The 144,179-nt window shown below is 34.7% G+C and overlaps 2 protein-coding genes across 5 annotated transcripts in view; both read right to left on the reverse strand.

Annotated features, from left to right (window-relative positions):
* Positions 1 to 1,302: 1,302 nt before the first annotated feature.
* On the reverse strand, positions 1,303 to 116,881 carry LOC140749463 (uncharacterized). 4 transcript variants are annotated; one of them, XM_073082504.1, is made up of 15 exons: positions 114,990 to 116,881; positions 72,186 to 72,563; positions 50,281 to 50,445; positions 24,603 to 24,790; positions 17,729 to 17,904; positions 17,039 to 17,183; positions 14,447 to 14,461; positions 13,750 to 13,902; positions 12,583 to 12,770; positions 11,858 to 11,997; positions 10,653 to 10,799; positions 8,099 to 8,329; positions 7,481 to 7,590; positions 6,529 to 6,684; positions 1,303 to 5,173 (listed from the first exon to the last, which is right to left on the reverse strand). In XM_073082504.1, exons 1-15 carry the CDS (start codon positions 116,296 to 116,298, stop codon positions 5,066 to 5,068), a joined length of 3,609 nt encoding a protein of 1,202 aa, XP_072938605.1. In that variant the 5' UTR covers positions 116,299 to 116,881; the 3' UTR covers positions 1,303 to 5,065. The 4 variants fall into 4 exon arrangements, with proteins under 4 accessions (XP_072938605.1, XP_072938603.1, XP_072938604.1 ...); XM_073082502.1 differs by having other exon boundaries at positions 7,481 to 7,632; positions 114,990 to 116,879; XM_073082503.1 differs by lacking the exon at positions 14,447 to 14,461 and having other exon boundaries at positions 7,481 to 7,632; positions 114,990 to 116,879.
* A 24,038-nt stretch (positions 116,882 to 140,919) lies between these two features.
* The window catches only part of LOC140749943 (uncharacterized), a 6,860-nt gene continuing 3,600 nt past the window's right edge, over positions 140,920 to 144,179 (reverse strand). The window contains exon 3 of the mRNA XM_073083204.1: positions 140,920 to 144,179. This exon is cut by the window's right edge and continues 504 nt beyond it. Coding sequence (XP_072939305.1) covers positions 141,002 to 144,179 — 3,178 coding nt within the window. The 3' untranslated portion in view covers positions 140,920 to 141,001.

The raw sequence follows: 144,179 nt of genomic DNA on the forward strand, positions 1-144,179 counted from the left end.
TGGAAGCCGAAATGCCACAGAAGACAACACGATTCAGAAAGCATAGGTTTGTATCCATCGTTAGACTACAAGACGCTTATAAATGGATTTAAATATTTTATTACAACATGTAGATCTTAGAATAATATGTGTCTAAAAATGTTTTTGAATAGAACCAATGAAGTGCATCCCGTGTAGATGCTTAATACAGTAATTATGGGCATGTTTTATGTAATTGCATAAGCTTACATATTAATTAGATTCGCCTCATTTACTCTTCACTCTATTGCCTATTAATGTGATCTAGAAGCAAATTTGCAATACTTTTAGTACTCTGTAAATGTACTATTTTTTCTTAGTAACAATTTTGCACCATGCACTTAAAAATATTTTTTTAAACTTGATAGTGGCCACATTTATATGTTCTATATCCATCACTTGGTAGACAGCAAATAAATTTGGCGCTGTAAATAAATTAAGTTAGATTCTATTGAAGTCTTAAAGAAAATATAATTACTTCAGTGATACATAGAACTATGATAGCAGGAATCTGACGTTGCTTGTCGGGATTAGAATTCCAGGCAAACATTGCAATAGTCTTCGAATTTGTAGAGGCAGGTACTGCTGAGTAGCAAGAGTAGAACCTCCTGTGGCAATAAATAAGCAAATTATGGCTAGGATGATCAAGAAGTAGATGAAATGTCTAACAATCAATTGCTAAAAATATTACTTATGCAACACGAATTAACTATATGGCAATAACAAAGGGCGCTTACACTTTACCGTCGTTGTCACGGAATCGCACAGTGGAAGACTTCGTGAACGAATTTCCATACGTCGTGGATGGATGGCGTTGCTTATGCGGGCACCGTTCCGTTCCGGCGATTGGATCCGCCATTATTACACGCATATTGTGCAGGTGTATCACTGTCTCAGATAACTGACGTAACTTGTTACAACACTATCGACGTCTTCATAGTAAGACTGTTGTAGTACCTACACTTTATGTAATAGTTCCAAATAAGAATGTCGATCTGATGTTAAGTGGTCAGTGCACTTAAAAAATTCTCACCACCAATTAAAAAATAATATAGATATATAAAACTTATGTTATTCATATTACTTGAAATGCGAACTATGCGAAGTCCATTTAAGCTTGCTAATATTTAAAATTGTAATTAGACATCTTGCAATACCTCTTGCAATCTATTTAATTTTTAATTAGGCTAAAAGATAACTCTTTTAAGAACCCTATTGGGTCAGAAATAGGGGCTTTAAACTCAATTACAATAAATAAAGGTAAGAACAAAATAAAACATGAAATTATTTCATAATTATATTTTATTTTATAAGGTAAGGTTTATCATACATTCCATTTATATTTCTATGACTGACATCTCCATAAAAATAACTTCAACATTAACGTAACGGCTACAGTCCAGACGTGTAAGGCATAGTGACAGACTAGCAAGCAATGCATAACTATGTTACATTCAGCTATCCATACTTTAATTTGAGCACCATTCAAAATAATATCTTGATATCTATTTTCTTATAAAAATACATACATTCATATGTTGTTCTACATTAAAATCAGAGATAATGTATATGTCTAGATGTATGGCTCGGAAAACATATAACCGGCTATCTCATGATCAAACATTCAACGTACATGCATACATACAAACATAGAACAAAGTACACACGGTGGTCAGTGCCTCTCATGCCCACAATAATTCAAACGTTTGTCATATTCTTTCTCCTTCATTTACTCATAACGCGGTATCTAAACATATATAATATTTCTGAAAAGGGCTGCAGTAAATGGACACATATGCATTTGCATTTGGACAACACATAGGTTACTTTTCACTCTTGTTGCACCCATAATACTGCACATTTATACGAGATCATGACTAATACTGCTTTCATAAACAAATACAATTCTGAATAAGCATATTACATACGTGAATATCCATTTCCTGCTGTATAAATTTAATGCATGTATTTTTAAAAGAAAACAATTTGCGTGTTCATAAAAATAGGTTATAACAATACCATCTTCCATTCAATTTACTTATTAATTAGTGGGAAGAATAAGGCTTAATCCTTTTTATGTTTTAACTTCACATAAATTTTCTCATATGGTAAGCTTCAATAATAACACATCGTTTGTTTTCTTATACTTGAATTAATTGTATTTTTGTTTCAAATTCAGTAAAATGACTTAAATTTATAATCTGTGATTATAATCTACTAATCACATAGCTACGTGTGAACAAAGCTCTACTCATAATTTTATGTATCCTTACATGGATTCAATCCATCATTATTTATCTTATTTATATATAATTTCCTTAGCATATAATCGTAATGTCATACGATAATGTAAAGTATTATAAAGTCTCTAAGACCGTAGCATAACATGATTAGTTAGTAATTATATTATCGTAAAAGTGTATGAAATGTATTACTATGAGTATTTTACGATATTCATGACGGCTTTTGTGAGAGAGTAAATATCAACCTTTTATATGAACTCTAAGCCAGTGATTCGACTTTTCATGTACCTATATTATATTTTTTCAATATTTTTATGGAATTGGAGGAAAAAACGAGTATGCATTACTGTCGCTTATGGATATAAAATCAGCCACTGATACTGTGCTTTTCCCCAGGACCGAGTTAGAACGCTTTCTAAGTGTTGCAGAGTGTTTTACTACACAATGGAATCCAGAAAACATTACCATTTAACGTGTATAAGGCAGAAATAAATGTGGCACGGACAACTGTACGTCCGATTCTGCCGCCATCAACACATTTACATTTTATTGCTTCTATAATGCACGAGTATGTTTCACATTTGATGTTCATACAATATATTAATATTTCTATAGGCAAAATTAGTTTTATAAATATTTTCTTAAATCGCGAGTAGTTATTATTGAAGTTTACCGTCAATAATCTAGTATCAACAAGTTCAATCTAAATTCTGTTTCCGACCTAACTGCACCTAAATATAAGTACCATATATTTAATATTATATTATTATGTTTACTCCAATATCCAATTTATTACATACATTTAGAATTTATGTTAAACAGTAAATATCTACTAACACAAATCCATCACAATAATTTTAGAATATCAGTTGTTTTGTTTCGTTTAGTGATTTAATCTGTAAGTGTGTTTAGCTACATTAACTTTAACTAACTTACAGCTATAATGTATATTAAAATAGATTTTAAATTGATTTGTCGATAAAATCTTTTCATTTGATAACAATATATAGCTTATGGAAATTAAAGTGAAAATTTTAGTTACATTATATTACATTTTAATGGCAGACTCACGTCAGACATTCATTACGATATCAAGGCTCTATTTACTAAATATTTTTATTTAAAAACGAAGATCTAATCGTGATTCACTCAATTACAATTTAAATTTGACTAGAACATTAATTCAGTACCCACTGGGAAATAGAGCAATAATCATATTCTTATTATTTTTTACTTTATCCATTCCGTATGGATTAATGTAATTTCATCTACCTTAGAAGTAAGTTAGGAATCCGATGATTAAATTTTGTATTTAAGTTTTTATAAATACTTAGGTATATAATGGTGAATTTAATGCGAATTGTTGTGTATTAACCTCTAGTGATCGTGTAAACAAGTATGTATTAAATTCCGTATACACTAAGAAAATTTGTCACAAATCTAAAGCATCTACGATGACCGTGAAATGTAAGCTTTAGACGCTACGCTTAGGTATACCTAACCTTCAAATTAACATATTTTGAAAGAAAAATAGTGCTTTTTGCCAGTTAAAATTTATTCCAAATTAATTTCATTTTTGATAAACCGCAATGGAGTTAAATGATTTTTTTATACAAAATGTTTATTTTACTATTTTATTAACTACAATATACGCTACGCTCGTAGAAAAGCTTACTACATTTGTTTTGTGTCTCTACTGTGTAGATTTTTAATTGAAACTTTTTGGAAAAATATCGTTACTTTATTCGTTGCGTCAGTTTGGTCGGGGTCATTATGAAGGCATTATTCAAGTGTAATTCTACACTTGCATTATAGTATTTTATTTTAATATTTCTGTTTAACTGATAAAAAAATTTGACGAGATTCTTAAGAGATCATTCGCAAGACCAAATTTCTTACATTACGTAGAGCTATTAACATTTATTAAATTACAATGAACGGTAATTTTTTGTAATTCTTTTTAAATTCAAATTCAACTGACGTTTTTAACATGTACAATATTCATACGATTAATATGTTAAGTGATAATGCAAATTTATTTATTTATTTATTCATTTATTCATTTATCGATAGAAGTAATAAAATAGTCCTTAAGTAGGAACTTTTTACAATACCCGACAGTTACTAAATTAAATAGCACAGAAATATACGTAGTTTATGCGATTCTTTTTATTGTTAGATTAGTTATTACCTATTATTTACTTTATTAAAATCATATTTTCAATTTGTTACTCATGTGTCGTTTTAGAGGAAATTATAAGTAGGTAGTTTTGTTTTTTCCGATTGAAATTCAGTCAGCTACAGTTTTAATGTGTAAAGTCAATGCTGTAATTAGTCTACTAGCATCTATTTATTTCTTCGATTCGCGTTGGTCTTTTGCAGGATTATCATCGAAGTTTTTGTTTTACGATTCACTGAAATAAGGTTAACGTTAACGTTAACATTAAAACGGTTTACAACTTTTAAGCAGATTTGATTTTTAAATGTAAGTAGGTAATTGAAACTGTTTGATTCCATTATAAATTTTGACTCAAAATGTAAGTTTGACGATATTTTTATTATGAATTGCACAATATTAAAGTTATATATGTTTTTAGGAGTATCTTTGAACATTTATAGTATTCCTTACAATAACAAGAAATGCTCAGTTTGAAATTGTGTTCCTTTATTATATTTCATCCTTTGCTTCCACAGATATTGTTCTTCATCTCGCTCGCCTTCCAAAAAGTTTTTGGCTTCACTTCTTCGTATAGCCTTCAATCCAGTCCTCCAAAATACGGATATTTTGGACTTATCCGGGATGTTCATTGTGCGGGTGGACGTAAAACGGTAATGCAAATAGATCCTCTCAGAATACGTAATAGGTCGATGACTTCGGGAGTTTTCATTGACGTCACGTTTTCGTCGTTTACCTGAAATTAAATTTAAAAGATGTTAAAGACAGTCTAAAAGTTTTGTTTGATTTTTGTACATTTTCTACAAGATGTAAAAGTTTACTATTCTTCGTTTAATGTTGCTGTAAATGGGATGGTCTATCGATATCGATAAAGACGAACAAAACATTTTATATACATATGATTCGGTGTATAGTGTAATGTATGTAGCTTATGTAGCGCATATGATATGTAATGTGTGATACCGATATTGTATGTGAGTGTAATAAATATTACGTAGTGTAGGGTGGAGTGAGGATTGTGGAGTGTTAATGTGCGACACGTACTATCGTGTTGTTTATAGCGGGTTTGTTAATATGTGGTAAATATCGTGTTCCTAGCATATAATATGTGTGGTGCGTAGTGCGTAGTATGTTACTCGTAGCATACATAGTGTATGATGCGCAGCGCGTAGTATATGCCTTGTTGTGCAGTACAGCACGTCTCGCTTAGTAACAGTGTGATGTGTATGTGTTTTTTTCTGTGGGGAAAATACAATTACGTATCATAGGGTCAAGATGTTTAGGACCTCATATGTCGGACTTGGCCTGATTGCGACCTGTACCGACTAAAAAACCGTGTCTCTCTACCTTCCTTGCTCCCCGTGGGATCACCACTAAGGCTTTCTTCACCTGGAAAGGCCTATTTATTTATAAGCTATGTTCACCTACTGCTTGGCTACCAGTCGTTCGAGCTCTTTCTTGGTTACGTACTTCCTTGAGGACTTGTGTCGTATAAGTGTTCGTGTATATGTGTGTTTTTTTTTATATAATATAGGAGTAGCAGACTAGCATATAGTCGACTTGATGGTAAGTGGCTACTGCCGCCCATGGACATCTGTAATCAACCCTAGATAGGATTAGATATTCCTACCTGAGGTCGGATTACGCTGGAACGCCTTGGAAAAGTATCTCCCTTACCACACCCTTCAAACCAGAACACAGCAGCGCTTAACACTGCTGTTATGAGGCAGAAATAGGTGTGGCGCTGGTGCCGCCGGAGTCTAACCACAAAGGGTTCTACCACCTGTGTGTGTGTGTGTGTGTGTGTGTGTGTGTGGTTGTGTATTTATATATGTTTGTATGAGTGTCTATATATGTGTGTGTGTTTGTGTGTGCGTATATGTATGTAAGTATGTGTGTGTGTGTGTGTGTGTGTGTGGTTGTGTATTTATATATGTTTGTATGAGTGTCTATGTATGTGTGTGTTTGTGTGTGCGTATATGTATGTATGTGTGTGTGTGTGTGTGTTTGTGTGTGCGTATATGTATGTAAGTATGTGTGTGTGTGTGTGTGTGTGTGTGTGTGTGTGTGTGTGTGTGTGTGCGCGTGTACCTGCAGGATGACGTCGCCGGGCTGCAGGCGGCCGTCGCGCGCGGCGACGCTGTCGCGGTAGACGGCGGAGATGTAGCTCTGCGCGGACTCCGGGTGCGACTGCACGCTGAAACCCAGCCGGCTGTTCCAGCCGCGGTTTAGCTCCACCGTCACGATCTGGGGACACGACGCTTCGTGTAAGGCCGTTTGTCCACCGCCACCGTCACCGAACCGATACCATGAAGGAGATTATTTCGGGCCGATTTTAACATGACGTGACGGCGACAGTTTGTTCCAGCTGTCACGCGTGTGACGGCAGTGTATGGACAAGTTCCAACTTGTTTTATATTGCCGGCACATCGGCCCTTCAAAATCTCGGTGCCGATCTAGTGGTCACGCCGATCTACTCTCAATCTACAAATATAGGCGTCCGGGGTGTTGGTGCTCGGGTGACGGACATGCGGTGGACAAGCGGCTATAGTAAATGTATGTACGCTACTTCGGCGCCGTCATTAATTTTATCGGTATAGGCTCGTTGTCGGTGGCGGTGGACAAACGGCGGAAGGGTGCTTTATATATATATATAAATGCATATTTATATCAAATTTAGGAGGCAAACTTATATTGAAATATCACCAAACATTTTTACCCAATGCGTAATAATTATCAATAAATAGATTACAGATACATACTGATAACATATACACTTCAAGATATCCTTTTCGTAACATCGTTATTCTGCATCCGTACGCTTTGACATTTGTTCTTAGTAATAGTTCTTAATAATAATTGTGTTTGAATTAAATTAGTTAATTTATTGATTATATGAATGCAAAAATATATTTAATGAGCTAAATCTACATAATTAATTTTAATTTATATTATGGGCCTGAGCATTTATGTTTTCATTTATGTATAATAATCCTTAACAAACAGTGTTATAATAAAAATATTAAAAATTATTCCATCATACCGTAGGTTCCGAGCTCATGTTCTCAGAGGGCTCCGGGTCGACGTTCTCCATCTGAACGGGCTCCGGCTCCGGAGCCTTCGCCGGTTCGATCTTCACTTTGCGCTCGTTATCTGGCGACAACGCGACACCTTTCCATTTTTTTAAGCAGTTACCTAGACAACAATCCAATACAAGTGATATTTTGAGAATATTTTAACTCTTTAAAGTAATCTCCTGTTTCTACATTATTAATATTATTGTACATAGTTTTGGATTCATTATTAAACTGTTTATACATATAAAGATTATGTAATTTACATGGTATGTAAAAAAAAATCTGGTTATATGTATATGGCTTGACAAACGGCATTTGTTTTTCGCAAATATGTTTATTACATATGGATCGAATAATAATATAAAGCTAAGCAATATGCCTTCCTCATTAAAAAAATGCAATATCAACCTCATAAAAGATGACACTATCACTCTTAAAAAAGAAAACTTTAATGATTCCCTCATAAATCATAATTCTTCCCATCGTCACCTCTATTAAAGAAAACACTGCAATACTTTGCATTACTATCCACAAAAAAAAAAAAACACCTCACCGTCACTCTTAAAAAAAGACAAAACTCTCACCGTCATCCTTATGCGTATCGGCGGCGTCGCTCGAGGACGTGATCACCGCGCTCTGGTACGCCGGGCTCGCGTGCTTGAAGCGCTCGTCGCTGGAGAGCTCCGCCGGCATCGAGACCGGCTCGTCCGAGTCCGGGAACGCGGGCTCGCCGTACCGCGCCTCCTCCGCGTACACGTTCCGCGCGTCCAGCGCCTCGTTGTCGAGGTTGTTTAGCTCGTAGCCGTGCGGGGGCACTGCAATTGTGTTACTAGTGAGTGCGGGAGTCAAGGTTGTTCAGCTAGTAGCCGTACGGGGGCACTGCAATTGTGTGACTGGTGAACACGGGAATACCGGATTTTGTTACGTTAATGTTTACGCACTTGAAAAAGGGAATGAAAACATAAATATTACATACATAGTTACATGTACATGTTAGCTAAATATTGTTTATTATATTTGAACATTTATTATATAAATATTATTATTTACATTACATTTATACAGAATTAGGGGTTTAAGATTTTTTTATAGTTAAAAATATATATTTTCACTTACACTGTTTAATTAGTTTTTTGATTATACACAGAACTGTTGTTGAAGTCTAGAGCGGTTCGCAAGTTATTAGATTTTACAGTGAATTTAGTCGAGACTATCACTTCATAATGCGATTATTTATCAGTATAATACCATCGCTACTTTATAACTGTTCTGTGATAAGAGTTATTGATTAGTATTAATCAAGATACTTATGTTATGAAAAAAACACTTATGATAAATAATTATAGTTATCTACTAAGATAAGATTAGGGATAAAACGGGGAATATGGTTTAATTTAAGGAAAAACCATAGATTTTAATAAATCCGCATCCATAAGGTACTGCTGTGTAAATCTTATCTTATTTTATATTTCTTTCATTATATAAAAGTGAACATCTGTGGCAATATGATCATTAAAGTTTAAAATTTTAACAAGTTTACTAATTTTTGCATTCCAGAGTTACCAAATACAATTATTTTGAATTATGTTCACCTAATTTGATAGCCAAAAACAAATACATTTGGTTTGATTATACATTAAAAACATTTTTATTTTAACCATATTCCCTGTTGCATTAGAAGAGATTTAAGGAACAGTTATTACCAAACTTACTTACGACAGGAATATTAAGCTACGAAAATTAAATTCATTCACACCCATGGTATTTGGTTTCTAATACGCATCAATCTGTGATGGTATGTGTGAGTAATGTAATGTAAGTGTGAACATGTGAACTAACAATACCTACTTATATGATTAGAAAATGTAAGTGTCACTTTCCTATTGTTTGTAGTAATGTTTCATGTTGCGAGTCATTGTGCATTTGTCACTTTCTAGGATGAATGTGTGAAGAAATTTCAGAGAGATTAAGCATGTTATTATTAGTACGTTTCTTAAATGGCAATCAGTGAAGTAACCAAGATCATGTGTGCCACTGCAAGATTTAGTTTCTGTTTTTTAAATTTCGAACACTGTTATAATTTATACATGGTGTCCTTTCTTCGTATTTACGACAACCTTTAATATAAGTTAAAATTTTTATCTTTTTTGTGTGGGCCGCTATAATGACATCTTCGTCGCTGGCCGCCCGTCAGATCAGCCCTCAGTTATCACGATTTTGATAATAATTGTATAATGTAACATTAATTTCATTCTGATTGTTTTTTGAATATACTGTAAGGTTAGAAAAGTTGGCAGCGAGTTGTTTTACTTTGAAGAATAGAACATTTGTTCATTCAAAGATCATTTTAAAACTAAGTAATAACGTGAAGTAGTCTTAATATCTACACACCAATTAAACAGTAGTTTTTCGTGTTACAAAAATGGAATTATGCAAAGTCCAAGCATTATTGCGTGACACTACACGGAGATTTGGAAATTCTAAGCTGAAGTAGATTAAAAAGTACGCACTGCATAGGTTTTAAGGCAGTGTAATCTAGGATGTAAGTCTATTGGTTATGGGTTCAATGCAGGATAGTGCTCAAGTCCGACAGGCCGTCAAATTGCTTCGGATGGGTTAAAGTGCAACTAGTTTTGACTGAAGAATTTGTCAACGTATTGAAATTATTAGCAACGCCCCATTATCAACATTTTGCTTTTTTGCAAGTTCCTTGCTCATTAGGCTAACTTTAAGAGAGTTTTATCCAATTCCAATGGCAAAAGATAAACCATAAAACGGTACAGTGTGAATAGTAAGACAGGCTGTATAGACGCTACTCTAATATTTAGAAGTTTTGTCTTTATTTGAAATAATTTTAATAATATAATAATAACGATAATTATTTTTTCAGGGTACTGATCGCTCAAAAGCTAAAATAAATCAGACCCGTGTGCCCTTGAAATTAATTGGTAAGACTATCTTACAAGGTTTTTGTTTATAAGAAATTTTTCCTGAGTTATTCCCGGGGTTGTTCGTAAAGTTACGGCCCTTTCGAGGTTCCTATAATATAATAAGTAGGCGATAACATGACAATTCTCCAGTCGTCTAGTCGGAAGGCGAACGATAGATAGGTGTGGGTTGCGAGCCGACAAGTCTCACCTGTCAGGCTCAGCTTTTGTTTCCTACAAGTGGGCGGGGCGGTTGGGCTGGCGAGCGTGCCGCGCCGCGCGGGCTCGCTCCCCTGCGCGCTTGTAGCTTCCGATACGTTAGCACCGTTCGCGTCTAGCGGAACGGGCTTTGGTGGATCTGTGTGGAACACCTACTCGCTTAGTGCATTGCGTGTGTGTGCATGATTGTTGGCACGCTGCATGTCCCTGTGGCTGTGTTATCGTCTGTATGCGTTTTATTTACAAAAGCGATAAATCATGTACTTATAATAAACAACAGTTTACAGTAAGACATACTTACTTTCTTCTTTCCAGATTATTAAAATATATACCTCCGAAATACTTACTTACTTAACAATTAAAAAACAATATGATTTAACACAAAATGATATTAAATTCACTCAGTTCATAATGTCCCACGTGTAAACATAATATATTAATTTGGATCGGTTATGTAAATAGCGCCTGCTGGCTAGAGCCACCGCAGGTAATTACGTCGGTTTGTTAGCCAAAATTTATGCGAACCCTGTATCCACTGGCCAATTAAGATTATTTACGGTCTCATATTTTATTTATTGGTTTAATCAATAACAGTAGAGGACAAGTTATTTTATTTTATACGCTACAAATTATAGTACTTAAAAATATAATTGTTATATTAACTTATCTTGTTATATGACGTCAATTAAAATTTAATAGGCCATTTAAATATTTATTACATTAAAGTAAAATATAATGTTGCTACATTTAAAAATCAATCATTTACATTTATATGTTTATTTTATGTCTGTTGTATAAGTATAATAAACATTTATATGTTTATTATACTCTGCCTTGTAATAGCCACAGATATCAAAAGATTTGTTATCTTTGCTCAGTCCCCTGCATTAACTTGAGATTTTTTGTAAATCTTTCTGTATGCAACAATCTCACTGTACAATTTAAAACCAACGTAATCATGTAAAAGCTATACTTAAAAAAAATCAGTCCTCTGTATTTTTGTACCTTTCACTAGCTTTATGTGATTCACGATAGAACACCAAGTCACCAGTGAACTAAGAGCCGCAAAACGTACGTGTGGAATGTTTACCGGGAGTCTCGTAATGGTTGTTGTCTTTCATCAGTCCCCTGTTCGCATACATTTTGCCATTTTACCAGTGAACTAAGAGCCGCAAAGCGTACGTGTCGAATGTTTACCAGGAGTCTCGTAATGGTTGTTGTCTTTCGTCAGTTTCCTGTACTTGCGCGGCGAGAGGCACGGCGAGCGCGCGCCGTCCACCGCGTCCGGCGTCAGCCGCCGCGCCGCCAGGTCGCACAGCATCGACACCGCTTCTGGTCTGTGGAGAACACGCCTTATATTGGTGAGGATGTTGGGAGGGATTATTCATTTATTTAGTCCTTCTAAAGTGATAAAAAATATTGAAAAAATAGAAGATTGGTAGAACGGAATATTGGAGGAACATGAGTTTACTTAGAAATAAAGGATACTTCCGAACAAAACCAATATTTTAAGAGACCCAAGATGAGAAGAAAAAATAATATAGAAGTAGCAGACGAGCAGGCAATCCACCTGATGGTTAGAGGCTACTGCCGCCCATGGACATTATAATCAACCTCAAATAGGATTAGATATTCCCTGAGGTCGCGTCCTGGTCCCTGGTCCCTGAGGAGATGCGCCGTTACCCTGAGGACTAAGCTGAAATGCCTCAGAAAAGTTTGTCTCCCTTACCACACCCTTCAAACCAGAACACAGCAGCGCTGTTAACACTTGTTAATAGGCAGAAATAGGTGTGGTGATGGTGCCGCCGGAGTCGAACCACAAAAGGTTCTACCAGCTTAATAAGAGATCTGGAACTGCGCATGCTTCGATACGCAACCTCTCTCCACGCAACATGTCCGACATTATGTATGTATCCACCTACCTTAGAGGTGGTTTAGGCCTATTCAGAGGTGTGTCAGAGTCCGTCGGCCCCTCCTCCTTGGGCGACATGGGCGACAGCGGCGTCGCGGCGTGGTCGCGGTACAGCCGCAGTCGCACCTCGGAGCCGCACGCGCGCAGGAACGCGACCGCCTCCGCGTGCGACATGTTCGACATTGGCGTGTCGTTCACCTGTGTGTTAGCACCTTTAGAATTTGAATTGCATTCTTTCTATCAAGTTTAGTGTCTATTGAAATTACACCACAAATTCTTACGCTCGCTCCACATTCTAGGGAGAATCTCGCGAGAACGCGAATGTGTGAGCCGATACGAATCGGGTTTTTCTCGTGTTCTCGCGAGAATGTGGAGCAGGCTTTAAAGTTTTCTTGAAGTAGTTACAAATCAGTAAGAACTATTAAAATAAGCAGACCCTTACAACAGGAATGCCTACTGCACCAGACCGAGTTAAAAAAAGTGTGATAGAGAAGTTATACAAAATAAAAAGTACTGAAATAGTGGATCAGTCATTATTTCCTTCTTTTGTGAAAATGGTCTATCTGCGTGAAAAGGTCCATGTGTAAAAAAAGTATTTTCTCACACTTACGAATGGTGTCACTTTATTCCTAAAGGTGCGATTTGTTTATAAGGTTAACGACTCCACTCTGTCTGATCCATTTGCGTTCAGCGTTCTAATGCGCGCTCGAGTGATAAATTGATGTTACGTGGACCAGAGCATGTGTGACACGTTGATTTGGTTTCAATTTAATTTGTTTTCTTTAAAAATCGGTATTTCATTTGATCGCGATAAACAAATTAACGATTTTTTTATATGTACTTTATTGCTGAACCTATTTAGATTTGTGAGGCGTAATAAAATTGCCTTACGTATAATGAGCTTTAAGTTAAATTTCATAAATGCTTTCAGTCTAGAAATATGTCCGCGTGTTTATTAAGTTAACGTTTCACTACTGTGAAATATCTTTTTATTGGCTTCGGATTATGTTTTAAGAGAATCATTCCCATGTCAATAAAGTTACAGATACGACAGGGAAGCACACAGAACTGCTCTTCTGTATTACTTTCAAAAACGTTTTTATTACCATTGGAGAAAGCTTATGTACCGGGTAATGATAACAGCTGATATGATGGTAATGATGATGATGATTCTTACCGCAACGATCCTGTCGCCCGGTTGTATCCTGCCGTCGCTGAGCGCGGGCTCCCGGACCAGCGCTCGTACGTAGTGCCCCAGCGCGCTGTGGTCTTCCTTCCGGAGCGTGAAGCCGAGGGAACCGTTCACTTTCGTCATTACTATGTCGAATTCCTGGAATGGTTAAGGATTATTTTTTAAACTTTTTTCTTTAATATTGCAAATTATGGGAGATGGTGGATACACTATCCTGGTTATATTAAAGAAAATGTGTAAAAATCCAAATGTATGTAACAGTGGACAATACTGGGACATATAATTTTGAGTTGAATACAAGGTTACATAAAAAATACTCATATATGTCTTATTATTCTAATAAAACATCATATATTATGATTTCAGCTTTTTGGTGACATTTAAAGACTCTATTAAAATGTGTATTATATTTATGTGCAAAGATGGAAAATAAAGAGAAACTTCCCGGGAGCGATACCTATAGATATTTTTTATCGCAAAAAATATTTAAAATTCCTGCACGAAATGGAAACCTCCAATTACAAGAAAAAATAAGTTAAAAGCATATTTTAACTTTCCAATCTATTGCCAAGTAGGCACTTCACAACAATCTCAATATTTAATGGGCTGAGTTTTCTAAGTTAATTTCCGTAAAGGTAACTTAAATTTTTTCGTGTAAAAGCTATCGAGATAATTTACTTACCACCGATCCATCATCCTGGGAGCGTGAACACAAAGCTTTATTAATGGAACAGAAATTTACCAACTAAACAATTTTTAACTACCTAAAATATTACCGCCTGTCGAGTATCGGGAGGTAAGTCAAATGTATGACTATGGATTTTTAGCAATACACCTGGGATCGGTTTGAATGATTATTTAAAGTGTATATGCGTTTTTGATTGAAACTCCTAAAATCAGTTATATCTAAAAGAATATCTATGTTTTATTAAAATATGTTATTGCTTGAAGTTAATAGTTATAAAAAATCATGCACTTAGTTATAATGTATATGTCTAACAAACTAACAAAATTACATTATGTACACCAGAAGTTCCATAAACCATCTTGTTGTTATTATGATAATGAAATTAAATCACCGTGACTACCAATTTATAAATTTAAACGACTGTTCTGGGTCTGTATTTGTATGTGTGTGTGTATGGTATCCACAAACGTGAATTCGTCAGTAAATATCTAAACGTAAACAATAATATTACGCCAGCAAGTTGTAAGGCATTTAAAATTTATTTATCTTGGTGCTAAAGAGGTAATTACAGTCTATAAAATTTATCACGAAACATTAAAAGTTTAATAGATTTACGAGTGGTGCGAAATGAGGGAACTTCTTTAATACTCTTTGATATTTCAAAAAAGTAATTATCTGGGGCTATTAATCATAGCTTAAGTCATAATGGCCCGATTTTTATATAAAGATCAACGGTTACTCTTCTCCTGAAAATGACTAGGTAATTTACTGGGTTTTTGAGAGTCATCAGTGTATTCTTGTGTCAGGTTTAAATTATTTATTAGCAAGTTTATTTTAATATTTGTACGGCCTAGGTAGGTAAGTTAGGAAAAGGCATAAAAGTAATCAACCAGTATTGCTCGATTTATAAAAAAAGAGAAACTCTTGCTAAAACCCCATTGCTAAAAAACTACACATTTATAATATGAATATTGAATATATATTTCAATAGTTCAATGTTTACACCCTGTATATGATATGAATGTCCACAACAATATGTCAATTCGTTGATGGTCAATTCATAGTTAACCTCATGTTATTGGTAGCTATTAATAAATTTATGCAACAATGTCTATCTATAGCATGTTGCCACATTCAAATCGATGTTATCTCTTAATTTGAACTTTATATTACAGACAAAAATAGTTCATTTAGTATCTATATATAGCGTGATAATGTTGTGCATAAAGCCTGCTTTCAAAAGTAAGGCCGTTAAAATAAAAGAAACAATAGTGCTTGAGGGCAAAGCCGACAACGAGCACTCAGTGTTAATCTCTACCGGGGCAAAGCTGCACGTTTATTTGGAAATTCGCTATTGTGCATTTATTTAAAGCCAAAACTCTGCGTCTTTATTACTTAAAAAATAATACATATTATTAACAAGCTTTTACGCGACTGATAATATTATGCCAACTATAGAATGACAAGTCTAATTTTTTTTTTCATCTTAGGAGTAAATCGGAACGTCTCATTACTGATTTTTATACTTATGTAATTCTACGTTTATTTAAGAGGATGTATTTTCTTTTGCCGAAAAATACGTTTATTGTACGTAAATTACTAGATCTGTCATATAAATTATTTTACACGGTATTTAGCATCGTTGACGGTTACTTGATTGAAATGTACTACTGTTTATGTATAAGAAACAGTAGACACGAGCTGCGTCATAATTAAATAGGTTGTAATTCAATCTCGTTTATAATATAAGCTCTTCGATGTAACCTTAATCTGTCCTTACATAATAGTATCTACATATTGCGCATACGCAATCTTTGTAATGTTGTTGTGATGACTTGATTGACGACAGATATAAACATATTCACGTGGGAAATATTACGTTTGTGGATATTATATACTTTGAAAATTGGAGAAATGCCGAAAGAATTACCTTTTTATAAAGATTTATCATTTTTAGTCTTACGGGATTAATCTGCAGGATAGCTTTACGATAATTAATTTTATTAGGCTTCATATTTTTACTTAAAGAAAAAAGTACAAGTTAAAGAATGAAGTACTTTATCTCGAGATACAGAACGTAATAGGTACATTAAAGTGTACGTCATGTCTTTTGTGTCTATGTATACCGAAAATAACAACTTTTATATTTAAAAGTGTAGCGTATATGCCTTAGTTCTCCATTCTCTATGTCGAACCCCGTACCTATTCTTCGTAGAGTTCTATAAAAAGTCATCTTAGCCCATATTGTAATGTACTTAATTAGGCCCTTCGACGACGATGTTGTCGCACTACTTGTTGTTTGAAACTGAATAGCAGCCCATACTCTCTGTTAAACTTTCATACCTTTGGATGTATGGGAGTTTGATGTACGGCATGGGTGCCATACGTGGAGTTTTATAAAAGACACCTTACTCCATCCTGTAATGTAGTTAATTAGGCCCTCCGAAGACAATGTTGTCGCGCTGCTTATTATTTAGGACTGAATGGCAGTCCATACTCACTGTCAAACTTCCATACCTTTGGATGTATGGTAGTTTGACGTACAGCATGGGTGCCATACGTGGAGTTTTATAAAAGGTACCTTACCCCATACTGTATGTTGTAGACGGGTAAGGGGCGGTCGAGGTCGGGCAGGCGGAGGTCCGCGCGGCGCTCCGGCTCGGGGCTCGCGTCGCGGCGTCCGCGGCCCTCCGACGACGATGTTGTCGCACTGCTCGTTGTTTGGGACAACCTGGGTATGCGTGACGGATATATTTTTTTATGGTGTAGAAATAGCAAACGAACATGCACTCCACCTGATGGTAGGTGACTATTACCGCCCATGAACATCGGTAATCAACAACAGATTACATTTTCTACCTGGGCCACCCATAAATTTCTACCCTTGACGACTAAGTTGGAATGCCTTACCACACCCTTCAAACCAGAACTGACCAGCGCTTAACTTGCAGGCGATGGTGCCACCAGAGTCAAACCGGACTCGGAAAAATTTCAGGCAGGCAACGGTCTTATGACGGTCTTCTATGCGTTGTAGGATTAACTCTATCTAGAATATTTTCTATCCTTTCACCCGTAGATGTTGAAAGAGGTAATTAAGATCAAATACAGGGATTAGGTAACATTATATCTCGAGAATACGGTTAGTATTAAATAAAAACTTCTCTGTTACGCTAAACACCGATACCGCTGAAAAACCGGTACCCATAAATTAAAAAGGTGTGTTAATAAATTTATTTATCAAAATACTCAGATGATTAGGTAAGTAAGGTAAGTTACCTGGCGTGGAGCGGATGGCAGTTGAGCGGGTCGAGCGGCAGATGCGGCGGGTGCGGCGTGCGCGCGGGCGGCGTGGGCGGCTCGGGCGGCGTCACGCTCTCCAGCGCGTCGGTGGGCGGCCGGCACACGCGCAGCTCCACGCGCGCTGCCGCTGTACGGAGTACCTCTAGCGCTTCCTACAAGACAACATTAAAAATACCTGTACGTTAGTCCTTACTGACAGACTTCTGTAATCGATCTAAAGGACAATTGAAGAACTATCCAATGACAGTCAAAGATACCATAAGAATTAGGTTTGTAAAACTTCCTATGTCTTTCCCTTACAACCTTAGAATACAGCCGCATTTGACACTATTGTAATGATATTGGAAATAAGTATGGTGGTGGTGGTATATTCATAGCTGAATAAGCAATAGAGTCTAGTAGTCTGCTTAGATCTTTATTTATTTTGAAAATAAAAGGCCCATATTTTTTTAGAACTTATTGCTGGTCTTGATGAATATAAAATGTACTAATATATTTATTATATTACATTAAAATTTGTTACATGTAAAAGAGTGCATAAAAAATCTGCAAAGCAACATTTAATTCTATTAACAATTTAATAGACGCCAAACTTAACTAATCTATAATTGTCTCACTTAGTTGGTGTTAATAGTTCAGTATGATGAATGCGATAATCCATTAATACGGCCGAGTAGAACATTACTGTATGCCAATTAGGTTAATACAAGAACTATATCAGAATATCGCTGGGTTCGCCCCAATAATAGACCTGGTTTATTTACGAATTAAGACTTCTGATCAAAGTAACACTACTAATTAAAAAAACGCTTTCTTCACTCACAGCCCCACAGTTGGATTCCCTGTATCTTGGGTCCCTTGGACACACACAAAGACAAATACACAAACACCCAGACCTAGAAACAGAAACCTAAAAACCTCATTTAGATTTCTGTCTGGCCGTGGATCGAACCCGGGACCCTTTGCGCGTCAGACCGGTATAGTGACCGTTCCGCCACGCGGGTCGTCACGTAACTAATACGTCTCAATTATCTTTAAATGCAACATTAAATAGATATTTTATTTACTACCTGCTACAAAAATATTAAATGTAAGAGTTTTTTTAAATGTTCTAAAAAATAATGTGACTGTATTACTGTATGCAGTAGTTTTAATTAACACACAAGTTTCATCACGAAATAACTGTAACAGAAATTCTCTGCGTCCTCTAATCTCTAGGAACAACGTTCTATTCATTTTGTCCAACACGAAAATGCACGAAGATCTCAAGAAGATTTCATTAATCAATGTCTACGTGGTACATTGTGAGATTTAGGAACAAATTCTAATCTTTGCAATGTTAGGTATGAACTATGTAGAATTTATATAATCTGAAAAATAAGCACACATTTCAAGTGTTTTCACACTATCTGCCTACCTATTTACTCATTTATCCTATTTATCAAGAACAGATAGAAATAATTACTGGGGAACAAAAATATACATATGAAACCTTTTCAGTTAATTTATTTTTAAGTAATCGGGTTCCATATTTTCAAAATTTACTTTACACGCAGAGTGAGCTACCGACAGAAAGCTGTCTTGAATAACATTCGTAATATTCCCATTTGCGACTATTCTGTTGTAATTAAACTGTGTAATACGGCAGAACATTTCCACTTCACTCCATTACTGTCGACCTGGTTATTGCCTACGGAAACTTAGTACATAATGTACTTGCAAATATAATAATTACTACCTCCAAATTACGTAGAATCTTGAGTTCTGTAAGTAATTTGAACGCTTCTTATCTAAATTTACCTTTCACATTAATCACACTTAGTTTGATTAGTACCTACTAGTATAATGACACCCGGGTTTGATCTTTGGCAAGGCTCACATCTAAATCATGAATAAAGATTTCCTTTCCAAGTTCTTCTGTGTTTGTACTCATATTTGTGTCCATGCCACCCACGACCCACAATACTAAGTGTGGGACTAAGTTTAGAAAGCGTTTTTATTACTTTATTTAAAAAGAGATTAACAATATAACGTATACCTGGTAGAGCTAATATCAATAACATTTAATGCTGAACCGATTTTAATAAATCACATTGCTATAAAAACTGCCTTATAAATAGATAAACGACGTATTGTGATTCCTTGCAATACGGACAAAACCGTTTATGGTAAAAATATTCTTAACAAACTCACATAACATTCTATTCCACCATTTGTAGAGCTATGCCAGTAACATTATTGTGTGGCAATAACAGAGCATCCCGTTATAGCTGTCAAGATAATTGTCCCAGTAAAGCGTGTTGGGCAATCATGACCCTTACTGAACATTATTTATCTGGACAATAGGGATACTATTTTTCGAGGAATCCCACCCATAACATGAAGTAGGTACTTCTTCATTATATTATTCTTTTCTTCACTTGGACAATGCGAAAAATGAATCACTATATATAGTTAACAAACCCACATATACTACAACAAAAGTGTTTTATGCAACCACTAATTAATATACTGGGTTATAAATGAATAAATTAATTCTGTGTGACGCTAATCTGCCTAAAGATTATATTAATTTGCCTGCAATTCGTTATTTTAAATGCCTCTATTAATTTGGCTAATAGCAATGCATAAGTTCAGTGGAATGGAAAATGAAATAGAATTGCTAATGATCGGTCGTAAAATCGTAATTTCGTTCGCTCTGAAATTTTGGTCGCGGCAATGAAATAATCAAATAACGGAATAGATACTATTATAACTACTTTATCTAAGAGGGTTTAATATATTGGGTCATTTTTAAGCTTGTCTTTGCCAAGCAAGTCAAGTTGAATGGTCAACTACAAATTGATAAAGAAAATAGTCCTATTATATCTTTAATTAAGTGGTCAGGTTGGAGTATAACTAAAATATCATAAGGTAAACTAAAATTTCAATTTGTTTTGATAGAAACGAGGCTGTGTTTACAATGTTGTAAGCAATCGAGTTTAATTGGAAACTAATGTTACTAGAATACAAATCATATACTCGTAAATAGCATTGAACTTCTTTTTAATTTTTTCCTCTGAGACCTCCCTAGAATAACGGGATGAGAAATGTCTTCAACGTAATGTTAAAGACCATAAGTAATATTATTTAACATAACTGCAAAAAACATAATTTACGATAGCCGTCAACTGCAAACTGCAGTAAAGTCAAAACTGGGTATAAATTCAGTCTAATGGGACCGAGTTCAGATATGTAGCGCGATCTATCCTATCTTTATTGCGCTTGCTCTATCAATTGAGGTCCCATAGCCCGCTTAATAATCGAATTGAGTCCAATCTGTGGTGACGAAGCCAATTTTATTAAATTGTGCCGCGTAACAGCGGTCCGCACTGCCCCTGCGGCGGGCTCTGACCGGCTAATATGAAATAATAGGGTTGCCAAACTTCAGAGGTTAATTCGGTAATTTCATTTGTAGCGTGGAGTCTGATAAATTTAACCTGGTTCCTACAGCCTACGGACGTTAACAAAATAATTATAAAAATGCAAAATACCTTTACCTTTAGAGAAGAAAAGAATTTTATGGAAAGAAAGAAATATATTTGCAAGATACATTATACATGAAATAATAATAACGCCATAAGGTATTTTAAATAGAGGTAGTTATTTCACTTCTTTATTAACTTTAATTAGTCAGTCTCATGATTTAAAAAAAAACGCTTAAACGCAATTATTGCATACAAATACCGCTAGATTTATATTTTTAAACAATGATATTCTAATCTCGCTGCAAAATGAACGTAAACGATAAATAATTCATGTTCATTATACAGTCGTTTTTATTTAAATTTCGCTATTTTATTCAGCTCCTTGGGACTTTTAACAATTTATATTTTAATTCAAATGATAGTGGGATTTAGTTAAGTTCTGCACCGTATTTCTAGTGCCAAATGGCAATGTTCTTATTACGAGTACTGCGTCTCTAAGTAGATATAAAACTAAGAGATACAAGATAATGCTATCTTCGAGGTACTATTTCTGCCATAAGAGCTCTGCGGTGAATAGTGTGGCACGTATATGTATGTATATTTAAATATGTGGTACTTTTAGTGGATTCACTGTGATAAAATCACCGTAATGTCTACGATATTTTGCCGCATAACAGCAGTTTTACACAAGGCTGTAGTGTGAACTCTGAATATAAGGGCTTAGGCGAGTGGTGTATCAACTTAGTCTTCAGCTGCACCAACTACTCTTAAAGATAAATGTTTAATGTCCTTTCAACTATATTATTTAATATTATCATCTCTCCCTAACAATATAAAGTGGTTCAACTCTATTATAGGTACATTGTACGTACATAGCTAAATTAGTTAGCACGTGTTTACGGTTAAACATTCTGTATACATTGCCATTACAAAGTTCTCCGTTGAACTTTATCGGCGAGAAAATAGAGATACGGCGTTGTGGCACTGCGAGAAGATTTAAGATCGGAGTGTTGTTTAAGGTGCTGCCAAACGTAAACCGATGTTCCGAACAATCATGAAAATATTTATTCATAAGAAAATCTATTTAAGAATATGAAAAGTCCTTGTCGCACCGAAAAATAACCAAACATATTGTATACGATTTAAATACCTTTTTTTTTTTTTTTTTTTTTTTTTGTCGAGGGGGAAACCTTCAAAAGGTACCCGACAACGTGGGAGCGACGCCGAGTTATGTGGGATTTTTACCGCACTAAAACCCCCCCGGTGGCCGTCCTCTGCGCTGCGTTGAGGGCTCCGGGATCTCCAAAGGAACGCAACCGGAGTCCTCTAAGCGCGTTGCCCCGTCGGGCTCCGCCCAGGTGAGCTTGACGCTCGCCACACCATCTGGTGTATACGACGGTATGCGACCACACATACCGTCGTCCTTCCCGGGGCCGCTGGCCGGGCGGTTCGAGCTCCCACTCTTGCCGCCCGCAACCCCGGAAACCCCCTTTTAGTCGCCTCTTACGACAGGCAGGAGATACCGTAGCCCTATTCTAGTCCCGGAACTACAGGGACACCGCACCGGGGGCCCTTACCTACGGCCGCGGCGGCTCCTCCTCCGAGCGGGTTCAGCGCGCTCCCTGGCTCGTTCGGCGTCTTCCTTCGCAGACATGACCACGTCGCAGAAGGTGATCATGCCGTTCCAGGCCTCGCTGCGCTGAACCATCGCTCCGACGATGGCCGACGGAGACAGATCCGGTCCCACTTTTTCGACGAGGATCCGCCGCTGCGACTCCCACGCTGGGCAGTACTGCAGCGTGTGCTGTGCGGAGTCCTCGTCGTGTCCGCAGTGATGGCAATGGGCCGTCTCCTCTCTTTGTATCCTATTCAGATACTCACCGAAACAGCCATGTCCGGTGAGTATCTGAGTAAGACGGTAGGTCACTCTACCCCTACTCTTCAGCCAGGCCCGCAAGTTTGGTAGGATAGCGTCAACCACCCTTTGGCGTATGTTCCGAGGCTCCTGGAGCCGTTCGCGCCAGCACCTCAGAGCGCGCCATCTGGCTCTCCTCCGAAGCGCTCCGATCGTCTCTTCGTCGAAGGGTTCAGTCCTCTGACGGAGGTCGCGGATCTTATAGAAGACCCGTGCGTCCATATCCGCCAGAATGTCCAGGGGCGGAAACCGCCCCAGGACTGTCGCCGCCTCATACGATATGGTACGATAACCTCGGGCGACTCTGATTGCGATACAATACCTATGTGTTAAGAAAGAATAAGTATTTATTCATAATCAGTCCGTTTAGAAAATTCTCCGCGTCCCCACACATCAACATCGTGATGAATCTTTTCATATATGTATCTACAGACAGACATAGTATAAGCTGCTCATAAAACCCAAATACATTTTAACGGAACTTTAAAACATTTCTATATTACTTGGAATTCTTACAAAAAAAATTAAAATTGAGGATGGAGGAGCAGCATTATCACAGCCCGTTATTATAACAAGAGCATTATTTAATTATTTTAGACAGTATTATTTGAAAATCGCAGTCTAAAATTTCGCAAGTTTCGTGGTAACTGAGGCAGTGCGACCGGAACAGTTATATATAACTTGGCGAGGACATTTCGCAGTTTATTACGTTTTGCGGACTCGTAGCAAACCGTGTTGGCCATTTCATAAAAGTTTTTACGCTTATTACCTACTGAGTCCTCGGCACGGAAGAAATGTTCCAACAACATTTACAATTTTTAAACCCGCTAAACATTTATGTTCTGTCTATATTTTAGCAGCACGTAAACTCACTTTCATTTTTATTGTTACAACTAAAGGTCATGATTACTTGAAAAATAATAGTGAGACTATAAAAAGAAACCGGGAATAAAACTATATAAAGGTTACAAGTTGCCCTTATGTTCACAATGCGTAACTATAGACATTGAAGGATTTGTAGGGATTTGTAAGGATTTGCAAGTTTGCAAGTTTCTTATTTTGGAGAGATGTCAACAGTTCGTTGTATTAAAGAAACACTCTTTTTAATGATTTTGAAATAGTTGATTTTTCGTTGTTATTGTAATTTTAAGAAACTTTATGTAGTTAGCATCTATGGCAACGAAATGTGTCAGAATTATATAATACTAATTTGTGATTTATGATCTAGGTAAGGTCAAGATTATGACCACCACCTATCTAAATTAATTCAAAAATAGCCGTGTAAGATCAATTTATAATCGATTCCTGATTTTGTAAAGTCCTCCGAGCGATTTAAATTTACGTATTATTAGTCATAATCATTGTCTTTAAACATAATGCTTGCATTTTTTAAACGAAAATTCCAGTTACTTATTTTAATATCTATTTTGAAAATCTTCTAAAATGTAATTATTCGTCAGCTACTTACATAAGTACTAAGTCCGGCCAACGGCACCCCGTTAGCGGAGAGAAGCAGGTCCCGAGGCGCCAGCCGCCCCGTGCGCCAGGCCGGCTGCGGAGGGTACAGCCTTCGTATCCGGACGAGGCCTCCGCCGCCGCACACCGACATCCCCAACCCACGACCATCTTTCTCTACCACCACCGTGAATGTGTTCTCTGCAACAAACATATTATATATTTTTACTATAGGAAGACAAGCAATGGAAGCAAACGGGCATAAAGACAACTTGATTTTAAGTGGCTGTGTCTGTAACCGACTTCAAATTAGATAGGAGTCCTATTTGAAGTTGGTCAAAAGTCCGTTGCTGCCCCACAGGTCTAAGTTAGAATAGAGCTTTTTTATTACTTATGATAAATACTCTGTTGATGTATTCTGATACGAAAGCTTCGCAAGTTTATCGCAGTTTTAAAGCAGAAATAGGTGTACTCGTATCCAAGAGAATACTACAAGGTAATTACCATTACTTGCTATCATTATGTTATCATACATATCAGTATCAAGAAAGAACTTAAGTCACGAAAATGGAACATACATACATGGGTACAGCCAATACCAACTTAAGAAGCCACGTTTGAATAGTCTATAATATAAAAATATACATCCAAGTTCAATAGTCTCTTTAAAACATATTTAAAAGCTACGTCACATCTTTTGTCCATACAATCCTCATGCTAATGTAAGTTTCCTATTTGTATAAGAGCCAGCTTAGTGGACCCTCTAGAGATCAGGTGTGTTTTCGTTCCATATAAAGCAAACGACAGGTAAGTAGGGGTTGTTTGGCCATTATTAACATTGTTTGTGGAGTCCTTTTTAGACGTAAGTATACTGAAACGTGAACTTAAACCGTAATAGTTGGTAAGCGTAACACTAGTGGTTGGATACGATGAAAGCTACATAAACATAAAGGTCAATGTGTATTAAAACATAAACTTATATTACAAAAAATATTTGATCAATATGTGTTAGACCATCATGTAGCGAAATACGGATTCGTAGGGATGATCTAAACTTTTCTCATTCTAAGTTAAGACCTTTATCTGACCTGCGTGACAAGATTTGTACTGCCCATTGGGACAATGAAGGGGTTGACGATGCTGAGATGTCCAGTTTGACTTACTTTATTCAATGGTGAGGCTTTTTAACTTGACGAATGAATGCATTGATATTTTATATACATTAAGATTATATTAATCCCCAGGCGCTGAATTCACAAGAATTTCAAAATAACTGACTAAGCTTCTGAATTTCCTATTCCATTTCCTTACAATTAATATCAAGATTCAATATTACGAATGGATGGTAGCTAAATGTCGATTTACGGTCAATTTAAGTCCCTTTTTGGATTGTAACGGACGGTAGAGGGCGTTGGACATGAATTATACATTACCCAAGGGAGTCACAGAAACAATTTTGGCAATGATCTCATTCAATTCACCCAGTTTCCATTCCACGCAAGAAACTTGTTGTAATTTCGAATATTTTATTTTTGTATTCTTTATTAGTAAAATATAAATGTCCGTTTGTAATTTTAATGCAAATCTTTAAGTTCATTTGGCTATTTTTATTTAAAAATTGTTTTGTCTGTATGCTTGTACCTACCTACGAATATCTATAGGAAATATTTTTTATTAAATTGAAGTCGTAAACGAGCTTGCAGACCATCTAATATTCACATCACTTCACTCAAAAAAAACTACCATAATTGTAAAATCGTGCACAATGATGAGCATCTCAATCTGAATAATGTATAGAAATATTCACTTATTTAACTTAACGGAATCCAGTGTACAGCGAACTACGTCTTTAGAACGGCTCGAGCTTTATCCACTGAAGTCCCCGCTCCAGTTTGAAAGGACAACAGCTGAATGCACTAGTTGCCGATAGTTCCGATATTGCCAAAGTTAGTCGGTCACGAAATCGTTCCGACAGCTTATGTTTAACAAGATTTATTGCGTCACTTATGTCACTGTTCATTTCTAGGCGATATCCTTGGAGGTAGGATTCACGACGGCCCATATTATGACAGTTTGTTTTGGTGTGAAATATATAAGAAAAACATATTGAACGAATAACACGTATTCCAATATAAGATTTCAAATATTTGTCTAATATCGCACTGAATTATAAAATAAATATAAGTTCCGCCTACACTATCTAAACACCTATAACCAATAAGTAAAATAAAAAACAGGCGGTTGGAAATCTTTACAACGCGTCGATCCGGAAACATACGGAAGAAACGGATATTACAATTGGGTACTTAGTTATAACAATAAAATATGAAATATGTTGGATATGATAGCTTATAAGTAAACATAAATTATGCAGTATTTCGTTTATTTTTTAATACGTTCTAAGTATTTTAATTTTTCAAAAGAAATTTTCGATTTTTTATCTGTGGATTTTAAATCCCAAAACGGCGACAGTGCTGCCTCAAATGTCATGTGACGTCACTACATCGAAACCAAACAAGACAAATAATAATTAAATCGTTTGCTGTTAGAGTTGGTTGAATTTATGTTGTGAACCGAAATGAAGCCATACTATATTAAAGCTGATAGCGTGAACCTGCCTAAAGAAGATCCATATATGCAGTGCAATAAATCAAAATGGATACAAAAACTTCCGTGAGATAACCTATGGAAATATCAAATAAACAACGTTAGTAAAATATTCTTTATATTTACATTTAATCATATCGGACAATTAAAACATTTCTTAACTGACTTCAGACAGAAGAAAGGTTGTCTTCAAGTGATTATTAAGATTTTTTTTAAATATACTTATATTCTTATGTGAACTGTTTTAAGGTTATTAATTGGTTATATTTATATTTACAGATCTTCCCGACAATCGTATAGTGACGACGTTATAGAGTATGTGCAGTTTAAGAGGAAGGCAAGTTTGTGTTTCATGAAAAGTAAAAGTTGTCCTGAACACAAGGTACATCAATGAAAATGAAAATGTGATGACTGTCCTGCCTAGAAGAAGTGAGGAGCCAAAAGTTTCGAAAGTGGGCACCAGTCTGAAATACATAAAGTAAAGTACACGGGAAATAGTACTTCTTTACTTGCGTAACCTACCCAACAAGATGAAGGAAGAAAAGTGACCATACAGTTCCTATTATTGCATTGCAATTTAATTCTGAAAATGACAGTGATAAAAATATATATCCATTTGTTACGGAAAATAATTTTAGTAATGAAGAAAAGCAGACACGCAAGCAGCACAAAAATTTAGCTTAGGTGATCTGTAGTAATTATTGTAACTGTAACATATGATAAATATATACAAAAGTTCTACTGTGTGTACTCACTAATAGAACCATATAAACCAAATAAACATTTCTTTGTTTATTTGGTTTATACGGTTAATAAAATACTAATATTAGCCAATCATGTATTTTTAATTATACAGTCATGTAACTTAATCAGTGCAAATGCACCATTAATAATAACACAGTCATGAAATATTTTAATTGTGTCCTATTAATTACAGAATGGGCCCTTAAAATAGAATTCTCATAGACGTCTTATAATTCTATTCTTATCATAGACATCTATATAATATATTAAATATATGAATACTTCCACTTGCTGTTTTGTTTTGATTACGTCCCGTTCCAATGATTTGGAATTGACGAATCACTCGAGAGTTACTAAATTTATTCCTTTTTTTTTCAATAATACTTCTCTTACATAGATAGTATAAAATGTCATTGCTTGCAAACAGAGGATTTAAACATATAAGAATCTGCAAGTTCTTTAACGTTTATGAGATTTGGGTTTAGGAACTTGTATTAGCAAATTTGTTAGGATATTTAGCGATCGTACTTGAACACATCGTCACTGCACACGCCTTGTAATTTGACATTCTTGCAATTGTACTAATAAAAGTTAAATAATTCCCAAGATTGCCCCTGAAGTATGTGTAGCGTCGAAGTTTATTTCTATATTTTCAATGTGTTGACGTCACGCTACGAAATGACACTTGACCGCCTGTTTTGGCGTAACGTTCCGTTTACCGTAATAAAAATATGTTTTTTATTAATAAATAGCCCTTTTTTCGAAAAAATGATCAATGAAAGGCATATATAATACGTATATGAATTCATTAAAACAGTTTCCCAAAAAGTGTCAAGTAGCCAATTTATTCCCTAAGATCTTAAATATTGATCTATGAACAGATAAGAATATACTACTAGAAGCAAAGCTACAGAATATACCATAAGGCAGCGCCGCTCGCGTGTACATGTTTCTTTTTTTTATAATACAGGAGTAGTAGACGAGCATGCAGTCCATAATAGTAAGTGGCTGGACCATGGACATCTGTAATCAACCCCAGATAGGATTAGATATTCCTACCTGAGGTCGGCCACAGATGCGCCGCTACCCCTGAGGACCCCCTGAGGACTAGCTGGAACGCCTCGGAAAAATATGTCTCCCCTTACCAAACCCTTCAAAACAAAACTACCACCTTTACACGTATAAACGTACGTCGGTAAATAAACTCGAAATTCTGAATATTTCATATAATTTTCAATTCAATTACATTACCAACAAAACTGAAGCTAGTAAAACGGGCCTTTTGAAATCTTCGCCATGAAATTTCATATATGTTAATGTTGACCTGATTGCCAGTTTTCATTTCATATCGCTTTGTTTGTATTTCGTTAGTGGGTCTGCCAGAATTCACCTGCACTCATGTTTATTTGAGCACCAACAATGTTCCGCCCTTTTATATATGGTTTCTAAATTTGTTTGTAATTAACGTATTAAAAGTGTTTTGTAATTCAGTATATAATATAATATATTTTTTAAAAAGCCGTAAGGGCTTAAAAGGACAATTTACCGCTTATGCTTGATATATATATTTCCAATCCCAGGTCACAACCACTTGTACATTTTAGAAGGTATTAATGATCACTTGCATTGCAATAACCGATGGATTGAGAAAACCTAAGGGTCCTGTAAAAATGTTTTTAATTTTGTACGAAGCCCAACATTTGGACAGAGAAAGGTAAATAATGGTTTTGAATATAATTGGTCCATAGGTCCATAACCAGTCCCAAAAACCATACCTATTCTTACTGCTATTGCCAGATCAGAATATGCTTTCGTGCTTCTTATGACTGATTTAAAAAGTCCACGTACCTAATATGTTTCCACTAAGAGTACCTACTTTTCTTTAAACTGGAACAAAGCAGTGGTAAAATTCTTGGTACAGCAGAAAAATATATTCGTGGATCCACGTAGAATTCTATCACAGTTAAATCCCCTTTTTATGATGCAATAACAGCATTTGCTCTGTAAAATTTCGTGTTCCCATTTCGTTTTAATTGTAATCTACATACGATTCTGTTGCGTTGTTTTAAGCATTATTGTTTCATAATTAGATCTACAACGAGTGTCGTATTGTTTCAAAATTATTTTCATTTGTATCCGGCATGTGGTTGGAGTTGAAAGGCATACACTGGGGAAAATTAAGAACAAATAATGCACCGCAGCTGTAGTATTTTCTAGAGGCGTATTAAATTTTTGGAGTACGGAGTTTCGCTGTGACTGCGATCAACAGAGCACATTGGAAGTATCGGCAATAAAGAAACTAAAAGCGCGTATCGTTACAGCCTGCTGAACATATAAAAATGGATTGATTCCGCGATTCTAAACTAATTAAATCATAGAGGAGAAGGGAGTAAAAAATGTTTGTAAAATATGATTTATTAAAAACATTAAAGTTAAATACATATTTTTCCGTTGCCTTACCGGTAATTTCTATGTGAATCGTTGCTCAACTACTATTATTTTGTATGTTCTTTATTGATGTATCTATTTAATGAGGACTAGATAAAGATCTATGACTCCTAAGAATAATGGAATGCTTCGTAATCGGATATTTCAAGTTGATCTCTGACAGGGATCGAACTAAGCCGACACGCACCCGTCCAAGTCAACCGTAGCAGACTAATCAATACCTTCCCCGGAATTTGTATTGTTACAGTTTTTACGAGTACATTGGCTTGTAGCAAGGGCAGCTTTGCGCAATGTTTTGGGTTTAACAATGGTAATGATTCCTAAACTTTATATTTTCCACAAAGTACTGAATGAATATTGTATTGTAATTTCTGAACAAAAATATCGCTTCCAAATTGTAAAATATGAATGAATGAACTGCAATATCATGGCCCTAAATTAATTCGTCAATTGATTATTTAACTGCACTTATATTTTTTGCATAAAATATCAATCTTCACATGCTTAAATAGAAGTTAGCTTTCATTAATTGAATAAGACGATTATAAAATCGAATTATGCGTTACTTTAATTAAAAAAATGTTCTTTTTTGTTTTAAAGGGTCCGGAAGATTGAAAATTAATCCAGCTAGAGGCTTAAGGAGTTCAATCGTGATCGCGTAATCAAATCTTTAGTCGCGAATTAACTCCTATATTATATTTTTACCCAGCTGTTCACATAAATGTTATTACATACTCAATTCAATAGAAAATAAGAAATATTCAGTACAAAAAACATACGACCATGAACTTTTAGCGTTACACGCAGTATCGTAACGCGTAGGTATTGATCGGAATAGTATTCTATTTTTAGCTGTCGTGCCTGTCTTTAATTGTGAACACTCTATTTTTATTGCATCATAACATTTGCTTCTTGCTACTTACAAATCGTTCTATCGACCGTTTAATAGATCAATCAAATAACCTATTATATTTAATAGGACAACCTTTTAAAAATGTCGCAGCATGACGGCGTTGTCTTGAGATTTTTTTTATGTAATGTCTCTGGCGTGCAGGTTTCCTCGTGATGTTTTCCTTCCTTTAAAAGCAAATGATAATTAATTGCTAATACGCAAATAATTTGAAAAATCGGAAGTCTACGATTCGAACTTTAGACTCCTGACTGAGAGTTTCTAACCACTAGGCTATCACTGCTATGTAGAAGTATATTAAAATGTAATGAGAAGAAATAGTTAACGGTTCTATTTTTACCCACGGTTAATTGTGTGTGTGCGCTATTTTTGCTACTAATAGCGATGGGATAGTGGAGCTCTACGATCTATCTAATATTGATGGATGTATTTCGTCGTATAAGTATTTTAAGCTTAGCTGACTAAGCTCCGGAAAGGATGAGAGCTTTCGCCTTAGATATAGGTCGCATTAATAACTTTTGTCTCTAAATCCTTTGTATCCACCCTTGAATATAATGAATATTTAACTACATTTGATCTTCATTATAAGCTTTATTACGATGCCTCATTATAGGATTATTAAGAGATAAAGACACTACTATAGCCCTATAAATCTTTTTGTTAAGAATACATTTAAATATTATAATACTTTAAGTTGACAGTGTATGCGCGTTTATTTTTCTCCTACTAAGGAAAACAATCTAAAGAAAATAAAGTAACTGAAGTAACATTTCTGTTCTGCGTCTAGCTGATTACGGACTTTTCTTCTGTGTCGGTGAAAAACACAGACAAAGTTAGTGTGACTTACCGCTTTATAAAAGAGAAACGCATTAGAATGTATTCCAATCTAACGTTGTATGTATAACCGCAGATACGATATTTTTCAGAATATGTACTAGACATACTGTTAAAACACTCAGATAAATGATACAAAAGGGATCATTAGTAAGTTTAGCACTTCAATGACGCGATAGTAAGGTTTTAAACATGGTCGGGTACTTTCCCACAGTCCCACAGAGTAATTGTTCATTCATCTATTGTGTTATGGATCACCGCGTGGCGTCGTGCGACCTATCCTACGACACGACGTAGCACGCTATAAATAGCACAAAATACATTTCCATTTTAAAATATGTACAAACTATAGTATAGTACTATATATATAGTAGTATATGTAGTAGTATAGTAACTATAGTTTAGTATAGTTGTACCGCCTTCAATTTTTCTGCACATCCCTAAGGTTGACTGGGAGAAAATGCTATTTAGCATTAAGTCCGCCTTTTGCATCTCACTGTTTTTAACATGGTCAATAAAGAGTAAATAAAATAAAGTACCTACGTAATTTGCTCTTTTACATAATTGTGTTAACAAGGTATTCTAATTGTTCTTTTCTTGTGAGGTTCAGTTTATATTCGCATGGGAGTGAAGATGAGGCATAATTACGTGAAGTAGTTAACTGTAATATTAAACAGCAAATAGCAATATAGTTAAACTCACGACTATTTTCCAAATATTATGAAAATGTATCTCTACTTCAAAAATCTAAAAAACACATATAGCTAACATTATTTCGATTATAAACTACTGCCGTACATTACTTTAGACAATGTTAATAAATGAATACCCGGAAAAAATAATCTTCCTTACCGCATTGATAATTCAAAAAATATTTTATTATGATTGATGAACATGTTATATGAGGTTCCCAGTAAAGTCTCGTAGTGCCGCTAGCAGAACGTAAGTTTTAGGAGAGGACAGCTGAAACTAAGTATCTCTTAAAGAATTTCCTAGCAACTTTAAAAATTTAATATTTCCTGTGTTGTAGAATAATGTAGACAAATAAATATACTTCCATTCTTGTCTTTATGAAGACGACGAGTCGCGGAAAGCAGCACGAACTACATTATTCACTGCGTTAAAAGAAAAACTTACAAGAATTTTCTTGCACGGTATGAAAGAACAAGTGGAATTTAAAAATGTTATGTTACGCGAAATATGGGACGCGTGACGGGTTTATCCTACAGCGGCCGTGGAACATCGAGCTTCCCGTGCAAAATGATGGAATTCCGGACTCGAAATTTCACGCTTATTTAAAATTTTCCGACCTATTTCCAACATCACGGAGCGTCTCGATGTTTACCGCATTAACGGTTTAATGCGGAAAGTAAATAACAATCATGATTTTGAACGTTAATGGTATTTAGTTTGACGGGTTCAATTAGTAAATGTTTTCCCAATAATTGATAAATTGTGAACATATATTATTGTGAGAATATCATGCGTTTTTTCTATATTCCTAAACATCACAATTAAATATACACAATGACATCTATAAACCATATCAACTAAAAATAAAATTAAAGTCTCTGAGTTTAATTAAAGTGTAACTAAAATATTCTACGTCATAACTCATAAGTCTTCTTGCTCTATGACAAGACGCAAAAAACAATTTTTAAGCTTACAAAACCAATTTTACAGGAATTTTAGGCAAAACAGGAAGAGATAAAGACTAGTAACATTTTATATAAAGCATATCTATTTAATAAAGCAGGTTATTTGTTATAAGGGATAATAACGGTAGAACTTGGTAGAACGTATTATAGTGTTCTGCGACACATTTGAAGTAAACACCGCGATTCTATTGATCGTGAATTCGTTATACCAACTAGCGTCATTTGAAACGAGATGAGTGTCGTAACAATTCCTCAAATGCCACAGATGATATGGAAGGAAATATATAATGTTGTTATAAATTGGGCTTGCACTCGGCCCCTGTCGAGTTACGAACAAATTTAATCTGAGCCAATATAAGTTTGTATTTTGTTGGATACAAATGTTTCGTTAGGAGTACTTAGAAGATATTTTCGATTTGCATTTTGAGATAACAAGTCATGCAATCTACCAGGACCATAGAGTACGTCAATCAATACCTACTTATATTATAAATCTCATTAAATAAAAAAATATGATCATAAAAATATTGTTGATATTTTTTGTAGGTTTGAAACAGCGGATGCCAAAAAATTTTAATAATGTTTGTTAATAACGCAAGTTTTGGTTTTCTGTATCAAATTGTATATAAAGGTGCATTGTTATAGTCTATACCGTATATCGCTTGTATATCACAAGAGTTGCAATTATATCTTGGGAACTTGCTAGAGTTGCTACAACTATAACAAAAGCTGCTACGTACAGAAGCCGGCTATCGTGTTCAAGACCGTCGTCCGTAGTAAGCATTGCATAATGTAACGCGATACGCGTAGCGAATACGACGCACTACGGTGTAGGGTGTAGCTGAGCAAATATCATAAATGTGCTTACGTACCTACTTTATTGAATCATTATGTTGTATCGTGCATTCAGTGTTGTTGTTATTTAATGCAGAAGGAATGGATGTGCTTTCAAAATGTAAAACCTTTTTGACTTAAGTATATTTTAATGGTGTTTTCTTTCCTAGCTTATCTTAGTAAAGAGGATCAGGAGTTTAGGACAGACTCGATTCAATAATAACTTTGTCAGTTAGGAACAGGCAAATTTACAGAAATAGGTATATGCCAATCGTTATCCTAAAAATAACTAACCATACCAGCATATAAAATTATTAATCTTCTTACCCGACTGCCAAGGAAGGGTTATGTTTTTCGCGCGTATCTTGTATATTTGTCTTTCTTTATTTGATCCGATCTAACAAACGGCTGGATGAATTTCAACAGTTAAAGTGTCATTATATTTGTCTCAATGACCCGAGTGTCCTTAGATAGGTGTTAGTAAAAAAAAATCAAAATGGCGGATTTTTGGCGCGAAATAGTAACACATTTAAAAAAAAAAGTTAAGCGAACCTATCGAGTAGGGTATCAAATGAAAGGAAATTAAACGCAGATTATAAAAACATATTTGTATATATATAAAACAGTAAGGTGACTGACTGACTGACTAACTAAATGACTTTTTCATTTTTCAGAAATCAACGTACAGCCTAAACCAAGGACCTTACAGTTCTGAAATTTTGCACACAGGTTCTCTATATAGCTTGAATAAGTACTAAGAAAGGCCTTTTGGAAATTCTACCCTTAAGAGGGTAAAATAGGGGAAAACCGTTTTTTTGAAATCCTTTAATTTTGAAGCAACTACTATAAAAAATTGTATTTGGCTTTCTGGATAGGAACAAGGACGCACTTATTTATCCCCCTCCGAAAAATCAACCCCGTAGAGGGTAAAATAAGGGTTAAAAGTTCATTTGAACAATCGTCAATTTCGAAGAAACAACACTATGACATGTTGTATCAGGCTTTTTGGATAAAAATAATGAAATACTACCTCTAACGAGGTAAAATATTGACCGAAACTTTGATTTACTGAAGTTATATATTTTATAGGCCGTAAATGGTGAATTTTTTCGCAAAATAGTAACACGTTTTAAAAAAAGTTAACCAAACCTATCGAGTAGGGTGTCAAAATAAAGGAAATTAAGAGGAGATTACATATACATTATATAATATATCTTATATATAAAAATCTCGTGTTAGTTACCGTACTCCTCCGAAACGGCTTCACCGATTTTCACCAAATTTTATATACATATTCAGTAGGTCTGAGAATCGGCCACTATCTTTTTTTTTTACACCTAAGTGATAAGGGTTGTTTATCCTTAACATTTTTTTTATTTATATGGCAACACAACGTTTGCCGGGTCAGCTAGTACATATATACTCGTATATACACATCGAGATGACTGTCTGACTAAATGAGAGAGTTGCTGTGCCAGAGATCAACGCAAAGGGAAACCGCTGAACTTAAGCGTGCTGGAATTTTACACATAGGTTCTTTATATAGCGTAAATGAACACTACGAGGATAAAATAGGATAATATTGTTTGAACATCTTTTGTTTTTGAAGCAGACACCTACTATGAAACTTTGTATTTGGCTTTCTGGATAAAAATAATGAAATGCCTATTTCACTGCTTTTGGAAATTCTACTTCAGCCTTTTTGGTGCAGTCGGGTTTTTGATTTTTTAAATTAATTAAAACATTTGGATCAAATGAAATATTTTTATGAGTTTTAAGTATGCATTGTAAAATGAATAATTGCCTGACAGTTAACACATTTGCATCTTTATATAATTTTTCAGAGCTATAAATTCTTTTTTTATTTTATACCTTGCTTAGGAGTTACAATTGAAATATTCTCCTCTACGAAACAAAAAATTAATCGTAAAAGTTACTCTAATAATAATCGCAATTTGAAATATGTATATTTCAAATGTGTTGTTTGTTTATAGTTTTCCAAGTTCTCTCGTTATATTTCGTGCTAAATACGTTTAAATGAAAATTATAATAGTGAATACACTTTCCAACAGCTACAATTTTTTATAAACTAGCTCAGCTTTGCAGCAGAGTATTAAACTACATATACGTTATTTCGCATGCTTTGAAGATCTTTTCAAAGCGAAAAATCTAGATTCTATTATAATAAAGAGCTTTCATATATTTTATCCTACAATACTTTACTGCCATACTATACTGTAATCCTATTAAAGATAAGTTTGCAAAAAGTACATATAGCTAAATATTTTTATGCGACACCGTCAAGAGTTTCGAGGCGTCTGTACACGATCGTAGTAGTTGCTTTTTGTAAATAAATAATTGATTTTAAATAAGTAATAAACAAACTCTTTCTACTCTTATAGCCTAACTCACACTTGAGATTAAATTGTTGCGAAGCTAAATATACACACAAACATGAACACAGATTTAAAACGTATAGGAATAAAAATCTGAAATAGTTCGTAATGGTAGTGTAACTTCATACTTGAAGATGACGCTGGAAATTTGGGGTAGAAATGCTTTTTTTATTATAAAATAAATGTATGATCCACTAAATAATATTATTATCATACATCCTACGTTGAAATATATAGCGCAACTACAAAGTCTAACTTACCCTCTTACTTAGCTTTACAACTCGAATAGCTTGGTACGCTCTAGTGCTTCAACTTTATACTATACTAAACTTCAAGTGCTCTATATTAGCACATTGTTTCAGTTCCTAACATTTAAACTTATATTTAATAAAAGTTCTACAAAGTACTTTAATTATTTTAACATTGGCTTTGATACATTGGCGAGGATATAGAAATCTTTCCATTTACATTTATTTCTCATTCAGAAATAACATTAATTTAAACTACAAAGCTTTGCTAGTGTCACTATTCATTTCTAAAATCTTAGTCGACTATTATCGCAATACTTATAAGCGGTTAATAATATGGCCATTTGACCCGACTACCTTTCGTTCAAGGTAAGCACTTACTATGATACGATCAATACGGTAGAATTATAATGAAACGCACGAAAGTAAGGTAAGTAAGATTGAAGGTGGTAGGACCCCTTTGTGGTTCGACTCCGGCGGCACCACCTCCACACCTATTTCTGCCTTATAACAGCAGTGTTAAGCTTTGGTGTGTTCTGGTTTTTGAAGGGTGTGGTAAGGGAGACATACTTTTTCGAGGCGTTCCAGCTTAGCCCTCAGGGGTAGCGGCGCATCGGTAGCCGACCTCAGATAGGAATATATAAATCCTATCTGGGGTTGATTACAGATATCCATGGGCGGCAGTACCCACTTACCATCAGGTGGACTGCATGCTCGTCTGCTACTCGTCTATTATAAAAAAAAGTAAAATGTAGGTATTTATAAAGCAATTTGTCAAAGATTTGTAAAATAAATAAAATTCGATTATCCACAACTTAACAAAAACGTACTTTCATAATGATTAACTCTTATGCAAGCTCATTATAATTAGGCTTCTTTTTAAGTAGGGCCTAACTAAGAATTGATAATGGAATGGTATAATGGAAACTAGAGTATGTCATTGTTGTCTTTTTAAGTCTTGAGTGCAAAGTAAAATATTCATTAAGAATTGTTTTAGCGCCTTTGTATGAGACTCATCATTGTTCCCCATTAATGAGGATGAGAAAAAATATTTAATTAGTGGGATGCTTAGGGTACCTTCTTATTACAGAAATGATGAAAACATCGAAAATGTAGTATGCTTGGGAATTTTGATTAGAAAAGAATGAAAAACTGAGTTAAATTTTAACATTTTTATTCGTAATTTTGTTCGGATGAACCTCTTGGCGGAGCGGTTACCATACAGGCCTGAAATGGTAACAGTTTCCCGTGTGTGTGTTCATGGTACTCACGACACTGATAATCCTAGTGGCAGACTCTGCTTTTAAAAGTGTAATCAAAAAAGAAGCTGACACTTTGAAACAAACTTTGTAAATAAAGAATTCATGCATCGTTCCGCTATTCAGAACACTAAAATAATGGCTGGTGAAAACAAATAACTTTGAAAAACAAACAAAGGGAACGGCCGAGCTGGCGTTAACGTAGTGTCGATCAAATTCCCCGCGACGGAGGATCTGCGGCGAACAGCCACGTGGCGGCTTGCCAGCGCGTGAATTAATGATTATACACAACTCTAGGAGTTTTAAACAGGAGGTAGAGGTGAATTAACGGTTTTACATTCATCTTCCACTTTCTGTTCTAGTGCTGTGAACGATTTTCCCACAACATTGAAAGCCTGGAGCACATTATAACGCTCCAATGTGGATTAGTGCATGATGATTCGGATTCGTGGATATATTAGCGTTATAGCTTTTATAGCACCCATTAAGTTTCAGGAAAGATTAAATGACTGTTATATAATGATGGCTATTGGGACCGATGATTAAATGTTCCGAAACACTGAAAAGTATTAATTGAAATTTAAATTTTGGCAAATCACACGTAAAATCCCATCAACACTAGACCCAGCTTTAGAGGTATTGGTAGAATAAATTGGTTCCATATAGCATAATAAACAAGTTTTCAAATGAATTACTTATCAGTTCAGTGAATTATAAAGTCAAACAGTGACAATGAGCGAGCGGTGGGTGCAAATAAATCGTTAACGGAGTGTCGATCAAATAACCGATGCGCGGCGATATTTCTCCCGATGCACGACAGGAAATTATTGATTTATATTATATATGCCAGTTATATATTGGCGATCTCACATTCATGTGAGTAATAACTAATAATCTTATTTATCTATCAGTACTTTAAAGTACTGGTGGACAGTACCCTTAGTTGAGTTTTTACAAAAATGACTCTTTTTGTATTTGTATACGTATTTTCCATACATTTCCAATCCGCAAGTTTTGATAGTCCGCTAGGGGCGCTGATTGGAAATGTATGATCAAATTCGTAAACAAATACAAAAACAGTTATTTTTGTAAAAACGTAGAAACTTATACTAAGGGTACAGTTAATCTAACATAGAAAGGACGGTTTCGCGGAAATCCCTAAGCTTGGCTGTGTGTTACTAACCGCAATGGATGTATAAGTACATTCGTAGGAAAACGATGCAGCTCATTCCGTGGACTCAATCTTAGTCCCCATTTCAAATTTCTGGAAGAGTCAGGGAAATTCCGCTATTGCTATTCTTGGCCTATTGGTCACACACAAGGTTGATTATGAGTCCTCAGAACAATCGGTAAAATATAAGATATTATAATCCGTTCCAAGGTTGTACAACATATACAAATGTCAATCCTTAAAATTAACCATTAAATGTGATTGAGTTGCAACTTGCAAAATTGTCATTATATGTTGTCATTATATTCATTCGATTTTATTCCAATGTAGCTACTCGTACCATAACAGGCTAGTTTCGTCTACGAGATGTGACACCCCCTTGTTACCGTATGCCTTGTAATGTAACTAGACGTAAAGTATAAGTTTGATACAGGTATAGGTGTGATTATGAGTTAAAATTATTCTGTCTTCAAAGCTTATTTTGTTAAGGGAATTATCGGAGGCATTACAGATAAAAAGGAATTTAAAAGGAATATTTATGTGACATGAAAAACTCTTTAGAGTGTAATTCAATTTATTATATAGACAGCGTTGTAAAATGAACAGTTTCCCTACGAGTCCTGAATACACGAAGATGTTACTATTTATTTGATACGACAATGCAATCCGCGTGAGCGATAGCCGCAATACATCACTGAACAACAATATACTTTTCAGAAAAACACTCGTAAAACAGTAAGTCGTGATTCATGGAGGCAAAAAGACAAAAAGGGTGTTCCATTTGGTAAGCAATTTACATAATGACGAGATCGGATGCGTTGTACATTAAATACTATGCGATCCTTTTGTAAATTGTGTGAAATTTATACCCAGAATGTGAGCGGAAATGTAGGATGTGAGAGATTCTGATGAGGGTCGCCCGTTCGTGTCACAGGAAGTAATGAAGCTACTTTGTTCAAGATTTAGGTATTTAATTGCTAAAGCTCGGCTTCTCTTTGGCTCGACTCTTTGACAAAAGACACGTCGGATACGCATTAGATTAGCTTCGTATGTTGTGAGAGACTTGCTTCTAACATGTAGCTTTTAACGAGATTAAATCGTGTTGTACGTACATTGCTTTACAATTGTTTTTAACAAATAAACTAAAGTATTTTAAATTATAGAATAGTGGTCATATGCTGCATTCATTAACAAAAATCAATACATTTTCAATGGTAAGGTAGCTAGTTCACGTTTTGAACGATTGTGTGCTACCTTTTTAGTATACATAGGTATAAGAACTTTATGCAAAGACTATTAGAACAGGAAGTGTGAAAAAGTTCTGTATTCTAGTTAGAAAACTGTGGCGAAAGGACATTTCCACGAGGCGTTACAGCTCACTTTTCAACTACTAGCAACGCGTACAAGTTCAAGTAGGACGAGAGTAACTTACCATCAGTACCGTTACCATGAGTTTTTACGTTTTGACAAATATGACTGTTTTGGTATTTGTTTACGTATTTGCCCATACAAATCCAATCAGCGCCCCTAGCGGATTGTATCAGAACTATAGTGTCAGTAACGTAACATTAAATGTCTTAATTGACAAAATGGCGCTTTATGTTTTGTTCTCTTTTTTGCGAACATGTGAGGCAGACAGAAAGACTAGACACTTACTTACTGTTACGTTTACTCAGTCTACTGAAGCAAACGGAACAGAATATTGGATTGAGTAAACGTAACGTAAAATTGTGGGCTGTTTTGAAAAGTTATGGTAAGGGTACAGAGAGACTGTATGCTCATTTGCTACTTCAATTAAAAAGTGCATTTGTATAAAAGTTCTAAACGTTATCGAGCACTCGTAAGCATTTTCCCGGTAAAAGTAAACAGCTAAGTGAGGGGGAATTTTCAAAAGGCTGAGCATAATAGAAGAGGTTTGCTTATTGCTCGCTCTTTGCATAAATTATTCAGTTACATGTTCCGAAGTGCCTCATACTTCGCTCCGAGTAAATAACGCCGTAATTGTACACCCGTGTCACTTCTTATCTCGCCTTTCCCGTCTGTTTTGCTTATGGATACTTATTATCTTACTGTCTAGTCAGTTTACAAATATTTATATTTTGATACCTATTTATGTAGATGTTTTTGCTTGTTATCTTCACTGTAATTAAGCGGACTGAGAGAAGTTTAAAGTCACAGTCAATTTCCTTCATTCTCATCAATCTTTTTAATACACTGCTAGGCACAGACTATCAAAGTCAGACGGATCTAGGCCACTCGGCAGGTTGTTAGACTTCACGCCCTTAAGACGTTTTTGTGAAATCACTCAATTCACGTAATAGCATGTGATAATTAATTTCTAATACACACATTACTTCCAAAAACCACAAGTGCCTCAGATTCGAACCCTATCACCACTTCTAATTTCGTAACTTTAGTAGTAGTGCCAATACCAGACTAAAAGTTTCGAGTGTAAACTACTAAAGCAAACTCCAAATGCAACACATTTGTTCGTTGCATAATATTAAATCTACATAAGTTTGGATAACTAAGTGGATTATAACGGGATTTTCGCAATACGCTGTTGGAAACTTTTAAAGGCTAACTTTTCAGTAGCCACGTCCGGACTGAGACAATGTGAGCAAATAAGCAACTAATTTATGTTTTAAACACGTTTAAAGCGCTTTAATTCGAAAATAAACTAATTGGCATTTCTACAGAGATCAAAAGATAAAGTTTATGTTTATTTTCAGTATAGGTAGATTTTAAAGGCTTGGCTGAAAACCTTTCTTATCTTCTCTTGCTGGACACTAGTTTCTGCCCATAACTGGGAAAGACTTAAAGCATAGACTACAACGCGTTTTTTGGCTATTTAAAATACATTACATATTATAAGGTGTCGGTACTTAATAGTAATTTGTATAGATACTAATAATTTTGTTTCCTTATCCTAATGGGATTTAATCAACGCATCAAAATATCTTCCAATCAAATCTTCCGATTAATATAATTATCAAAGAAGTATTATAGTTAAAAATAACATAAAAGTAGCTTTGGTTAATAATGGTATAATAATTCGATTTAAGGGCACTTCCTTTTATATGAAAAATACCACCAATAAGCGGCTGCTTTAATTAAATTTCCGTTTCTTAACTAAAGTTAAATGCTCGTTTTCAAAACGCAAAGGAGCTAAACGACCAGGGTGTCGCGGGGTTGACAGACTTCGTTAAAACCAGAAGTTTAATTAAGAAAGCATTTAGCAAGTTAAATTTTAAATTGGAAAAGGGCAACTCGGCTAGTTTTACACAAAATACTCCACAACTTTCGAGCCTTGTTTCAAGTATCGCGCGTTCATGTGGAGTGTAAAAAATGTATATTCAACAAGTTTGTGCTACGCGTGTTACAATACATTGTTGTGTTAAAATGGACAAATATTTACGTAACATTTGAATACTCATAGATAGCTCTACTAATATTTAATTTGAGAGCGTTTTGTTGTTACAGCGGAAAGTAATATAGGCTACTATATTCCTATCCTGAAATTGAATTGTTTCCTGTTGTATTTTGTACAATAAACCCTGCATGAATTTTATTTAAAATATGTTTGCAATAAGTATGTCATGTGAATTATTTGCAAATACCATTTTTTCGCCCGGAGGTCAGGAAGTGCCAGGAGTAGTGTAGGTACAAATATTTATATTGTATTTAAAGGTGGTAGAACCCTTTGTGGTTCGACTCCGGCGGCACCACCGCCACACCTATTTCTGCCTAATAACAGCAGTGTTAAGTGTTGCTGTGTTCCGTTTTGAAGGGTGTGGTAAGGGAGACATACTTATCCGAGGCGTTCCAGCTTAGCCCTCAGGGGTAGCGGCGCATCTGTGGCCGACCTCAGGTAGGAATATCTAATCCTATCTGGGGTTGATTACAGATGTCCATGGGCGGCAGTAGCCACTTACCATCAGGTGGACTGCATGCTCGTCTGCTACTCCTATATTATAAAAAAAAAATGTGTTGTTGATGTCTTAAACCTAAACATCCAGAAAAAATGTCTAAATTCATCTTTACTTCGGTTATGGATGGTTAGTATCTATCTTGTATTTCAGAGATGTTTTCCTACTGAGTCATCGTTAATATGCATTTTTACTCAAGAGGCATAAGTCTATGTAGAGACAAGACTGGAAATTAATTTCACCTCATAATTAGATTAAATGTGTGATACGCACCTACATATGTCTTGTCCGCTTGAGTTGCCGCACGAGCATAAGCCGAGATTACTTCCAAGAAACGATCACATTGCTACAAACCGTACAGATTTCTATTTTAATTCAAGACTACGTAAACACCGATTCCATAACAATACGATAGCTCTGATGGCGGTGTGATAGGTTCGAATTGGAAGCGACCAAACAATTCAATTACTCGACACTGGAGACCGAGAATGCTAGCGTGTATTCCTGCTTTTCTATTTGCGAAGGTACTGCAAATGATGTGGGTCGAATGTCGAGACAGTCAGGGGAGCTTTAGGCTGTGCATACAAATTGAACGCGTAAATGAGATAAAACCCTGTTTTACTCGCACGACACGACGGAACGCGGGACCACACCACAATAAAAACGGTAATGGAAATTCCTGATACGACAAAGTGGCTTAAGCGGCGTGCAAGGCAATCTCTGATATGCGTTTCGCACGATACGGAAGGTAATGAAACATTATCATGCTCCGAGAATAATTGAATTATTTTCCGCTACGTATTGTCATAATATTGTTTTATACAGGGATTTCTAGTAAACTTGTGAGACTTATGATACATAGCAATATTATGTAAATTGTGTATAAAATTTACTTATAGTCTAGTTGATAGTATTTTGTCTTTTCAATTAAGAGTTCTAGGTTCATGTATTTGACATGTATGTTTAATTTTTCGAAGGTTTAAGTATGTTAAAAATAAATAATATGTTTTAAAACTAAAATAAAACATGATAATGGGACCCTTACGTATGTGAAAACAATCAACCCACTTTGGTTTTATGGCTCTACTTGCTGAGAAAGAACACGTGCCCAGCAATCAATTATATTAATCAATGTAAGCTTGTATATAAGCCTACTCTTTTTTATAATACTGAAGTAGCAGACGAGCATGCATGTGATGGTAAGTGGCTGCCGCCATTGTCATCAACCTCAGATAAAATGAGATTTCTACCTGAGGTTGGCCAAAGATGCGTCGCTACCCCTGAGGTCTAAGCTTGAACACCTCAGATAAGTATGCCTCCCTTCAAAGCAGAACACAGCAGCAATTCCCATTGCTGTTATTAGGCAGAAATACGGGTTTCGGTATTGCCACCGGAGTGGAACAACAGAGGGTTCTATCACGTTCTTAACTTGTCACAAGATACAAAATACAAATTACTTTAGCATTTACACAATACACATACCTACTTTGATTAAAAATTGTAAAATCGTATCGATCATAATATGCTAAATGGATGGACATTAATACCGAAAGCGTTGGCATTGAAAGAACAAAATTAATTAACAGCCCCCGTAATGGATTCGTCCCGTTTTGAACCAATATTCAGTAAATACATACAACGTTTGCTCATTCCGGTGTTATTCAATTTAAAGGTTAATACAACCCCGATGTTTGTTTCCATTTAGGCCATCGAAATATTGATTTTAGCGTCATACACGCTCCAATTTGCATGTTTAGTTAAGTGTTATTATGTTCAAACCTGATGTTACAATTTGGTAATGTATGTAGTTAATTAAAAAGTACATGTATAGTGAAGTGAAATAATTACAAATTTTTTCTCTATTTGTGGTTTGAAAATACCAGCCATTTGAAACACGTAAGTTCTTTTAAAATTTGTCGGTTTATTTCTTAATTTTATAGTACACCTACGGGATAATACTGGTACCGTTTGAAGTTATTTCGTGGAATTTCTTATGGAATCAAAGTAGAAACTGAGCATGCAATTCACCTGATAGTATGTGGTAATTTGGCACTATACATCTGACATAAATCTTAGGAGTATTATAAGAAAAGATTCAAACACTAATAAAGATTTACATGTAAAAAATAGCTAGTTTACAGAAAGCGAAAAAGGCAACTTTTACTTCGAAAATGTCCGCGCAAAATTGTAAAACAGTCCCGGGAAAGGGAAGCTCGTTTAAATACTCGTGAATTCGTAATTTGTAATGGCTCGCGAATGCAAACTACGGAAAAATGTTTGTAGACAAAATCCAGTTTAGATGGCACCTACACAAATACAGAGTAGCCCGATTTTTAGAATTCATGCGGTGTACAGCCTGGCACAACCGTCAATGTTTTATTACGAGATCTCGCTTGACGACAGGAAAATAAAAGCTGGCAATCAGTTTGCTTGTAGCCACGTAACTCTCCGCAACGGAGTTTGAAATAAAAGAACATCACACATTCTGGTTGTGCTTTGTAACGAACTATAACTTTGTATTATTAGCTGTGTTTGTGATTCCGGTAACATGAAAGCTTTGCTGGACAAACGGTGTTGGTTAATACGTTTAATCTACACGATATGCTCTGTAAGTGACGTTTAAAACTAAAATTATAACGAAATACATGAAAGATTATCTTCAAAAGTTGAAAAGAAAAGCAGTTTTTCTTTTGTTCAATAAACCCTAATTCATGTATTCTCAGTTTTTGAACTATAATTAGCGGCCAATCTGCAGAATGAACCACACCGTAATATAGAATAGGTACTGAGTATACTGACTACTGTAGGCACTAATATAGTTATCAGATAGTATCAAATTTTACGCGCCGGAATTCTAGTTAGGTACTATAGCTACAAATACTAAGTAACTACGACACCAACTATTCTATGAGCAAAGATATTAAATACGTAGGGCTGTATAGCGGCTACGTTTAGTACGTAGTATAATAATAGAGATTATTGAATTTATTTATCGAAGAGTTTATCTTTTGGTCTTTTATATAAACTGAAACAATAATTACATTGCTAATACAAATACTCGAATAGTTACTATTTCACACACAAATATACAGAAGTTGTGATCGCTTTATCCAAGCTTAGCGAATAGGAAGTCTAAATTTACTCGTGGCACCGTACAATATACACCCAGTAGTGGAACAGAATGCTAGGTGTGAATTGATTAAATACTGTAGCTTCAGGTCACTTTGTATGTGTTGAAACTTCACTAGCACAAATACGGCAACAGCAATACGTATGTCAAAGACAAACAGGCTCGATTCAGGCGGCTGACGTCACGAGTAGACCGGCTATATACTAAAACTATCCATTATATAGGTATAGGTGATTTGCGGTACTGTCGTATTGCGGATAGACGATCCTATTTGTAAATAAAATTGTCTAGTTTCGAATGACACGAATTTTCCTTCAGCGCACAAGCTTATACAAGGAAAGTTTTTAGAGACTACAGTAAAAAAACAATATACTCTAAAAGTATAAAAGAAGGTTTTGGAGCGCAATCATCTCGCGTATGATTTCTTTTTTAATAAACAATTAAATATTAAACTTCATTAAGTATATGCAATAATACATAAGTATATGAAAACGGATCGACTGACATACTCTACTCTTGTTTAAGTTTGTTAAATGTTACTCATCAAATAACGTATTTTATATACTTAAGTCTTAAGTAGCCGCTCATCCTCAACCGCTAAGCTTAGGATATTATTAATCCAGAAAGACTCCGGAATATGCTCTCATAAAGAACAAATTGCAATCTTGCTTGGTGTTCTTGCAATATTTCTTTAATATCTAGATCAGGAACATTCATTATAATTTAATTAAAAAATCCGCTGAAACAATGTTCGTGCTCTATCTTTGTTCAAAATTACCACATTTTGTAATCTAATTTTGTTTTAAAAACGCCGCTTTATCTGTTAACTTATTAGGTTTACTTAAATTGGATAAGCGTGATAATAATAGCAAAATTTTATGTATCTGAAATTGTATCGCACGCAGATTATCTAGTTCGTTATTCATGAGATTTAAAACCTATGGAAATTTTACTATTAAAAAAAGTAAGTTAAAAAAGTACGTAAGCAAGTAAGGTAAGTAGTCTAAACTAAGTAAGTAGTAAGTACGTTTTTAGTAGTAGTTTTGTTATCGATGTTTCGCTCAATTTGTCCCCCCGTCCAATTTAGTCCATATTACCTCATGTGCCAGTATTTGGCTTGTTAATATATATCTGTATACTAGTACTGTAGTTGCCAAAACATTTTACTATGTAAATTCTTAATTGCGGTCCAGCTAGTGGTTAGTCCTCACTATATATATTGCAAATAGAATTGAAGTTAAGACTAAGTTAGTATGCCTCTTAGATGTATTTTCCTTCCTTTCCCCGTGAAACCAGAAGAAAAAGTGTTTAACATTATTTTTTAATAAAATAGGTGAATAAAACGAGCTTGCAATACAACTGACGGCAATTGGTCACTGCCTCCCATGGACATCTGTAACCAACTCCATATATTATAAGGTTCTAGCTGAAGATAATTAGAAATTCGTTGCTACTCTTGAGGACTAAAATGGTCGTCTCTTATGTAAGTTGGCTTGTATACACAGAATTCCACTGAAATGCAGGACTGCTTTATGCTAGAAAGATGTACCGCACTTAATAATAATACTTCGAAAGGCGAACTTTCAAAACTCTATTGTTATAAAACGAACATGTATTATCGGTGGTGGTGGTGGGTGAAAACCTACCAAAAACATCCCACAAAATGTATCACCAAAAAAATAGACGATACTTTGTCGGAAACCGCATTTACCGTAAATAGTATAAAATGCAAATAGGATGGCGACGTTAATGAAATTTAAGGACCGGAGGCAGGACCGCAGAGTAATCCACTCGGGACGCAGTTCAACTGCACTCCGCGTTACTATTCGTTACACTCTAACAGATTCAACTCCGTGCGTCCTAGTGATTACTTTATGATTAAAAATAATTTCATGGTAAAATCTAGGAATATTTTTCTAAAGTTTTTGTGGTAGGACAAAATCATATTTACATAATACCTACTTGTACCTATAGGTGTTTATTTATGTTTTAGTAAGTTACTTGTGTTCAAAAAGAAACGACTAATAAGGATTTTTTAACCATGTTTTTATCATAATGATTTCATGATTAAATGTACTAACACGTGTAGAAGTAGGGCGGTAGGAGTAGAAGGGGTATGTCCCTGTAGTTTCGGGACCAGAATAGGGCTACGGTATCCCTTGCCTGTCGTCAGAGGCGACTAAAAGGGGGCTTCCGGGGTTACGGGTGGCAAGAGTGGGAGCTCGAACCGCCCAGTCAGCGGCCCCGGGAAGGACGGCGGTATGTGTGGTTGCATACCGTCGTACGCACCAGACGGTGTGGTGAGCGCCAACCTCACCTGGGCGGAGCCCGACGGGGCAACGCGATAAGAGGGCTCCGGTTGCGTTCCTTTGGAGATCCCGGAGCCCTCTAGACAGCGCATCGGCAAAGCCGAGGACGGCCACCGGGTGAGTTTTTGTATGGTAAGAATCCCACATAACCCTGCGTCGCTCCCACGACACCGGGTACCTTTTGAAGGTTTCCCCCTCGTAAAGAAAAAAAAGGGGTAGAAGGGGTCCCATTTAAAGTCAAACAGATGCATAACTCTTGATGACTAAAATCTTAATAACTAAAATAGCCGCATATGAAAGTCAGTCAGAGACACGAAAGTTCTGTTTACGCTAGAAGTGTGACGTTGGTACCTCCACGGTACTCCATACCTGCCATACCTGCCCTATCTTTACTTAAACGAAAAACGGAAACATTTCGTATCTAACTCTACGTTACCGTTATTTTCTTTTTACACAAATACTCATATCTCTTGCTATACATTTCAACTTCACTCGGTCTCTACTTTGAAACAAACCGATCCATGCAACTTTGTAGTGCTCCTCCAACTTTAAGGGGATGAAAACTTTTGTGGTACAGTTAGCTTCAGTACTACTTTTTGTAAAAAAATACTCGTATCTCTGTAGAAATGTATGAAATACCTGAAATATACGTGGCGTGGAAGAATTTGATAGCAGTGTACCGCGGTATAGCGGTTTTTCCTTTGACTTACTCGTAGTTGAAATGCAACTACATTAATTCGTTTACATTCAGTGCCGGCAAAGCTGTGTGGTTTTGTGATTTTATTTACGTTGATAAAGTGACCTGTTTCATGTAAAATTGATATTTATTTAACTAACGATGCGATTGTTTTCAAACATTGAGTACTTTATATACTATTCATGCGAATTGTATGTTATTATTACCTACATTGTTTAAGAATATGTAAACTGGTCTCTGTCTTTTGATTATATCATTAACAATCGTTACGCACGATTAGTTAACATTGAAAAAATTCGGCAAGTCTTTATTTTCTGAAAATGAAATGGCTTACGAGAATTACCGAGGTATGCGGCCAATTAACGTCTGTAATCTACGTCGAATAAGATGGATATTGAAGTCCTACCAGAAATTGGCAACAGATAGGAACACCTGACAATCTGACACCTATCAAGAGCGTTTATGTCAGAAATCGAACAAGCAAGGTTCTCTATTATTATTTAAAGTGAGTACTTACCATCGGTGATGAAAGGGTAGATAGTTCGCAGTTCGGCCTCATACTCCTCAAGGGAAATGGCGGGTGCGATGGGCGGTACGTAGTCTTCTTCCGGCGACCGCTCCGACCCGTAACCCTGGTCGAAACCAGGGTCTTGGAGCTTCCACACCGGTTCCGCATCTGATCCTGAGGGACAAAGCAGTGTTATGTAGTAAGGTATAGTCTGCGTAAAACTGCTAGTCCGCTCTGAATATAGAAATGAACGCGTCGCCATAATAAATTGTATGACTACACCTGCTTGCAACAACTTCGGAGCTGACTAGCAGTTTAGCGCAGACTATACGTAGTATTACAATGTTTTTTACACTTATATGTTCACAATATGATTCTTTTTAAATCAAATCAAAATCAAATCAAATTTATTTTGTAAAATGCTTCATATACATTTTGTCATCACTGACGTACAAAATTATTAATAAAATTACAGGATCAATTATTGTTATTTAAATATAAAATTATACACACAAATATCATAATTAATAAATTAGAATACATTATAATTACAATGTCAAGACTTTTAGCCATTTAAACAAAAATAAAATTTCAATTTAATAAAACTTAATATTACATAATCTATGATTACATACTGAATAATTTAATCATTTTATGTCAAGAAATTCTTGCACATTGTAAAAACATTTGTCAATTAGCCACAATCTTAGTTTATGTTTGACTTTTGTTAGTGGCAAGTCTTTTATGTCCGTAGGAACAGCATTGAATATTCTTCCACACATAGCGACACAATTTCGGTGATGCTTAATGGAGGTGCTTTAAAAAAAAACAGTTGCACTTAACCTATATCCAAAATAAATATTAATACGTCGGAATTCCTACCATAACATCTGCATTCAAGATTATTTAAAGTTATAAACAAGAATGCACAGTGCACACGTTTGAATTACACGTTTGAATAAAAAGATAATAATAATCATTTAAAAATCGTTCATTGCAAATTTTAAATAAGGAACATTGTTTTCCTTGCCAGTGGAACAGAATTATTTCGTTTTTTAAAAGCCAGTATTGTGTAAGAATTTTATTGCGTGTAAAATGTTTGTATCTTATTATGTTTTGGTTCGTAATATAAAATTATGTATTATTTTTATTTTAGATAACTGTGGTTTGTTTTATCTATGCACAACTTATATTGTGGTAGGTATGAGTACGTGTATCCGGAATTTCAGATCAGAGAAGATGATACCTATATTATGTAAGTTATTTAACTATTTTGTATTAAATGTTTAGTTATATATGTTATCTATACCAGTATATACGAATAATACTTCCGCTAAAATATCTGCACATAAAAGTTTACATACACTGCGACGGCGCGCGCCTGTCAAACACAGAATTAAAAATTCGTAAGTATCATTTCTTGCGAATGATTTGCCTGAGAATACCTAAATAAAAATAAATAATAAACCTTTTTGCGATCGTAGATAGATAAAATGATTCATTTATTTATTTGTTTTTTATGAATACATTGCAGATTATAACTTACTTCTACCTTCTACCCTATTTTAGTCTCACATAGGTATCTATAGGCTGAATGAATATTGATGCGCAAGACGCATTAAAAATAATTTATATTTAATCTGTAATATTTGACCTCGGAATTTAAATACATACATTTGAATACAAAATAAATGCTATGTACATTCCTAAGTACGTTGTAAGATTATGGGTATAAATTGGCTTTACTTGTTATTATGTTTACCGTAATGATGACGATAAATTTATGTTTTTTTAAAGAAATTTAACATATATTTAGCAACTGCAATAACTATCAATAACAATCCTTATAATGATCTAATAAAAAATGTCTACATCGTTATTTTACAATACATAATAAAATAAATGTTACGTCTACAAGGAATACGAACCATAACAGAAAATAATCAGCGTGCAATCAATGGAAAATGTTTTCCTTTACGCTCGCGCCAACAGTTACACGAATTACGCAGAACCGTTCAACAAAAAGGCTTTGTGGATCAAACGAAAACAAAAAGTCATTATATAGACATTATTCCCGTTTCCCTATTGCGGCTGTTATTTTAAGGCTAACCCATTTTTTCGACCCGCTTTACTATGGATGAAGTTGGGAACTTAGATTGCGTTATTCCCAAATTGTTTTATTAGGTTTTGTTATTTGTAACGAGCTCGCCCGCGTGCTATTTTATTCAAAAAACCTTTTTTCGGTAAAAAGCGGCCTATGGTCAACTTTTGAATATAGCTAACGGGAAATAACGTCGGGAAATATTGTTAGCCTTTTTGGAGATATTTTGTTTCAGTGCTGGATAAGTCCACCATGCTGGCCAAGTGCAGATTATACTCCTTTGTGAATGTTTCTTACAGTACTCCGACGTGAATAAAGCGATAATCCCATGCGCACAAAATTTAGAACAAAATCAGCGGTAACTACACCTCTGATGACTAGAATGATATCTCTGGATTAGTGAACGAAACCACTAAGCTTACACTATTGTCACTATAATACTACTATATAGTTATGAATAATTTGATTTGTGGTTTTTCAAGTTGAACATTGAAACCGTTCAACTGTTTTATCGTAGGGTTCCTAAAGGCGAACAGAGAACGAATGTTTTTACCCGAAACACTCGTACATTCTAATGACTGTAGTACCTAACTCACAAATACAGAGTAGAATTGAAAATAACTTCAAAATACCCAGGAAGCAACCGTGCGAAATATCAAGCGCTATTTTGTCGGTGCGGGGCACATTGATATATCGCTGTATTTCAAACTGACTTCGATTTCGCATACCAATGAGACCACGTACGGATATCTTCGTTTTGCAATGTACTGTTTGGAGAAAATGGTGTATTTTATTTAGTTTTTTTTTTTATACTGGCATAAAAATATTAATTGACAAATAAATAATTGGCATTCAAAATATCTTGACACGAAGTTTTGTTGGTATTGATTCGGACGATATTGTTGTCTATTTAGCGCAGTTAAAAAAGGAATTCGCATAAAAATAAAGCATTAATTTCTGATTTATGCAACAGAACTTTTACTTGTTTTAATATCGTATAACGCTGCAAAGATAGTTTTATCTCTACTTTAGATCCGCGAAAAATGTTAAGTTGACTAGACAGTAAGCACTCGAATATCTGCAGAGCCATCTGCCCGATTTCGCATTCTGTCCAGACCTCGTGTAAGAAGTCACGTTATTGGCTACTTGGCCGTCGTATTGAAACTGACACAGAGGTACTTAAATTTAATGTGATAAGTATACGTTGTAATGTCCTGTATTCCAACGCATACCGCGTTGGAATACAGGACAAGGGAATCAAAAACAAAGAGCAAGAACATTTCTGTTTTGTGAATCTACTGTGGTTTTCTATTTGAAACAGACCACGTACGAAAATTTACGTTGTTGGCTGATACATGATATTTCTACAGAAATTCTATTCTACACTGAATTTTATTTTGGTTCAAAGGAGTTGGTGATATAACATTTTGTGTCCAGTAAATTACCAAGAATTACTACACTTATTTCAAACTGCTGGTAGTTTAAAGGAAATTGAGTGAATTTAGAGGACTTTTGATGTCATGTAGGAGTACCCGTATCAAGTTATTTATTTTAAAATATATTTTCGCCTACGGTAAATCTTCAACATCAGAAACAACGTTAGTCAAAAAGTTAATCTCGCCCTATACCTCAGAGTACCTTTAATCTGAAAGGCAATGTTTATTTACTTTATGATCCAAATATTTATGGAATTTGTTATTTCGTTATATAATAAGGCCACAAAAGCAAGCTGACATGCTAAAACGAATGAAATAAAGTTTAAAATGATACATTTAACATTTGTCATATTTAATTTCCACTTATTGCGTTCATTGAACCAAAATAGGGATTTTGAAACGAAGTATAGTTTAACCTATGGACGGATATTACACGATGTAGGTTAAACTGATATATCGAAGTACGATTTCGCACCCGAATGAGAACACGTACGAAGATGCACGGCGTTACCTCCTGAAACCGTGCTGACTTTTATTTTCAATTCGCTAAAAGCAATATACTTTCTGCTTTCGGTAAATTGCTACAAATTGCCCAACAATGCACCGGCGCACTGGTACAATCGCCCGATTGATTTGCCGGATTCTATTTTTATTTTGTAACCCTCTGGTGTGACTGTTATTTATTTGCTTTTAATTCTATCGGTTCATTCGTGTGAAATGGACAAATTGCTTGGTGTGAGACAAAAAGATTTTCTGCAGTTGAAACTTTGTGTGTCTATACAGGGTGAATCTCCATAAAGTGCACATATTGAAACAGGTAAAATTAAACCGCATTTTGTCGACAAAAAAAATAAAAAAAATAATAAAAAAATTTTTTTTGGGTTTTACGACCTTTTGAAGTTTTTTTTTTTTGGAATAGTGCACCTAAAGTAAATAAATCACTATAACTTTTGAACTAAAGGAGTTATCATGTTCAAACAAAAATTACAATGAATGCCAATTATAGGCCGTACTGATCCATGAAAAAAAAAATCAAAAAAGTTTATCTTCCCAGAAAAAAATAGTCAGATTAGTGTGAAGAAAGCAATTTTTTTAGGTTAAATTTCAGTAATCGTGAATTGCCTCAAAATAATCTAGGCTTTTTATTTTATTTTTATTATGTAATGTAATTCTACGTCGTATTAGCTTTCAAACACTAAAAAAAGCATGCCTCTAACTTAAGTATAAAGTTTCCTACGAGCGCTTAAACAAAGGCAGTTCTTAAGGGTGTTGGTAATAAATAACATTTTTAATACAAACTAGTGTTTTTTTTTTAATTATTAAAGATTTATTTTATTACTGTTTTATCACTTTAATATCGTCAAAAATAAGTAACTACCATGAATTTACCATTGAAACATATTTTTGATAGTTTCCTTTGTTTATATTTTGGACATCTAATTATGGGTCGGACTATACCAGTTTTATTAGGGCGCACGTGCGTCGCGTCTTTTTTGAAACGTTCCTAGCAAACTTTATACTTGAGTTAGAGGCGTGGTTTTTTTAGTCTTTGGAAGCTAATACGACGTAAAATTGCATTAAATAATAATAAAAAAATAAAATGCCTAGATTATTCTGAGGAAATTGATGATTACTGAAAATTTTACCTAAAAAAAGTGCTTTTTTGCACTAATCTGACATTTTTTTTCCTGGGAAGATGATTTTTTTTGTTTTTTTTTTCATGGATCAGTACGGCCTATCATTGGCAATCATTGTTATTTTTGTTTGAACCTGATAACCCTCTTAGTTTAAAAGTTATAGCGATTTATTTACTTTAGGTGCACAATTAAAAAAAAAACTTCAAAAGGTCGTAAAACCCAAAAAAAATTTTTTTTTTTATTTTTTTTATTTTTTTTGTCGACAAAATGCGGTTTCATTTTACCTGTTTCAATATGTGCACTTTATGGAGATTCACCCTGTATAGGTGTTGGGAATTCATCAAGAATGGAGATAGAGAACTGCTCGTCGTTTGCTGACATTGATTCACTCTTTATTTCTTCCTACTCCCTCATAAGCTCGAAATCCACACTCATAGGCATTAAATTAACCATCATTCACAAATTGTAAAATATGTAACATTTTTCTTGGACCGACCACGCAATCTAAAACCATCACTTATCAGAGAAGCAAACCCGTTTGATAATTATATTTTAGGTAAAGAGAAAATCGAAGCCAGATATCTATCTGTTAATTTAAGCAGCAATGGTACAAGAACAGCATAAGTTATTTTGCTACGACAAATAGAAATAAGAAGGATGATGCTTGGCACCTGCTTCTTGGGATAATTCACAATACAGGGTAAACAATTTAAATTTGTAAATAGATAATTTAGTAGTGATTATATATGACACAATACAATAATATTGTAATAAACAACATTCTAAACTAAACTGTACATATTATACACAAAAAAAAACTATAAAAATAATACTATAATAATATTGTGTCATCTATAATCGCTTTTAAATAAATAATAATTTATTGCGTCATATACTTTTTGATTTTCAAAAGTAAAATACGCAATACGTTTTTGTAAGTTTACTCATCAAATATTATAAGCCTGTTTAATACGTCTACTGTAGGATTAAGATAAGGTCAGTGAGGTACTTAGGTTTTATTGATTATAGAATAAAAGGATTATTGAGGTGATCAGAATAAATTGTCCGTCCGCAACTGAACAAAGAGTAGCAATTCCAGCTTGAATATAAGAAAAAATGGTTAAAGGGCTAAAACACTGTTTTGCGTGATTATATGAACTTAGGATCCTTGTATTATATGATGTTACTTTCATTATTTGTTATAAAATACATAAAATATATTTTATTCTATTCTGTATGGTCTATTTCTACACAGCACTGTGTACCTGTACAATACAATATGGTATAAGGCTCTACATTTTTATTATAATTTGGATTATATTTAGAACACTATTAAGTTGATATAGTTAACATTATAATCCTGACTTCTAAAACTTTGTTGTTATTACGTTTGAAAAATAAATCATTTGGTATTGGTATTCAATAATCTTTAAAAGCGAATATAAAGTTTCATATGGAATCGACACAGAAAAATAAAAGTCGGGGAAAAGCTTCGAATGTAAAAGGGGAAAATATCGGTTCGCATGGCGCGGATTAGTTAGGCGCTCCTAGAATATGCCGTTACTAATATTGATTTACGCTACATCTACATATGCTCCGAATGTATTTTTACGCCAACACTGGCCTTCTGCCCACGTTTTTGACATTGTTTATGTGGGTAATGAAAAATATTTTTCACATTTCTTCACTCTCTAAAATACTCGAATCAACAAATGCAATTGTTTGTTTGTTTCTATCACTCATTTCTATATTTATTGTATCTATTTTCCGCCTATCACTAACTTTAGCATAAAGAAAACTTTGAGAAGCAACCACTGTTACACCTCTTTGGTAATGATTGGGGTTGTCCAGCCAATGGCTTTATCTGAAGACAATATTTGGAATTTTATTGGCGAAATTTAACGGTTTAAAGAAGAACCATTTTTTTCTTACATTATTACTGTCTATAGATAACAGTATCTGTTTTACATACGTGCCAAGTTGTACAAATAAAGCGGCCGTGATAAATATACTTTCTCAAAATGGAATAACTTCAGAATATAATGATGACGTATACTAAACAGAAAGTCACACAATCTTGCGTAATATAACGAAAATTATTTAGTAGCCAATATTTTTTTATGGAAACAATGAAAAATATCCAGTCATACAAAATTAAAAATGCGATTACATAACATTCCTGGCAAATGTGAGCGTTAGCATCGTATGTTTTTAAAACGTTTTCCATTTGGCTATGGGTACATGTCTATAAGTACATCCAGGTACACTGCATACCCATTCTATTACACGAATAGCAAAATAAAGGGCTCTATACAAAACAAAACTAACGGACTAAAAGGGGTAAAATATTGGGTTGCGTGTTCCGGATTAGTTAGGTGCTCTCTAGAATATGGGGTTGGTAACATTGATTTATGCTGCTCCGCCTATGCTTTCGGTTCTAGTAGGTTCGAAAACGTCGAGATTTATGAAAATATGTAAATTTTATGTTAGCATTATCGTTCTTTATATAAGTAGTTGGACTTTTCCTGAGTCAGTCAGTTATAGTATAGTGGAAAAAATTACACATACATTCTGTTTTTTTTCTGCGGAGGATAATTTGTTTTTGAGCGTATGTGTGTCTCTAGTATGATTATTTTTATGAATCCTTGAGAACACGCTTTAAGTAACATCCTCATAATTTTCTATTTAAAACTACATTATAAGAGCTCAGCCTTTTAATAATATAGCTCTATAACAGTATACACATAAATAAGTTAGAATCTGCTTTTTAAACTTATTGGAAAATGTATACAGTGCTCTACCAAGCTTCCCAAGGGATAAGCTCGAGTACATATTCCATTAATATGATAAACATCTTCTGTTGCATTCTGTGCAAACGGGAGTTTTCAGAATAAATGATCTATTATGAAGTATTTGTTACACATATGTAACGTGAATTTGTTACATATTTCTTGTCACTCAACGAGCATATATATATCAAGCACACCTAAGTAGTTATAGCCTATTGCGTGAAACGCGACTAATGCCAGGCACGCATTTTTTAGAATTTTGTGCTTTTTCCAAATTACTTGTTGAAGAAATGATGACAGTAAATGAGAACATGGTGAGGAAATGTATACCTGCGAGATTTTTAAAAAGTTTTTATAAGTATGTGAAGTCTGCCAATAACGCACTGGGTCAGCGGGGCGGACTATGGCCTAACAATTGTGAACGGAAACCTATAAGTGGCACAGTAGTCAGTTAATGATGAACATGCGTATCGAGGGTGTAATTTAAGTATTGCAAACGTGATTTTTGGCAACAACATGAATTAAATTAGATAAAAGATTACGTCGGCAACCGGAATCCGATAAGGCTAACATCGGTATAATACGGCCAAGCAAGCAACATGTTCGGTATTGTGTGTCGTTTATCTAGTAATGTGAACAAAAGAAAACTTGGCAGTGTTGTATTCAATAGAGGAGAAAATAAAGCCGTTTCTTAGAATTTCTGGGCGTGATAAGAGTGACAATAGCTCAGCGTCGCCGCTCCGTCTCGCTCGCAAAGTGGAAAACAGAGCTTTTAAAATACAACAAGCTTTTTAAACGACGTGTTTCGTGAAGCTTTTGGAAGCCCATTCGGGCGTAGGATGTGATATATTAATGTAATGAATAAATAAGATCCGTATGTCTTGAGAATCGTAAATATTATTTCACTATTTAAATGTTGCACTTTTTAATACTAACTCCATCAAGCATTTTCTTACAAAGTGACTTGATTTTATGACAATTCTTACTAAACTTATAATGCTTTAAAAGAAATTGTATATATTTACGTAACTAATGTAAAATATTGATAAATCAATCGACCGATCGACTTATGGGTTGGATTTCAGTCCGATATTAGAAATTAAAATCTATGTGGAGTGCCAAAAATTTACGAAATTACGGTAATTACGAATCGACTATGAGGTAGGTACTTGTTTTAACGGTAAAGGAAAATATCGCAAAATTTCATGAATCCTAATATAAGTTTTCTTCGTAAGGTTCTCAAAGAAAAAAGTTATAAAATGTGCAATACGAGCGGTGCAAATGAAGCACTTAAATAAGATATCAAATACAAGGAAGATATAATCTGCGCCAAACTGCTAGTCCGCTCTGAAGTTGTTGCGAGCAGGTCTAGTAATACAATTTGCTATGGCGACGCGATTCATTTCTATATTCAGAGCGGACTAGCAGTTTGGCGCGGACTATACGTGAAAAACAAAATGAATACACTAATCACAATTGTTATTAAATTTTCTTCATAATTGTTATTAAATTTTCCTCACAATCCAAATCCAAAATTTTACGTTATTTTTTTAATACTAAGAAAACTTACAAATGGAAAGGCAGCAAAAATACTCAGCAAATGTTTAATTCTAAAATTCATTACTGAAATGATATTTGAGAAGAAACAAAGATAAAATTGATGAGTTAGCGTAAAAGTAATAAGACGGCGCCATTGTTTTATGCAAATAACCCGTTTATGTAAATTTACAATAAATAAATATTATAAGAGTCGGAATTGCTGAACATCTGAGCTCAAATCAAATAATAATAATAAGAATGAGTTTATTTTACGTAATATTTGTAAGCAGGACTACTACACAATTTAGTAAACTATGTTGAAATTACGATACCATAATACTGTCAAGATAATAATGTATTTCTATCAATTGGTATTGATTTGATTAAAGCAAATTGCAGAATTATACAATTAAAAACTGATCCAGAAAACTAGTTTGAAGATCCGCTGTTTTGGCTCAGAACTGTGGCGTTGTGACGTCATTGCGAGGTCAAGGTCATTTTACTTTCCACATGCTGTATTTGCAATAAACAAATAAATTACAATATTGTACGTTTATCAAATATAACAGCTTATAGTTTGATTTATTGTACTAGTAATCTTGTACGTATGATATATTTAAATTATTTATTGAATTAATTTTGTATCTAAGTTGACTTTGAATATTAATTATGATATTTAATCCGTAACATGTATTAATATTATTTATTTCGATAAGAATAGTTAAGATTAAAATATGTATTAAAATAATTAGGTGGCTTCCAATACCATTGGCTCCAGTTTTTCCGTTTTCGTTTTAGGAAACTTACTATTGTATTCACATAAATTTTAAATTTATCTATCATTGCTACAACTGTAATTTTAAATTCTTCAACCATTTAAAATTATCGTAAGAGAGGAGCAATATCATAAAATAAATAATAATAAACATTAAACTTTGTTAAATACCTAGAGGATGGTTATAAAGCTAATGGCTTACAATAACCATAATTGCATCGCTCAAAAACAAAACACGTTGCCATTAATATAATTGGCAAGTAAATGGTACAAAATACTTAGATAAAACATCTATTCATTCCGAAGGAGACAAGATTACGGAATGTTTGCCGAGATGCTGAGATCTCCTCAATAACTTCTGTCACAACTTTAATGATGAATGTTACAAGTTTCGTCACTTGCCCGCACCTACATTTTCTCATCAATCATACCGTTTCATATCGCGACACAAAAGTAAATCTGGCGATTACCCACAGAATGGCCATAGAAAGTAATTAAAGGCGAAGTTTCTAAGAAGATTGGTTTGGAGGACGCTTGGATTCGTTCAAACCATGACTTGAAGGAGAGTAAATAAAGCCAAGCGCAGTTCTCAGTCTTTAAAAGTATTTGTCGCTGGGTTTGCCAAGCATTATTACTGGAAAAATATTTTATTCTTTCAAAAAAAAAACAATTTTCGCATCCTTTGTTTTTCAATAGTTTTTGTATATTTTGATTACAATGAAAGAAAAATACAATTCAAAGTATCAGATTCACCCAAATCTCGTTCTTATTGGTAAATAACATATAGAGATGTGATGTCACAGGACCCAGGGAAGATTCCATCCCATTTAATTTATATTTTTTGACTTGAAATATACACCACTAACTGATATACTGATAGTAAGGTACGTTCCTTAGATATCATTATTAAGTCAAACATACGCATTTATATAAACAACAAACATTTTAAATAAAGCATCTAGACATTCTTGCAAAATTTCAAAATAAGATATGACAACCCTACTCAAAGGCGTTGTGAAAAGACAAGCAACCGCGGAGCCTCCGAGGCGAGCTAACAACTTCAGTTTTCTATTTATTTTACATTCATTTTCGTCTTGGGAACTAGCTTTATATTTTGTGCGACTGTCAAGTTGTCGGTACTTCAAATATGAATTTATATGGAAAGTGCGGCTATTGAATGACGTGGAATGCGAGGCAAACTTTTATTGGTTTTCTATAGAACTGGTGTTGTGTTAAAAGTATTCATAAATAATAGTTTTGGGGGAATGTTTTGGAAAAAATCTTTCTACTGCTATGCGGCTATATTTATCCTTCCGGAATAATATATATTCAAAATTCCAGAACCCATCTACATAGGTACTACATAAGAGAAATATACGAGGGGTCCTGATTTAGTATTCAGTGGTAGCATCACTTTTTTGAGTGACCTCAGATGGGATTTCAACAGATTTCTATGAACAGTTCATATGCATCGAATTTTGTTACTGCTATAAATGGCTAGTATGAAAAATACGAGCACCAAATTCCTATTCATTTGGTCTAGTAGTTTCGAAGCAAATTGGCGGACAGACACACGTGCGGTTTTTTCGTACGGAACCCTAAAAACATAGGTATGAGAATGTTGCCCAAAATTCCATGACTTAATTAAGATTTAAACTTTACGTCGCTTGTGTTTCGTTTTTTAGTTTTATTAAGCAGATATACAAACTTTGACAACCAATGGGTCTTTGAAACATTTTGATGTTTTTGATGTACTGACCCACCACTCTCCAAAATATAGCACAAGATGAATACAAAATATCTAGGTTAGGTCTAGGTAGGCAGTTTCGTGGAATCATGAATTCCTTTGTTAAATAGCATGACCTGTTTCAGAATTACAAGTGATTACTCGTTGGTTCTTTGAATGCGATTAGCGTACACACGCAAGTTTACAGAATAATTCCACGAAGAAGTGATTAATATCTTGTGAACAATGTACTAAAGCTAAAATAAGCGAATTTTTGCATATTTACGTAAGTTGGGTTTTAAAATATCCTCACTATATTCGTTGATGTGCTAGTTTGATAGGGCAACGTGGGATCTGTGGCAATGAACTAATAAAGACTCCAGTCTTACTTGGGTTTGTAGGTACTACGTGTTTACAGACGTTCATGTGCTTTAGTACTAGTTTACTTTCTTTACTTATTTTTTTGTTTCCATTACAAAAAAATAAGGGTGATCACCATTTAATGAATCTTCGTGGGTGTGTACTCAGATCATATTCCCGGGTAGCCTTTACGTTCAGCAGTTAACTTTTAAAAAGTTAAGGATGGTTGAAAATACGCTCGCATTGTAGACAAATGGACCGATTTTTCATCTTCACGAATTCGATAAATTCAAATGACTTCAGATAGTTACGGAAGATTGAAGAGATCCAGGTGCGAACGTAGGGTGGGACGGTAATGTATTCCCGACTCCCGGGGGAGGGATTCCCTGTAATCTCACACGTCAAGGAAGGCATGAAATGCAACCTACTATTGGAAAACAAAAATCTGCCAAAGCAATAAAAGGTTACGGGTAGTAACTTTTTACCGGGTTGCCCTAGAAAGGAGAGTTATGTTTTTGGGTGTATCTATATATACAAAAGTGAATGTTTGTTTGTATGTCCTTTTTATAATCGTAAACTATGCATTTGATCATGCAATGTAGTTGCTACAGATACGAGTAGCAAAGTTATTGTGCATGAGCCCACGAAGGTTTCTGAGCTGGTACGACCAATTTTCGACAGATGACGCCACTGTAATTCTAATAAAGGTACACATTTCCTTATATGTATGTCATTTTTTTGTAAACTCGGGCGAAGCCGAGGGCGCTACTAGTGTTATATAATGTATATGCAGGGTAAACATGCTGCAAGAAATTTAATCGCGAATACTAAACTTTCCAAATCATGCAAGTAATGGATGTTATCAACTTCTTAAAGTTTTAATGTAGTAGGAATTCTTGGAATCGTAAAAGGTAGATATAGGATTTTACCATTGGTTACCTAAAATAGTAATGTCTGCCAATAAGTAAAACACCAAACGCGAAAGCATATGTCACGCTAATGTATTCCCGGCTCTCTAGGGGAGAATTCGTTATAATCTCACACGTCAGGAAAGTAATAAAGCTACTAGCTACTATTCGAGCACTATAAACCTCAATATAGAGCAGTCGTATTATTCGTAAGTAATTCAATATAAAACATACTTTCAAACCTATTCAACAAAGGCAAAATTACTTACGTTGGTGACACGTTATATTTTATCATGGGTTGTAGAATTCACATACAAAATGTATCTTAAAATAATGCAACTGTCTGATTCGTAAGCATTTCGCATTGTGTTTGAACTGTAATCCATTTAATTAAAACAATGTTATCACGCCATTTATTCAATTGGATTTAGAATAACGTTATTATATAATGTAATCATACATTGTCATCCCAAACCAAACGTGTGTGTAAAATTGTACCAAAATCTATCAGGATTAAGTAGTTTCAAATTTAGTTGCAACACTTGATCCTCATTATAGTACTGATAGAATGTTGAAATCAGCCTCACAATCGAGAGGTCCAAGGTTCATATCCCAGGTTTTCATAACTTATGAGCGTATATGTGCTTATGTGAAGGAAACATAGTGAGGAAACCTGCATACCTGGGAAATCTTAAAAAAAATTAAAGGTATGTGAACTGTACCAATTCGCACGTGGTCAGCGCGATGGACTATGGCCTAATCCTTCTCACTCTAATAGAAGACCCATGCCCAGTAGTGGGACAGTGATGGGTTGATGATGATGAAGAAAAACTGGTTGATGTAAGTTTATGTAACAACATATATTTTTTGCCTTTACAGAAATATTTGCTGCAATTTTGAAAGTCACGCGTCAGTAGGCGCATCACTCCAAAACTGTGCATTCCACGTAAGCCTTTTTCATTTTGTACGCGTTCAGTCACGGACTAAAAGTGGAAAAAAAAACTTTGTTTTTTTTATCAATTAAAACTTTTATATTCTAACAATGATAACTTGTTAAATGTATCCCGATTACTCACAACATTGGTAAACTTGCATTGTTCCTGTAAAACATACAAATTGTTTAAGATACTTGTGATAACTTATTGTTACATAATCTTAATGCCAGTTATAAATCGATGTACTATAAAAATAAACAAGAATTGCTATTGCAATTAAATTTACATTCGAATATAAAACCGTAATGACTTATTTCTATGATTGAAACCCAAATATCGTTTATTCAAAATTGATTTATATACTCTTTTTGAATGTTAACAATCTAACACCGCTTCGGAAGGTGTTTCGCTATCGAGAAGAAGCGGTGTAAGGAACTCCATATTCCAATACTTTATTATTATTATTACTTTATTAGAAGCACGGAGTGTGTAACCAAATTCCGGCACGCACGCAGTTTAACTGAATTTTATGTAAGTAAACACAGCTAAATCTTCTTTTTGACTTCATAAGTGAGTTTATGCTATTTAGAATAAGCACGTAAGCGTAAGTTAGTGACCACATAATGGTATTATAGTATCCACGCGTAGCACAATTGCTATAATTTAGTGGCTCTACAAAACTGTTTAATGCAGCCCCCATATATTACGCAAGTCCGGCGTACAAGTTTCAGCCTTGCCAGAATAAGTTTTGTAGCCAGAATTTAAATTTAGGGGTGTCACGTGAAATCGGCTGAACGCTATACATACAGGACTTTGTTTAGAACCGCACTGGAATAAATAGTTGCTACATTCCATGCAGTGTGCTTTACGTTGTGAGTGTATTCAAAATATGTTTATTTATACAGGAAGTAATAATTAGAATATAGATACGAGAGATACTTAAATTACCCGTCCAAAGTTATCATAATACCTACTTAGAATTTAGATAAATTGTAGGCTGAAAAAACTAGTCTTATGTACATACAATTTATTACTCGTATAATCGTTTTTGATATTACCGTCTATATTTGACCCAAACAAATATAGGTCTGTGATTTGACCAATATCTCATGTGCCACTTATGAATAAGTAGAATAACAATAAACAAAAATAATAAACGATATAATAAAAAGTAGTTTACATTATTATTATGACTAATTACGGTGACAACCCTAAATTTATGAATGTGGCAAATGGTCTTACTTGCGTACAAAAGCAAAAAGTTTTTCAAACGATTTTTCTACGAAATTATTAGCTCTGGACATCCGAGAGGATTCCGTGTGAATTTGTTCAAATGCTAAATTTCTCCATTCATAACATCTCGAACTTAGACCAGTCTTATACTTATGTTCGGGATTTTGATGAAAAAATTATTGTATATGTAAGTATATTTTAACCAATGAATATTTTTATGAAATTTAATACGAGTGCCCGCAGACCCAAAAACACGCGAAGTGTTGCATAACATAACTTATAATTTTTGATAATTGAAAAAGTTATGTTATCTATGAAAAAGTACTTTCTCTTTTAAGTAGATTTTATTGAATTAGTAAGCATAGATTATGAAGTACAAGATTGTCAAGGCCAAATTAAGCATAAAACGTTTTTAACATAAAAAAAGATACAAATTACAATACTCATTAATTTTGCGAACTTCATTTAAACGGATTACAAACCAATAAATAGTACTAAAGACAATAACATTAAGGACCATTTGTCTTCCCAGCGAATAGTTGACAGATTTTTCAAGCGATTTACAGTAAAAGATAACTGAGAGATTAATTAAACCTTCACGGTATACATCGGTAATTAGTCCGTTTGCTTATCTCCCTCGGTTCCATCTCCGAACCAATTTGTCTTCCTGACTAATCAGCAGAGAAATGCGGAAACCTTCCTTTTCTTTCTTTGTTAGACTATTATTAATCCCAATTTGCCGTTAGCAAGAATCGGGCTCCTCACTCGACATTGATGTATGGCGTTTAGTAAAAAAAGAAAGGAATGCTACGTTAGAGTTTACAGGCTAAGATTACAGGCGTTGGATTGTTTTTGTCTTAAAGGGTAGAGCAGCTGATAGCCAAATATTACGTTATAAGAGGTAAATGTTTGTCTCTGAGAAATAGGAATTCAGGTTAAAGCGACAATACTAAAGTTAAATTAATACATATCGATAAAGCAGTTTTGGGCCCGACAAAATAGTAAGATATCGAATTTGACCACATTACCCAAATAAACGATACTACTGTTACAGGAAAACAGGTTCTAATATATTTTATAAAAAATGTGGTTCATCATAGCTGCAACCTTATTTATGTCTCTACGCTGGTCAGGGGTCTCACTCTATAATAGGGAAAAGCTTGGAACATCTTCCACTGCCAAGCAGCTCTTATGCGAAATGGTAGAGACAACTGAGTCGGAGGTCTGGAGAGACCTTGACGCTCCAATATATGCATCGTTGATTATATTAATTTATTATTATGAATGCATGATACTCGTACATTACGACCACAATCGCACAATGTTCATATTAGTAGATATGAGATTTGTAAACACGACCGTATAAAAATATTTTTACATGTAAGACATTTATGCAACCCAATTTTAACTTCACGGAGCGTATATTAAATTTTTCTCACAGCTTCGACCTACATCTTTTTGTTGCTTCTATATGAAGGAAAGTTGGGACTTTTTGCCACGCTCCCTTTTTTAGCGTAAAGCATAAAGTTTTTGCGGTGAAAAATAAGCTACGCCGCGTTAAATATTGTCGGGCAGTTTGAGTTTTGGTGTAACAAGGGCGGCGTACGGTCACCGGAAACTGACGCCACAACTTTACCTATTCTGTTTACCGTGCTTAGCTGAAGCTTAAGCAACAACAATAAAAAATACAAAATAAACTTAGTATAAACATAATGCATGTATTATGATTGAGGAAAGCATATAAGGTGTCAAATTGTCCCAAAATGGCGGCGTCTTCTCAAGTCGGTTTTTTAGCGCAGTCGATTGCCGAAATTATTTAAATGCTTTTACATGGTCCTATACTCTAATAATGGCGTTATCTTTAGATAATGTTTTAAGTTTGATTAACCTGATAAAAAATACCATTTCCTTTCTTTTTGAGTTCAATAACACGTTCACGAGAACTAGTGATCACTGGACCTGGACATCAGGTACGTTGAAGCCTACATAAGCTGCTTCCATTAGATAAAAAGCCATGACCGTCACCGTTTGATTTACAATTTTTACAAATTTTGGCGTCATGGGAATGACAAGTATTAAGATGTATATGAATTGTATAGTGTTGATTGTAACAAATAAAAATTCATGACAGCTTTCAAGGTACCCGCGGAGCTTAACTACAGCCTTTAGCTACTTTCTCACAACAATTTTTTTCCTTAACCCTTCCAAAGTACCGTGCACCATAGTCCATATCCATATACCTTATTTAATCATTTACACGGTCTATTTGTCCCCGGGGTCCTCTTGAATGGTTTATAATTATGGTCTGAAATAACAAGCCCGTACTTAAGTGTTTAAAAGGGATATAAGTCAACGTAATGCTAATTTTATGGACTAAACTGAGGGTTTGCCGCCCTTGACCTGCTATCGCTATTTGGGGCGGTGCCATGACGTCATCCGCATAACTTGCATGATACCACGATCTAGCAGATCGGCCATAATATTTTCTGTTCGCGTATCAAACTTTTATGTCGGATTTATGAGTTGAAGTGTAAACGTGAATGTATGACATGAAAGTGTTAGAATATTTCGTGGGTGAACTGAAGTGGCACTACCACGGTTATTGGTATCCTATATTATTTTCATTTTGAGCGTGCTATGGGAGTTCCCCATAGTCTATCTTCTGTATACCGCGACTGATCTCCTAAGAGATGCTATGGCAGGCACGCTATGGTTTGTGATTAAATTTCATCTGCGCTTCATGTTTCAAAGGGCAAGTTAAATTGTCGGTTCTTGTTTTTATTATTTGATATTAGTCGTTAAAGTTAGATATAGTTTATTATTTATGGTTTAAGAATATGGGTCGTTCACTAGAGGGTCGCTATGACCTAATATAGTGGACTGAAAGTTCATAGAAATGACGAGATACCAATGCCCTATTTTCCGCAGAATATCTCCAATATTTACCATTCATTTAACATCAAATCAACGAAATTGAACGCCAATTAGCATTTTACTTCTGCAACTTCTCTGATTAAGTTTAAACTTCGACTAGTTCTCAATATTTTAATTAGCAGTCTCAAATACCTAGCTGATTTTAATTGGTTTTGTAAGTGAATGCTTTGAAAAGACTGTAATAACTATTTTTTAAATAAAAAAAATGTATCTAGTTTAATAAGCTACTTGAAATACATCTTTAGAAAGTACACTTCCAGGGTAATTGAGTTTTCCGCATCTACGCTTTGCAAATCTAAAAATCGGAATATTTTGTCTCGTAAATCTGAATTTGAATTCTAAATTGAAAAGGGTTACTTATAATGTTTTTTTGTAAGAGGAATAGAAAAGCAGAAAATTCTGCTTGAAATATTTTATTATAAAACGAGTATTATATAAAGAAATAGCTTGTAGTTATGACAATTTTGTAATTAAATCAAAATTAAATACCTACTACAAATTAAAGAAATAAAAGCACTTTTATAGCAATTTAGATACCCAAAATCTAAGGAGAACTTTATACTCGTATGCTCCATAAAATAACTAAATAACTCGTCTATAAATAACTACGAATAACTTCATTATCATTACAAAGCTAAAATATCCGATTCTTTTTTTAAAGTATCCTGAAGTATTTTTAAACTGAAGCTCGCTCGCTTTGTAATATAAATCCAGGTGCTCTCAGGATTCGGGACGCGTTAGCTACGAGTACAAGGATATTGCTTCACAGCTTCGACCTCGTTTCGTCTTTTGTGATCTTTTTTAAACAGCGTGGTGAAACAAAGGCACTATAATCTTAGCACTACCGGTTTTACATAGACTTCGTATGAAATAGTATAATCGGTTTAACAGAAAAAACAATGCTGCAAAAGACTATATTTTTATTTTAAACATATGAGGCCATTCTAATAATTTGTGGCCATCTTAATAATTCTTGGCCATCTTAGTAATTTGACGCATTTGTGTAAAATCGGTATTCTTTAAGGAGTTGGTTTCGATGTCTATGGCGGCAGTGGCCAATTACCATCAGACAGACAGCATGCTTGTTTGCTGCTTTAATTTAATTTAATAGATAGTAAAAAAATATCAACTCATTCCTGCTGCTGGCGCAGTGAGTGTTGCTAGATTGAACATAGGTGAACAAAATGAAAAACAATTTTAGTTCATTTCGTTTCAAGGCATTTTCGCTTAGCATTTTTTCAGTAATAACAACAAGACACAAGTACACGATAATAACATTTCGTATAGAAAACCCGACTTCGGTAGACATGCATCGGTGTCATGTCCTTATAGCTCTGCTTACGAATATTTATTGATCTCATTATGTGGCGGGATTTGTCGGAGTCAGTCAGCGTCGAAACTAATCCAATCAGCGAGTAATTTGACGTAATGAGCGTGCAGCACACTACTTCCCTATACCATAGCAAGTTAACATTTTTATTTATATTAAAAGCCTATTAGAAGTCTTGCATCTAGGCTATGCTTACTCTGCGTTTGTAATAATCAGATTTCATTTCATGACGATACAATTGTAATCATGCTAACAGTGTTATACGCTGAGGAGTTATTGAGCAATTAATATACATTAATGTCCTATGACATGTCACAAAAATGAAATGATCTTATTGATTTGCGTGAAAATATTTTGTGACATCTGGAACCATATTTAATTTAAATAGATAGAGCGAAAGGTTTATATTATCTAGACGCACGGCTGTGCATCCACCAAATTCAGCATTGTACTTACTTTATGGGTACGACAAATAGACACAACAACTAACATAAATGTACGACAGATTCTTCAGGTAAATAAAGTACTCAAGGTGTTCATAAATAATTGCATTAAAAGTAACTAATTCTTTCTTGCTTGTTTGTTGTAAGAGCTAAGGAAAAGTTTGAAGCAAGAGCAAAAAGCTACAATGCGTGCAGTATCCTCTTTCGCAAGAGATTCTTTAACAAAGTACTTAAAACTTGGAAACTTAAATTTTCTTTTGCCAATTTCGAGACGGGCTTCGCGTGTAATTAATGTAACTTCCCGAAAATTCACCTACATGTTAATTTTGAGCTAAACTGAGTGTAAGGATTATAATTTTATTAAGAGCCCTCGGTTCCTTATTAATTTAAGATGTCGTTTCAAGCCTTGCTAATTAATTAAAGTTCAGGCGTTCAAATTGGAGAAATAGGTATGTTGTTATTATTAAATTGTACCTTATGTGGGTCGACTCCGGCGACACCACCGCCACATCTTTTTCTACCTAATAACAGTAGGGTTAAGCGCTGTTGTTAGGAAGGACATACGTTTCGGAGGCATTCCAGATTAGTCCTGAGCAATAGCGTTGTGTACTCGTATGTAGCTTACATTAGGTAGAAATTTAACCTTATCTGGGATTGATTACCGCTGTTCATGCGCGGCAATAGCCACCTACCATCGAGTGGACTGCATGCTCACCTTCCTATATTATAAAAAAAACCTAACTCAGGTTAGGATTTATGAAAGCAACAGTTTTATAAATCTTTTTATGTTATCCCGATATATTTCAGTACAATAGAGTATCATTTCATTTTTGCGTACAATCCGAACGCTTTGTAGTGTTCATTTTGATATTGTTCTATACAATCCCGACACCAAATCCGTGTTGAATGACAATCAAATACGTACGCGTTATTCCGGTCTTAATTGAATATTTTTGTTTACCTTGTTTTCCCTAACAAAATCGGGTAGTAACTCGAATTAAACAGACAGAGACAGTTTCGTTTTTATAAAAAATGGGACGCCAGTGAGCTTTTCGTTTGTAGATTTTTTTAATAAAATTGAGACTGAATAATCTCCGTTTAATTGAGTATTTTTTTATTCGAATGTCTGTGTGTCGAATTATCAATAAGCAAGTTACCAAATTTTGGCAATGCACGCAGAACGACACACGAAGATAGTAAATTACTTTAATGTTTTTAATTTTTGATATCGATTTTGATCTTTAGATATTGTATCTTTTATCGTCTTCTCCTTTCATGTTCGAAACATTGCGGTTAATGGGTGTACAATATTTAATAGCTAAAACTCTGCTACCCGTTTGTTGTTTAGGGTTGAATGAAAACGGGTAAACACTACCCCGAGTTCGGTTTCCTCGCATCAGATTGAGCAAAGATATTTTCACTACAACCTTTAAATTTAAGTTACATAAATAAGTCCGGATTTAATTAGCCACGAAGAAAGGTAAACAATTAGATCAATTTCCGCGTAAATTTACTTAGGCTCCTCTTAAATATTGTTAAGAAAGCCGTATTTAAAATAGAACCTTTTAAAATAGAAACCCTATGTAGGTACTCTATTCATTGCTGCGAAAACGTAAGGCAAATTGTATTCGACTGTGAAGATAAAAACGCATTAATGTCTAACTTTATGTTCTTAGGATGACAATTTTATTAAAAGTTTAATATAGAATCATATAGCACTATCAGTATAGCACTTGCTTATCAATTTCATACAAAAATTAGAACTTACCAGATTTAGACACTCGGTACCGAAGACCGCGTCCGCCCTTTGGATGGCTTCTGTTATACGTTCCAAATTCACCATAGTTGTTATTAACTCTGCTGTAGTCCGCTAGATGGCGGTTTCCGTCCAGGTGGTTGGGCAGAGATCTGTTCCAGCCCATAACATCACCCACAACCGATCCGCATACGGAGGACTCCGTTTGACTCTTCGCATCGCCATTGCAGAGGTCGCCACTGGAGCGCGCTCGCCTGCCCTTGAGACCCTTAGCGGAGTGCTGGCTGATGTTCGAGCCCATGTTCAGGCGGGACCTCAAGTGGGCCCCGCCCGCATCGCGCCACTCGTCGGCAGACCCACTGTCACTACCACGTCTGAAGCCGTTCTGACCTGCAAAGAAAAGGCTATGTTGATCAATCAGAACAAATACTATAAGATTTCATAACTTATTTAAAACTATGCAAAATTTTACAAATATAATCACGTACGCGATTACTTTTATTTTACACAACCTATTGAAAGGGTTAAGTTATGTTAATATAGTTTTAATGGGTTAATAAATAATTAATTTTAATTGATATTACATTGTAATGTATTACTAACACTACGTAATGGAAAACGTTTAACTGGGACTTTTGATACACCCCAACGCTTGGCAGGCCCCTTCACATAATCAGGTAGGCCTGACTTATACTCTCTCAAGCTGCCTAAACACACACTAAATATCAACAATAACATTTGCTTATTGATATTATATTTCTTTTACTCGAAAATATATTGTGTCATACGGTCGATGACTCGAACTAATCTCCTACCTACATACTTACTGACTAATATTAAAATAATCTTGATGAGTTTTTTATTCATCAAAGTGAAATCTAGACGTCTGGATCAAAACAAAAAGAAAGCAAATGTTTGTATAATGTTTCCTGAACATTTGAATTTCAAATTCGGCTATCGCATAAGGCATCGTTTCATTAACTGTCATTTGGCGATATTGTATCCGGCATGGCAACATGTAGTCATTAATTATAATAACATTATTAAGTTTCTGTGCGCGGCTATGTCTACGTGTGAATGTAATATTTTAAATAATAACTATTAAACAATAATACACTTAGCGAAGCTAAGTCTGACCGCCCGCTACCTACTCTCGTTTGAGCAACTGATAAGTTTAGCGATTCAAGCCTCTTATTAATAATCAATCTATCCAGTTTTTACCTATCAAAGATCGAAATTCGACAATATTTAAAAACGAGAAATTGTCAAATATCGCATTTGGGTACATACAACTTTAAGTATGAAGTCACGAACATGAAAAATCGATAGCCCAGAGTATATTTTGATTACTAATTTTTTTATGCTTGTGAATATGTGTGTATGATGGCGCTCTTATTACGTAATAACATATATTATATAGACAAAATTACTATATGCATACACATCCGATTCTAAAATGCATGGTACATATCCGATTTCTAAAATCTATGCATATGCACCTTCTCTGCATTATATTACTATTTGACAGATAAGTGACGCTCAAATAGTAACATATCGATTACCGAATTGATTATCGATATTTTAATGTTTGTTTTATGAATAAAAATTTAAAATCATGTTTAGAGGAACAGTTTTAATTATAATTGTTCACATTACTTATTTATTTCTTTTTTTACTTTATTTGGATATATGTTGAAGATGATACAAGATATATGTTATATGGATCTTTATTCACGGGTAATGTAGGTACTGATACATATATGTAGTTTTCTTATTTTGTGATGTAAAAACACAGTTAATTACCAATTAATGTAATGTCTACACACACGATTAAGTTACGCTATTTAGATTTATAAAAGAAGTCGGTTAACAATAAGTCGTAAAATTAATAGCGGAAAATTAAGTAAGTATACTAATTAGTTAAATACAATACAAAACTATTCTTTTAATGAATTCGGAACTAACCCGTAAATAAAACTTACTTGCTAGTATAGTGAGGATATTAAAATGGACGGTGTTGTAGTAAACAGAAACATTGGCTATTTAATTTCAACATGGGCAATACCTTTCATGAGTTTAACTTAATCTTTTTTTTGCTAAAAGTCACAATAGGTAAGAGATAGTCTAAAGCTCAAATTAGCCATGAGATAGGATCTAACCCAACTAAAGATAAAGTCCACACACTAATAACTCTAAATTTAACGAAGATTGTTTATCAATATTTATTTATATTATAAAATCGGCAACATCAACATTCGTTTGTAATATTTTAATAAAAAGTCAAGATATTTATAATTTAATATCATTACAGTTTGTCCCATATACCTATAACGCTGGAAATATTCTGAGGCTCCAGTGATTCTCCAAGGTGATGCACTTCACATCATTAAGGCTGCTACGTCATTGAATAGAGTGGTACGTCTAATTAAAAGCCGCAACGTCTATGAACACAGTTAGGTGGGCTTTTCTTGGAATAAAACCTCATTTAAATCGTTCAACCCAAAAAATTCGCATTTATTTAATGCATCTCATTAAGACCAACCGTACGTATCTACATATTTGTATATTTACCTCTTTAACGAGTTTTTGAAATATAAACCAAGACTAATACAGATGGTAAAATTCGGATTGAGTTAAGCTCTTCGAGATTAATCTAACTGTTTACATTCGAATTCTGCATATCAGTTTTTTTATTTTACTTTTCATATAACAGGAGTAACGAATGCAGGTCATGAGAGGCTTTTCTGTTGCTGCCCTACAAAGGGCTGTGCATCACAAGATGAACATCTGTAACCAGCATAGAACGTTTATTCTACCTAAAGCTACCTAAATCAAAGCCTGTCTGTGGACAAAGATAGTCGACTCATTAGCCGGCATCCAGATCCTTTCAACGAAACGCCCATCTGCTTCACGCTAAAACTAGGTATTTCAGGGTAAGCCTGGTTGAACCATACCGATTTTTTTTACGTTTTTTTACCATTGATTTTACAATTGATTATTATTATCGAATACAATATAAAGACAAACTTGTCACAAACATTATATATAGCGCCTATTGTCGGTAATGCTAACATTGCATACACTACGTAAACACGAGAAGCTATTGTTCCGTAGTATTGACGTATTGTTCATGCACTATTACCTACTTTCTTAACATCAGTTCAATTCTAACAGAAACTGCCATAGCAACATTATTTATCTCACAAGAACAACGAGGTAACAAAGTATCAGAACTCATCGGTAAAGAAAGATCATTTTTCATAGCTACGGCAGATAGACATTTTGTGATATATGTTACTACAGGAACACATCGGTATTAAACATAATACCGACGTTTCCCCGGAACCGCTACAACAGTAGCGGTTCCGGGGAAACGTTTATTAATCGCAAAGGGGCATTATCCAAGGAATAAAACGTTTGCTTGAAAACTTTCAAGTCGTTAGTTTTGGCTTTATCAGGTTTAAAATTTTGATAAATTTCATTTACCCGCTAACGATGGAAAAAATTAAATAAGATAATTATAGGTCTATTTCTAACCAATTCAATTTTTATCAACAAAGTGCTATAATTAAAAACAGAATTAGGTAATTTTGTCTATACTTGGCAATTTACTTTAATCCATTAAATATCGTAAAACAACTTCCATACTTTTCGCTTTAAACTCTAGATATTTTTTTAAATTACAGAAAAAGTCATGAAGTAATTTCTTTGAGAGAGGTAATGATCGAAATATTAAGTGTAGTCTGAAGAAAAATGACTAAAACGTAAACTGTTGTCTATACAGACAAGGTGCCGGTATCTAATGAAGCGAGGCGATGTCCTATCCGTCACGCAACGAAGATGTCCTTGCTATTGTGCTAGACCTTTGTTTATAAGTACGAGTATTATGTCGCGTCCACACGCTTGGCGGTTACCGCAACCTCCAAACTTGTACAAACGTTTGCCTAGATCAAAAGCTATATCACAAGCGGTTGAAAACCAACACCAACCAAATGGAACGCTCTATCCACACATTTGAATTTGTGAGCATGCGGACGCGACATTACTCTTCGGATGCTAATAATTCTTATTTTACATATTTATTTACATTTTAAAATACAAGGCAAATTTCACATTTTATTTAAATACGAGCTTGCGGAAGAATGTTAAGATTTTGACGACAGAGTAAAGTTACAGCAAGAATATTCGAGAATTTATTCTGTGTACTGTGAACATTTTTGCGAGCGCAAATATGAAATACTTTGATATTCCAGCAGCTACAAACGAAGGAAGAGTATAAGATATTTTAAGAAATTTACATAAATAATATATTAAAATGCAATGTAGCACTATCTTTCTATTCTCTCCGTAATTCCACGTATGCATTTATTGTCGTTAACCCGCAATTGTGAATCAGCCCCATCTCTGTTAAGTAGTAGTCTTTGGGAGAAGATCAATTTTAACACCCCGGAAGTACTAATCAATTTATCAATTTTTGGCTTGGAAGATTATAATTAGGCAATTTGTAATAGGCACTTTCAAATTTGATCGACGAAAAATTGATAAAAGATAAATTGTTAACATCAGGTTTTGCCGACAAGATTAGCTCGAATAGAGTGTACTGATTTTAAAATGAGGTGACTTTTGAGCATGAGAATAACAGTATTAAAATTATAAATTGACACTTATCATAAATCTGACAATACAATTCTCAGAACGATAGTTCGTACTGATTAACGCGCAATTTTTGGGTATGAACCAAAACCAACGGTGGAATTCGACCTTCCCGATTTAGGTCGCAATGAAATCTCGCGAAGACAATTAAGAGCCGACACAAATGAGTCGGTCGCAGAGCGTCTGCCTTTAAGTTTATTACGTCATAACCGTTTCTTTCTATTGCCAATGTCATGGTATTCGTCTGAAGCTACATTACATGGAATGGTGGATAGAATGCCAAATTTTAAGCCAAATAATTGTTATTGGATGGTGTACAACGAAAGAAGAAATAAACGTTTTTTATACCAAGAATGAAAACACTCGTTCCGAAAGAAAAGAAAGGCGTAGCGACTTTGCAATGCGTACCTAAGTACTAGGTCGTAAGAAATAATTACGACAATCTTTTGACATGCCCATCAGCAGAAAGACTTTCCTCACATTAATTGAATTTGCGGGTGTTAATGAGAGTGAGTATACATATAACATAATACTTGTTCATTTTTATTTGGACTAACGATGTCTTGTCTTAATTATTTAGAGTTGATTTTTCAAATTAAAGGAAGCAACTGACAAGCAGTTCCCCAGTTAAGTGCTTACTACCTGTTCCTACGAATCCCTGTGGCGCTAAATAGGACACGATTCCTGCTTGATTTCTTTACACATACTTCGCCACCCCTCAGAACAAGTTGAAATGCTTCGTATTACTAATATACTAATATACATTATCTACATAATATGATGAGCGATCTACTGAAATTATAATTGAAACATAATACATAATCTTTAACAACACAACAGATACAGATAGCGTAATCAAATACATAAATAACTTGCTCAAAACAATTCCGAGGAAATAAAACTAGGAAATTCGAAGTTTCCGAATCGAGTTTCAATTAAGAAGACGCTTAATACCGAAAAGGGTTGAAAGCATTCCCCGAAATCCACATCTTGGCAGAGCCTCGCGAGCTCACTTTCGTTTAATGGAAATCGTAAAGTAAATCCAGTCGAAGGATACGAACGGTATTATAGGAATTTCTAAGGTGCCCACGCCTTTTATAGTTCGATCTTCTTAACTATGAATGTAAGAATTGAATCGGGTCTCAAGTATTATTAAGAGATTTGAATAGGTACTCTATTGAAAACTATTTCCTAGAGATCTTATCGCTTTAAGTGATTTGTTTTTGTAGGATTTTTTTATTATTTCCTTCTCTCGTCTCATCTGTTTATTCTGTTTTGTTATCTGTGGGTTTGTTGTATTATATTATATTCTTTTGGACACTGGAGGCAGTTTAATGATCTACGTTTAAACTTTTGTCTATTCATATTTATTTCAGGTATTAGGTAAGGCAGGGGAATAGTTTTTTTTTATTAATTTGTTTCTACACCTGAAGATGAAGGAAGCATATACAAAGATAATTCTAGTATTAACATGATTTCATGACACATTAACACAATAATCGGATTTCTTCGAAAGCGAACCATAATCAAGAAAATAATCTCCTGACAATGACCACAAAGAATCGCTAAACGCTTGATCATTGGATCGGTAACGGCCGCTGTGATGTGTGCCGTATTTAAGCCGTTTCATTCTAGAGGTAGAACTGCTAACGGGATAAGAAGATTCGTTTCGCATTGCTAACATACCTTGATTGGTTCTGAATCGCGTGATAGAGATCTCTGATTCGCCACGCAAACTATTATGCAGTCAGATTCAAAAGTATTGTTTAGCAATTACGCTATAGTTACGGTCGAGGTAGGGAACACGCAAATCGAAACACGATACGTTCTTGTTTTACTTCGTGCCGTATTGTGAGTCCAATGCCAAGAAATTTACTATTTGCTGCAGAATTTTATAGAGGTTTCTTACGGCATTGTCGAGCAGAGTTCAATAGCGACTTTTTGTAGTATCCGTTTTTGCTTTGATTTAATGCTACATTATATCACAGAAGTACTTAGTTACCGTGAGAATATTTAATGTGATACGTGTAGGTAATATACGAGTGTATTGTACTATCCATCACGCGGATTGTATAATGAAATAAAATATGTGACGCAAACATGCTTTTAGATTTAGCTTTAGTGTTTTTTAACTAATCTTTGTGTAAAAGTGATATTTATTTCAAACTTTTATTTTCATTTTATAATGTGGTTTTCCTCGTCAGATATTATAAACCACCTACAATTTTGATAGTACAGTTGAAGTTCTGGCATAAAAAATCTTGAATAAAAATCTATTTTAAAACTTTAATGAGGCAAGCTGCTTTGGAAGGAAAAATAAAAATGTAAGCATGTGTCCTCTGCGGTAATTTTCTTTTATGAAGTCATATGTGAGAATGTGAGTGTATAAGGAGATAATAAACCCACGTATCATGACATAAAGCCATTCACAACTGAGAAGAACTCTTGTGTTGAACGCTGGAGAAGCGTGTTGTATTTTGTTAAGCGTATTAAATTTAAATGAAATAATATTTTATTGGCATAAAAACCGGCTAAGATATCGAGGGTAAGATAGGTTAATTCATACGGGTTACGTTATACAGTTAATTTGTTGTTTTTTTCACTGTTTAATTAAAAATTGAATGTTTAAATATTATGGACAATAACTATTCATTTGTAGCGTGGCCCCGTGATCTGTAAATTAACCGCAGTCGGAATTTGGATGGATAACCGCTAGTGACTAAGTTTCAGTACTTCGGAGGGCACGCTAAGTCTTTGGTCTTGGTTGTTTTCATTAAATCTTAGAGGCTCAATCTTGGCGGAGGCCTTATGGCCTTATGTTGGAGGTTGACATCTGAAAAGAATTGGCTACAAACTAACGCCTTCCTGTTAATCCCTATTTGATTTATGGAGCATAGTCTCGGGCTCCATCCACTTGTGCGGACAGACGCATGTGACCCAGTGGATTATAAAAAAGTTGCAGCTACGTACACAACAATATTACTTACAATTGTTAGGGCTTACCACGTAAGTACTTCAAATTCCAGAAATAACTATATTGTTCGTAATAAAAAATGTTCAGGCATTTTCCATACAATATTCTTTTAGGCAACACGATAATAATACCACGCGTCGTAGTATAAAGCGCTCACAATTGTGAAGCACTCTCGGAGCGGCGCGAAGCAAGTTATATTTTGAGTTGATACACGTATTACATAAAGTATGCATGTTTAATGTGTCGTATAAAATCTTGGGATTTACGTGTAGTGTAGTCAGGAGTAGGTAGGACGTATTCGGTGTATTTTTGGATGTAGCACTGGATATACATAGGGATGTTTATGACCCGTTAGCTTTAAAGCATGAATAAGTTAATCGATGTAATACTTCTTCTGGTGCGTTTGGGAGAAATATGTGAGTGATTTCTTACAACAGTAATATCCAAAATCACTAAAGTTATCTAGTATATCTTAAAAAATATGTAATTGTATAAAATAATAAATATGTCTAAAAAATAAATCACTACTTATTATGTACAATCTACCAATTTTAGACACGGTACCGATCATTTTGTATTTTTTTGTTTTGTTATAGTTTTACATTGATACACGCATTATATATTTTTTTTATTTTAAATATACATATATATATATATATATATATATATATATATATATATATATATATATATATAATTAAAGAAGTACAACTTACTTACATATTATATAAGTACATGTATACATGCTTTTATGTCTTTCCTTTTGTAATGGGATCGTCGTGTTCATGTTAATCCTATTGTACCTTATAATTATAATTATAACTTTATTCAATCTTGACTTATAATACAAATTTATAAATAAGTATTTTTTAAGATGAAGTACGAAATAAACATGCAATTGAGATGATGATAAGTGGTCCCTGCCGCCCATAGATATCTATTATCAATCCATATAAGATAGGATGGGAGATATCTGTAATCAACCCATATACGGTTGGTTTAACGACCACGAATGACCATGTTACCTTATTCACAAATAAATTGATTTGATTTTGTATTCTACCTGAGGTTGACCACAGATTCGTTATTTCTCCATAAGACATGGAAAACTATTATGTAAATATGTTTTTCTTACACTATTCAAAGACAAAAAGACACATTTATGTAGAGTAGCGATTGTCTTTTTAAGTCGCGTCACGAAGGAAATTTATTACAAACTTAATAACTAAATTTTGGAAAGTTTATCTTATCCATTTTGCTTATAAATCTCCGTGTAAAACTATAATTTCTCAGAACTACTGTCAGATCTAAATGCGATATGTCCATTATTGGGACATAATTTTGTAATTATGCGACACTAAGTAAATTAGGAGCGTGACATGCGAATTAAAAGAACATTTATTTTAATGAAGTTTTACAAAATAGTGAAAATAAAAAGTAACGCGATAATAATACCACGTATCGTGACAAAGCGGTTCGCAGGCGAAGAGCTCTTTTGAATGTAGCGGCGCGAAGCAATTTGTATATGTATACTGTAGGAAATTGTATATTCAGTTGGTACGTGTATTTTTTTACAAGCAAGTAGAATGCAAGTATATGTAGCAACTTCCATGTTAGTTTAAATATAAAGCTACCTTTAACATTCTAAATTAATTGTTTATTGGTTAAATATTACTATGCAACTGATTATTACTTTTTAACTAACTGGTTACTAATTGTTTGTATTTGAACGTCTTTGATTTACTCTATAATTAGTAGGCACGTCTACGTAAGGTTGAAGACGCGTTATTAGCCCACGAGGACTAAGTTTGAACGCTTTTTAAAGTCTGCCTTTTTTTTTTGTTTACGAGGGGGAAACCTTCAAAAGGTACCCGACGACGTGGGAGCGGCGCCGGGTTATGTAGGATTTTTACCGCACTAAAACCCCCCCAGTGGCCGTCCTCAACGCTTGTTGGAGATCTCCGGGATCTCCGAGGGAACACAGAGTCTCCGGAGTCCTCCAAGCGCGATGCCCCGATCGGGCTCTGCCCTGGGGGAGCACTTTTGGCTCTTCCCACACTACCTGGTGTTTACGACGGTATGCGACCATACATACCGTCGTCCTTCCCGGGGTTGCTTGCTGGACAGTTTGAGCTCCCACTCTTGCCGCATGCAACCCCGGAAGCCCAATTTTAGTCTCTTTTAGTGCCTCTTACGACAGGCAGGGGATACCGTAGCCCTATTCTATTCCCGAGACTACAGGGACATTTTAAAGCCTGCCTACCATACCAATCAAACCAGTACACATTAACTTTACATCCACACCTTTGTAATAGACAAAGGAAGGTTCTTCTACCACCTTTTGTTACCACCGTGTATTAATAATGTAAAGGTACAAAATGCCATAATCCTGAACGGTCGGAATATCAATGTCGCACTCAATTTATAAATCTCACACTCATTTTAATATTGACGTACGAAAATACATTGAACAAAAGGTTCGAACGCAGTCGGGAAATGAGTAAGGCAGCCGTTCTAGTGCTTTGTTCTCGCGAAATATGATTGCAGAATATCACATCGCTGTCTATATTTATAATGCAGATGCAGGGTAAGACAATGGGAACGTCTGGGAGTTTTGTGCAGATATTCGTAATTGGAGACTCCACTGAATTAAGTACAAACATACTCAGTATAAGATATAATACGGTGGAATATATTTTTCTGATTTCTATTAAATAAAGCTTCCCATTCTGGAATTAACAAAATTAGAATCTTAATAGATTATTGATTTTGCAGCAGTACCTACACTGATTGTAAACAGCCCCTTTAGCCACCTGATGTCATCAATTGAAACATATTTTTTTAAATTACTTAATGTTTAATATGATGTATGTAAGCCACATGTGCATACACATGAGAAATCATAAATCAATCTATATAGGTGGGGTGGCGACACTCTCTTCCAATAGAGCCTCTCAATGCAAGCAGGATTACACATCGTTCTGAATGGAATCTGGATTCATATATATCCATCCGTAGTGATCAGTTGATATATTGTTAAATGTGTCTAATAGAGTATATTATCAAAAATGGATTGTCTCATCACGCGACGCGGTTGAGCCAATGTGATTGCAGTTCACTGCCCCAGCAAGCTACGGGTTTGCAGATTACACCAAATAAAAAAAAAATAACAAAAAAATACAACCGACTTCTATGTCACTACAAAGTAAAAAATAATTGAAATAAATGTTGGTTAAGTACATATTTCTGAAAAATAAAGATACCGGCCGAATTGATAACCACCTCCTTTTTGAAGTCGGTTAAAAATAAGTAGCTATGAAATGTTTGATTAGCTCAGCTGAGCTAATCAAACATTCATAGCTATGAACAAAACACATAAAAACTCATAGAGATTATTTGTCTTCATTGACCGCACTTATCATTTAAGTGCGAAAAGCGTTCTTTCACATTCACAACACACTTAAAAACTTTACCTATACTTAACATGAAATCTAACAATTAAACCTAACTATAAAACATATTGTATAATTTCACAAGGTTTTTTTTATAATATAGGAGAAGCAGACGAGCATACTGTTCACCTGATGGTAAATGGCTACTGCCGCCCATGGACATCCGTAATCAACCCAAGATATTGTCCCAGATTAGATATTCCTACCTGAGGTCAGCCACAGATGCGTCGCTACCTCTGAGGACTAATCTGGAACGCCTCGGATAAGTATGTCTCCCTTACCACACTCTTTAAACCAGATCACAGCAGCGCTTAACACTGCTGTTATAAGGCAGAAATACGTGTGGCGTTGGTGCCGCCGGAGTCGAACCACAAAGAGTTCCATCACCTTCAGAAAATAATATGATAACAGTTAGTTTTTGTTACAATAAGTATAACGTTACCTATATTTAATTTCACCACGCGAGCGTGAAGATAAGACTGATAGTGTGATGAGTGTTTCCGTATTATACGTATGTGTATATCATATAACAGGATAGAAGCCCCACACGTGTAAGTGTTTAAGGGCCTAATCGCGCGTGTCAGGAGGCCTTAAAATAACAGGGAGTGGAATGTTTTTAGGGCATCCTCAGATTACGCGTTGAGTAAAAATGTACTTTTATTTTTGTTATTTGCTAAGTTTACGTTTACGTTTAATTAAATTAGTAATTTACCTTAATTACACTAATTAGCCGATTTATAGTTTGAAAATTGATTTATTAATTAATGTAAGTTATTTGCTTAATGGATTTTGCTAAATATAGAAATTAAATATCTCTTAAATGAACAAAGAATATAAATAAAATATTCTTAAATATCCTACATACATATACATACAATGACAGACAAATACTAACAAATTACAGAGACGCACATAAGGATGTGGGACATCATATACTTTACCTATTTTGGATATTCTTGTATTAGGTACATCTGTCAAATACATGTGAATTCACGCCTATGAATACTATATGGGATATTAATCCACGCGACCAATCCGTCCACTCATGCTATATTGGGTTTGAAGACTGTCTGTATAAAACATGCTACTTATTAGGAGTCCATTAGCTACTTCGTCATCGGATGCACTCGAGGAATGTTATCAGCACCTGCGGATTGTTGACAATACGATAGTAGCTGCGATAGATTTGTTTACTGAGCGGCATTCGTCAAGTGCCTCGTGTTATGAATACACCGTTAGACCGGACTCCATGCTACGGACTTCTAGCTTACTCGTTGGAACTATTTATTAGGTATAGCTTTTTGGAACACCTAAAGACTTTTGATACAAACTTACAAACCTTGAAATACAAGTGTATGATACCTTTTTTTTTTGTTTACGAGGGGGAAACCTTCAAAAGGTACTCTATGTCGTGGGAGCGGCACGGGTTTATGTGGGATTCTTACCGCACTAAAACCCCCCCGGTGGCCGTCCTCGGCGCTGCGTAGAGGACTGCGTAGAGGGATCTCCAACAAAACGCAACCGGAGTCCTCTTAGAGCTGTGCCCCGTCGGGCTCCGCCCAGGTGAGCTACCTGTATGCTACCTGTATTAGGTACTTAACATCAGTGGTCATAATAGGTTATTTCTAACTAATAACAGCAGTGTTATGCGCTGCTGTGTTCCGCTTTGAAGGATGTGGTAAGGGAGACAGACTTTTCCGAGGCTTTCCAGCTTAGTTCTCAGGGGTAGCGGCGCATATGTGGCCGACCTCAGGTAGGAAGATCTTATCTGGGGTTGATTACAGATGTCCATGGGCAGCAGTAGCCACTTGCCATCAGGTGCACTGCATGCTCGTCTGTTACTCCTATATTTTAAAAAAGTTACATCATTTAACTTAACACAAAATAAGACTAAGTATATTACGTAATACGAATTTCGTTTCTTCATTATTAACCCATGTCTATGCCACAGAATATCTCTCAAGCGCCGATAGTATACACTTGAGGATCATTTTCATCCGAAGTAGCTGTGATTTTCTACATTTAAGAAATGTATTACCATTAATTGAACCCTGGACCCTGCGTGAACGACCGAAATGTATACCACTAGGCTACAACGCTATTATGTATTTTACAACAATTGTAATGTTCTTAGGCGAGGTCTATTTCCCCAGCGCACGCAACACCATCAAATGCCACATAAATCAACTTTACAGTGCCTACAAATGTTCACATCGAAATTTAATTTCCGTAAAATAATATAATGAGGTACGATCACGTCAGACTTCGTAGTTCATAGCCATTTCGTATTTAAAATGAGTTCTGTTTACATGTGAGGTGGTAGAACCCGTTGTGGTTCGACTCCGGCGGCACCACCGCCACACCTATTTCTGCCTCATAACAGCAGTGTTAACTGCTGCTGTGTTCTGGTTTGAAGGGTGTGGTAAGGGAGACATACTCTTCCGAGGCATTCCAGCTTAGTCCTCAGGGGTAGTGGCGCATCTGTGGCCGACCTCAGAAAGGAATATCTCATCCTGTCTGGGATCGATTACAGATGTCCATGGACGGCAGTAGCCACTTACCATCAAGTGGACTGTATGCTCGTCTGCTACTCCCATATTATAAAAAAAAACATGTATATATTTAAAAAGTTCTATATGAGGTTACACAAAATTTGAAAAGTGGACGATACGTCGAATTTTTACATAACGTTGCATTAATATATAAGAATATTAATTACAATTTTATCACGAAGTAATCACGAGTTTAGAAATGTATTTTTTTTCCTTCCACAATAATCAGTATTAAAGTATCTATGGTTGTTTATGAATAGTACGTATGATTTTATTTGTAAACGTTTTTTGTACCTAGACATGCCTCTCAATACGACTAACGAATAAATAAAGAGCGCAGTGACGCAAACGGAAAGACAAATCATGTGTATTCCCCTGGTTATTTCCACTTATGAAAAATGCGCTGTTCATCACAAAAGATTGCAAGTGTTATTCTAGCAAAATTACGTTCGTCCTAGTCGAAACGAAGGAAATTGTTCTCGCTGCGTTTGTTTTGGTCAAATACAATTTCGGCACTCCATGATTGATGTGCCCACCCCTCTGTCCTCCAATACAGCCCCTCAGTTCAAACAGGGCTGTCCAACATTTTATATGCAGTGTGTACCAACATAAGTCCTTTCTTGGTATTAATTTTATATTATGTTTCATGTGCCTAAAATATGATACGAAATTGCTTACGAAAGTGTTGTTAAAACCGCTGCTGTATATTGTATTGCATTTAATAATAACAATTAAACATGAATAAATATAACAAACCACAAAAAGGAATTGTTTTGTCTGATATTTTAGATATATGCCAAAGTATAATTAGTAATTTAGCGTTACCGATTATTTGTGAAATGGTTAGATGTTGGCGCAATTGTACTGTTACTAACTTCAATGTTAGTGTAACTAAAAAGTCGGCAACCTTATGCTAAAACTAACCATGGGGTAGATTGGGGAGACGCTCGCACACAGCAATTAGTGTGAGTGATTGTGTACCCCATAAGTTTGTAGGCAATCGCAATAAGCCTAACCTAGTTAGGAACGCATAATTAGCACTGAAGCAGGGAGGTTACTAGATGAAAAATTGTCATCATTGCTATTTAATATAGGAGTATCAGACGTGCATGGATTCCACCTGATGGTAAGTGGCTACTGCGGCCTACGAACATGCAGATGTTCTTGGGCTGCATAATAAGAACACTGATGGGTTGATTACAGAGTCAAATAATATAACATTAGATTCCTACCTGAGCTAGGACACAGATGCGCCAGTCCCCTTGAGAACTAAGCTGGAACGCATCGGAAAAGTATGTCTCTCTCATCACACCCTTCAAACTAGAACACAGCACACACTGTTGTTATTAGGCAGAAATAGTTGCGGCGATGGTGCCGTCGGGGTCAAACTCAAAGGGTTCTATCGCCTTTAACCTTTACCACCTTCAGGACTTTATGGACACTTACAATGACGGACTTGCCTTTGCATCACCGACTTTGAAGGAAATATCTCATTGCACCTATTTTAAAGAACCCATAGCATTCCGGGAATACCTCGGGAAGAAGTTCGTTCCACATCTTACCCGTACGCGGTAAAAAGGTACGCGCGTTCCATTTACGAGTACTTCGATAATGTAACATAATTGTTATACAACAAATTACGTTAGAGAGGGGGACAAACAGGTTAGGTTACACTTGGATGCAGTTGCAGGGATAGCTAATTCTAAGTCCATAATATGTCATGGTATATATAAGGTATGGCTATTACATGGTATGGATAGTATTTTGACCATTTATCTTATTGAAGCTCAAGTAAAATAAAAGGCTAGAGAAATTAAGAGGGAATTGAAAATAAAACTGATTCAATTTCATGGTCCCTTAGTAATGCGAAAACCTTGATAAATGTTAAGGACCAGGGGGCCTACCACCATCTTTTAAAATCCATCATAGTTCCGGAAAGTTTTATTTGCTCCTTAAAACAGTAAAATATTCCGTCATACACAGTTGAAAAAACTTAAACCCTAATTAATTTTTGCTTATCCATTGTGTAAAACTAACTGAAATTGTCATATTTTGCTTAAAAAGTTAACTTTCCTGCAATAAAAGTAAAAGTATGAATAAAATAATATTGTTTTAAGAATTTAAAAGGCAGTACTTTTTTTTAGTTAACTATAAGTAGATAATAGAATGAAACAAAATTAGTTATTATTTACATTTCAAGAACCTCGTATTATAAACATACGTGATGATAAAGTTTTGTAGACTTGAGAAACCAATAAAAATATTAGAATAAATAGAATGAAATCCCGCATAATGATTTCCTTCATTAAATCAAATGATAGTTAATTGAGACGTGAGCTCACTATACGATACCGATGCTCATAAAACAGGGCATTAGCTTACTTTTGTCAATAATATGTATCGAGATATCAGAGTTTTCTTACCCGCATTCAACCCAGAACAAAAATAACGGTCAATATGACCGTTGGGGCTTCACGGTTCAAGTTTTAGATGATAAATATTCGAAACTATATAGCGTTCAGGGAGAAGATTTCCGGGCATTGGGACTTGGCCGGATTTTCCAGATTTTTATACCAAGTTAAGTAAGTTATATTTAGTGGCGCTTTTCTGTGAAAAAGCTTAACGTTTTCTGTTAGTAGGTACCCTTTATTTCTCGTTCGATTGTTTTAGAATTTTATTTAACGAGATTAGAATTTTATTTATTGATGTCATGTCGATGATTTTTCGATCACAGCGGTAAAATCTAAATGACTGTAGATATCTAAATTACTTATGTAATTAAAATATATTAAATTTATTTCACTATGTTTTGAACATCTTTGTGTGTGTCCACGGCATTCATAGTGTACACCTGTGTGCGTAAAACGTTTAGCACAATCACAGGCCATGGAAATCCTTTGGAATTCCTAAAAATATAGGTAATACGTAATTTCTTCACAGTCTACTGATAAACAAATTCTAACAAACAAAAGTACTTCGAAGTAAAAAAAACACCAGATTATTATAAAAACTAAAAATGTCATGTCCTATGGTAGCCTTTGTCACTTCCACAGTAAAATCGGTCAAACCAGGTCGTGCCAAATAATGAGACTTCACTTTAAAATTTTTAGCTAAAAAACTAGATACGCTTGTCTCAACATTCGTATTACCGTGGTAACTCTACCGAGGGGCAAGACCGGGGAGCGAGGGACAAGAGGATCGGCTCACATCGCGGTAGGTATTTATAGCGCTGGAATGCGTCGCCCACCTACCCGCCGACAATATCACCACTGTCAAGTTCATTACTCACTGATGGTCACAAGTGATGAACTGGACTTATTCTGAGGACTATTTAGAAATTATTATTGTATCTGCATAATATCACGTAGGGAAACATAACGAAAACAGCAATTTATGAAAAACACAAACCTGACTACCTATAAATAGTACCAATGGCATCTCCCGCAATATGTTAAAAATGTCAAGCCATAGGTACATGCATACATACATACATACATATATTGGTACATACATAGACATACGCTCAAAAAACATAACCCTCCACAGTCGAACAAATTATGTTACGCGTAACGTTATAAGAAATTTACTTTCAGAAGATTAAAAAAGTTTTTCTATTAACATGTTTCCTCTTATTTTAATCAAACAAAAATACAAGAAACGTATTAGACGAAACCTCTTCCTGTATAATAATATGTTAAATAAACACACAAAGTTTCGGTCTACACAACAATATATTCGAAAACGAGTAATCCTAACAAAGCTAACCGTATTGCATCTCGCCCATCTTCATATGCTTCTAGTTGCTTCGTTAACTGAGCGCATTGAAGCGACGCTGCGCTATAAATACGGGCCACTTTTCACCCGTAAATAGCACAGTAGACAAAAACAAACACAATTAAGCCTTAAGTACTGGTATTAAAACGAGGAACAGTGTGAATCAAAAGTTTAAAGGCGTATTAAATCTAGCAACTGCGAAGTTGGGACGGTGTAAAATACAACTTAATGGTCCAACGAGACAAAGTTTTTATTTTATTGCGCAATCCGAAGCAACGATCGTGTGTTTCATAAAGAAATATATCGTAGTGTTTATTGGAGAAAATTCGATTAGGAACGAAAAATGAAATCGTATGTTGTGCCGGCGTAATGTTAAATATTAAAGAAATCGGACGAGTGCTTATCGAAGATTCGTTCGGAGAAGCAAAATATAACAATAACAAATATGTACGTCGAAAGTAAGTATATAATAAGATCAGTAAGTAATCTGAAATGAATATTGCACGTATTGAGTTTATTTCACTATTCGCCTTCAAAATACCAGGCAAAATGGTTGTAAAAATACTATTGATGTCGTAAGTATGTTTTTCAGTAAATTTCCTACTATGCGGAAAACACTATTATGTAATAAATATTGTATACAGAAAATAGCTCTTAAAAATGTCGTATTTATTTAGCAGAACCGTTATATTCCATTTAATTTTAAAGTATTTTTCGGTTAATATCCAAGCATAACCAAGGATAGTAGCGGCAGCAAAAGGCGGTGCAAAGTTATTAAATCTGCACAAAGTACTGCAGCCTACTTTACAACTTGACGTTACTAACGCCGGATATTGGCTTGTACGCTACAAGATACCTATCCATTATTTATCGATACAACTTTAATCAACACAGACCTTCACAATCCTTACGAGATAGGTACGGTATAATGCAGGATGTCATGGAGCTCGGTTACGATACTATCGGATATCCGAAATAAAAATATATCCGGAACCGTAACGGAATCTGATACGATTCGAATATTTTCGGATAAGGGTGGAGTCTAAGTGACCCACTATTTATGAAAAGTTTTCGCCTGACCAAGCCGACGTTTTTAAGTTACTTTAAAAAATCATATTATTAAAAAAAAAAAATATTTTCTTCACCTTTAGTAATAATACCTTCAAAATCTACGATAGCCAAAATCACCCAAAACCATTGGATAATCCGAAATAATTCTATATCCGTATCCAAAATTGATATACCTAATATTTTCCATGTATCGGTATCCATGTCCAGATTGTCCAGATCCTACCATACTCATAAAGTCACTAGTATAATGCACTTATTGTTCGTCCATTTGACGACAAGCATTATCTTCATTACAGTAGACGTGTCACTCGTTACGTTCATTAGTGTCAACCCGGTTGATCAATTGGTGTTTACAGAGACCTCGTCAATTAACCGTGGTTATTGTTCAATATTTACCTACATTGAATAATGCGATGGTTGAACGTAATAATTAATAAATAGCGTGGGAGTATCATGTTTGATGCCTTTGGATCTTTAATTGGAATAGATTATTCCGAATAACTGCTATACAAGTTAAGAAACTTTGGGCGTGGTCGGGAGGTGTATTGGTCAGTGGCTAAATTTCATGAGCGGTCAATTATTTGGTAAGCATGTTAAGGTTTCAGATGTTATAATTTGAAATCAGTTCATGAACCTTACCGAAGTCCTTTTAGGTAGTTTGAAAGCCACATGGTAAAGGCCAGGTCTTCTCCAGCTCTGTAGCTTACTCTACCTAGCCATTATTCCGAATATTTGTGTTGACCAGTGAAACATAAAAAGGTTGCAGCCAATTAAGATCTATAAACTCTTGTAAAACGAATTGAATCGCCCGTTTGTCGTATTAATGTGGGTTAATTGAAAAAGGTCTATTGAAACCGTGAGGTAAATTTATTTTGTGTTCTTACCAGCTGTTTAAATAATTTGTACGAAAATTAGGTACGTTCGTCAGGTATTTTTTTACGCATACATTTATTACAATATTTTCGTTAAATACTACTAATAAACTAATAACTTCACCTCATGGTATATGATCTGGTTTTTATCTTAACACATCCATCAACCATAACACAGTCATCTAGAAACATCTAGATGTGGCGGTGGTACCTCCTAAATCGAAGCACCAAAGATTCTATCCCCTAAATTTCATTTTTTAGGATTTTACTACCACCAAACTATATACTATACCAACATTTACGTCAGCATCGATACCACCACTTGTTCGAACTAAGCGGCAATACAGATTATCCTGAATTCTATAAGTACTGAGATTTGGTACTTTGTGCTATAACACTGATGATGAGACAGATTGTTCAATACTTTAATCATGAAAGTATTATTGCATAAATATATATATTCCAATCTTATACTTGTTTGTGCCGGAATTGTTTTGTGATCAGATTGTCATGATACGCTTTCGTAAGTCCCTGCGGAATCCTTTGTAAATTACCCGAAGAAAACTTCTTTGATCTTAAATTTTTTCTCCTCTTCCAACTTCCTTGTTTTCCCCTTCACTTCAAACGTCTTCCGTATGATAATGGCATGTAATGCGTGTAGTATATTATCCCATTGTTCATTCATGTGTGAACATCCCACCAACCTTTCATTTAAAGTGTGTCCTTATTTTATTACGGTTGCCTGGACGAAATCGCTTTTAAGCGATAAGGCCGCTCATTGTTTGTATGGTTACCATTATTTTTTTGTTTTCTTTATTATATCTCATTTATGTTGTACAAACAAACAAGGATTTTTTAAATTATGTATATACGATTCAGTCTCTTGTCCTCTCGTTATTTTTACCCAATTCCGTGTCTAATTATATATCTATCTTTGATCAAATTTGGACCTTATTAAATGGAATAATACATATTGATGATAAATAAAAGTAATGAAAGCTTAGGGAGAAATTTAAACTTAGAATCTTAGTTAATCTCCGATTTCTAGATTATATGAGCATGTTAGAAATGTATTAGTTAAATTAACGATGGGCTTTATTCGTTTTCTACATCTATCACGAATTCGATTATCTCCTTTAAAACGTTTACCGCTGACACAAATAAAATTCACGTTTCATTCCATCCAATCATACTTACGAGTATATATCCTCCATTTACTTAGATTATATCGAATGGTACCGGAGTATCGCTTATTGAATTGTAAGGTACCAGGGGGGGCTTGGCACCCTTCGAGCTCGGTACAACCTGGCACAGAATTTCTACGCCACGTAAGGAATATCCTATTAAGTTTAACTGGGTATTTGGAGAGTATTCCAAACAGATACGTACATTATATATCAATATATTTATAAAATCTGTACCCCTCAACAGTCACTAAATAATTATTTAGATATCTCTTTAAGTAAGATGTTTTGATTGAGTTGTCTATTAAGAGAGAAATAGATAAGAGGAGATAAAAGCAAGTAGAGATATAAATAATTATATTCAAATACCAATAAATATTTTATTTGTCTCACAGTGTACATACTCGTAATATAGAGTGGCACTACAAAAATAGTGCAAAGCTAGAGTGTTATTAAATTTAATAAGGAAGCACAACAAAATTTCATGTCCAAAGGTTGATTTTCAGACCAAACACTGTATTTATTTGTTCTGAAACTGTGAAAATCAACAATAGAAAGCTAAAGGTACGTTCAAACAAAGTATGTAATAGAATAAACTTTACGGCGGTCTATTTCAATTCCCGCGGCACACCTCCGAGATAAAATTGAATGTAACATTGTGGACGGAACAATAATAGCGAATTATAAATAGCTATACGTTCTAACAGTCACTCCGGTGCGTTCAGATTTCTTATCGGACGCTTTGTACTTTCATCCAGAAGTATCCAGTTGAAAGTAATTACCCTAACTGCGAGGTGTGGTCCATTTTCGTCGGGAAAGTTGGTTTCGATATGAGAAAACAAACGGTGAATAATGTAATTGTACTTTATGATTACTTTTTATGAATTCCGAGAATATTGAGTTCTGTGCGTGGGTATGCGTATGTACTATCGTATACATTTAGTAAATAAGTATTCGATTTCATGAGTAATTATGAACTTTAACATATTATTTCATCGATAATTTCTGAAGTGTGGATACTCTATTATATAGACGCACCTGGTCCTACGAAATCTCTATTAAATCCTTAAAATGCAACTGTAATCGGCCGCTGTTAGGACTTTAATCCTATTTGTAGTTGGTTGTAATTTTTCATGAGCGGCAGTGACCTCTAACTATCAAGTCGACTAAAGAATAAAAGCTCGTTTTCTAAAAAACGACGATTTAGTAGCACCAGCTTTCGAGAATAACAAAGTATACATAATTAACGTATTCGAGCACTTTAATGCCAAGGTGTTATCTGCTGTTTTACGGCCTAGGAGGACCGGCGTCCATTACGACCGCTCTTATTCCTGCTTTCTTTACAAGCTCGTTGTGAAAATGATTAACCGCCATATTGCCGCTCCGAGATTTGAACGCCATAAAAGTGTTTAATAATGTGCAGACTATATTTCGCTCTTATTACTGCTTTGTAGGTAAGCTCGTTGCAAAAATGTTAAAAAGCAATATTACTGCTTCGAATTTGAATTCAATTCTTTTTTTAAAGCCTAATGGTCGGGCAATATTCCACTCATATTGCCGCTTTCTTGTCAAGCTAGACGCGAAAATGATAGACAGCCATATTGCTGTTCGATGATTTGACCGCCATAAAATATTGAATAGTGCGAGGGCATTATTCCCCTCTTATTGCTGCTTTCTGGACAAACTCTGACGGAAATTATTTACTGTCATATTGCCCCGACATTTAAACGTCATAAAAATATTTAATAATGGGCAGGCAATCGAAAAGAACATCGAAAAATAGTCGAAATTTCTAATCCTCCTCGAACTTAAATCAGAAGCTAGCAATGTAGTATCGGTTCTACCGCAGTCGAACCACAAAAACAACTAAATTTAATCTATTAAAACTTTCTTTCTCTACAACTGCGTGAATTAGATATGTACCGATCTTCTATAACATGCGGAAAGAACTTCTTCCTTTGGTATTTCCTGAATCCTGATGTGGAGTTCTTCAAAAGTGCAATAAAATACCTTTTTCAAAAACGATTATGCATTACCGACTTCTCTAGTATTGCAACTCTTTACCTTAAAATAAGATAGCTTTGTGGACAGAATTAGACTTACAAGTTTATTAAGTCTCGTCTTGTCCTCAGTTTTCCTTAAAATCCTTAGTTTTAAAATAAACAAGCATATTAACGTTAAATTAGGGCCTTATCTACAAGCTTACGGTTTGCTAAAAGTAGCGTTACAGATTGTTTTTATTGCGTTTTTCTGCTAAAATTCAATGTGAAAATGATGAATTCCGCTAAATTGCCGCTCCGAGGTACAACGTCATAAAAATGTTTAATAACGCACAGGAATAATCACCGCTAAATAAAGGGGAAAAATATGAATTTTAAGAACAATATTTTCGGTCAAAGAAAACAGTTAAGTATAATATAAACTTGTAGGTATTTAAGATACTGACCAGTTGTTTAATATAATAACAGTAAAAATAAGCAATAATTGCATAATATAATATATCTTTAGTATTTATTATTCATGTTATCTTAAGTTCATTATCCAACTATTTACTAACACTAGTTAGTTACACCTAAATTTCTAAAACCAATATTATTAAAAAAATACTACCAATCAAAAGAGCTATTTCAACATATAAAAAATACCTATACAAGTAAATAGTGACCTCTAAAAGAAATATTACAACAAACAGAATTCTTGGCTGGTAGTAGCTTCCATTTCAGTTTGCGTTTTCTTATTGTTTGCTATCGCTTATTGCTTTACCGATGGGGAGTGTGACTGCAAATATTTGTCCCCAGAGGCAGCACCACTACGTACTATCCTAGTAAATTTCAAATCGCGTTCTCAATATGAGATTCATGGACTTGTTTGAGCAATATGGTCAGCTTTGATCTACAGTGTTCATATTAACAGGCAAGGAACATGATAAACTCCGCAATATCCTGTGGGATTATCCCATAAAAGAGAAAAATTAAGGGCGAATTCCGGCCGAGGCTTTTCATGGTTATTTTGAAGCCTATAAATAATGAAAATTTAGTACAGCCCTGTAATTTAAAAGGTTTTAATAATGCACAGTCGTTATTAGCTCGCTCAAGTTCCTTTATTAAATCGTGAACCTACCGGCTACAAACATGTTGTTAAAGAAAATATACTTTTTTAATATTTGAAATTATAATTTCAGTACTCATTAATATGCGACTTATGACACTTATGACAATTCAATTTAATAATTGGATGTTACTCGACTGAAATGGTTATTTTTTAAATGTGACTGCAAGAGCCGTGGACTTCTTGTGTATAAATGAAAGCCTGGTAAAAATTTTACTTCCATTTTTAATAAGACACACAAATAAAATTTAAATAAAGTATACGTATAATAGTCTCTTAAAACTATTTGCCAAATTATACTTCCTCTAATGTTTCTATGAAGACTACAATGCTTCAGTTTATGTTTTTCAGCTCTTGTTTTTATTCCGAAGAATATTGTTTACTTCAGAGCGATTGGATTGAAACCGTAAGCCGGGTCAATCGTTAATAACTTGCAAAGGAGAATTGGTTTTGCCGGTGAAAAGAAATGATCCAGTCGGAATAGTAGAATGCCTTTATAAGATTGTATATTCCAATCGGATACGATCTTCAATCATTTATGGGATTTGTTTCTTTAGTTTTAGTTTTAAATATGTTCGTTAGAGCAATGTAGGTTAGGTAAAATAATATCATAATTTGTTTTAACGGACATTACATATCCTTCAATGACTACGTTTATTAGTTATTTGATTTACCTATACGAATTTTAAAATTCGTTTAAGCGATACAAAATAGCAAGAAACGTACAATCGACGTTAAAACAGTGTGATCCTTAACTTTCATAAAAAAGACCCGGTATGTGAATTATCCGTATTTTCATCCATGTTCCTGGCCTCTCAGTGTTACATAAATAGAAAAAGAAAACAAATAACCGTTCTAGATATCTAAATTGCTCATTTAGATTTTCAGCGACTTGGAAAGGAATACCGTCGTCTCTAGAAAACGATTCGGTTTTATACGTTTATTTACGTAATGGTTATCTATCTACCTACTTGATAGTTCTGTCGTTTCTGATTCTAACGTACGAGTTGAAATATTGTGTTTCGGTGAAGAAATTCATATAAAAAATAACAATATTAAAAAAATCTGGGTTTTTGCATTTGTGTGTGTCAGTGAGACACGTCATCTGCGTCACGTTTGCGTTAGGTTTTATTACCAAAGGACAAATACAATTGCGGTTTTTTTTATACGTATCATTTATCATTTATTAAAAGCTGTAATGCATATTGAAATTGCGGATACTTTTAATTACATATTTACATTGGTATTTTAAATAATCTGCCCGGTTTGTGGTGTCGGTCGGAGCGCGATGCATGTACGTTATAACATGTTCCCTATGTACTGAGGTGTATACTGCTATATTAAATAATATATTTTTATGAACTTAATGTTGAAAACAGACAATCATTAATTTTAACCATACATACAAAACTTAGCGGTAAAACAGGCGGGCTACTTGATGGAAAATAGTCACCGTCGTCTATGAATATTTGCAAAATTTGAGGAGTCGCCAATGCATCGCCCATTCATAATTAAGTGGCTCGTGTAGACCATGGACATCTTATCAATCTCTAGTAAGATTTGATGATTTGAAGATGATGACAAAATTAATTTGGAATGTTTTCCCTTTACTACATCCCTTAAAATACAATACGGTAGCGCTTAACACTACTGTTATATTTTTTTACCGAAATTGATGTGTCGGTGGTTCTTCCGCAAAAGAACCACGGTGGGATACACAACACCTAATAAGACTACCAGCATATTGTTGAACAATTAAAATATTTTTTGAACAGTTTTATCACATTGGAATTAGCGAACATAATCTTGTCCATATTCCAGAGATTACAGGATTCATTTCATGAAAACAACATCACAATATACCTAATATTGAGGAAACATGCAACAAAAAACTACGGATCAATAAACAATTCATAGCAAAATACTATGCAAGCCAGAACAAAGCTGTTGACATTGACCCCAAACCGAGCGCTCCTTGGAGACTGCCAGCAGTTCGGGGCAGCGGTGTGCAACATTCGGAATGCATAACCAGTTAAACCTTGTGCTAGCAAATATTTTATCCGATGGACGTATGAAACTTCAGGTTTGGGTATTTGATATCCATACACATGAATATTAATAGAATCTGTGAATAAAATGCTACCTGCAATAAAATAATCATAACATAAATGTCTATTTCATTATCGTATAATATGTATGTAGATTGCTGTAGAGGAGTAGCTAGTCTTATTGTATTGAAGGTCTCCTATTTACTAATTAGACGTTGTTCGATAGTGTAATCGTAAATTTATTTAACTGCTGCCCCAAGAATTACGGTCGGCGAATAAAAAGTTAAGCTAATTAGAATTTGTATCTCTGACTCGTATTTATTATCAACGAGTATATATTTTTTTGGTTTGTCACGATCAACTGGACTTATCTTCGCGATCGACGGCTCGGTTACTACTCCTCCATAATTCCCCTCTTTAGCTAGCTAGCGTAGTATGAAAAAAATGCAGTCAATCATAAAGTATTTATATTTACCCAAGTAACCCATTATTGTATCACAGCTCACTTACTAATATCTGAGTCTAAAGTCCAGCTCATTTACAAGTTCCTTCGCGACACGTCGTTCATCTTTGAAATCATTAAAAAGTCTGCTACCTTAATGACCTTAATTAATTTCCGTCATATTTCGTTATATTATATTTCTTTCATATTTTTTGTCATATTTTATTTTTCATAAAAAATCTGAGACATTTGCCTGCATACATTTTGATTAGGTCATGTATACATTTCATACACAAGTTGGGTATTACTTAGTGTTTGATCAATGTATTCTAGCCAGAACAATGGTGTCGACATTGACCCTAAAGTTGAGCGTTCCTTGGAGAGGCTACGTCTGCACTGGAGTAGTGGAACGGTAAACAATGCATAACAAACATGTATGTCAAACTAACGTCATAGGTTATGAGATCCCGATTTTGGTGTACCTATTTTCGATCTATATATCCAAGGATGAAAATTAATTCACATAAAACACAAGCAAAACGTCATAGGCGGTAGATATGAAAATAAACTTAAAGAGTGATTTAAAACTAACATAAAACGGCAATTACATTATAGTTTAATATGAATTCGTTAGCAATTAAAATAAATTACAATTAGTATTCCGATGCATTAAATAATACTTTCCATAAAAACTAACGATTATTACCTGGAGAGGTCTTTCAATCGATTAAAAGACACTTCATCAAAATATACGACTAGCTTAACGGTAAGAGTTATATTAGAAATAAACGTTTAAGTTTAATTTACCAGTGAATAAGAAGTGATAGAAATCTTTGTGGTTCAACGTGAAATGGCGTGAAGATTTCCGTTGTTAGGCAGTAATACTTGATAAGGTGATAAAAGCAGTGATAGCATAGTGGTTAAGAAACTCGGCCTCTCGATCGAGGGTTCCGAGGTTCAAATCCCAGGCACGCACCTCTGAATTTTCAAAGTTATGTGCGTATTAGAAATTAATTATCACTTGCTAAACGGCCAAGGAAAACATCGTGAGGAAACCTGCATACCTGAGAGATTTATAAAAAAAAAATCTCAAAGGTATGTGAAGTCTACCGATACGCACTTGGCCAGCGCGGTGTACTATGGCCTAATCCTCCTCATTATGAGAGGAGACCCGTGCCTAGCAGTGGGACAGTAATGTGTTGTTGATGACTTGATAAGGTAGTTTCGAAGGTCATTCAAACCGTTACAGCAAAAAGACCGCAATAAAAGCCATTCCAAATGAGCTTTGATTAATCTTAATTTCTCAAAGGTTCCCTAGGCAACGCGTTAAAATGTCATTAGCGTTTACCTTATACAGGGGTTTAGTTCATGGGAGAGAGCTTCCTAAACCCATTGTATCTTATAAGCATATAATCATAAATGTTAACAACCTTAGTCATTTAAAAGCAATAATACCTCCTGTATGTACCTAACAACCTATTCATGTACAATACGTTTGCCAAACAGAGTTAGAGTTACATTTATAAATGTAATTACGAAGCTTTGAATTTTAAACAATGTTCTTCAAGAGCCTTCTGTGCTCTGTAGTGTTTACCGACTTCTGTGTTGGGATCCTCAATCACTACTCTTTAAGGATTTCTGTGCTAAGCGTTATTGAGGCCATGTGTACTTCTGTGTCCTGTAATGGTTAGCGACTTCTGTGTTTCACCGTTGAGGCTGTATTTAACTTTCCATGTCCTGTGGGTGATGTCTTTTAGGCAATGTTTAAACCTCTATGCATAAGGATTATGTTTTGTTTTGTGTTTATGCTGTTATGTTTAAGCAGTATTTTACAACTTCTGTGTCTATGTTTTTCAATTCTTGTTTGTTCAAACTGCTTAAGAACTTTTATGCAGGGTTTAAATGTTTAAACTTATTAATGTTTATAAATTTCTGTTCATTAAAATATTTAAGTGTAATTCAGTAATCCGTCTTTTATATTACTGCAGATAATTCGTAGTAGGTAGTTACTTACATAAGGATAACGAGATAGCAATCATTGGCATAAATTATGCTACCTACTATGACAGTCAAATTGCTCAAAAACAAGGATCCAATTATTTGCTCAGTTCACAGTTGACATTCACGCCCACGCCGAAATCTTCGGAATGTGAACAAATACAATGTTGTGATTGTCATTCGATATTCGTGGGCTGACATTATCTATGATCTGAGAAAATTATAGAATCGTTGACAATGTTTAAAGTAACCAACAATACCTATGCAAATAAAAATAATAATTGATGTGCTTTTGTTTAGTATAATTAACTGACTTCAAAAAAGGACGTTCTGTTTTCGACCGTACGTACGCTTGTATGTCCGCGAGTCTCTCAGAAACTACTGATCCAATTATGGGTGTGAAGTTTTGGTTATTTGTAAAGCATATTTAGCAAGGAAGGTTTTACTTTAAAATTAAACATTAGTGATTTTTTATTCCTAAGTTAATTTATACCGTTTCTGATTATTTTTCCTTTTTGCGGGCCAGCTAAGAAGTATGGAGGTTTAAATTCTAAAATCTTAAAAATATCCTATTATACAATTTTAAACGCTATTATCGAAAATACTTTATCCATAGACTTTAAAAACTAAACACACGACACACGTGACACACGAACTAATGGACATTGCGGTTCAAAAAAATTGAATTCGTCTACAAAAATTTAAAAGCCGTACACGGATCTCTAGAAAAGATGCATCTCGCAACAACTCGGAAGTAACACTACACCTGCGCTAAATTTAACCTAATAATGAAGTGGGTTAAAAATCTGATTCAATTTCATTAACGAGCCGTCAATTGACCGAATCGCTGTTTATTACAGTGGACTACTTGTTCATTTGCTTTACGAGTATGTACGAAAAAACTTATTAAATTCATTCTAGTCATACCGGATACGTTTCGAGAATGGACAAAAAAGTAGTAGCACTCTTAGACCGAACTAACGGTTGTATCGGATGATCAATAGTAATAATGTAGAATACTGTAGGTGAAAGTTAAAGGGTGTATGTTGGAAACCTTATTGTACCACTAAGAAAATACTGCACTCTACTACTACAGATTGATGGAAGGTACGGCTTTGGAAAGGTCGTGCGTTTCAATCTTCCCGTAAGGGTCAGCCGGTATGGCACGGCAGGGATTTTTTATGCGAATAGAATTAAGCCGCCGTCAACCTAACATTCTTCGATGAACAAATAACGGTCACCCATCCTATTCCCGACTGCGCCTGATGTTGCTTAACTTTGAAGATAACTTATACAAGTGTTAAGATATTTTGCCTTCAGTCAAGACGGCTATCTCATAGACACCACATAACATATATTGAAAGTTATAAACAAGCCTACAGTGCTAAGAGAACGAAATAAATCGACACTAGCTTACCTATTCGCAATATTTGATTCAGCCCTTATAAATCAACGAAGTCTAGCGTCGCGTCGCGTGATACTCCACTCCAGTGAGGTCGTGAATGACGTCATAATATTCTCGGCATAATCCGAACGCCGTCAAACTGGTCTACGCGACTCAAGCATCGTTCAGATTGAACCTTATAGGCTGCATAGCTTTGATTTATTGACATCGAACTTAAGAAAACTTTAAGGAAATAGTATTCATTTGGTTTTTGGTCACTGCAGCATTTGACTTAATCGTCGCCAAACAGAACACAAGTTTAGCAGTTAGTTATTATATTTAGCTATAAGTAAATGTAGAAAACATTATTTTGTAACTTAGTCCTCGGTACTAAGTTACAAGATGTCCTTTAATACGATTTAGAATACAACACAATCTTGATGTAAGACAAAAACAAGTGAAGCGGTTAGTTCCGCAGTTAAATCACGAAGGGACTAATTTCTTTTTTGCAGCAATTTGAAATCTAACAAACTATTTTCCTTTTATGCTTATAAGTAGCAAAGAGAGGTAATTTGTCTTATTAACGTTGCTTTGTTTCTCTGATGGTTAGAAAATATCAGTATAAGTTGATTTTCTAGTTTTAATAAAGTCAGTTACTACTTTTACTACTACTACAATATTGTGTTTAAATCTACTATAATACATACTATAATATCGTGTTAAATCTAACTATTTCAGTCAAACTTAATATTCTATTTCAATACGAGGCGGTCATAACACAAGCAAAACTGCCTAAGGACGAAATTATACCTCAACCTGTCTCTTAGTAAACTTGTCGGCAAATTCAAAGCAGTCCTACCAACCCTACCTGAGTTGCATTTACATTGTTAGAGAATTGTGATCCCTCAGTTGATCCTTGGCTCATCGTTACAAGGTCTTTATTGAGAAAGTTTCCCAAACCGGATTTGGGTGAACCATGTATCTTACAAAGTGTCAAATTGTGTAAGATATATTGCTGTGTATCTAGTAGCGGAATGTAGCTGGAAACTGGGAGAAATGGATCATATCCGCTTTATCGTTTTAACGGTACACTAGAGCTTAGGATTTAGGAATAGTATGTACCTACTACACACGTCTTACCGTATTATTCAAGAACATACAAAATTATTTTTGTAAGTAAAAAAATAAACATTTGATTTTTATGCAGTAATTATAATTAAAATGCCTGTGGACATTTCCGTAATTTTATTAAAGCGTAAGTTTTTAAAAGTTTTTATTATTTGCCCTGTCAACAGCAGAAGGTCAAACTGATATAAGTTACAATATTGAAAAAACATTTAGGAGAGAGTGTGGGATCATTTAATTATTATATTATTACTATTATATATTTTACTGACGTAATATAATAAATATCTACATTTAAGTAAACTAATATAATTACTAGCTTTTTTTCTTTCGACAAAATAACAAAGTAGTTCTACAAAAAGGAAAAAATCTATGTATAATCAATTGATTACGTAAGGAAATATCCATATTTTATTGCCTTTCTCCATTAATTGAACTAATAATTCGATACACATACGTTATTATGGAATTTAATCGAAATGATATTATTTTTTAATAATATTTTATTTATAACTTTACTTGCAATGTACTAGCGTGATTACGTAAATAAATAGCTTTTTACTAAATGTGAACAACTTAAAAAAAAAACTTATAAGAAGCAAAACAACTTAAGTAAATAACTTGTACTTACCAACTTACTTTTTTATAAATGTATATAATCGTGTTTTTATCGAATATGTACGACTTGACATATTTTTAAAGTAAGTATCAAATAGCCATTATTATAAGAAAAATATATGTCAGTGTTTTTGCGGTAACTAATACACAAAAGAACTTTAGTAGGTAGATTTGTTTTTTCCAAGCAGAACTATTGTACGACTAAAAGCATGGAACGTCTTGAGGGTACGCAAGTTTACTGTTCTTTAAATATTTCAACGTGCAAAGACCTTTACAAATTATCGAGTTCAACAATAATATCTTGCGGCGTTACTCACCAGAACTGATTAATCACAAGCGGATATCCCGAGCGAAATGTTCCCAATGCGATTCAAAAGCGAACAACCGAAATATCACAGAAAGGTTCTCATACGCACACAATACTATTACTTTTCACACAATACGACGGAACTTAGCTATTTAATAAAACAAAACACAGATAGTATCGTTATGATATTGTTTCTTGCCGTTCGATTCACTGTTGTAGACAGTAATAACTTTCACGAGTTATGTAAAAGTTGTTTAGGAATGTCGCGGGTCAAAAATCGAAGCATTATCCTGTAAACACGTGAGCGTGGAATGCACCGGCCGCCGGTCGGACCGGTCGACGTGCACGGAGTGCTGTCAAACCGACCAGCTGGTTCGAGATCCGCCACTCTAGCGGCCAAACTCACAACTAACTTGAGCCCGAGCGGTGAAGTGACCTAACTTAGCGTTTAAGTGGTTTGCTCATATCGTTTATGGAATTATTTTCGTTATCCTTTTGTAATTTAATAAATGGTAAATTAAATGTATAAAATAAATAAAAAGACAAATGATACGATTTATGTATGATGTAAGTATTTTAACTTGGCATAATTAATAATATAATTTAATCGATAAAAAATTACGCATTTTACTCTTTTGTCAGTAATGTAATATCTAATTATATCATAAAAACAATTATTAATTAAGTTATAATCAACAAGCAGCACATAATATCATTAAATATATTACTTGTAATATATTTATTATTTTCAAGTTTTGCATAATACTACAAAGGATTCAATAGTCACTACTTTTGTTTACTGATAATCTGATATTTTACAAAACAATTTCCGTTAATTTGAAGCTTTCTTCACCGCAGGATAAAAAATCTCAAATCTTAACTTAACCACGTTTGTCATCGCACTAGTCCTCGCCGCGTCATGGCGGCGCGTCGCTGGGGCGGGACGGGGAGGATATTGACTTGCCGCGCCGCCACTGCGCATGTACCTACTATACCATGTGTTTCTGTTTTTGAGCTAGCCTAACCAAATTATCACTATTTCTTTGTTTATATGTTGATCGTGGATGATTGGCTTGCTGGCGAACGACTCAGAAATGCGACTCCAAAGTTTGAACCGACAAAGCCGCATTGCCGCAGTCGTGACTCGAACCGGACGATTGGCCTTGACCTCTCGTAAAAATTAGCGCACCGTACCAACTTTTAAGACGTAAGCAAGTTATAATGAGGACATGGAATTGAACACAAATGTATAATAAGACATCTCTATAAACATACGTGGATGTTTCCTTCCCTACTTATTCCTCGGGGAGTTTGCAACTTTTCCCCGCGAAAGCTTGTTTTAGTTTACACACAAGACGGCTGTTATGCGCACGTTGCCGTCGCCGTCGGCATAATTTTATTTACCTCTACAAGGTGAGAGCTGTAAAGATCGGCTTTACTTACTTTTAGACTAGGTTTACTTCGCGGTTTTGCTTACGGTGAATATTCTTACACGCAACACAGCTTTAATATTTTTTCACTCGCGATAATCAAGCTTTCTTATTATTAGGAACAGATTTTTAATATTAACAGTTTTTGCCTCGATACTTACTTGCCTCTTTAAAAAATAGGCGATACTTAATTTTGATAAGATTGGAAATGAATTATAATGACAGAGTAAACTCATGTATCAACTTATGTATCTAAAATATCCGAAAAACCCGTTGAGTTATAATTTCTGATTTCCCAGCTTAGCCAGTTTTACATTTCCCCTGAAGTTATGGCAATGGTCAAAAAATTGTTAGTGCTATTTAATGTATCTAATAGCATTAGCTTAGCTTATTATTTGAACATACGTACATACCTAAGTATGTTTAGTTAATAAATTTAAACAAACAAAACTATGAGTACAATAGTATACTGCTATGCACAAGCGCCGCACTTAGTTCTACTTCATAGGCCTTTACATATAAAGTTTGTTGAAAGGATGTAGTCATACAGAGTATTCATATAAGGTGTTTCAGCTTAGTTATGCGCAAGCAACGCATGTGTATCTAATCTTATCTCAACATAAATAAAACTTGTACTTAATTGTACTCTAAAGTATTTAACATAGGTACTTTATGTAGGAGTCCTTTCTATTTCGGGTAAGGACCACTTAACATCAGGTAGAAATATACCCGTTATTTCTTCTATTACGTAAAAAAGCTTGTAAAAAGGACAAGCGTTGGCTTGTGGCCAGTATGCGCTGACTTTTTAGCGATTGTCACTTTTTCATCGGTTTTCGTCTAGAAACGACGAAGGAAAGGAAACCATTACTTTGATTTATGAAACAGAAGGGCGCCTCGGATGTGTGGGGCTAAGATACAGGCAGTATACAACGAAAGGCTCTCTATTTATTTATGCTCAATACGAAAACACATATGTATTATGTGTGTAAGACAATATTGATTTAACATTTATTTCTGTTATTGACGAACAATTAGGTATTAGGTACTTATGATCATTGTCCCTGTAGTACCGGGACTATAATTGTCCCTGTAGTACCGGGACCAGAATAGGGCTAAGGTATCCCCTGCCTGTCGTAAGAGGCGACTAAAAAGGGCTTCCGGGGTTGCGGGCGGCAAGAGTGGGAGCTGAAACCGTTCAGCAAGCGACCCCGGGAAGGACAGCGGTTTGTGTGGTCGCATATCGCTGTAATCACTGTATCGATGTAAGAGGAGCGTAAAATGCTCCCCCCAGGGCAGAGCCGGATAGAAGGGCATCGCGTTAGGAGGACTCCGGTTGTGTTCCGTCGGAGCTCCCGGAGTTCTTAACCAAACGGCGAGGACGACCACTGGGGGGGTTTTATTGCGGTAAAAGTAAAAGTCCCACATAACCCGGCGTCAGTCCCATGGCATCGGGTACCTTTTGAAGGTTTCCCCCATCAACAAAAAAAAGGTACCTATGATCAGCATAAATTAAGACAATGAAAAGCGTAACCGTTGCAAACAGCCACCTAAACAATACGTTTTACATCTTAATAATTAGTAACAAATAATTATCCTATATCTAGTCAATACTGGCGTTGTGGAATTGGAACAAAATTCCAAGTTTCCTAAGATGTTTTATTCATGATGATTCACGGTTGACTTACTTGGTCTTATCGGCTCAGGATCTTCGTAATTTGATGGAGCCTGATAAGTCATGAGGTTTTCTGAAACCTTAGAGGAATTATTTTACTCTATTAAAATAATTAATTTGCCTAACAGTAGTTTAGCACATATTCATTAATAGCAACTGATTGCGAATTTTCGCCTTTTATTTTAAGATTTTCCAATTATAACCGTACATACACTTTAATGTCAATTATTCTTAAGTATTAATTAGTAGTTAGTAATTCTAAAGCAAGCAAGTTTGAGATTTGTATTGTTTTATATTTTATACAGATGTCTCACTACTATAATCATATATATAAAATTCTCGTGTCACAATGTTAGTTACCGTACCTACTCCTCCGAAACGGCTTTAACGTTTTTCACCAAATTTTATACGCATATTCAGTAGGTCTGAGAACCGGCTTTATTTTTCATACCCCTAAATGATAAGGATTGTTCACCCTTAACATTTTTTTATTTATATGGCAACACAACGTTTGCCAGGCTAGTTATATATATAAAACATTTAAGTTTTCCAGTACAATACTTTCTGTCAACTTTACTCTGGGCTTATGGTCAAACCAACACAAACTGTACCCCAAACTTCATCAACTGCCACGTCTTCACGTAGAGTTTGCCTCTAATTCGGCGATTAAATTGCGAACACGAAAGCAGAGAGCAGTTAAACTGAAACAGTCGTCGCGGCAGTTGGCGGTGTTGCCCAAACGTATTCATGTCACGTTTTGTTTTTGCAGTCCGGCTGAGCCCCGCCGGAAATAACACAAATTACGGGAATTTTTAATCTGTATAACAGACGACAGAAATGGGAATTTAAAATGGTTGAGTTAAGATAAATATAGGAAATACAGACTTTTCATTCGCATTGATAACAGTAGCACTACCATGAGTTTACAAAAGTATTACTCCCTAGCGACTGCGTAAAATAAATCTATGAAAAATTGTACAGCGCCTCTGGTGGTTACTCGTAGAACTAAATTCCGTAGTGCGAGCCACTCGTAACGTAAAAAACCTATCGAAATCAAATCGCTAGCGAATGTCATTATGATCTATTGCCATACAAATTCGGTCCCATGAGTCATTAATTTGACAGACGTTGTCAAGAAATACCGTAACGATAGTAGTTATGTTATTCACTAGCAAAATGACAATAGTTTTCTATTTACAATTTCTATAGTGGCGTTTCTATGCCAACTACCATGAGTGCTACAGAAATGCAACAGTCACAATACTTAATGGTTTGATACGCAGAGCTTAAAATAAAAAGCTTTCGAGTTTTTTTGTTTTTAATGTTTAGTGTTTTAATTGTAAAGGGAAAATATTCCATAGATTATTTTAATGATTTTATGCATAATGTAAAAGTTCACTATGTACTTAAGTATAAAGATATCATCGCACTAAAGTATTATTTGTGTAAGAGAAATCGCACACAAATAAGTCGTCGCTGTTTTGTAGACTATATTGAATTTGTATCTATTTTTGGCGAAAATTACTATTGTTGGCGCGACTTCATTTCTTACATGCTTGGAATCAATTTGGAACTACGTAGTACTGTGGTGATGTGGCTTACTAAATTGTTTACCAGGTTTATCACGAGAGGGCGTTTGCTTTTCGCTTAGTAGCTTACTGGAGACTTCTCTTAGTACTCGATGTTAGCATGGAGGTGTAGATGGCGCTGTGTAGCGTAAACATAAAGATAAAAGTTTGCAAAAAAAAAATATGTATTGAAAAGCGGATAACATCGAAAGCATGTAAGTAGGTTTTTGTTTATGTATTTCTTTTTAAAAATCAATGTTTATAACGTACCCACTTAACCTTTTATTAAACTCTTTAACACCAGCGAAACAGAAGTATGAAAAATTTGAAAAAAATATTAGCTATTAAGCATTTCAACATTATATATTTTCTAGAATTCAATACTTCATCACTATTTGCGTTTATCAAAATTTGCCATATTTATCAATATTTTAACAACATTGTCGTTTAGATTACTTAAGTTTAAAGTTCAAGACCTTGATTTATAAATAGCACTAGGTACAAATTACTTTTAAATCAGCAAATATTCAGCCAAAATTTTCAACGCGTAACGCGTAAACATTAAAAACATTACACGGAATAAAAAAATGCGACTTTTTTCTTTTGCTACGCTCGTAGGTTATCAGGGCGCGTATTCACTGGAGTCGTTTTTTTGGAAAAAGTTGGGTAAAGTCTGAAAAGGCTTCTGGGTCGCGTGTGTCATCTAAATCGTATCGTCACCCTCCATCAAACTGTAGTTAGGCGGAAAGGTTAGGCGAAATAGTTCTAGATTTTAAGTTTCCTGTATCGACTCATGATTCTAAGAATAATTTACGTAGGTATCGATGTTGATAACAACAGCGGTAAGCGCTGCTGTGTTCTGGTTTGAAGGGTGTGGTATCGGAGACATACTTTTCCGAGGCGTTCCAGCTTAGTCCTCAAGGATAGCGGCGCATCTGTGACCAACCTCAGGTAGGAATATATAATCCTATATGGGGTTGACTACAGATGTCCATGCTCATCTGCTACTCCTATATTATAAAAAAAGTTCCACAATAAAAAAGATTTGATTGGTTGATTTGATTGAAGTATAAAATGCTACTCGTTCTAAAGTAATCAACCATTACGTGAAAATCTCGTCAAAATAAGTTTAACACTTTTGCGAGAAGTTAAAAAATAATGATTCTAATTCGAAATTATGGATAAAAATATTACAATTTAATCTTATTCACCTATATCTAGATGGAAACGTCTGCAATTGAATTCGTATGAAGCATCGCATATTCAAATACTTTTACGCCCACTGCATAGAGTTGTGTCTGGCTTGTTGCTAAGATTAAGATAATGAGCGAATATAACATCCAGATGCATTTTTCGCGATGGAGGGAACGGGAAGCAATAAACTGTGAGATGCCTAATCTTTCATGTTTGTTTAAAGACGATGATTTAAGCCGCGAATGGATTGACAAAATTACGTTATGTTAACTATCTACTTCTATAGGACATTTCGCCTACGCATCTTACGACGATTTAAAGGGCCATGACGTGGATTAGAACCTACGTCATACAACCCTTAACGCGATATAAATGTAGGTTTAAATGTCATACGATTTCAATAGAAATCGTTAGTATTGTAAATACGAGTAGCAAATGAATTTGTAATTCGTTCAAAGGTATGTACTGCTATGATAAGTCAGTGCTGGCTCACACTTCTTTAAGAAGTTGTTTTTAAACTCTCATTCATGTAGGCTTCCTCACGATTTTTTCCTTCACCGTCTTAGGAAGTGCTCCAACTTTATCCTTTGGGTTAGCAACGCATTTGTAAACAACGTAAGACTAATCTTTTCTAGGGTCGGTTGTCTATAGGCGTCCAAGAGCGGTAGCAGCCACTTACATCGGATGGACTGGATACTTCTTTGCTATTTCTATATTATATAATCTCTTACACGTCTGCCTAGAAACATCTTACGTCATTCGCACCTGTTCCCCACAAACCCACCTCGATGTTTATGATTTTTTCAATACAGTGATACATATTTGTTCCGACGCGATGTGCTCAGTAATCTATTTATAGTCAACGCCTACATTAAATTTTTGTAAATGGAGGTGGAGCTTTATGATGGTAGGCCAGTAATTTTATTATCTCAGGATATTCCTACAGGTGTCGCTAACATTAATATCCAACGTAAAAGTTTTAAATTCTATTCTTTACTATTTTTGTGTCTGTACTGTCACCTTTTAGAAAACATTGAAATAAAACTAATAACTTCAAATTAGAAAATACTCGGTTGGCTACTTTTACTTTGGGTAAAGTACAGGACAAGTGTAAAGTTTAATAGTAATAAAAAATCTCCATTATAATACACAATTGATAGATTTGGATGCATGGTATAAAAATTATCTTTTTGCTACTGCCTGACTTATAAATCCGAACCTAAAATATAAAATATAAATTCGTCGGTGTCCTGCTTTAAGTCTTTCTAATATGGTGAACTCACGCTACGTGGCCACATTATGTAAATCAGAACATTGTGCCTAAATGGATACATTGTGGATCTTAATATTTTGATATATATATCCGGGCTCGAACTCTCGTGCAAATAATGTTTGAGGCTCACTTTCATATAACCAGCATTCTCATTATGGGGATGACGCAAGCATTGATCCGCAAGTGGTCATCAATAATCTTTCCTGCCAGTATGGGATGGCTATCGGAGTATCTGGTGCGAACTAAATAAAAACATTAAGCGCGTGTCAGACTATGTGTCTATAGTTAAAAGTTGCTAAATCTGGCTACACCTTCATTTTGTTACTGTCTTTATTTTCTGATATTTTTTCTTCATTTTAATAAAAATAAAAGATAATGACATGAAACTGCAGACAAAGACGAAATTAAAGTACCTATTTCGAATTTTGCCATTTGATAATGGAACCCTAAAAATATTTTTGGTAATGAATTGGCGTTAAGACATGAATATTGAATACACTTCCCTGCGCTGCGAAAGAACATGATGTGTCATTGGTGTCATAATATACGAATTAGTAAAAAAGTAGTGTGTAAAATTAATTCTTATTTTTTTATGTTCAATTTCATATTTAAGTAGTGGGTATCTGGATATAATGGTACATATGTCGCTATAGAATGTATGTATAAGATGCGAAATGTTTATTTTTAAAATACCACTCAACATTTATTTCCAAATAATAACTATAATATATTAAATTAAAGCGATATATATGGTAGGTACTAATTTCAGACGTACCAAAAATTTATACATTTCGACCCCTTGCAGGACTCCTATCCTATTTGGAGTCGCAGACCAGAGGTATATAAGGTGGTGGAGAGGTTCATTGACCTCTAAACATCAGGTAGGCAGCGTGTCCAATCTGCTTTCAGTATTTATATCGAAAGTTCAACTAAATCAATATCCTACAGGAGCTGTGTTTTTATCCGATAAGGAATATTCTAGCGCATCAGTCATTTCATCTTCAATCAAAAATGCCTCAGGAGTTTGTAACCGATCTCGCGTAAGACTAGACGTTGTCTTGAGATCGGTTATTTACATAAGATGTATTTGCTTTTATTTATTTACGCACATAAATAATCTGATCTTATCGATCTGATTTTAATTACTTTTAGTAATGGCATAGTTTTTGTATAAATTGGCGAAAAGCGGTTAAACTATATAAGATAAGTAAAAAACAAACCGTTAATTTAAATTATGCCTCCAACTACACATACACAATTCGAATTCCAGGCTAGTGCCTAGAATAAAAAGTCTAAATTTACAAAATTAGTTGTCATAAAAATCGATCCTTACTTCGACTTTTTTGACCTTCGACCTTCGATGAAGGAAATGATTGTGCGGAAATCTACCTGATCTGCCTTGCTTTTCTGACCTTACATACCGGAGAGTTCTCTATTATATCTCGAAGGTACGAAGGTAACTTGGTAAAGTTGTCTAGCTTCGTAGACCTAAATCCCTTTTTATTGTGAGATTATGCTCGTAGTATCTAATAAGTTATTTTTATACTAATAACTCCTATCCTATTTCAGAAAAAAATAGACTGTGTTACAAATTAATATCGTTACACTTGTAACACTAGGTCCAATTAGTTGTTCATCTGGTGACTAGACCATGTTGTAAGCTGTTATGCCATTCTGGTTGTCGTTACGAATTCAATTGAACAAAACCTTGGGCTATTCAAAAGAGAGGCGATAGCGGTACTCACAATACAATAAGACGTCTAAATTTAAACCCCGAAGAATGTTGCTGGTATTTTTTGCCGTGTTTATGTCTGCGCATTGGAATATTTGTGGATTTTATTAGTTTAACATACGTTTGATATTTTTAAAGTACTCTCAGCACTTTTAGACTTTTCGGTCCTATCGTCAGATATTACTAAGTTTAATGTATTGGAGGCTTCGATCACGAATAGGATAGTGATCAAAGATTGAAGGCGTGAAAACAAACCAAATCAATTTAAACTTGAGTAATTTAATAGTATGTTATTTAAGAGTTCCGTCTCTATATGTTCTACTTTTATTAGATTTGACAGTGTAATTAGCTCTAGTGCCAAAATATTCTTTAGCGATAAGCTTATTAAATTTCCTTAAGCTTAAGCCTTTTTTTTTAAATAAAATTTAAGTAAAAAAGAAATAAAGTTAAATAATATAAATAAGTTTTAAGATAAATTCAAATAAAATTTAATTATTTTCAGATTATCTATACAAAATACTTTTTATGAATTATAAACCTTAAATTGTAATTAAATCGATCCTTACAGTTACATAGACAGGCTACCGACATAGCTATTTTCCATTCACTTATATACAGAAGCTGTATTTCCATTAAAAAATTCAGATTTAATTTAGCAAGTACATTGTTTATCTTAATCTCCATTCATTGTTTTCATCTACTTGGCGTTTGTCTACTCGAGAGGTTTGTTATGTCATCATTATGCAATAACAATTGACATAGGAAATGTAACGCATTAGTTTAGCTATTCAGCCTTGATTAAACATTGTGAGTTGGTACAGGAAGTTTGAAACTGATGACTTATTTCGATTTGCTTTGCGAAATGCCCTCGTTTGCTCTTTATTTTATGTATTTCTTGAACTTTAACATACGATCGTAATATTATATCAGTGATTTCTGGATACCAGTTTTATCAATTTAATAATGTTGAAGAAGCTAATACGTATTTTATTACTACGGATAATATCAAAGTTAAAAGTTTTAAATAAGTATAAAGTTTTAGATAAAATAATTATTGGAAGAATTTTTTTAGTGCTTGTTACGAATATTATATATTATATTATATTATATATGATGAACAAACAAGGATTTTTTATAACATAGTAGTAGCAGATGAACATGCAGTACTGGATGGTATGTGGTTACTGTGTTTCCGACCCTAGATTCGCCGATGCCTCTGAGGACTAAGTTGGAATGCCTCAGAACAATACTCTTCAAACCAGAACACAGAAGCGCATGGTAGTGGTGTGGTGCCACCAGAGTCGAACTACTGAGGGTTCTACCACCTGTCAAAGCACATTTGCGATGGCACTCACTCAATACAATTCCTTGAGCAATGTTCTTCCCAAAAAACCCTTTACATAATATAAGTTCGGCAATAAACTATGGCACCAATATTGTAGGAATCTAACCTAATATCCAACGTGCCTTCTACTACGGAATGTGCCGAAATACAGGTCTGTCGTGCGCCCTGACATTTCAGAATGCATAGATTAAATATTCCGTCTTTTAAGAAAAAATCTCGTATTTTATTTTGATGTTTATTATACCAATATGCAATTAAATGGCGTTCCGTTAAATACCATCAATCCAATACCAATTTTATATCAGCGATATAGTAAAAATGTAATCATTGTACACAGTAGGTTCTCTCAATGTTACATACTAGTAGAGTATAAGAAGCGAAAAAGAAATGCAATAAATATTTATAAGTTTCGTAATTATTATGATGCTAACACCGTGAAACCCATTTATATGAATATAAAAATCAAAACTGTAGCTTATTCATCCATTATCACGTAGTTACTGATTGTCGTCAAACATAAAAGAAATATTCGTAGAAACTATAAAGGATAAATCGGGTAATAAAGGTAGTAAGTGCGTAAGTAATTCACATGTGCAATGAGGTATGAGACAGCCGATCCACAAATCTAATATATCAGTGGATAATGGAGTGTATGGAGTATATTACCATAACTTGGTTTGCGCTTTCCATTTACCCCTAAAAGCTTATAAACCTTACGTCCAGTAAAATAAAGGTGAAAACAGATTTTTTCACCTGAAGGTCTTGACCTATTTGAGATATGTGAGTAACACCTTACTGAATATTAATGAAAACTGTAAGGGAAAATTCACAAAGGGAATAGGTGATACTGACTCAAGATGTCCTTTCGAAAACAATAAAAACCGTTCGCATGATAATAAAAACAAGTTTTTATTTGTTTTCGTGAACTATATTTTAATGTTGTGGTAGATTTTACGACACACATAATTTAATGCCATTAATGAGTAATTCAGATAAATATAAAGGTAAAAGTAAGTATGAAATGAATCATAAATACTTACTGCAAGGTTTAGAGCCGAAACAACGTCGTTTCTCCCTAAATTTGTTCTTGAGAATCCTTCGTTTTAAGCGGTTAAGCACCACATCCGCCTCGTCTACACTCTCTGATGATGATGTTCGAGATAACTGCATCGTACCTCCAATAGAATGTCTTCTCTCATGCATAAATTCGTTCATTACCCGGTGCTTGGGCTCGATTTCCGATAAGCCGCGTCGATACATTTTCAAACGCTTTTTCATCTCGCAGTCTGCCGCGACATCCGTTGGAATATTAATGAATTCGTTGTCCGAAGTGTTATCCTCTATTTTGCAGAAGCGCTGTCTTTTTTCCAAATAGGTTTTAGGCAATTCGTCACGCTTCGCTTCGTTCGAATTTTGTGGCGGCTCAGGTGGTCGGCGTCGACGAAATATAAACCAATCCGGATTAGAGTCTGTACGCGCCGATAAGCTCTTCAAGTAAGTTTCGAGAAAAATTACCTTATTGTGAGGCGGCCGATAAAGTACACCAGAATTTGAACGGGGTATATCGTTTTTACACATCGCTTGTTCTCTTAACGCGCCGTCGGTAAATGATTGAGATGTTTGCAGTCCTATAGTTTCACTCTCTCGCTTATCGCATATTTCATTAACGGAATGAATAGTTTCATTTATAGAAGTAAGGGATAGGCGTTTCGAAGGCGAAGAAGTCCCAATTTTATCTGTTGCTTCAAATTCGACAAGATCAGCAGAACTTTGTCGTTTTAAAATGTCATCGTTTGTTTCATTGTCGGAGCTTTTGTAGCTGCTAATTTCACTAGGACCCTCCGAATGGAAAGGGGTTGTGTCTACACTATTCAATTGTGCATCGAGGAAGTTATTGTTTATCGCAAGTTTGCTTGGAATGTTTGAAACACTGTTGCTATCTTTTATTACATAACCTGTTGGGCTTTCCTTATTACTATCATTGTTGCTTATCGATAAAGGAGACCTATACACACGGGTATATACTTTATCTCCTGAAATTGTATTGTGTTTTCTAATTAGGTGTTTGTTGATAATGTGCTTGTAATCTTTTTCTTTTAACGACTGAGTAGCCTTCAAACTTGGTTCGTTACATTCTGAGCTTTTAATAGATACGTTGTCATCATTTGTTTCTACAAGAAGATTACCTTCGCAGTCGAATAGTTGTACGGTAGGGAATCTGATTCCCGGAGATAGATTTCGTGTCCGTAGTTCCCATTTTCTATGAGTAGGTTTCTTTAGCTGAATACGTATAATGTTGTCGTCTATAATTGGACCGTCACTATCACTCGAGTCCTCTTTTTTCGCCATTTCACAAACTTTTTTCTGTTATTCACACTAGGCATTTGTGATAAAACTCAAGCTGTATATTATAAATATGCAAAACGTATTGTTACCCAATGCTAATTTGTTTGTTTACAGTCAGCTGTTCCTATACACGCTGGCGTCGTGCCAGACAACACAATTCTTTGGCATTCACTCTAAATAGCACCAATGTCAATTTTGTTTTTCAACACACACTAATTTGGAGACACATCCGTGATAAAACTTGAACTACCACTTTCGCACACCCATTTCAAGAACGCGCTGTAAAATCATTACTGAACACAACACTGTAACGTACGCGGTTGATGTTGAAAACGATTGCATAAGTCGCGTGTACGACGATTGCGCGCAGTTGCACCGTCTAATGAGTTTACTTCGTCGGTATTAATTTGCAAGAGGTAGACGGGAGCGCTGACGGAACCGTCGGTTTACTGATTCGTGAGCGGGAAGCGGCGCGCGAGAGGAGTTTTCGTACTCGTTCACTTTTCCGGCGGGCCGCGTCGCGAGAGCGCCTCCGCGTGGGCCTTTGGTCGACCGCGACTCCGGACATTTCTGCACTGAGAGCAAACTACTAAACAGATGCGAGACACTATAAATAGTGAAACGCGTCGGCAATCTGGCCGGCTCCCCTTGAACCTAGTAGTACGCGCGACGGTGTAGCAAAAAGCATAATATGTGACGTTCACGTAACAACTGTGCACACTGACACAGTTTTTCATTTGACCACGAGGCGTAACCATATGCACTCGCGGCCAGTGACTAATGGTCACAGCTGTTTCTCCGCACAATAGTTTCGTATTATTTCTTCACTTTCAAGGAGATTGTTTGACACAATTTGTTGATTCGATTTGAAAGGAATGTCGCTGTTTTTACCAGTTTTCTTTGTTATGTGAGATTGTCTGGTAAATACGAAGGATTTACAATGCTTGCGTGTGTAATGTTAATTTAATTTACTGGTACCTATGTCACGTACATAGAATCCGAATTATTCTTTCTTAGATTTCTTTTATATAATGAGAATTACTGTTAGAAAACTAAAACAATTTCACATTCTACCAACATTTTATAGATGACTCTATGTAATTATGTACTCTACCTCATTACGACCGATTTTTTGTTAAATAAAGGTAATGTTGTTTGCATAATCGTAGACAATAAAGTAACAATAGGTTAATTAGGTAATTGTACAGTCTCTTGAAATAAGTATGCAAAAAGAGTTTATGAAAATGAACGTAACTAATGAGAAGGCAGATAAACGGTGGTATCTGCAATTTTATCTCAGTCGGTATTATGTCATTTACTCTTAACACTAGAAAGACGGGAGCAGTCATTTGACCGGATTTTCAATTTAAAAGTTTGTTTATTCCAAAACTTTTTGACTAAGTTTACTGATAATTTGTGACTTTTATTATTATGAAAAGAATCCTAAAAATACATGACCAAAAGATTCTCAGGGTCTTTGTTTACCTTTTAAAGTGCTGATATACCGACAAAGACGGCGACAGTCATTTGACTGCTGTAACTTAAGTAGTGATTATAATTGTAATATGAGGGTGTTTTTGTAAACATGTGAATGGTTTAGTTTTATTAGTCAGTCGCTAGAGTAACTACCTTCATATAGTACGTATTATTTAGAATATTGTGAATAAATTAGTGTAAAAATGTCTCGGAGACTAGATGATAACGAAATACTTCATTTACTGCAAAACCTACCAGACGATCAGTCGGAATGTGAATCTGAAAGTGCAGTACTTGACAGCGATGATGACATTGTGTTACCTGCTGTTAGTTCGACCTCTGATAGTGCAGACTCTGACCCAGAAGATCAGGTACCCCTTTCAAATTTACGTTACGTTAATAACAATAAACGCGTTCGTGGCAGGGGTAGGGGTCACCGTTTGCTTGCCAGTACTGCTCACGAGCAGGATCGCCATTACACGGCTACAGACGGGACCACATGGGCACTTCAGACGGTATCAACTCCAACTGGTCGTCGGGCTCGACAGAACATTATTACTGAGCAAGCAGGACCTACATCATTTGCAAAAAGGAATTTCAAAGGAAATATAGCCGATGCATGGAGGCTATTTATTGACGAACATATTTTGAGACACATTCAAAAATGCACAAAAGAAGAAGCTAATAGGCAACTAGGACATAATAATTGGACACTCACTTTGGCAGAATTAGAAGATTTTATTGCTATTTGTTATGTTCGTGGTGCCTGCGGTGCGAAAAATATCCCGATAAACGAATTATGGAGTAAAACATGGGGAATAAGTTTCTTTTCGAAAACAATGCCTCGCGACAGATTCAAGGATATTATGAAGTTTATTCGATTTGACATAAAATCTCAAAGAAGTTCCCGACTTCAACAAGATAAATTCGCTTTGATGTCTGATGTTTGGAATAAATTTATTGAAAATTGCGTATGTTGTTACAAACCAGGTGAGAATATAACAGTTGACGAACAACTTTTTTCTACTAAAGTAAGATGTAAGTTTCTTCAGTATATTGCAAACAAACCTGATAAGTTTGGTATAAAATTTTGGCTTTGCGTTGATGTTGATTCCAAATATGTGCTCAATGGTTTTCCATAATTAGGTTAAGATGATAGTAGGCCACAAAACCAAAGCCTTGGTGAATCCGTTGTAATGCGTCTCGTGGAACCATTTATAAATACTGGTCGAAACATCACCACAGACAATTTTTTTACATCTGTTAGCTTGGCAAAAAACTTACTTTCAAAACGCACTACGATTGTTGGGACCATGAATAGAGCACGACGCGAAATTCCACCTTATGCCAAGATACTTTGTTTGAATTTATTCGAAACAAAAGTGTTAAAATGTGATGATTGCACTCTTACAATATATCAGGGAAAAAGAAATAAGAATGTTTTATTGCTAAGCACTTTACATGAAAATGTTCAAATCGATACCGATCACCGTAAAAAGAAGCCGGAGACTGTGACTTTTTACAATGCTACTAAGTATGGCGTGGATGTAGCTGATCAGATGGCGAAGAAGTACAGTGTCAAAGCAGCATCTCGAAGATGGCCTGTACAAGTATTTTTTAACATTTTAGATCTAGCGGGAATCAATTCTTACATTATATATAAGAAATTGACAGGAATAAATATAAAACGGAGAAAATTTATTTTGGATTTAGCGAGTGCACTTAGTGGAAATAATGAAATTAAAACAGTACTTTCCGGTTGTGAGCCTTTGTGTGTAGAACCTATGCCTTCAACTTCTCAATCTTCGTTACCGATCATCCAAGACAACCGAAAAAGGCGAGAATGTTATATTAATAAATGTAAAAATAAAACTAATAAAGTATGTTATTCCTGTAAAAAGCCACTTTGTGGTTCTTGTAATGAAATTAAAACTTTTAAATGTAAAAATTGCAATTAGATATGTAAAATAGTATAAATTATGAGCATTATGTTACAAACATTCAAGTTTATAGTAGCATTTTTTATACTAATAAAGAATTTTCTGAATATGAGTACTTGCAGTCATTTGACCGCCCGCCGTCTTTGTAGGTAGTTAAATTTTGCCGTCTTTCTAGTGTTAAGTCATTACAGATACTTATATACAAGTTCAAGTATGTGTACGTTTTGATTAGATAATTTACGGTTAAAAGTAGCCTACTTACATGTAAGTATTCGTAAGTAGGAAAATATCATAAATTGATTCGCTTACGTTTTTATAACATAAGTAGTATTACGTATTCGTAACCAACATAGAATATCAAAGAAAAAAATTCAATTGGTATACATAGAGAGGAGGCACCATATAGGATTCGATCGGATTTGGATTTTCATTTGCTCAGCTTTTTATTGACAATGCTTTTACGTTTATGCTTACTTTGTTTAGTTACTGTTTTTCAAACCATCTGTTATCGTCGTTAATACGAAGGTTGAAAATTAACGATATCGCATTTTTGTAATAGTACTTTAAAATAATAAGTCACTCATTTGATTTCTATAGTTCAAACACAGATGCAGTGGGGATGTTAAGTGGGCATGATATCATGGCGGCACTCGAGTTAACAGAGAGCGGCATTCTGGTCGGAGACTTCAGCAAGAACAGTTTAATAACGGGAATAGTTATAATACCTCTAATCACTAGTGTGTACCTACTTACGTGTAATTGTAATATCGTTCCTTCGTACCGTATATGTGACTATATTTATACATGACTACCTTCAAGAAGACGTCGTTTATACATCTAGGTAATATTGTGATTGCGTTTTAAACATTTATTATCAAACCTAAATATAATAATATAAAAAAAAGCATGAAGTGTAATTAAAGTCGATCATAGATTACGTTATTATGGCTAGACACAGCCAAAAATAGCTTATCTATGTCTACAATATAAACCTGAGTTGATATTTGTTTCACAAAAATATGCATACTCTCTATTTCATATAGATTTAAAGAATTCAAGCGAGAAATTTGTTTTACCTACATACTTTCAGGTTGATTCGCGAAAAGTTATTTTTATTATAATATAATAATAAAATACACGTACGTATCAATGAATTTGAGTACATGTATTAAAAGCAGCGCTTACAATCCTCTCAACGGGCGCTATCAGCTGGACTGCCGGCAATAATCGTTATGGCTACTGCCATGGGCGCCGGCTGCACGATACCATTATGTTGTATAATCTTAGATGAGAAAAATATCTAGATAGATCACCCCTAACAAGAAAGTGTAACTAGGTTTGAGAATTGATATTGCGTAAATAAAGTTTTGCCATGTCTCCGTGCTAAAATGTCCCTAAAATGTTTGAAATTCTTATTTAATTATTAAGTAAATTACGTAGTATTAGTTATTTAAACGTACATTTTCGCAAAAAAAATTGTAAATAATAACTCACAAATCAGCGATTTGTAGCTTCATCCAATTTTGAGGCGGTGAAGTATCTTTCTATTTTACTTATCAAAATGTGTAATAGATAGAAATAGTACGTAATTATTTATTATACTAAGAGGAATATATGGAGCACTTTATAAATTAGATGTACCTTTATCGAAGATGCTATAATTTTATGTTTTTTTACAACTGCGTTCTAAGGGTTGCTTGTGACTCTTGTAAGGTAGAAAGTCCAAGAGGACTCCGGTTGCGTTCCTTTGAAGATCCCGGAGCCCTCTACGCAGCGCCGAGGACAGCCACCGGAGGGGTTTTAGTGCGGTAAGAATCCCACATAACCCTGCGTCGCTCCCACAGCACCGGATACCTTTTGTAGGTCTGGTGGGCACGACGGTATGCGACCACACATACCGCCCCCCGAGAGGTTAGTTAATAGAGCCACACATGGCCACGTGTAAAACCTTTTCAGAGTCCCTATTAAATGCGCCAAAACTTGCAATACAGGGTCACTTTTCGGTAAAGTATTTTTTTTTCACAGTGGGGTCCGACGTAAATAGAAAGTTATGATTTGGAAAAAAATACACGTAACACTTAGTATTATTTTCAATACACCTAATATACAACCATAAATAGCATGTCTAATGCAAGGACTCTTTAGTACTTACCAATGTAGTGAGAATTATGAAAAAGATACAGGATGTAGATTTTTTCGAATTTCAATAAGAATTAGTAAAAAAACGTCATTTTTTCCATAAAACACACAAAACTAATTCTAACTCTGCAGGGGTTGAATTTAAAAACCTCCCATAGAACATTTTTTTGCAACTGATGACCCCATCTAACTCCTAGTTGTGTTTAATCCACGCCTTTATGGCCACCCTGTATATTCATTCGTTGGGTACGTGATAGCACTATATAACGCAGATCGGGGTAATCTTGAAGTGAAAGTGTTGCTCTTATACGTGGGCGAGTCTTGCATTATATTTCAAATAAACCTGTTAACTAAGAATTAATAATTCTTCCATAAACCTTGTTTACTACAGCTGCATTTCCTTATTAATTCCTTACAGTGTGGATGTGTTACGTCGCTATGTTTTGGTTTGAAATTTGCCTGCGTACATATGGTCCTCAAAGACATTTGTGATCAATTTTAGGTTTCTAAAACACACTTAGAGTTAGTAAGCGATAAGATTCATGGGCGCAGACCTGATCTTAAAGAGATGCAGTCACAGCTTCCATAGAGGTACAGGCACAAAACTATAGATGTTAAACAACACAAAAAGCCTAGTTTACGCTTCCTTGCTTTTGATTACGGAAGTACCAAAAGCTTCATGTGAAAGAATTTTCAAAGTAAACGAACTGTATATTAGTAACTTTTAATATTATGGACCATTATTTACTTAAGTTGTTAGGGGTGAATCTTCCTAAATTTTGTTGGTAACAGTAGTTAAAATCCGGTAACGCGCAATTTGAAGTTAATTTATATATGCCTATCTACCTATGTTTTACGTTTATTTGTATGTTAAGTTAATAGAACACCGAACGTAGGAAGATAAAAATACTACGTACCTTTTTATGAGATAAATGTAGGTCTGGCTATAGATTTTATGGTATTGGTTCGTTAAGGAATGTTAATAGTAATATACATTAAACAATTACATACATTTATCAATTTATTTATTACGAAACAACTTATCTTTTAAATTGAACTATTACAAAACATTATTGCTATGCACTTTAACCACCTGCGTTCATCGCAGTTGCGCCTGATGGAATGAAAATGTAAAATAAATGTACTTACGTAAATAGGTGCCTTTGCTCTTAAATTTTTAACAGGAGCTAGCGTTATAATGTTTATGTACTGTAATATATTATTTTCGGTATGTTTTTATGCTACTTCGTATCAATATACTTATAAAATTATTAGGAGAAATAAAAACAATATTTTAATATAAATCAATGGAGATTTGTGGTTTTTGAAAAATAATGTCTTATTTTTTGCGTAGGTTACACATATCTAAATCTTAATAACTATTGCGTAATTCATAGTACTCGAAAAAGTGTCACGTGCGTACTTTTGGATACTTTGACGTACATTTCGCCAGTCGTTGTCAACAAAGAGATGCGTACAAACTGATCAGTATATTTTTAAATCGCGGAACAAATGCCAACATTCTTTAAAAATACTCTTCGTTGAGATGTGGGTTATATCGGGCTTCAATGTTGCTGTCTCGGGCGACTGCTTGTCTGGATATTGTTAGGGTTACACAATACAGTTGACTTTGTCCCCAATATAAAAATTACGGGACTAAAATATCCCATGTGTAAAAAAGCTCAAACGCTAGTAAAATTAAGTTATATTTGGTTCAGTTTTCAAGTCGATTGTTGGTTGAAGCAAAATGTAAACATAGGTACACTTAATATGTAGGGACTTCTACCTAAGTCCGCCTCCTTAATGGTTAAATCATACATATAATGATCATAGGCGGCGATGACCGATGAGGCGGCATTTAAGTACTATCTGGCGGACTGCATGCTATAACAATTTGTACCTCGTCAGCCCTTACAATACCAAAAGACGGCTGCACAGATTTGTATCAATTGACCCGGAGATAAAATTTGCAAACTGCTGTCAGATTCGGCGACACAGCTTTATCTCAGTCTTGCATTTCCATCGGAAGTCCTTTAAGATTCATAAATAAAATATTAAATTTATTGCAAGTAGGTATTGTATAGATTTAGATTATGTAATATTACAAAAATATTTTTATTAAAATAATAATATATTGGCAGGTACGTTTGCTACTTCTACTTCGTTGTGAATAAAATTATTCAACACAAGATAGTAACTGGAAAATATGTTTCTGTTTATTCAAAATTATGTTGAAAAACATCCATATAACAAGAAAACAAATGTGACAATCTTGCACTAGACCTACCTATCAAGCTGGTCTGGTGCTAGCATAAGACTAATATATTTTTTTGTATCAGCAACATTTTAAAAATCTCAAATGATAATATTATTGGGCTAATAATATAATCTGTCTCGGTAAAGCGAGTTTTTCCGCTAAGAGGAAATATTAAATTAAAATGTAAATGAAGGTACGGCTCCTTTTCGAGAGCTTGTCGGAAGTCTGATATTTTAGTAAAAAATAGGAAAGGGTTTTGACAAAGTACAGTGAAGCATTTCATAAGGCCTTTAATCTATACATTTTTTTTATTTTTTATATGTAACCTAACGATAAGGCAGACGGGCTACCTGATGGAAAGCAGTCACCGTCTCCTATGGACATTTGCAACACCAGAGGAGTCGCCAATGCCAGGACGTGGAGGACCGCTACGGGTCCAGTTGATGTGGATGGAACTTCATCCTTCGGCGAGTGGTGCAATGAAGGAAAGGCGTCCTAGCCACCAGATCAAACAGTTCCTCCGAACACTCACCATTGTAAAGCCGGTAGAACGCTATATGTGAACGCTACATGTGAAGCAATTGTTACCTTTCGAGGGGTGTGGATGCCAATTGACTTATATATGAAGCGACTTCTTATTAGTATTTAGGAATGGCACCGTGTCTGTAATCCGTTTTAGGTAGAATCACCGTTTTATATTGAGTTGGTTATAGATGATATGGGCGGTAACCAGATACCATCAGGAAAACTGCATGTTCGTTTGCTTCTTAAATATTATTAAAAAACAAGATAAGATAGTATTTCCTCTAAATTTATATAGTTACACTTTTTTTTTTCTTTTTTTTTTTTTTTCTCGAGGGGGAAACCTTCAAAAGGTACCCGACGACGTGGGAGCGACGCCGGGTTATGTGGGATTTTTACCGCACTAAAACCCCCCCGGTGGCCGTCCTCAACGCTTGTTGGAGAACTCCGGGATCTCCGACGGAACACAACTGGAGCCCTCCAAGCGCGATGCCCCGATCGGGCTCTACCCTGGGGGAGCACTTTTCGCTCCTCCCACACCATGTAGTGTTTACGACGGTATGCGACCACACATACCGCCGTCCTTCCCGAGGTCGCTAGCTGGACACCTAGTAACTATATATTAATCTAAGTGCTTATACCTAGAAAAAAATGGTTCTTCAGACTGATTTCTTAAGTGAATCGCTATCTTAGTTGCCTGCAACATCAGAATATAAGTATAAAAATATACCTACTTAATGATTAATTTATACCCTTAAGTAATAATATTATTTCAGCCCTGTTAGTTGCAATAGTTATAAAATGTACAAAAGCTCACAACTTTTAACTTTATATTAACTTAATGAAGCCCTTGAGAAAACCTCATAATCTGAGTAGAAGATTTCATTATGATTACGCGTAAACAGAACGATATTACGGTTTGATAAACAAAACGTTAATATTGAAGTAATCATAATATTTGCAAAGCCGCGCTTGTATGAAGCCCTGTCTTTATGAGAATAACGGTGGATATTTTTCTAGGACTGCTCTAAGACTTCTTTGTAAATAATTTAGCCACTTAGGAGGTGAACTTACAAAAAAAATGAAAAACCCGTTTGTACTCAGGAAGTCAAGAATTTGTACTCGGGAAGCCAAATACAAAATTTGGTTGTGATTAATTCAAAATGGATGGGTTTCAAATAAATTGTCAATTCTCATTTTACCCCCTTAAGGGTTGATTTTCTAAGAACGGCGAAAAAAGTGTTAAGTTATTCCTATTCAGAAAGCCAAGCATATAATTCCACAGTGTTTGGTTTAAAATTGATAAAAAAGGGTTGAAAATTGTAATTTTTTAAACAAATTTACAACCCTTTTTTATCAATTTACAAAACCCAATAAAAGCGTACAATATTTATAAAGCTAAGAGAATTTATCTTTACTGCACATACATATTTTTCTAGGGACTGCCCTAAAACTTTTTCATAAACAATGAATTAGAAAGTTAAATTACTTCGCGGACGACAGATATTTACGTACGCTTTGCGACGGACGCCCAGTTTCGCCATAATCCATGATTGAGTTACTCTAATTAAATACAATAAATATTTGCCTCGCCAGCTTTGCCTTAGTAATTAATAAAAAGATGGAAATAAAGTTATGAATGAAGCTAATGAACGCAAAGACTGTAATTACATAATTTAATGTTAAAAAAAAGTAACCAACATAAGTTAGTAAAAATATATACTATATATACATACTATGTACTTGTACATATACAGTTCTAAAATGATGACGACGATAAAGGCAACAGCAAAAAGAATATGGAAAATATACTAATAGATACGTAACTATTTTATATATTTTTAAAGGTTCACCAAACTTGACTTACACTTACATAAATTACATTGCAAATATTAAATAAACGGGGCAATAACAATAGGTAACCGTATACAAAGAAATAAAATCCTGGTAACATAATAAATAATACTATACAGTGTAATGTTACACAATTTATTCATAATGCTTTATTTAACAAAATATTGTGGTCGTGAACAGCTTCATGCGTACTGTTCAAAATATAAAATTAACTTATTTGAGTAAAAGCAAACACATGAAACTACTATTTTTAGAAATATGTATACTGAAATTCAAATAAAATTTCGTACAATTTAATCATATTACTGTGTAAAGTGGGTGTGTAATTCTTTACTTAGCTCTGCTTGATTACGTATTTACGCCCGGGAATTCTAGGTCTGGATGGGACAACCCATATTTACTCTAGTTCACTTGTAATTGGATGTAAAGTAGTCGTCTCTAGTGTAGAGTACTAAGTTTCTATCTGAACAGCCAGTCACGTTAGTCTGTTAGTTAGTTTAGGTACTTAGCGGTTCAACTTGTTCCGAAGTGTTAAGTAGAATAATGCAGTTAAGTGTGTTGTATTTTTGTTTATAAAAGTTGCCAACTGTTCTGAACCGTTGAAAACATAATCTGCATAGAATCTGATTGAAATAATATTATTTCGATTTTGATTTTAATAACATTAACATCCCCCGCAACTTTGATATAGGGTGCATGAAAAGCAAACACTTTTTAAATGTTGTATACAATAGCGTAACAAGAAATTTTGCATAATTTTATGTTTAGGTAAATAAATGGTAAAGTGCATTTTATTATGTAACGGGTACTCACGATATGCGTTTTTTATTGCCGATATTTCGACCCAGTTGCATGGATCGTGGTCACGGCGAAACTGAGGTGGAGGGGAGAAACCGTTGGCAAGTACTAGTGGTAGATTAATCTATCTACCCTACGTCTAGTTCGTTTTTCTTTTCTAGGTTTCATATCACGACACACAACACTGACAATATCCTTACTGGGTCGAAATATCGGCAATAAAAAACGCATATAAAATGTCTCAATTCCGCGATAATTTTAGTCTAAAATCATAAATGGTAAAGTGATATTAAACAGACCAGTATTTTTCAAATGTTAACCGTATTTTCGCATTTCTCATACGTTATGGAAATGTATTTTTACGTTGAAAGACTATTTCACAATATACGAGCTTTTGGATAGAATTGGATACGTATTCGGATCTCTAGAAGATCTTACCACGAATTTTTATGATAATTCTGGAGGTGGGTAATGAATTAGTGCTATTTTGTACTAAAACTGTAACGAGAAAACAGCTGAAATGAGCACTAAACATCCATTTATTGCATCGCAGGCCTTAGCTGAGATTTTTAATTTCCCCCCTCACCTGTGGCAAACCTCAAGGGCTGGGCAAATGAGAGGGGTTCATTTTATTGCTTCCATCCATCAGTTTAAAGCCGTGTTTATGGATGAGGTAAAACGCGCTCGCTCAGTGTGAAATTTCGGAGGCACTTTATTCGGCCCAATTTTATTGACAATCGTATTTGCATAACTCGGTACTGCGTGTTGTTTTGGGTACGTTTGGAGCCGATTTGAAGTTTAAACAAATTGCCACGCGTTGCTACGAGGTTTGTGTATGTTTTAGGGTTGGACAGATGATATAAATAATGTTTACGCCATGTTATACAAGAAATACTGTTAAAATATAAGTATGTATACATCACTCTCCCACTGCTGGAAACGGGTCTGTTCTCAGAATGAGGATTGCCCAACCACGGCGATGGCCAAGTGCGAATAGATAGACTTCACATATCTTTCTGAGCTTTATTTAAAGATCTCTCGGCTATTCAAGGTTTCTAACGATGATATCCTTCATCGTTAAAGAATCGTTAAAGTGATAATTAATTATACACATTTTTTGAAAAACCAGAAGTGCGTGCTTCAGATATGAACTCGATCACAATCACTGGGTAAATTAGTTCTTCTTTATCTTGAAGTTTAATTTAAAGCTGGGCAAACTTCTCCAAAAATATACAAATATATTTATTTAGTTTATAACAAGTACCAAGGAAGAGCAGTTAAGACTTACTGTCCTTCAGATCACGACCCAGGAATTATTTATATAGGAGTACCTATTTCATTTTTCGTTAATAATAAATAACCTTCATCTTGTGTTCGAGGAAAATATTCGTCATTAAAGTAACATTGGCTCTTCTATTGTACACTTCTTAGAATTTTCTTGAAATAAATCTCCCGGTCGCGTCATACTTCATATTTAATAAACATAGTTCTGTTCCTTAATTGATTCCTAGATTGAAAATTATTTTCTACTTTTTAGTTGATTTTATCATAAAAGCGTGTTTTTTAGTTTTTTGAAATATGTTTATTTTATTAATTTTTAGTATTTGTTGTTATAGCGACCATCATTATGCATCGTCTGTAAAAAAATCAAGTGTCTATCTATTACGGTTTAAGAGATAAAGCCCTGTGACTCACGAACAGACAGCGAAGGGTTTCGTTTTATCCTTTGAGTACGGAATCCTAAAAATAATTCTACAAGATGGCAATACAGATATGTTTCAGTACATTTGAGTTATAGGGAAATAACATTATTATTTTCCAAAGCTAAAAATCAATCTAGTAACTTTGCCTGAACGGTCCATAAGGCGCTTTCTCTCGCCTCGAAAATCGTTAATCCTGAGGATATGGATAAGGACAATGGTACAAAATTATTAAAATCGTGTATTGTCATCGGTTCTTGATAATTCTTCAAAATTTTGAATTAATGATGTGTACGTTATGTATGTATATGTGTGGAGGAATGGGGTGACTGTGAGGGTGTAGAAAACGAGCCGAAAACCTGTGCGACCGCGGACACACAGACACGCGAGTCTTTACCGTCCTTGACATCATGCATTCCAAGTGAGCCAACTTCTAGTACTAACAACCGCGCTGATATCTCACCAGCACCGTCACCGTCACTTACACGTGTCAAGCGGCCCCGGAAGCCGGTAGATTATAAAAAATATTTTAAGTAATGTAGCTGTTAGTTAACGTGTACAATTTATTGTTATTCAAATAAGTTATCATTTTGTCACCAGGTACCAAACAAATTAAGTGTGGAGGAATGATGTGTACGTTATGTATCTCTGTACGCGGCATCTTGACGTCAGTAATAAACTAGCATTCGTGTGAGCAGTGTGTTTAATTGAAATATACTTCAATTAAACTGAACGTTCAAAGTGGATAGAAATCGGGCTCAAAGATTCCGTTACTGTTACGTACATACATACATACAAACGTACAACCCAAGCTAATAAAAGCGTGTTAAAAATAGATAAGGAATTGTCATGAAAAAAATATTAAAATTGCCATAGAAAAAATATACGAAACATTTATATTTATTCTATTGCAATGTCTTATGAATTGGAAAATGATAACGAATAACGATTAAAATATTTGTTGGGACTTTTGTTTTTTAACGATGAGGAAACCTTTAAATGGGAGCGTGGGAGCGACAAGGGGTTATATGGGATTCTTAGGGCACTAAAACTCCCCTGGTAGCCGACCTCGACGCTGCGTTGATTACTCCACGACCTCCAAAGGAATGCAACTTGAGTCCTTTAAGCATATTGCTCCGTCGGGCTTTCCCCTAGTGAGCATAAAACTCACCAAACCATCTAGTGTGTACAACCACAGTATAAGGATCAACTTCTACTGTGGTACAACTGTATGCGGTCACACATACCGCCGCCCTTCCCGCCCCCTTTTTGTCGCCTCTTACGACATCCCGGGAATACCGTAGTCCTATTTCTGGTCCCGGAACTACAAGGACGAAAATATTTGATAGGTTTACGAATTAATTTACTGGTGCAATGGTGCCAGTTTAGAGCTAACTAAGAAAAAATGTAATAAAACCCATACTTAATGGTATAATACAAGATAATATATTATTATTACTCAGTTGAGCCAGCTTGCTGGGGTACGCAGGATGCCCCCAGCTGCGAGAAGAGATTCGTGCCCAGTAGTTGGTTATATAAAATGTTACAGCCAAACATATAACTAAATATCAGCAGATTTAGTCATACTTTATTTCTATCATGACGATTTTTTACGAGTACCTACTGATTTTCATTGATTTTCACTTCTATTCTGCATTCTGTATATCGTTAGTTTCAGATATTATATCAATCTAAATTGCTTGTATATGTGTATGCATAAGCGTATGTGCTTGCCTCTAGTTAGGCACTCAATGATTTCCTCTCGAGTTAACTCAATTAAGTTATCGGGCACTCGATTTTACCGCAGTGAATTTCACCTACGATTGATTTTGAGGACAGTTTACGCAGCAATAAGCAGTGATAACCTAGTTATTTGAAATTGGCTTCCTGTACCAGAAACTAGAAGTTTAATGTCACGTATCTTCTTTAACGCTTTCTACACTCACAGCCCCACACTAGGATTTCCTGTATTGTGGGTGCTATGGACACACACATAGACAAATACACAAACACCCAGACCCAGAAACAGAAATCTAAATTCATCATTTAGAAGTCTGTCTGGCCGGGGATCGAACCTGGGACCCTCTGCGCGTCAGACCGGCATGGTGACCGCTCCGCCACGCGGGTCGTCATCAGTACCACTTTTCGACGGCATATGCCTAATTGAAATTATTTAACTTATTGATAAGGGATAAATCTTGAGAACATAGATAGGCCTGGGAGGTTTTCGTAATAGTAGCAAAGGTGTGACGTCAACTGACTAGAATTAGGCTGTCCTGGTAGAAAATGGTCTTAATTTATCTTATTCTAAACAAACAGATTTCTTCTTCTGTCTCAGACTTGGGGCTGCAATAAATGATGAAGTCTATGATAATGATATCAGTAGGTATTTAGGGTTAAGATTCTTATGCTCTAGAGCTTAATTGGTGAAAGATCTTTAATGTGTAATGATAGCTATAGGGTAGGCAGCAAGTGGTTTGACGATTACAAAGGTCTGTCCTGTTAGGAATATGAACACAGAGATAAACAGGAAAGAAAATATTCCCACAACTCGTTTTAAAATTCTGCCAGCAATTTATTATTTTCTGAAGTTTCGCATTTCCATAATTATAAAGCGTGGAACGTCCTTTATTTAACGTTTTATATAGTGAGATGTCAGGTGCAGAGCACGATAGCACTTGCCGCTCTCAGTTAGCGAAACTTTAGCTGTTCTCATATTCTTTATTTCGTATTTCTGGCGACTTTCCAAACGTGTTGCCTCCATCCCTTGCAGGAACAAGTAACTAGCTTCAATACTAAGCACCTGTTACCTACATGTTATGAACTCCTGGTAACAGGGTTCGATTACATTATCCGTTCGGTAACTACAGACTGTCAGAGAGAGTTCTGGGTTCTATCGGCCTGTCTGGTTACTTGTAATCTAAATGGTATCTAATCATTATCTCGTTCTATATTGAAACTTATCTATAAGTGATATAATTGGACTATCAAAAGGAATCATATCTCAACGTACTAAGGAGTATACCAACACAATCAAAAGGAATGACCCGACAAAAATCTGCGGTAGCCGAAAATGTCTTCAGTTAAGGTTGTAAACAAGAGGATCAATTTACATAAATCGGTGTGTCACGATCATCCGCGTTTTGTAAGAGAAGCGTAAGAGATCAAAAACATAAGGACTGCAACAGATAAAATGGTAATAATTTAGCGTAATCGTAAAATACAGCGCTTAATTTATGCAAGCCAAAAATAGTGTAAATTTTAGTGCGAGGAGATACAATAATTTAGTGTACCGTGCACTTTTTTATATTTAAGAAAAACCAACAGACGTCGGGTAGATAGACTATTTTACCACTAGTAGTTGTCAATAGATTGACAACGGCAGTTTCTCCGCGACAACGATTGTTGATCAACGGGTCAAAATATCGGCAATAAATAAATTAAAACCGCGTATCGTGACTACCCTAAACAAGTATAAATTGTATCAATTTTGGGTTAATATTAGTCTAAAATCGTATATCTAAATGCATTTAGTTTTTTCTTTTGAGTCTGTGTTTTGTTTTAGTGTGACGATCTGTCATAACTCTCTGTGAATTGTGAAGTGAATGTTAGTGGTTTGTTACGATTGTGAATTTTGTTTTAGTAGTAACAACTCTGAATGTTTATTATATTAAAACGTTGTGTCGGATCATTTACAACGCCCGTAACATCCGTAATATCTAAATGAAACAGGACTCTTATGTGAAGGTGATCACAATTGCGATTGAGAAAGATGGAACTTTTCACGTGAGTAGGTACATTGTGTTTTATATTTTTAGAACTATACTCAGCTAAAAAGCAAATATGTCGATGTAAACTAGTATGTTGGAATATGTGGACAAAATATCAAAGAAGATTATCATATAATAAAGGAAAAACTTAGAATCTGCGATAAAGGAAATCCTGTGAATATAACAGCTACGTGAGAGATATTGAGGAATCCTTTTCATGACCGGTCCTATATCCACTAACTCGTTTCCAACACGACAATAGGACCTAAAACTTATTCTACTCTATAAAACGAATAAAGTTTGTTATGATTAAATAGGTAAAAAATTAATAGGGTATAGATATTGTGCGTGTCATTTTCTAACATAGATTTTTTATTGGCGTTTTCTTGTTTTGGCAAGATAAAAGTTGATAATAAGGCCGAAGCTTCTTTACAATATTAAAATACATAGTTAATATATAGCCCACGTGATGGTAAGTGTCTACTGCCGCTCATGGATATCTGTAATCAACCCCAGATAATACAACATTTCTATTTGATTGACAACAGATCCTTTTCTTCTCAGGACGATTAAGTTGGATAGGCTTGTATAAGTCTTCCTTACCACAACCTTCAAAGCGGAACACAAGCAACGCTTATGACTGGTGTTGTTAGATAGAAATAATGTGGCATTAGTGTTATCGGTGTCGAACTACGGAAGGTTCTACCTACAACCAGCAAAGTAAAGATATGTAAATCCTTGTTTTTACTAACTTTGGCTTGCACCCAAACGGAAGCTTTAACTTCATCGTGCGCAGCTTCTAACGATCGTCCACTATCACGGTAATGGACACCTGTTACTTGTTGTGTTCACCTAGTAACTACAGTGAGCGACAAGACCTACTGTATAAAATGTATGATGTTTAATGTTTTTTCGATTACGAGTTTGTAACTATTGTCCTTGTGCGAGTTCAGCGTGGTTTTTAGTTTTTATATTATAACTAGCTTTTGCATGCGGCTTCGCCCGCGTTTAAAAAATAATAATATGACATACTAACATACATAAAACTAAAAATTCGTACCTTCATTGGAATGAAAGTATCGCCATCTGGCGAAAATTGGTCGTACCAACTCTGAAACCTTCGTGGGCTCATGGACAACAACTTTGCTAAAGATCATCACTTGATCAAATGCATAGTTTAGGATTCAATCTTTACTAATATCGATTAAAATAATCGACTTTTTGGTCCAAAAGATCGATTCCGATTTCCGGGATAAAAACTATCCTATGTCCTTTCTCGGGTTGTAGACTATCTTTGTACAAAATTTCATTAAAATCGGTTCAGTGGTTTAGGCGTGAAGAAGAGGCAGACAGACAGAGTTACTTTCGGATTTATAATATTAGTAAGGATTATTTATGTTTATTTTCATATATATCCTATAGTTGGATTTAAGTAACGTTGTAGCAGTAGTAGGGATTCACCGGTTCTGGGGCACCGATTTTCCCCCCTCCCCTCTCTATTCACCGGTTGTGGGGCACCGACTTTTCCCCCTCGCTTCCCCGTCCCCCCGCTGCCCTGTTTGCCACGATCGAGGGGCGAGCCCGGCTAAAAAAAAAAAAAAAAAAAAAAAAAAAAAGTTTGGTGTCAAAATGGGGGTTTCCGACCACGCCCGATCGATTGCACGCATTTATTTTACGCTATCTCCTTTGCTTACGAAGTTAGCTTTTATGAATAACGACCTCTAATTCATTATCTAATCACCTCCTTATCTCATTAAGCTCGCTATGTCCATATAACAATACGGACCTTACTTATCTAATCACCACTCGCTGTCCTCACAACATAATAGGGTCATTATCACTGTGTCGTTAATGATGGGGGTATGCGCATGGTAATGCAATAAAAAAAACTTCGTATTGACATTGTTTATTATTTCCAAAACAACCTTTTGAACAATTGCGATACTACAATATCGTTTATCAATTTATCCTCACAAAACAGGCTTAAAAAATCTCTGAGTGTATTTCCATAATACATGTAATGCAAGTATGTAAGACTATATTCTCCACAAACTGAAGACCAATCAAGTTGTATTCTATATCTATTAAAATCCCAATGCTTTGCGTTCCTTCTGAAAAAGGCTTTGTGATGGCCTGTTGGTGGTCGGCCATATGAATCAAAATACCCACCGATGCCATTTCTGTCTATGTACATGCCTACCCAGTGAGAGCCTGGTTCACTGTCAGGGTCCAAATTACTTATCAAGTACATTGGAGTCTTAACGTATAGCGGTAATCGGTTTGCTGCATAGACATTGTTTTTCAAGCTACAATGAATTTTACTTAAATGCTTCTGAATCTCGATTGTATCCATTGTGCATGCCTACTTATCGATACCTCTGATAGGTACAATACACTATTTACAAATGCAGAGCAAAATTATCCAAACCTTATATTTAAAGGGACGCAATATGGTTTAACTCGAATGAAAGACTTCAAATAGGTATAATATATTACATTTATTAGGCTTTTACTTACATCTAAGTATATAAATTTATCTTAACTACTGTAGTCGACGGTTACATTTCGGTTCTTATCAATTTCAATAACGTTATCAAACTCTGCATACACTATACAGTTAATAGTTTCGGTTAGAGTTGATTCAAACCGAACTTCTACCCTTACACTGCCATGCTTTATAAGATTCCAATGAGTCATGGAATTTGATGACAAATCAGGAGTTAGGTCAAACGCTAATAGGCAGTAACCTTTTGCATATTGCTCCCTAGATATTCCATTACCTTCATTTAGAAAATGTATACCAGTCCCCGAAAATAAAGTGTGATAGGCTGCAGTAAAAATATCATTCTCGAATGATGGTTGCAATGCTTTTGAAGGTATTTGTTGGCCATCAATATATAAACAAAATGTGTTCATAGCATAGTTTTCAAAATTGAATGGATTTTTAGTAAGACTTCCATTGAATGCTGTGTTGTTTACAAATCCAACTATACATCTTTTAGGTACTTGCCCCAGAAAAATGTTGTCAAGAGTCTTTCCCTGAACCCCTGATGGTATAGTTAAAACTTTGACTTCAGCTCGAGTAATAGGATATTTTGCTGTAGTAGAGGCTAAGACTTTTTGATGTGCGAGGAGTACAGTTGGATTTATTCGTGCTCTACGAACAATAAGAGTTGCATCCGTAATGCATACTTTACATTTTATATCAGTAGAAGAACCCATCAGATTAAACGATTCTCTTGAGCGAATTAATTTGACACTCATTTGAACCCCATTAATTAAAAACTTTTCTTGGTTAAATATATCACCATGTAGATGTCCAATCATTTCTATTTCTTTACTTTCAGATGCTAGTTTTTGTCGTTTCAGAAATCCAGGATTTGTGTTGTCTGTTGAGTTCATTTGACCAGCTGCATCTTCATACCAAAGACCACAAGTCAAATGAGATTTCTTTGCGGCAGGAGAGTAGTTCAGCAGAGTTTCCAAATAAGCACGGTAAGCATATGTATTATTAGGTGGTGACACAAGTTTTTGATTTAAATATACATCTAACTGGCTGAATAGTGAGTGTAACCAGTTATTTATTGGTGCTATTACTGTGGGTGTGCTCACTTTTGATGAATCTAGGTTAACTATCTTTGCTTTAATATGTATTAACGTATGCGATAAATCTAGGTAATCGTCACCAGATCCTGGTACTTGAAATTCTATTGGTCCATCATCAGCAAGAGACGAAATTGGTTTGTAATGAATCCAAATACCATTTTCAATACTTGTTTGTGTTGATGGCAATGCAAATAAATCTAGTTCAGACTTTATACATTCACAAGAATGACTATGTAAGAAAGACATAATTCCTTAAATTTATTAGTTATGAAAAAATATCTTTTATGTTGGCACGAGAAACTGCCAATTTTTTAATAGCTTTCACTTTAGCAGCTGAGCGTGCACTGAGTGAGGAAAGACGCTTTCTCTTCGTTATATACCCCGATCCAGACATGTTTATTCTATCAATTTTTTCATCAACTTTTCGTTTTAAATTGGAACTAGCGTCCTTGAGGCGAGATTTTATTGAATCCTCCATGGGTCGTGCATTCACTAAGTCCGACAAAATACCAACTCCAGCGCCTAGTGCTTCTTTTCCTATAACTCTAGCACCCCTTGAAAGCAAAGGTAAAACTGATCTAAACAAGCCTCCTAAAAAACTGCCAATGCCATGACCACGTTGAAACGCGGCTCCTTTATATATTACTCCAATACCAGAACCAGCTTGATGGGAATAATAATGTTCGTAGGGGCAAGTCATATTATTATTATTATTATTATGAGAAAACATTGTTGTGTTTTTTAAAGTGAAGTTTGATACACACAGTTCCAAATTGAAATGGTATCTTTTGACCAGTGGTTGACCTTATATCTATTTCAATAGTGTCAAATTCTCGTCGCATGATTGGTAAATAGTGAGGAGGTGAAAAAACATGCATTTTATTCGCCCCATAAATATATTTCATTGGATCTAATGGTATAATTCTTAGTAAAGGAGTCATGACGTCACCTACTATCTGTGGTTCAACTATATCGCAATATACAAATAATTGTGATGGTAGACCTAAATGTAAATTTGCAGGACACTTTCCTGTGTTTCTTTCAATGAGATTCCTGTCAGGTTCAAACCCAAGTTGAAACGACAGCTTAGGAGATAGCTTCACTGATCTTATTGATTTATCGGTAACAGAAACACAAACTAATTTTGATACTTCATCATAACGAAATTTTATATTTTCCTTTGTATTATTTAAAGCTACCAAAATATGATCTATGTTGTCATAATTCGTCGCTGGAATATGAGTCTTGTAATATACTAAGGATGGTATTTGATCGCCTGGCATGGTCATGGATTTTGTAATATATATAATATTTTCATGTTCTTGTACAGTAAACATGGTACATGGATATTGAAATTCGGCAACTCCAACTGACCATTCCCCATCTAGCGTTAAGGATTTTGGTAATTTTGTTGAAAACTTCGTTGTTTTGTTATCAGGAAAGTACTCCATAGAACTGTTACTTAGCAATGTTAAATAGAAACTTTCTTTCATCATATTTTTTCTAATTCAGAGGCCAACACCCAGCTATTAAATTTATCTGGATAACCTTTCCACTTCACCAACACTTGCTTTCTGACACCAGAATATCGCGTACTGATTATTTTATCTATTTTATAACTTGAGGTAGGATTATAAGATACCTTTTGTAACTCCTTTTCATAGAAAGTCCCACTTATTGTTTCATTTTGTAAGTCTTTCAAAGTGTATACAACCCATGGAGACCGATCTATAATTGAGGATATAATAAATATTTCATCACTCCAATTAGATTCATATCCTTTTTGAAATATATGCTTATACTTGGTTATTCTTACATAGTCACCGATGTGGAAGTTAGGTAATTGTGTTGTTGCTTCTGTTTGTTTCTTATCTCTATCATATAAATTATTCCATACAGTCATAATATTATGTGAGTTAACATCACAGGGGCACATTTTAATACTTGAATGATAACTATGATTATATGCATATACCAAGTCTTGTAAAACATCAATATATTTATAAGTATTATTGTGTGTAAAATAACGCCACATCTTCATTTTGAGGGTTCTTTGAAATCTTTCAACAATACTTGCTTTAATATCGGGATTATTAGTAGTATAGTAATTTATATTTTTACTTTTTAAATAACTTTGCACATCTTTGGAAATAAATTCTGTACCCTTATCAGACTGAATATGTATGGGTGTTGCATTAGCTTCAATGAAAATACTTTCAAAACATTCTTTAATATTAAATGAATTTTTATTTTTCATAGCTCTTACAAATGCATATTTGCTAAATACATCAATTACACAAAGAATAAAGTTAAATCCATCATTGTACTTAGAATATGTTCTCAAATCACTTAAATCCGCTTGCCAAAGAATATTGAAATTTGACAGTATGTATTTGTTACGGGAAAACCTTCTTGTTACAGGTTTATGTAATGTGTATGTTTCTTGTGAGCGTAGCCAATCTTTTACATCTTCTCTTTTCATTTTACCTTTCATAGCTTTGGCTAATTTATTAATACTACCGAATGCAGCAGGATGAGAAGGGTTATAATAAATACTATTTATTTCTAATAAGGGCTCCATTTCTCCCAGACTAATTTTTTCTTGGGTTTTACTTTTTCTCTTTCAGTACTAGTTGGTGTTGAATTCGGATCTTTTCGAGGTGTAAAGTTCTTATGCTCATCTAATATTAGCTGAGTTATAAAGCCAGTTCTTTTAGTATTACCAAGGTAGGTAACTGGTGTATTGATATCTTTCAATAAAGTTGCAAATTGTTGCCATCCTACTGGATCAATTTTTCTACTTGGTCTAATAAAATCACTCACCAAGTCTATGATGTTACTTCCAGGAATTTTAACTTTGTCTATGAATACAGTACCCTCGCCATCCCAATTAATTTTATCCTTGTGATCAGACAAGAGACCTAGCAACAGCTCACCTTTCTTTAAATATGTTTTAGGTATCACTCTCAATATTTGTTTCGGTGTATACGTTGGTGAGTTAACCTTTTCGTGTTCATTTATATCAACTGTTGTTCGCTTTGGAGTCTGTTCAGCAACTATATTAGTCTTAGCTTCTTCCTGTAGTTTTATATCACTAAAATCTTTCTTTAAATTAAATTTATTATTCGTATCTAATTCCAGTTTATTATTATCAATTTTCATTTTGATATTATCTGTATCACCAGTATTAACATCAGAAAAATTAGTAACAATAGGTAACTCATAAGGTTTTCGGTCTTCTTGAGTATGGTGTAGGTACCTTTGTAAAATTTGTAAATAGAGAATACACTTTTCTCTATCTTCAATATTACTTTTTAATATATTTTGCATTTCGGCATCCAGTCTAGACATGGGACTGTCTAACATTGTTTGTTGATTAATTTTTTCTATTATACCTGGATCTATAAGTAACATTTTCTTAGCGTGTTCCATGTTCATGTTAGGGTATTTACTAGTGCACTCAGAACTGAACCTAATATTATTGGTAAAAATGATCCCCCTTTTTGAATTATAATATTTTTACGGACTTTGTTTGTAGTTTTACGCACCAGTTGTCGAAGTAAGTGTTTGTATTTCTTTAATTTATTCTTCTCATTTTCTGGGAGTTGTACTTTACCTTGTAAAACGTTATAGATACATTCACAAATACAATTTATCTCTTGTTCGTTGCAGGATTTTAAGAGTGCTTTTTGGTATTTTGGTTTAAGAATATGAAGAGCTTCTAAAAACTTTTTATGTGTCTTCAAGGTTCGAGACATTATTAATAAATGACGGAAATTTCTTGTTGCTTTGCATATTTAAACCCCTTTGTAGGTAAGTATACAGTACAGTAACAGTCAGAAGGGAATATTTTTGTTTTTAATCTACATATATCACTAGTATTTTGTTTTAAATCTATCATTAAATATCCATGAGGTTCTGTCGTTGCATCTTTATAAGAATCTTCCATGAATTTAGTATTTTCAGGTGATACTTGTCTCGCTAAGTGTCGAATCTGTGTTTTATCACGTGGATTTTTAAAATATATTATATAACTCGAGTTTAAGGAAATGTCCCTCTGACCTCTACCTTGATGAAACAAATTTTGAGTTATATAAAACACACTCAAATTTCTATGATGACTTCCTTTTGTAAAAATGTCAACGATGCGGCCATCCGATTCTCTCATAAGATCATCGATGATAACAAGCTGGGGACCTTTCCCATCAAACATACTAAGATCTGGCATACCTTGATGGTAATTAACAAGTTTCAAGTTGTATAAAGGTTGCATTTCATCAAAACACCATGTAACTTGATCGAAACTTGTACTACAAATATCTTTTACATATTTCAAGAAGTTTGTAACGAATTGTGACTTTCCACATCCACTTGGACCAGCAACTATTGCAGTAAAGGGATGAATGAAATGAAACATTTTTAAAACAAGTTGACTGCACAACGTTTTATTTAACAATGAAGATAATTTAATGAACAATATACATTTATAATAATCAAGTATAATTTGTCTTAAAACTAGAACACATACATGAAATGGTTTACAGGAACAAACATTGAAATACATTTATAAACACAATTAAGATAATATATAGTTCAAAGAATTACATTAAACATATTTGCAAGTAAACCAATATTTCACCGTTGTTATCTAAGTTTGTAATGACCCCAAGCTAATGTGTCAATACCATTAGGCAAAATATGCCTCTTAGTGTCGCTGTATGATAAACATTTTTTATTTATTTTTTGTGTATAAATTTTATGTTTGATTGATTTAAATCTTAACATTGCTCCGAATTGAATATTTTTCTCGAAAAGACATGCCTTATAGTTATGCATTTGCATATTTTTTGTAACACTTTTATTAACGCCTTTAGCCTTTGCAACAAATTTGTTTTCAACATCTATTGCATACATTTTAGATCTTAGACCCACAAATTCTCTAAATATTTTTCCATTATTTTCGTCTTTGAAAAAACCTATTTTCTTTTTGTTAACTTGTGGATACCCATAAATATTGTCAGATGGATAATCAGAAGAATCGAAATGCATCTTAAGGTCAGGTTTTATATCTTCATAAAAGTTGTTTGTAAATATTTGGTAAATTAAACTGTCTGTATCCGTATACAATAATTTATTTTTGTTTTGAAACTTAGGAATCATGTAGTTGTAATGGAATTCATACATAAGGGTCTTTGAAATATCTAAAATACAAAATCCTAAATATATTGGTTTATTATAATTAAGTTTACACTTTAGCATTTGTACTGCCACTAGGTCTGATGTGAATATACTTAAATTTTTAAAATCTGGCCTTGCAATGTAGTCGTTGACACCTAAAATTTTACCTCTATTTTCCCAATGTGTTAACAACTTAACATTTACTCTTTTTTCTATATTCTCCATAGTTTTTCCAAATACTGAATTATTCATTAATTTATAGAAATCTTTTTCAAAAACAGACTTTGCTAATGTCCGCATGTTTGTGTTTAAATCTATATATTTCTCTAACCAAGGACTTTGTTTAAACTTTAGTATCCTGTGTATTTTAGTTACCTTCATTCCCATACTAAGACATTGTTTAAGGTTTTTGTAATGTATTTTATATTTAATTTTATCGTTTAGATTTGAAATTAATTTTATATCTTTTGAATTACCAATGCATATATTTTCAGGACATAGTGGTAAGTCAGAATGCAAGTCGTGGAGATCATCAGGATATTTTAAATCAACTTCCAAAACGTAACCAATATTTGATGTATCGGATACATTAAAGTTTGTTTCAGGGTTTACCCATTCAAAGTCTCCAGTGGGTAGATATTGAGACATAGCCCAACCATACAAATTATTAGCATCCAAGTATATTAAATATGATTGAGGTTCATTTTTATCGTAATCTTCCATGAATTGATTGTTTGCTTTTGCATAACGATTGCTGCATTGAGATACACCACCTCTGATACCGGCCTTAAAAAATGCTATTTGTTCGTAATCCATCAATAGATCTAATTCAATTTTTGTATACTTCAACATTGCATCCCAACTTAACCCTGGAGCAGTGTAGTAGTGAGCGGGATCTAACCCATAAGTCTTAATACAAAGCTCTCTGAAGTTTTCAAAAACGTCAGTCAAGAGCAATACATCAGTTTTAAGATATAAGTTTGAGTAATCTAACATATTTTGACAACGAAAATGTTTCCAAATTTCATTTGCACGATTATAATCATCATCGGAGACATTTGAATCTGTTAACGAGCTATAGAACTCACTTTGAGTTGGAAGTGACTTGAGTTTTAATGAATCATAAGAAGTCATGAATTCGTAGGGATAAATTCCTTTTCTCCTTAATTTGGTAAAGTCGTCATTGCAAGGGAAGTTTCTTTTTAAATCATGAAATTGTTCATCACTAAGATTTTTAGCTAATTGATCTAGACTGCAAGATAAAAATTTATATGAATCTACAAATCTTAGACTTATCTGATTATTATTTACTGTTAATGTTTTTGAAAAAGAAATGTACCTCTCTTTATTTTGCGGAATTATTTTTACTTCTCCATCGACAAAATTTAGGGCATGAACAATAAAATGTGCATCATAATGACTCAGATTATGTAGGAATACTGGAATATAACGCGGAGTCTTAAATTTTTTTAAACAGATTTCATGAACTACACCTCTAATAGTGCCAGTATGAAAGTCAAAATCGAAATGTTTATCTTCGTTCAAATTCGTTTCACATACATGACAAATTTTAGATTCCGATAATAAATTATTTTCATCATCACTAGATAAAGGCTTAGGCCTCATTTGAAAAATATTTTTTGTACATATTAATTTTAAATCTTCATATAAACGTTTCATAAACTCTGTTGCGCAATCTGGCCCACTATATGTTTCGAATTTTGATAAAGTATCATCATACGAACATTTTATATAATAACCGAAACTATACACATCATGCTTTTGAATATTTTCTGTGTAAGACCTAGACGGATCATTAGAACATACATTTATTGGTTTTAAAAATGCTTCAAAGTCAGCATATATAACAAAGGGTAATTTTAGTTTGTTGTTAAAATTCTCAAATTTTATTTTATTATTTGCCGCTGGTTTTCCGAACCAGTCTTTCAATGTTTTAGTACCATCTGGTATATTGGTTTTAATATGAGCGCAATCATTTTCCTGATGATCATCTAATCGCTGTTGAGTTGGAAAATGTAATAAACATCCATCACATAAGAAAATTGCATGCTCTTGGTTAGAAATTTGTTTACTCACCAATCGCGACATATTTTTGATATAACAAAAATGAGCGTTTAAACCTTTCTTAAGGTATAACAAATTAATATGTACACTTTTACGAAATTTAGTCATTATTAATGGTCCAATTACATCATGAATTTTTTTCTCCCGATTATATTCTAATCCAAATATGTTAATACTTATATTATTCAATTTTTCAATTTTTGGTACATCCGAAAGCTTTACTGGAAAGGAGATGCCATTGAAGTTTAGTTTGTTTGAATGCATGCTGTACGATGAAACTCTATTACTTTTACTAGTAGTAGGATATAAGGCGGAAAGCAATGCCCATTTAAAACACATATTGTCAGCGTTTTGCACATTAATAACGGCTTTTCTTACTTTAATGTCATGAGGTAGGTCTATATACGAAGTGCCACGTAGTGGGTTGAATTTATTTATATTCATTTCTAAATGTTTGATTTGCGTTAAACTCCAACCGCTATCTTTTTTCTCGAATGAACTGATTTTATTTGATAACGTCTCAATTAATGATGAAAAAAAAATATTTAAGTCATCACCT

This window comes from Epargyreus clarus, unplaced genomic scaffold, assembly GCF_041222505.1.
Source record: "Epargyreus clarus isolate Ecla_fem2 unplaced genomic scaffold, WU_Ecla_fem_2.2 ptg000018l, whole genome shotgun sequence".
In the NCBI taxonomy this organism is placed as follows: Eukaryota; Metazoa; Arthropoda; class Insecta; order Lepidoptera; family Hesperiidae; genus Epargyreus; species Epargyreus clarus.

Bases quoted from the DNA above. Each gene is read 5' to 3' on its own strand.
- LOC140749463 (XM_073082502.1), bottom strand. From the start codon at position 116,298: ATGGCGAAAAAAGAGGACTCGAGTGATAGTGACGGTCCAATTATAGAC. The intron at 24,791-50,280 runs GTAAGTACTCAC...TGTTTGTTGCAG, and splicing joins CTACCCTTTCATCACCGATG to AGAACACATTCACGGTGGTG. The intron at 10,800-11,857 runs GTAAACATTCGA...TGTTCCACACAG, and splicing joins CAACCATTACGAGACTCCTG to ATCCACCAAAGCCCGTTCCG.